The 124,585-nt window shown below is 39.5% G+C and overlaps 5 protein-coding genes, 4 long non-coding RNA genes and 1 pseudogene across 14 annotated transcripts; 7 read left to right on the top strand and 3 right to left on the bottom strand.

The window, feature by feature from the left end:
* The first annotated feature begins 6,030 nt into the window (after positions 1–6,030).
* Positions 6,031–8,832, top strand: LOC112196085. The gene is made up of 3 exons (XR_002934923.2): positions 6,031–6,158; positions 6,748–7,020; positions 7,263–8,832. It is a non-coding gene; the product is annotated as an uncharacterized LOC112196085 (long non-coding RNA).
* A 2,350-nt stretch (positions 8,833–11,182) lies between these two features.
* On the bottom strand, positions 11,183–12,678 carry LOC112198833 (zinc finger CCCH domain-containing protein 48-like). Its single transcript, XM_024339937.2, has one exon. It carries the CDS (start codon positions 12,599–12,601, stop codon positions 11,345–11,347), a length of 1,257 nt encoding a protein of 418 aa, XP_024195705.1. The 5' UTR covers positions 12,602–12,678; the 3' UTR covers positions 11,183–11,344.
* Positions 12,679–15,169: 2,491 nt separating this feature from the next.
* Positions 15,170–16,267, top strand: LOC121052639. Its single transcript, XR_005809690.1, has 3 exons — positions 15,170–15,280; positions 16,067–16,132; positions 16,210–16,267. It is a non-coding gene; the product is annotated as an uncharacterized LOC121052639 (long non-coding RNA).
* An 8,527-nt stretch (positions 16,268–24,794) lies between these two features.
* On the top strand, positions 24,795–28,563 carry LOC112197573 (probable voltage-gated potassium channel subunit beta). Its single transcript, XM_024338307.2, has 4 exons — positions 24,795–25,460; positions 26,465–26,608; positions 27,308–27,472; positions 28,157–28,563. The coding sequence occupies exons 1-4, from the start codon at positions 24,882–24,884 to the stop codon at positions 28,268–28,270; spliced, it is 1,002 nt and encodes a 333-aa protein (XP_024194075.1). The 5' UTR covers positions 24,795–24,881; the 3' UTR covers positions 28,271–28,563.
* A 1,059-nt stretch (positions 28,564–29,622) lies between these two features.
* LOC112197572 lies at positions 29,623–35,630 on the top strand. 2 transcript variants are annotated; one of them, XM_040517862.1, is made up of 10 exons: positions 29,623–29,942; positions 30,246–32,697; positions 32,859–33,119; positions 33,204–33,290; positions 33,434–33,586; positions 33,848–34,011; positions 34,086–34,233; positions 34,413–34,535; positions 34,657–34,744; positions 35,308–35,630. In XM_040517862.1, exons 2-10 carry the CDS (start codon positions 30,556–30,558, stop codon positions 35,493–35,495), a joined length of 3,354 nt encoding a protein of 1,117 aa, XP_040373796.1. In that variant the 5' UTR covers positions 29,623–29,942; positions 30,246–30,555; the 3' UTR covers positions 35,496–35,630. The 2 variants fall into 2 exon arrangements, with proteins under 2 accessions (XP_040373796.1, XP_040373795.1); XM_040517861.1 differs by having other exon boundaries at positions 29,625–29,942; positions 32,784–33,119.
* A 4,369-nt stretch (positions 35,631–39,999) lies between these two features.
* On the bottom strand, positions 40,000–42,015 carry LOC112198544 (9-cis-epoxycarotenoid dioxygenase NCED6, chloroplastic). Its single transcript, XM_024339687.2, has one exon. The coding sequence runs from the start codon at positions 41,962–41,964 to the stop codon at positions 40,123–40,125; it is 1,842 nt and encodes a 613-aa protein (XP_024195455.1). The 5' UTR covers positions 41,965–42,015; the 3' UTR covers positions 40,000–40,122.
* Positions 42,016–56,112: 14,097 nt separating this feature from the next.
* LOC112200106 lies at positions 56,113–57,659 on the top strand (annotated as a pseudogene).
* Positions 57,660–59,401: 1,742 nt separating this feature from the next.
* On the top strand, positions 59,402–63,446 carry LOC112196130. 3 transcript variants are annotated; one of them, XR_002934998.2, is made up of 6 exons: positions 59,402–59,626; positions 59,732–59,859; positions 59,951–60,035; positions 60,232–60,300; positions 60,441–60,605; positions 63,198–63,446. It is a non-coding gene; the product is annotated as an uncharacterized LOC112196130 (long non-coding RNA). The 3 variants fall into 3 exon arrangements; XR_005810346.1 differs by having other exon boundaries at positions 59,951–60,010; XR_005810345.1 differs by lacking the exon at positions 59,951–60,035.
* On the bottom strand, positions 60,309–63,061 carry LOC121052948. 2 transcript variants are annotated; one of them, XR_005810344.1, is made up of 6 exons: positions 61,863–63,061; positions 61,659–61,739; positions 61,253–61,331; positions 61,062–61,145; positions 60,921–60,962; positions 60,309–60,795 (listed from the first exon to the last, which is right to left on the bottom strand). It is a non-coding gene; the product is annotated as an uncharacterized LOC121052948 (long non-coding RNA). The 2 variants fall into 2 exon arrangements; XR_005810343.1 differs by having other exon boundaries at positions 60,309–60,962.
* Positions 63,447–79,205: 15,759 nt separating the features above from the next.
* LOC112199875 (type I inositol polyphosphate 5-phosphatase 2-like) lies at positions 79,206–80,978 on the top strand. Of its 2 annotated transcripts, XR_002936083.2 has the most exons (4): positions 79,206–79,326; positions 80,388–80,475; positions 80,573–80,677; positions 80,844–80,978. XR_002936083.2 is itself a non-coding variant. In XM_024340848.2 (3 exons), the coding sequence occupies exons 1-3, from the start codon at positions 80,357–80,359 to the stop codon at positions 80,845–80,847; spliced, it is 228 nt and encodes a 75-aa protein (XP_024196616.1). In that variant the 5' UTR covers positions 80,152–80,356; the 3' UTR covers positions 80,848–80,978. The 2 variants fall into 2 exon arrangements, 1 of the variants encoding a protein (XP_024196616.1); XM_024340848.2 differs by lacking the exon at positions 79,206–79,326 and having other exon boundaries at positions 80,152–80,475.
* Positions 80,979–124,585: the final 43,607 nt, after the last annotated feature.

Below are 124,585 nucleotides of genomic sequence, written 5' to 3' on the forward strand. Positions count from 1 at the left end.
TTACATCATCAGTAGTACAATTGTGATTGTTGTCAAAATGATGAGAAGGAATTTATTGCTGCTGGGCACCACCACTACCTTGGTCCTCATCAACATTGTCACCATAGAACAAGTCATCAACATTGATCCATTCCTCATCAACTTGCTGTTGCTGCTCATGATGAGAATGAGAAGGTAGTTGCTGTTCTAGTTTGAAAGACTTTGTCCTTATAGCATTCTCCTCATCATCCTCAACAAACTTCCTCTTCCTTTTGTTGTTGTTTTCATTTCTTGTCATTCGGCAAAGCACCAAATCCGAGGACTTCACACAGTGATTATCGATGGAAAACTCTTCAATCATCCAAGCACTGTGGTGCTTGATGAGACAAATATTAATTTGCTATGTTTTTAATGCATTTGTCTCTACATTTTACATAGTTATTCTCTTAACATTATCAATTCTGACTTAGTTTTGTATTTTTAGGTACTTTTGAGTCAAAAATGAAGGCAAGGAGGAAATGAGGTGCAAAAATAATCAAAAGTGGAGAAATGAAGTTTTCCCAATCCTACTAGGAAAATGGAAAATGAATTCCAGTTGAAGTAGGAATCTTAGGTCAACTAGGAGTCAAGCTCGTGGAAATGATGAGAAATGGCGAAAATGCAAGAGTCCTAATTTGACTAGGATACCTGAGTGGACTAGGAGAGCCCAAGAACATTCATAAAGCTTCTAGATGATGTCATGGACGACATGTGAAAGGCATGTGGCGGCAAAGCTATCAAGATTAGATAAGGAATTCTAATTGGACACAAGATACAACGCATCAAAGTCAAATTCGTTTCAAATTAGGAATCTGTCTATGCAGATCAGTCAAATTCGACAGAGTCCTGGGAGCAGCTCAGAACGAAAAAAATTATGATCTTTATATGGTTGGAAAGCTTTTGATGTCTAGTTTTCTGAAATTTTATGGTTCGTCAATATCAATTTTCTAGAAGAAGTTATGGCCGATTTAGTATAAGAAGGTCAATCCACCCGAAAATCTGTTTTGAGCGAATAAGGAGAGTTTGGCCGTGAATATCTTTTGGGAAGGTTTCTACTCCATATTTGATTTAATTTGGAGGATATATTCCAGCCATGATGATGTGGACCAATGAGAAAATTCAAGAGGAAATCTACATCAACACAAAGAAGGAAATTGAATCAAACTTGAAGAAGGAAATCTAGGGTTGACGTCTAAAGCTTCCTATATATATATATATATATATATATATATATATATATATAGAGAGAGAGAGAGAGAGAGAGAGAGAGAGAGAGAGAGAGAGAGAGAGAGAGAGAGAGAGAGCATTGAGCAACGTTTTTATCATCATCAAACCCAGAATCAAAATGCAAATCGTCTCCCTTTACTCTCAAAATTTCGGTACCTCTCCAAGTGTTCAAGACTTGAAGCCGTGAAGCAAGTTCCATCCTCCATTCATCATCCTTGCTATGAGCCTCATCATCCTCTACCACCTTTGAAGACCTTCTTGTGTTCTTGAAGCTTCTTTAAAAGTGTAATCATGACCTCTATTCTTTTGTTTTTGATTTTATGTTCTTGTAACCTTGTAAACAATTTCATTTGCGTTCTAGGACTTTGTTTTAATTGAATGTTTCAACTTTTTGTTAGAATAAAGTTTATGTATTGATGTTTAGTTTCCAATAATCATGAAGAATGAAAACGTTTTAGGTTTTTAGAATTCATAAATTGCGATTTTAATATGTGATGATGTAAGTTCATTGGTTTTGTGCTTCAATCCCACCTTTTATGTGTTTTGTGTTCTTTGCTAAACTTAGAATATTGAGCATGTAATTGAATCCAAATTAAGATTACTAGCGTTCTAGGTCTTAATTGCTAAGTGGAAAACCTATAATTCCTTTGGTAAATCAATGAAGAGTCTTGCATACTTGTATGGCGTTCCAACTTGTGTTCTTGGCTTAAATCAATCAAACTTTCATTGATCTTTATGCATTAAATATGTTTTGTTAGTGAGTAGCATTCTATGATAGCATTGCATGTTTAATAAGGTTAACTATGGTGTGTTCATCTAGTTAATTTAATTAAGGAAAGTAATAAGAACTTTGTATGCATTCATTTCTATTCTTGATTGATTCTTCATTCACATATTTTGATCCATGGTTGATGATTAGATTGCCTTTTTTCATGTTAATGATTGTTAACTTCATCTCTACATCTTATCCGCTGATCTTTTCCTTGATTCATGGTTGATTGATGACTTGTATCATATTAAGGAGTTAAATTAGAATATAAACTCTTATAAATCCCCCTATCTTGTAATTTTGTATATATATATACTTTGTTTTATACTTTATGAATAATACTAATTTGTTTAACTTTTTTGACAGGAAGTATACCCCAATCCCCGGCTTAGAACGATATCCTACTTACTCTAACTACAATCTGATGTAGGGTTTAAATTGGCACTCACTTTGAGCGTATCAGTGCTCAAAGGATTTGTCTTTGTTTTCGCACCGGAGCTTCCTCATTTTCCCAAAAGGCTCTTGAAAACAATCAACATAAACAGGCTTGGCAGGTTCAGTTTCTCTCCATGTTCCCCCACACCCTACCGTGTGAGACAAGCGTTTTCCTTCACCCTTTTTACTCATCTTCTTGACCCTTGAAAAGAAATACAAATATTCTTGGTGGGAATTTTAATTTCTTCATAGGAATCCCAAATAACCCACAACACCATCCCAGTTTTTCCATACATATCCAACTCAAGAAAAGTTTGCTTCCCATTCCCACCATGAACCATCATGATCTGATTATACAGATAAAACCCCACTAATTGTGCATCCGTAGGCTTGAAGGTCTTTACAACACCCCACTCTAGCTCCTCCAGGCACATCAACCCAGTTGATCCAGAAGAGGAAGAAGAAGAAGCCATTTGTTGGAGAGACTTGGAACAAAAGCTCAACACTTGAGTTGGGATCGAGGAGAAGGAATAAAACCCAGAGAGCGATGAGGGAATGAAACCCAGAGCCAGAGAGCTATGAAAGAATGGAAGGCCTAAACGAACAGAGAAAGATGAAAGCAGAGAGAGGATTATGAGTCTCAGAGGCGCAGTGCTTCAACTATTTATGGGAATAGAGGGAAGAGCAAGCCGGTTTTCATTTAGTTTATTAATTTATTTTTGCAAATCCTAGACGCTCAGGGAAGTGGGATTAAAAAGTCAATAATGTTTATCTGTTTCATTTACTGACCAACGACTACTTTCTCAAAAAACATTACAGTCATCTTAAGCTGTAATAATTCGTGTTAAACATTTTAAAGCGCTTTAGTATTTATTCAATTTTTATTTTTATTTTTAGTAAAGAAAAAGTTATTCAATAAAAAGCCCAAGAAATAAAGAAAAAGAAATATCAAAAGGGTTATTGACCCAAAGCACCAAAATTGGCCTAAACTATCCCACTTACCCTAGTAACAGATTTTTATTCTCACTAACCTAATTTAAAGAGAAATAACAACTTTACTCATAACTTAATTAAGAAATTGCATCATCCCACTCTGTCATCTCTTTCCACCCTCCAATCGGTTCTCTCTCTCTCTCTCTCTCTCTCTCTCTCTCTCTCTCTCTCTCTCTCTCTCTCCTCGTCAGAGTCGAACAGATGATGTCGTTGATTCGGGTCCACGATGGGAATAGAACGCAGGGTCAGAAGGTTGGGATTGGACTTGATTATCTCTGGTGAAACATATCGGTTATCTCCGGCTTAAGCCTCGACTCCACTACTGCCCGCCGCTATTCAATCATCTCCGACAAGATTCGGCGCTCGAGCTTGACCTCCTGTGCTCGACCCAGGCTCTCCACTACTCATCACAGGCCGGTAGCAGAGGAGAAGGTTGATCTGGTGTACCGGTGGCGGAGGAGAACGACGATTATTGATTGATATACTAAAAGTGCCATATTATTAAAAGTTCCAAGGGATGGAGCACCAAAACAAAGCTTTTTGCCCGTTCTTGGAATTTATAGGTTTACTGTAGATTAGCCGGGTCAAGGAAACATGAAATCTCATCAGAAATGTGCTTCCATTAGTTGATTCAGTTCATCTAGTTTTTTCCCAAAAAAAAGAAGGAGATTTGGTGCCCCGAGCTTTTCTCTGGGTGTCCAAATCAATTTCTTTATGTTTTTATGGATAAAATGGGGGTAGAAGCCCAGAATGAAAGAAAAATGAAAAAAAAAAGAGGAAGGGTTCTATTGGGGCAATAGAGGCCTGTTAAAGGTCTATTAGGGGGCAATAGACATTTTGTATTGTTGTAATTTTTTTTTTCTTTAATCAAAGTTTTATTTGTCTGAATTTAGGGAGATTAATTCTCATTTCGGTGACTAAAAGTTCTATTGGAGGGCAATAGACGTCTATTGGGGGGCAATAGACGTTTTGAATTGATGTAATCTCCTCATTTTTTTTCTTTAATCAAAGTTTTTGTCTAAATTTAGGGAGATTAGTTCTCATTCCGGAGACCAAAAGTTCTATTGGGGGGCAATAAACGTCTATTAGAGGGCAATAGAGGGTATTGTCCCTCTATTGGAGCAATAAAGGCCTATTAGGAATAGACGTCTATTTGAGGGCAATAAACCTTTTCGGTGACTTATGAGATCTCCTATGACCTCTTTGGGAACCTCTAGCGAGGTTTTCAGAGAAGTCATGTGGGCGGCGGCTGGTGACAGGATTCTGGCGAAAGTTGGCTGACTGGAATCAGGCTGCTAGTGACGGGGCTACGTGAAGTCTCATATGGTTTCTCTCTCTTCCATTCTCTCTCTCTCTCTCTCTCTCTCTCTCTAAGTAACAAAAGGGTGAGGGTAAAAGAGTCTCATAAATAAACAAAAAAAAAAAAAAACTTAATGGGGTATTAGGGAAGACTTCCTTAGAGTGTTTTGGATAAGGGAGAATTAAAAAAATCTTAATGGGGTAAGTGGGAAAAAATCCTTAGAAATCTGGTAAATGGACAAAAACCCTTATAAAATGGTAGTCTCGGTGCCAAGAATAAAACTTGGAAGCCCAATAAATATTAAATTTTTTTTTTTTTTTTGTAATGCCAGGATTTGAACTTAAAATCTCAATAACCAAATATTTATATGAGCTACATTGGATTTAGTGACATGTTTAAATTTCGATGGTTTTGTTCTAAATGGGAAGGCTGTTGCTAGTTTCATAGTTGGAGACTGCAATGATTTTCCTATTCTGCCTAGCTCTAAGAACAATGGTTCAGCTACTATTCCAACTAACGAATGTGCTCTTAAGGATGGCCTTCAATCTGTGATTAGATTCAACTTCTCCAATATCCTTATTGAAGGTGACTCCGCCCTAGTGATCAACTACATTAAAGGTTAAAGTGCAGTCCCTCGGCGTCTTCAGTCTCTTGTTCGAGATGTCAAGCTGCTGATGTCCAATCTCTACCACAACTCTATCTCTCATATGTTCAGAGAAGCTAATTTCGTAGCTGATGCGTTATCGTCTTTGGGTCATAGTCTTGCTACTCCGACCAATTTGGTTCGACCGTATTCCTAGTAATGTCGTTGCTGCCAACAATTTAGATTTGCCTAGCTGTGGTTGCATTAGAGGTTTTTTCTTGTAATTTTATTTTCTTCTAAAAAAAATAATAACTTTTTTGGATGATTCAATTATAACTTATAAGCTTTTGTTTTTGGTTCTAATGATAATATAGGCAAACCCATATTTTGGTGAAACTATTGATACCAAAACTTTGGGTTTGGCTCCATAATATAGATAGATAGATAGACAGAGTAAGTAGATAAATAGATATGATAAGTCTTTTACTTGTCAGTTTCCCAATCTGTCCTTTATATACAAATTGGATTAGAGAGTAGCTAAAGTTACTTGGGCAATATCTCATATTATTGTCCCATAAAAAAATAGCGACATCATATGTAATTTCCGGTCTGAATATATTTTGATCTTCATTAAAAGCAAAAGAAAAATAAAGAAACTCCGAATCACTTTACCATATGTTTTTCATACAGTCCAAACCCGCGAAAATGGACCGAGAGCCCAACAGCCAAGGCGCCAAAGAAGAGGAAATAAAACGTCTCAGACGGTCAGACGCAGAGAAGCACACCTTCACCACTATTGAATCACGGCCAGTATTGAAGGGACGACCAGCGTGGTTAGCAATCTCTCTTCCTTACATTTTGTATTTGCTATTTTGCATTTAGTTTTTTCTCTTCGAATTACAGAGAATTGAAGCTTTTCAAGCTTGAAAATGAATGTCATTCTCATCATCAGATGAGACCATTGCTTAATTGTTCACCATTGTTTTAGGCAAATATGTTTCTGTTTGGTTAGCATTTGCATACTATATATAAAAAAGAGGCCCTTGATTAATTAAATCACTTACTGTTTCAATTCTGGGTTTATGTAAATCAGTTATAGCATAAGATTGTTTAAATCTGGGCTGGGTGAGGATTTCCTTTGTTGTTCTATGATGGGTATATCAGCTTGTTGGGATAGGGGCCAATGTGGAATCATGAACATCAAGCTTGCTAATATATCTTCTTGATTTTCTTGCTAAAGTAAGCATTTGTTAAATGCATTTTTTATGAGGATCGGAATTGTCATTAGATTTCTAGGAAAAATAGCTCGAATAGTCTAATCCAAATCCAATGGTTGCTAGGGAAACCAATTCAAACCAGTCAAAAACAAAATACGGGTATATCAGCTCTGCTGATAATGAAGTGTTCTCTTCCTTGTTGCAGGTCTTAAATGAGGAACAAAGAATATAACAAGTGGGGGTATAGTTCTATCCCCGCTATGTGTGAAGAGCAGGACTTTGAAACTTTACAAGCTCCTAGACTACATATCCTTGTCTTATAGCTGTCATGTGCCTTCCCGGCTGGTTGTTTCTTTTACAATGGAACCTCAGGCTCATGTAGCATCAAAACCTCAAGAGTTCCTATAGTGGTTATTGAAGGAAACCATGAAATTCAGCGCTAAGTTGCTGGAATCACTTTGAAATCCTATTTGACAAGGTCCGTAGTTCAATCAGAGTAATCTGTCTTTAGAAATTTTCTAGTACTCTTCTGATGCTGGATGACTGCATTTCTTCATGTTGGGAGCATATGTTGACTACAATGCTACTAGTAATTGAAAGTTGAAACCATACTTTATATTCACAAATCACCATAAACAACAGATATTTAGGTTTAAGTATTGTAATCAGGTGCTGAATGCTGAATGCTTAGATGTTCTTTGACTGGTGTTTGTATTGCAGGTTTTGAATGCTGAATGCCTCCATATCTGACCTATCCTGGTGCCCCAAAAATCAAGGTCTTACAATCCTGTAATGGGTTGCTTCTATGTTCTGAACCTCCTAATTCTAGATTTGTCCAATGTTTCTATGTCTGCAATCCCACCACTACAAAGTTCAAGATCATTCATTATCCTTATCCTTATCCGTTCAGGCACGCGCCATATGTTGTGTATCCAGCTTTTGATCCTTCCCATTCCACTCCACTTCAAACTGGTGTGCATTGTTGCAAGCATTAAACTTGACATCTATGATTCTCAGACCAACACTTGGAACACATCCCCGGTAAATTTGAAACCGCCTTAAACGACATTCTTCGATGCTGCTGTGTTTTCAGGCGAGCAATTCACTGGTATAGTTATGAACAGACCTCCATTTCCTTTGATGTGGACAAAGAGTGCTTCAACTCGATGCCTATGCCTCATTCATTGAACAATGGCATTATCCATTATTTGGAGAGTCTTGAGGCCATTTATGTTTGATATTGTCCAGCGCATTAACCTCTTTTGAAGAGTTTGATGTCTGGGAATTGGATGAAAAATACTCTCAGTGGTCTTTCACATACCATATGAATCTTGATTACTTGAGAGCTGCATTGTGCGGTAGGTATCAGATTCCCAGCCATAGGTTTGAGGCCTGGATTTTGAGTGTTGTTCCTGGTGCGAACAAAGAGGTGCCAGAAGTTGTGTTGCTGGTGTTTGGTATGGTTGTTTCCTACAATTTGAAAAATGGAACCCTTAAGAAACTTATGGGTTTGGTTCCTTGTCAAGAGGCTGCTGTTCATAATATAAAGTGTCATTGGTACAGTGTGTTTCCATTCATACAAACTCTCTCTCCCATATGAGAACCTAACTTCTCTGCAGTTCTCTTTTGGGTATGTATACGCTTTTTTTTACTTTTATTGCTTTCTCTTTTGTATGTAATTTAACTTGCTTTCTCTTGGGCTCTTGGCAATGGTTTCTCTCCTTTCCTCCTCCATGCACGATTGTACTCTATGTTTCTTTAAATATGTGCATTTGTGCTTTCTCCTTTACATTTAAATATTCAACACAGTTTTTTACAATATATAATTATGAATCCTTGAAGATGGTCTTTTTTTTTTTTTTTCCTCCCACCATCAAGCAGACATGACTTGAGAAGATAATATCACATATTGGTGTGTGACCTTGTTATTTTGATAGTTTCAAGTTTATTATTTTTCTAGATATACAACAGTGATGTATGTGATGTTGCAATGTGTATACAAAAAAGTGAGTTTGGCAAATGAAGATAATGACACTTTCTAAACAAAAAAGTGATGTGATTTTGGAAAGTATTCCTGAAGGTAGCTTATTCATTCTTTTCTTTCTTATAAATTGCTTATAGTGTGAATGTTGTTAGCACTTGCTAATGAAGCAATAAATATCATAAATAAGATTGAGTGAATTGCAGAGTTCAGATTTATGCACAAAACTCGAGTACATTTTCTGCTGAACAGTGAAAAGGTGTTGTTATCTATGGCAATTTTGTATATTGCAAGACAGTTGGAAGTTATTTATTGTTTCTTCACAGTTTATACTGCCATCCTCAGGAATTCTCCAGAGAGGCCCATATGTTGCGGAAGTAGATTCATCTGTATATGAGTTTGTATTTTTGAGGTGTTGACTTGGGATGAACTGGTGTGATTGGTGTCTGGTATGGCTGTGTCCTACAGTGTCATGAAGAAGCTTCTGCAGACTAGTATGATTTAGAATTCTCGAGTGGGAAATATGCCTTCCCAGCTGTCATGTGCCTTCCCAGCTGTCATGCGCCTTCCCACCTGCACTTTTCAGAGAAACATGCTTTCAATCTGGTTGTTTCTTTGAAAATGGAAGCTCAGGCTCATATAGCCTGAAACCTCAAGAGTTCATGTGGTGGTTATTGAAGGAAACCATAGAATTCAGCTCCAAGTTACTGGAATCACTTTTACATCCTATTTGACAAGGTTCATAGTTCCATCAGAGGATTCTACCTTTAAAAGTAACTTCTACTACTTTTTTGTTGCTGGACGACTGCATGTCTTCAAGTAGGGAGCATGTGTTGACTGCAATGCTACTGATAGTTGAAGCCCTACCTTATATTCACAAATCACTATAAACAACAGATATTTAGGTTTAAGTATTCTGATCAGGTGCTGAATGCTAAATACTTCGATGTTCTTTAACTGGTATATATATCTTGACAGGTTTTGGTTTTTTTCCCTTGTTGTAGTGTTTTCTCAATCTTCATTCATGGCCCCCACTCCCCAGTATGCTTGGCTTAAAAGGTGTTCTTTATCGAGTAGACCACACAGTGAGTTCAGGATGAATGCAGGAGACAGAAAATGTAAGCACTATTTTTATCAATATGGACGTGATATTGTTTTTCTTGGTCATGTAAGTTTTGTTGACTCATTCTGTAGTCATTTGTTATTGACATGGTACTTAGGTTAGGATTTTTGTTTTGATGTCAGGCTTTGATATATCCTGTCTTCTTCAAAATACTCTTTCAAACTTCAAATTGTATCTTCCATTTCCATGGTAAGGTTACTCTAGCTCTTCCCTAAAATTTGAAAAAAGAAAAAGAAAAAGAAAAAGAAAACACTGAAAAACTTGTGCATTGCAATGTCACAGACTCCTAATATGCTTTTCCTGTAGATAGACTAAACATTAATCGAGATGTGAGTTTCAGGAGAATGATAAAGAGAGAAAAGGTCATGTATTTTCAGTAATCTCAGTTCTGCTAATCTTCTTTGTCCTGAAATCATTGAACACACAAGTTATATGAAACTAACTCTTTGTGAAATGAAGTAACTTACATTGTGATGTATGAATGTATGATTTAATCCATTTTATCTGTTAAACATAAACTCTCTCACATTTAGAAATTCTTCCATGGCTTGAGTTTCAGGGCATTAAATCATGAAATACATTTGCATAAGAATATGTGGAAATAAGGCAGAAGTTCAAGTGTTTTTTTTTCACATATTTAAATTGAATTTAGAGTTCACATGGAGAATAAGATAAATGGAATGTCACTCTTTCTGAATTTGGAGAGCCAAGTCTTATTGAACTTTTCTTCATGGCCAGCCAAAGGCAACAGACAGTAAGTGTGGACCGGAGTTAGAGAAAGTGGCTTTGGGGGTGGAATACTTAAGGTACAGTTAATCTCAGTTTGAAATTTTGTTGACAAGCGTCTAACTTAATGATCAGTTTTGTCCTGACTTCTATACATATGTTTTGTATCTTTGAAACTTGATTCTTGATGACAGGTCAAAAAGCTTCACTAGTTTATTTCCGTCTATGCAGTTGCTTTTCCTTCAATTTTTAGTTTTTTACCCTTTGGAGACTGTAAAACACCAAGTAGTTAAAATAACTTGTGCATAGTTGAACACTCTATATTGGTTTCCAAAGTCAAAGCCCTTGTGCATAAGATTAATCAAATGTTTTAGTATGAAGATGTTCTTTGTTTTGCTGAAATGAATAGATTGCTTTAAATGTTCTTGGTGAAACTCTTCTCTTAAGCATTAAATTTGTTTAAAATTCTCACTGTACATTACACTGGAACCATAAACAACAGGACTAATTTTAAGAACTGAATGGCTGTCAATTCCAGACAAGAAATTCAAAAAACTTGCTATAATTATGCAACAAATGAACTGGGTAGGACAATCATTTGTGTTGGCTGATCCGTTGTTGTTATACTTGTTTATGTTGACAATCAAGTTATATGTTATGCAAGGTTTAATTACGTAAATTTGTGCATGTTGGTATCAAAATCTAGAAACAATATAGAACTTATTGGCCAGAAAAACAGGAACTTAGCATGTAGTAGGGATCTCAAAGTCTGAATTTGAATAAATGTGGGAACTAATTCATGTTGGATATATATTTAAACTTTAACTGTACAGCTAGAACAATGTTGAACAACTGAATGGTTGTCAAGATTTAGATACAAACAATTACAAACTTGCTACACTTTGTGCAGCGAAAGAATATCTATAAGAATATCTATACTAGTGTTAGCAGTACGTAGCTAATGAATACTAATCAAGACTCTTGTTTGACTGCAGGTTCCAACCACTTCCACACAGAAAGTCCACCAGTTTCATCTCCAGTGAAGAATAGTCCTCCAAGGCCAACTTGAATAGCCCGAACTTCCCGTTTTGCAAATAATCTTCCCCTCTCATCAAAGGATGGCAAATCATATATGCGGACAGAATTGTCTTTTGATGAGCAAAGTAGGACTGGTTTGTCTTCAGCATCATGCATTCCAGAGAGAGCAAGAAGACCGTCTTCTTCAGTGTGAGTGTAGATTTCTTCAATGTTGCCTCCTTTACACATAGTCCACACCTTTATCGTGTGGTCTAATGAGCATGAGATCAGAAATGTGGTCCAACATATAAGAGACGTCACAGCATCAGAATGTCCATTTAGAGTCATAGCACACTCCAAAGTGTCCAGATTCCACACCCTTATTGTATGGTCCATAGAACCTGAGTAGAGTCTGATATTTCCAACCCTTAAAGAAACCACAGCAGCAGTGTGTCCCCTGAGAGCCTGATGAGGGTGAAATGGATTCGCTTTAGCATCGGAACAGGCTTTGCCTTTCCACACATATATAACACCCTCCTCTGCCCCAGCAAATACCATATCATTCCCAATTTCCATGGCATGGATTTGACCAACAGGTCCAGCTAAGGTAAATTCAGCATTGGACTCAATATTCCACGCCTTGACGAGATTGGAAGCACCGCAGAAAATCCACACACCCTTACTAATCAAGCAGCCAGCTTCCGCACCAAGATTGATTACCCTGCTGCATTCACCAGTATTGCAGTCCCAAACCCTAACGGTTCCGTCTTTGGCAGCAGAATAGAGACTGCTACTTCCCTCGGGAAGCACAATTCCGGTTATCCCCTTCTTATGGCCTTGGAGCTTTGCCAAGGAAGAAAAGCCATCTCCACGGAACCAACTGTGCAGATAAGGGCACCTTCGTCTTACACACTTTCCATCTGCCCAGAACTTGCAGACTGCTTCGGCCTCTGCTTTCTCTTTATGGGTACCAATGCTTTTCTCAACATTAACATTAACAGTAGCAGAATCAGATGCTTTCCCAATAGATTTCGCCTTCTCCTCCATTAAAGCAAGAGTCTTTTGTTCCGGATCAGCGTGTAGGAACCGGCACTCTTTCTTGAGGCATCTACCCATCGCCCAAAACTTGCAGACGGTTTCGGAAGCAGGTCTTCTTGCATAAACCGATCGATCTGTCCTTGTGAGTCTGGAATTCGATACCCTGAGAGCCATGGTTGAGTTGTTGAGCGATCACAGAGAACAACAATCGATCAGTTGCAGCCCCAAAACCCAGATAGCAATGGAAGATGAAAGCAGAGAGGGGATTGTTACGAGTAGTCTCAGAGGCGGTAGTGTACGTTTCACCTATTTATGGTATCCGAGTTGCGTCGAGAGCAAGCAGGTTTTCATTTTGTTGATTATTTTAATCTTTCAAATCGATCCTAGAGGCTTAGGGAAAAGCTTCATTTAATGAGCAACGGCTAGTTTTCTTAGCTGTAATAATTCATGTTTGCGTGTGCGCGTGGGTATTTTTTTTTGGGACGTAACGTTTACTTTTTGGTAAGTATTAAATTCAAACTTTCTTTTCACTTATTTGCAAATTGATATATATATATATATATATATATATATATATATATTTTTTTTTTGTCAAATTCTATGTCTCCCCTTGAATGTTTGTTCAACTCTAGTTTTTCACCAACAATCATTTAGTTTAGTAGTATAAGTTTGGGTTTGGCTCCATAGTATAGATAAATAGATCGATAGAGTAAATAGATAGATAGATATGATAAGTTATTTAGTTGTCAGTTTCCAAGTCTGTCATTTATATACAAATTGGGTTAGAGATTAGCTAAAGTTACGTAGGCACAATATCTTATATTATTGTCCCATAAAAAAAATAGTGACATCATATATAATTTCCGGTCTGAATATATTTTGATCTTCTTTTTTTTGAAGGGAAAGATGACAAACTATATTAGGTGAAATTGAAAAGTACATGGAGCGATGCAAAAGCATCGAAATAAAAACAATAAAACATAACAAGATGCACAAACGCATCTATAATGTAGGAAAACAATAAAAGATAACAAGATGCACAGACACATCTAGAATGAAAGGTAACCATGTGACTTGATGCCAAACGACATCGCTGCACTGCATATGTCACGAAAGCAGTGTAAATAAAATAGTAACCGTAACCGTAACCGGTGATATGATCATCTAGGAGAGATGATTCACTTACCGAGAGTTCGAAAGTAACCGAGGGTGTCAGAAACTCGAAAATTAGCAAACGAACTCCCAAGAACCAGAACAAATACCAGATCAATATGAGCAACTGTCTCGGATCCAAGATCCAGATTTGAATACGACCCGGATCCTAAATGCGTATCCAAATTCGGCCCGAATCCAAAATCAAGTCTGATGGGTTAAACTTGACAAAGGCCCAAACCCAACTTAATCTGATTTGGGCACCCTGGCTTCATCCTGTCGACCAACCGCCCTTCCAGATCTGCCACGCCAGAACTCACAAACTCCTATTCCGTCCAGACAACTCCAAGCGCCACCACCCAGGCCACCAGTCGTATAGCCCCATCCGAGATCTTTCCACCCTTGGAGCCCCAAGCCGGCACCTGACTGCCTCACCGCTGTCCCACTCCTGAGCCGGAACATCACACCACCATCACCCAAGGACTGCTGCACAGCCGTCGGTCTCTGACGTGAAATCTCCTGCCACGAACTCCCTCTAATCCGATATGGAAGCCAAAAACCAGAAAAGAAATTCGACTCCCATCCACCTGAAGGCTGAGGTGAAAGCCTTCCCATCTCGATCCCCTCGCACAGCCCTACTACTAGAGATTCCAAGAAGTGATGGCCAAGATTCCAAGAAGTCGTCAAAGTCCCTAGATCCCAGATCCGGATCCGACCCAAAACCTCCGATTTCCCATTGGAAGGTTGCCGACCACCTACCCAGATCGAACGCAGCCTGGGATGCCAAGATGTAGAGATCTGAGAGAGAGGGAGCACATCGCAATCCGCCCCTCAGGAGTAGTCGAAGACCACGCCTTCGAAACGCAAACTGGAAGGAAAGAAGAGACGGTTTGCACCGCACTCGAGGTATACGACACCAAAGGAGGAGCCGACATTGATCTCCATCGGAGATAGAGAAAGTTGCAGAAACGTCCCCCCATCAGGGCGGCGTTCTCTCAAACCCTAGAGAGAGTTTTTTCTGTATAAGTTTATATTTTGATCTTCTTAAAAAGAAAAAGAAAAATGCTGATTGCAAAGGCTTTTGTAAGTGAGGCAGGAGAGAATTTTATTTACATCAAGGCCAGTCATATACTCTTTTTTTTGGGGGTAGGGTGGGGTGGGTGGTTTATGTGACTAATTTGGTCTCTGGACATTTAGTAGTGAGTCTATGTCTTTCAATGTTTAAGAAACTCCATTTGATATCAATAAGCCTTAACTGGTTAGGGTGCCGAACTTCTAAATAAATATGTTGGAGAAAGTGAACTGGCAGTTCGAACTCTGTTTAGTCGTGCAAGGATGTGTCCACCTTGCATTATTTTCTTTGACGAGGTTTGTGATGCTCGATCTCTATTCAACGCTTTTTATTACTGCTATCATTTGATTTGAATGGTTGCATAGGCCAAAGATGAGAATATTTAAACTTGCACGAAATTCTGTATTGTTAGGAATTATTATGATCACGTACACAGACTGAATTGTTTTTAGAGTAGACTTTAGAGTGGTCTTGTGCTCGCTCTCCTGAGAGAAACATGATTTTTCCAAATCTGAACAGGTTGTGCCACTGATCAATGCGATAAATCCAAAGTAATGTAAGGTCTCGTACTAAACCAGTCACAGAATAACTAAATTCTCCACAAAACCAGTGGTGCTTGACATTGCACTGTACGTATGTTATTAGTCCATCTTTTGTTTTCGAGGAAGAAAGAAATGTCGTAGAAATGGGTCTCTAAGAGCAAGTCCACCGGTTCTTCTTTGACTGGGCAAAGCATGGATTTGGTGAGGTGGTGACCGGGCAAGAAAAAAAACTCTCTTTCACCAACAGAAGCTTGACCGAGCAAAGGATGAACTTTCTTGACTTCGGTCAAGAAAAAGGGCAAGAGGATGACATTTTCCTTGCCCAGCCAAGGCCTGTGCCAGCTCGGCCCACACCCAAACGTGGTGACATCTGCGGAGAGAGAAGAGAAACAGACGCCACGGAGTTGCTTCGATCTCGGCCTGGGGGCAGCGTCTGGGCCTGCTGACACCACTGAGTGGCCGGACGAGGTGAGGCGACCTCGGGGTTGCTTCGATCTCCGCCTGGGGGCAGCGTCTGGGCTGGCTGACGCCACAGAGTGGCCGGACGAGGTGATGCGACCTCGGGGGAGCCGGGTCCGTGGACGGAGGACGCCGGAGGAAGGAGAAACAGGCGGGTCGGATCAGACGAGTAAAAATGAACAGTAAAGTAAGAACAGTAAAAATGAATAGTAGAAGTGTGAACAGTAAAGTCAAAACATTACAAATGAATAGTAGAAGTATGAACAGTAAAGTGTGAAAATTTTGACCGGTCATGAAAAAACGGGTGCTAACCCATGTCTAATGACAGTGAACAGTAACTTGACTTTTCGACCTTGACATTTATTGACTACGGGTGAACTTGCTCTAAGAAGTTTTACCCTCAATTATTAACAGGTGGATGCTTTGACAACAAAACAGGGCAGACAAGGGGGATGGGACGTTGTTCGGCTATTGAACCAGGTAGCTAGAAATGTCGTAGAAACAATAATGGTATATTTTTGTTCAATCGAGAGATGGCTGGCTGCCTACAATTGCAGTTACTTGCAGAATTAGATGGTGTAGATCCGCAACGGGGTATATTTGTTATTGGGGCCACAAATAGGTAACACTGATCGTTGTTTCTTCAGTTTTACGACAATTATTAATTACGCGCTCCAACAAGCTTGTTATATGCATGGCAGACCCGATGTGATGGACCCTGTTGTTTTACGGCCGGGAAGGTTTGGTAAACATATTTATGTTCCCCTGTCGGGTAGAGATGAGCGTTGTTTGATCCTGAAAGCTCTTGCAAGGAAGAAGCCTATAGATCCCAGTGTAGACCTCAATGAGATTGGTCGATGGAAGGCTCTTAACAATTTTAGTGGAGCTGATCTCTCTGACTGGTATGTTGATATTTTTTTTTTTTTTTGAAAGAGGGCTTGCACAGCCGCCCTTAGATTTTGATCATTAATGAAACTTTAGAATACATGGGAGGGACATGGTATGTTGATATTATTTATTTACAAATGTTTTTGTTTTTGTTTCCTTTTCGATTGTGCTATTGTAAAACCCTTTCTCTGTCTTATGTTGCCTGTTTCTAAGTGGAAGCCAAAAAAAGAAGAGGGAAGGTGTTGGAAAATACCCTCAGCTCATCCAAACTTGTTCTGTTGTTCATATATTTTTCATTACACGCATCGTATTTTTATAATCCGACCATTTATCTTTTAAATCACTCAATGATCATCACTACAAGAGATCAACGAGATTGGGATTATTTGTTCATCCAACTAAATCAAACAAATTGACGGTGACATGGAAATGTTAACTTTCATCAAAACCGTTTAATTTGATAATCAAATTATCTCAACTTGATTATTTTTTGTATAGGTGATCCTTAAAAGGTGATTTAAAAGATATATAGTCAGATTAAAAAATACAATGTGAAATATGTGCAAATAAAAGTAGTTTGGACAAGTGCATCCAAACTAGTTTGGATAACATTTAAAAAAAAAAAAAAAAAGAGTTTGGATGAGAGTATTTTTTAGATAGGGATACTCTGACATATAATAATCTATATATCTAATGCCAGATGAACGAAGATGCAATGGCTGCTCTTGAAGAAAAATCAACATCAACCGATGAGTGTGTGATTTCATATCCAGAGACTATCAAAAAGTGTCACCTAGAAACTTGCTAAAATCACACCATCTGTAACAGTTAATAAGGTTATTACCATTGTTTGATTTGCATATGCCTAATACCATTCAACGAACAATTATTCTTCTTTTTGCTTTTTGTTATCTGACGATAAGACTCCTCAACTTAATTGATCTTTTATTGTGTTTGGAGCAGCAAATTGAGCGATACCTGAAATTTGGAAAAGGACGTGTGAAAGGATTAAAAAGTACAAAGGTGACGAGGGGTTCATGGAACTATGGAAGAGTGTTGTTAATAACAGAAACGGTTTGTGATGGAGATTTTGTCTTTTTATTCAATTAAGGTCCAATTGCTGAGTTCTTTGGTGGATGCAGTCCATTCATTTTTTCTTGTTAATGAAGAATTATTGACTATTTTCTTTGGTGGATGCAGTCGATTCACTTTTCCCATTGACATGTAGAACTATTCTTATTTGATATTTTACGTAAAACCCAAGAACTAAAAATGATCGAAATAAAGGTGTGTACAAGAGTCAAACTTGGAATCTCCATAACCCAAGATTTGTATCAGCTACACCATATTGGTTGACATGTCTTGATATAGAACTATTCTTATTTGGTATTTTACAAAAAATTGAAGAACTAAAAAAGAAATTTCGGTGTCAAGAGTCGAACCTAGAATCTCAATAACTAAATATTTGTATGAGCTACATCAGATTGGTTGACATCACGAAATTCTGGTGCCATGAGTTGAAACTGGAATCTCAATAATCGAAGATTTGAATGAGATACACCAGATTGGTTGACATGTGTTCATATATAACTAATTTGGTATTTTATGAAAAATCCATAAACCTAAAAAGATATTATGGTCCCAAGGGTCAAACCTGGTCCAAAGATTTGTATGAGATACATCGAATTGTTAATATGTTTTAGATATGGCAATATTCTTATTGGGTATTTTATGAAAAGCCCAATAATTAAAATGAAATTTCAGTGTTCGAACCTGAATCTCAATTAATGATCAACTAAGATACTTACACTTTTCAATTACCAAGTTATGGAAGAACCACAAATTTTTGGTTAAAACAAATGTAAAAAGTAAATTGGGAGCTTGTTGACTTGTGAGTCTTGTAGAACAAGAATACTTAAATTGCTAACAACCCTGTCTTGCTGATCAATTACAACAGGACACGTACCATGAGCTGTTATGGATTAAGATGACTTTGCTTCTTCGTTGACTTGTGACTATGACTTTCTTCTTCATATCCATATAGTCTACATCCCCCCTCAACCTTATGCTGGGGACCTAGCATAAGGTTGCTACATAAGTACTTGAACTGAGGTGAGTCTAGGCCTTTGGTGAACTGAGGTGAGTCTAGACCTTTGGTCAATATGTCTGCTAGCTGTTGCAGAGAACGAACATATTGAAGGAGAACAAGATGACTTGTGTTGTACTACATGAAGCAAAGATCTGAAAAGACTTTGAATCTTTGTGTTTTCTCATTGTTCTTTCCTCTTATTCAAAGGTTAGATTCTTATTGCTTCCTCAAAATCAGAGGATTTGATTCTTTCTTATAAGGCATTCTTTGTTTTTAGCAGTCAACCTGTTTTTTTTCGAAAAACTCTAGTTTCGACTAGTCAATCATCTACTCTTGACCAGTAAAACAGCCTTTTGTCTCAAATCCACTGCATAATCAAGTGTTTTGTTTTTTCATCCTGAAATGACACTCCCTCAATTTATCTGCAACTATTGCAAGAGCTTTGGACACACCAAGGCAACATGTTACAAATTGGTTGGCTACCCACCTGGCTACTTTAACAAATTTTTGACTTTATTGGTGGAGATACGTCTTTGATAATTGATTCAGGTGCCTCAAATCATTATGATTTATGATAAATCTCGTTTTTCCCATTTGTCGCCCCCACCTGTATTTAGTGTTATAAATGCTAATAGTGAGTCTTTTCTTGCAATAGGATCAGGTACAATTCGAGTCACTCCTACTTTAGAACTCCATAATGTTTTATATGTTCCAGCTTTATCCTATCACTTAATATCTGTACCCCAATTTAGTGCTTAGTCTAAGTGCTCGGTAACATTCTTCCCTATGTATGTCATTTTTTTAGGACATTCTCACTAGGGAAATAATTGGTTTGATATTTGAGGGGGAGACTGTTCCATCTTGATTACATGTACGGTGGAGAGAAGCCAACAAAGACACTCCGAGCTGCTTTGGCAACAAGTTCTGATCAGCATAGTGAGGTATGGTTGTGCTATCGCCGTCTTGGGTATGCTTCTTTTAGAAATTTAAAAAAAAAAAAAAAAAACCATGTCTTCTTGGTTTATTATGATAAATGATTTTGCTTTACATTGTGAAACGTGTGTTCTTGCCAAGTGTCATCGTTTTAACTATCTTTCAAGTGTTTCTAATCAAAGTGCTATCCCATTTGAACTTATTCATTCTGATGTGTGGGGACCTTCCGAAGAGTTTACCCCTACTGGTATGTGTTACTTTTGTACTGTTCATAGATTGCATTAGACTTTCTTGGGGGGGGGGAGGTATATGAGTCATGAGTTTCAGGATTATCTCCAGACACATGGTATTATTCATCAAACTACTTGTACTCAAACCCCTGAGCAAAATGGAGTGTCAAGGCAAAAGAATTGTCACCTATTAGATGTCGCTCAAGCACCATTGTTTGGTGCTCATATGCTTAAGTATTTATGGGGTGAAGCAGTTTATACTGCCTCACATCTTATTAATCGTCTTTCTTCTAGTGTTCTTTAGGGGCGTGTTTCCTTAATTTGAAGTCCTGTAAACTCATGTCTCTATTCCTTCCCTCCATAATCTTCATGCCTGTGTCTTTGGGTTCGTTGCCTTTGCCCACATACCCAAGTGCTACAAGTGCTATCATCCACCTATTCAAAAGTTTTATGTAACATTCAATGGGGACATGTGTTATCTTACCCCTAATAACACTTCTCTTCAGGGGGAGAATGAGTATTTTTGTTGGTGGAGCATTGAAGAAGATCATGAGGATGAAGAAGAATGTACTGACGACCACGATTCGACTAGTCGAAGTATCTAAATCAACCAATCAACGACAGACCTGGAGGAACAAAGACACTTGAGTGGCCAGTCGAACTTACCCATCGTTTCTCATATACAAGCATCCAAAGACTAATCATTTCTTGTATACAAGCATACACCCGCCAAAATCCTAAGGTAAGAATACAGTGACCCAACCATCAGAGTCCATTTGGTTGATACCACACCCATGCCTTAACAATCTAATGGGTTTCCATCGTCTTTCTCATTTGCATGTGATTCTTCTGCAACTTAGAGAGAAATTCTACTATGGCAAGACCTCAAATCAGGTATGATTTGTTAAACAGCGACAAACGTGGCTCGTGACCTACCATTGTACCAATACTGTCTCAAACTACTCAAACTATGAGTCATGAGTTTCAGTATTATCTCCAGACACATGGTATTATTCATCAAACTACTTGTCCTCAAACCCCTGAGCAAAATGGAGTGTCAAGGCAAAAGAATTGTCACCTATTAGATGTCGCTCAAGCACCATTGTTTGGTGCTCATATGCTTAAGTATTTATGGGGTGAAGCAGTTTATACTGCCTCACATCTTATTAATCGTCTTTCTTCCAGTGTTCTTTAGGGGCGTGTTTCCTTAATTTGAAGTCCTGTAAACTCATGTCTCTATTCCTTCCCTCCATAATCTTCATGCCTGTGTCTTTGGGTTCGTTGCCTTTGCCCACATACCCAAAAATCAGAGGTCAAAGTTGGATGTCTGGGCTTCCATGTGTGTATTTGTGGGTTATGGTTCTCATCAGAAGGGTTACAAGTGCTATCATCCACCTATTCAAAAGTTTTATGTAACATTCAATGGGGACATGTGTTATCTTACCCCTAATAACACTTCTCTTCAGGGGGAGAATGAGTATTTTTGTTGGTGGAGCATTGAAGAAGATCATGAGGATGAAGAAGAATGTACTGACGACCACGATTCGACTAGTCGAAGTATCTAAATCAACCAATCAACGACAAACTTGGAGGAACAAAGACGCTTGAGTGGCCAGTCGAACTTACCCATCGTTTCTCATATACAAGCATCCAAAGACTAATCATTTCTTGTATACAAGCATACACCCGCCAAAATCCTAAGGTAAGAATACAGTGACCCAACCATCAGAGTCCATTTGGTTGATACCACACCCATGCCTTAACAATCTAATGGGTTTCCATCATCTTTCTCATTTGCATGTGATTCTTCTGCAACTTAGAGAGAAATTCTGCTACGGCAAGACCTCAAATCAGGTATGATTTGTTAAACAGCGACAAACGTAGCTCGTGACCTACCATTGTACCGATACTGTCCCAACTTAACCACTTGTTAGGTGCTGGGTTTTAATCACAAATGGCCTCGGTACAATTGGGTAAGAGCCACTCACTTATAAGTAATACTTATTTTATTTGTCACTTTTCTAATGTAGGATATTTCATCTCCAACACGCCCCCTCATGTGCAACATCGGACACTTGATAACAATCCAATCGGAATATTCCGATGGCAATATAAGGAATATAAGGAACCCAAATTCAGGCCCATGATAATTAGAGACGCAATTGGAGAGAGACCCACTCTGATAACATGTTAGACAGCGACAAGCTTGACCCACCATTAGGTGCTGATTTTTAATCACAACTTAACCACCTATTAGGTGCTGATTTTTAATCACAAAAAGCCTTGATATTATTGGGTAAGAGCCACTCACTTATAAGTAATATTTTATTTATCACTTTTCTAATGTATGATATTTCCTCTCCAACATGATTTTCTGTTTTGACACCGTCATGTTGTTGAAATAATCGCACAATTGAATTAAGCGTCAGAGAGACTCTTTGATCGATTCCCAACTGCCCTCTAACTGCACTTTTTTGTTTGGCAAGTTCATCATAATCATATTAATCTCCCTCTCCTCTGGCCTACCAACTCGAGAGGGCCGGTTCACGCGCAGTTACCTAATGGAGAGGGTCGATTTACCGCAGTTACTTACCAAACTTGATAAATAAATGCACACTAATAATACACTTTCGTAATAAATTCGAATAAAGAATGTAACGTTTTGTTTACAATTAAGATGTCATATATTTTCTATAAAAAAAAAAGATTGCATTTCTTTTTTTATGTGTAATTGTACCAGAAAGGACAAAAATAATGAAATTAAAATAAGAGTCTAATTGAGGGGACGAGACCAAATTGCTCTCATCTTAGAAACTCCACCGAGGTCATCAGGTATAGTAGAGACGGCTACAACAAGAAATTCCAAAAGTTTGGAAACCAAGCTTTTAGGAAAGGTTGTATCAAGCAAGACAATCAATTCACATATTTTCCTTTTTTTTAATTTAGAATAATTTTATCGATATCTCAAAATCTGATTCGACGATACTATTCCATTTTTATGCCCGCCTCTCTAGAAAATGCTATATTCTCATTGTTTCTGCCATTAAGAAATACTATTTAGGATGATAATAATAAAAATTAATAGTTTCCAGCCTTGAAATTGCCGGAGATTATTTTGAAAGTTCCAATAAACGGTTTTCTCACGAAAAATTGCCTGATACAATAGCGGTAGCTCGTACTTCACGTGGACCTCCTTCTTCACGTGGAAGGAAGCACCCACGGGGCGAGTGTCGTCCCCAACGGTTGTGATGCGTCTAGTTGAGTTTGAAAGTGACAACCGAAAGCCGCCTGGAAGAATCAATCTCAGTTTCTCTCCCACATGGTTCAAAACAAAATCAATTATAAAAAATTACAGGCGGTTCAAACAAAACAAAATAGAAATAAAACAAACCCAACAGGGTTGGTTTTTTAATTTTTTTTTTGAAAGAAGGCAAAAGCCAATATATTAATCAAAAGTCAGAATGACCCTTACATACCCTTCCGCAGCTATTTATAGACAGACAAGAAGATGTGTTAGTACCTACAGTGGTACATATATCTAAGTCATTCATTTGACATTAAATACATCAAGATAACGTGAATCCTCCATCGGTACTACTCCGAAGGATTCGCTAAAGGCACAAAAGTGCGTAGCTCCCTAAAAAAACTAGGGAATTATTGAAAGTAATAAAATTACTAACCTAGAGTTCCTTAAAAAAGGAAAGCTAACTAATGACCCAAAGGAAAAACAGAAACCCTAGGCCCAAATCGTTAACCCAACCTTGCCACGCCTCCACCTTCTTGTGTTGAGGACGATGCACGCCGCCGGCGAGGCGAGCCACTGCCACGACCGCTCCATACCGTTGCCGCCCACTTCAAGGACCACCGACCACACCACAACGCCACCACCTGGAGGCCAACACTAAACCCGATCAAAAAAGAATCACCTGCCCCTAGAGCGTCGGTTGCATCTCGACGATGAAGCTACCACCGTTGTCACGACCCAAACACCAGCCATCGCCGTCCCTTGAAACCAAACACCACGACTCCCCTCGCCACAGATAAGCTTCGAACCAAGTAAGATCATATCGAACAATCAGGCTTCGAGCCACTATAGATCTAAGAAGCCAAAGAATCCTAGACCATCATCACCCGTCCGACAGTCTCACAGCGCCGACGAGGCAAGCCCCACCGACGTGGAGTACTGCCGGACGAGAAGAGCTCGACTAAAACTCAACCAAAAGTTGGGCGCGTGAGGCGCGTTCCGTGAGAGAGAAAACCAACCCAACAGGGGTTAGTATAGTAGAAATTTGAACAATGTGAGCTGAGTACTCAAAATAGAACAAAATATATACTTATTCTTGTAGTGACATTTATCTAGGTTTTCGTAGTCTAGGCAATGATTTAATTTTGACGTAGCCGTACTGAGATGAGTCGTTGCTTACATATACATTTTAATGGATTAACGCACTCCATTCAAAATAAAATAAAATATAAAAAATAAATGTTAGTTCAAACAAAAGAAAATATAAAATAAAAGAAACATGTTAACCAACGGGTTAGTCTAGCGGAAATTTTGGCTAATGTGAGTTGAATATTTAAAGAGAGTTGAATATTCAAAGAGGTCCAACGATTGATCATCCGCCTGTGAAAAATACCTCCTGATGAGTGCGTTCTTTTAAGTATTCATCTTTTTTTGTTTGTTTTGTGCTTCATTTGATTATTAAAAAGTAGGTGTGCTAGAGAATTACTAGTTTTGTTTACTTTTTTTTATTTAAGACGACTTTGTAATAGTTTCTACCGGACGGTTATTATTGTCGACCTCTCAAAAATGGATCGTTTTTATATTGATTGCTGAATTGCGTAATAAACGATATTTTCAATAAAGAAAGTAATTAAGTCCTGACCTGAAACGATAGGACGTTTTTGCTACCATTTTTGTAAAAAAGAAAAAAGAATCAGTTTCGCACATGCGTAGATCTCACGCCTCTTCCTTAAAAATCATCATAAACCCCCCACCCCCCGAACCCAGTTCCAGACTTCCAGGTCAGTTCAGTCCCGTCTGTCTCTCTCGCGCTCTCGCTCTCTCTCTCTCACCCCCGGCGATACGATGACGTCATCAAACATGATTTACAACAACCTGGGGCGGTCGGGGCTGAAGGTGAGCCAGCTGTCGTACGGCGCGTGGGTGAGCTTCGGGAACCAGCTGGACGTGAAGGAGGCGAAGTCGCTGCTCCAGTGCTGCCGCGACCACGGCGTCAACTTCTTCGACAACGCCGAGGTCTACGCGAGCGGCCGCGCCGAGGAGATCATGGGCCAGGCCATACGCGAGCTGGGCTGGAAGCGCTCCGACATCGTCGTCTCCACCAAGATCTTCTGGGGCGGGCCCGGCCCAAACGACAAGGGCCTCTCCCGGAAGCACATCGTCGAGGGCACCAAGGCCTCCCTCAAGAGGCTCGATATGGAGTACGTGGACCTCATCTACTGTCACCGCCCGGACTCCACCACGCCGATCGAGGAGACCGTCAGGGCTATGAATTATGTCATTGATAAGGGCTGGGCTTTTTATTGGGGCACCAGTGAGTGGTCGGCCCAGCAGATCACCGAGGCTTGGGGAATTGCTGACAAGTTGGATTTGGTTGGTCCGATTGTGGAGCAGCCGGAGTATAACTTGTTGTCCAGGCACAAGGTTAGTCCAAATTTTGTGTTTCTTTGTTGTGGGTGGGGGGTTTTGGTCTGTGTGCATAATTGGAGTGTGTAATGTGTAATGTATGTGGATGGGATTTTTTTACTATGGTAGAAATGATGAAGTTTTGGATGTGATGCATGTGGTTGATGGATGATCATTTTTGTAGTGATTTTCGACGAGAAATGGATAAATCTATAGAGGATGAGTCAATATTTTATAACTTTGTGTGAGGTCGCTAATGATTCTGAGTAGACTACTATGTGCTTCTAAATTATTAGTTGACAAGGTACCAGTTAAGAATCAAGTACCCAATCTTAGTCATCAAAGATGAAAACTAACATGCCAAGATCCCTTGATAATGCAGTATTCAGTTACGTTTTAGCTCCATGTCTATGGATATGAAAGTTTTTTTGGTTGATTTGAAAAATGCGCAGAAGTTCCTGTTTTAGTACTTGGAGCCATACATTTCCTGGTTTCCATTGACTATTGTTCTTTCCTTCTCCTGACTATTGTTCTTTCCATTGACAATGCACTACACACGTAGGGCTTGTCTAACTAGAAAAGTCACTAGCGAGAAATGAGGCATCTTTGTAAATATTCATTTATGATTCTTTCTAGTAAGTCTGTCCTCTTTGTATTGGATGAATGTATAGGTCTTGTCAACTTAAAAAAAAATCTGTCACATCGAACTAACCAATGAAAAGTTACTATCGCTATCTCTACCTAAGTGCTTTACCTTTAATTGCTTGCGTTGATACTGATCCATGTATTTACTTGTAATCCTTTTACAGTACACACCCATGCTTGTTATGTGGGGTTATATTGCTCACATTTATTTTGTGGCATAACTATTTTTCCTTAGCTCAATTACTTTATTTTCTGATACCTCTCTTTAATGACCAAGGGAACATGGATGTTGTAGTTATAGCTGCAGAATGAGTGATTTTTGTTCTCATCCTTTCTCTCTTGACTGTTTCACTTACATCAATATTACTTGAGTGCAGGTTGAGTCTGAGTTCCTCCCATTATACAGCAACTATGGCCTGGGACTTACCACCTGGAGCCCACTTGCTTCTGGTGTGCTCACAGGAAAATATAACAAGGGAAATATACCACCTGATAGCCGATTTGCATTGGAGAACTACAAAGTAAGATATGGACTCATTGATTTTACAACTCGTTGTTCTTGTCTGCATGCATTGTCTAACTGCTCTTTTCTCTGTTATGCATCTCCTCAAATCAATGAACCCCATGTAGTAGTAGTGCTTGTCTTTATCTACATCCCAACATATGCTTCTTCTGTGATGTATCATTTATTGTATTTACGTATCAAAATCATTGGCCCTCCCATCTTCAAAGAAATTTCACCCTTACGTTATGTGCAAGCTTTACTGCATAAGGATTAAGTTGTATAGGATGCATGACCATCAAATGCCTAAGAGATTTATAAGATACAGGAACCTTGGTCAATAAAGGTCTGTTTACTAGGATATTGTTTTAAACTGCTCTTCCTCTGTAGCGCTTTTGTTGGTACTGTGATTGTTTGAATTGCATACCAATTTTCATTAGCAACCAAGTGTTTCCTGCATATTAATGGAGACATTTTCTGAAGCATTTGATATCTTTTCAAATCCCAAGCCACTTCTGTTCATTTAAAAGTCAGACACTACAATATATTCTTTGGGTTGGTTGAAGCTTTTGACACTGTCAGATCAGCTTCTTTAGAATCTTTTTCTGATGGTTTGCCAAATAACTTTGATCTAAAATTAGTTGTGATGTCAGAATAAATTGTTATGAAGTTTCTCCTCCTTTTGTGTGGACATTAACTTTATTTATCTGTGTTACAGAATCTAGCCAGTAGGTCACTGGTTGATGACGTGCTGAAGAAGGTTAATGGTCTGAAGCCAATTGCAGATGAGTTAGGCGTGCCACTATCTCAACTTGCAATTGCCTGGTGTGCTGCTAATCCTAATGTGTCATCAGTTATTACTGGTGCTACAAAGGAATCCCAGGTTAGTTTTCAAATTTGCACATCCTTGTGACATAATTGTGAGGCCCTCATTTATTCATTTGCTAGATGGGATAATCTTTTGCTTTATAAAAGAAGACATGATATGTCCCTGCCTCTGTCATCTCTCCAGTGGGTCTGATTATCTTCTTTCATCTTAATAATGGTGTTCAATGGATGTAGTTGTTCCTGTTGTTTCTGATGTATTGGGGCATCAGTATGGTTTTTCTAGGTTGTCTGTTTTCATCTTTCCTCGAGGGTAGAATTGATATTTTATTATTATTGTTATTTTCTTTCCAGTAAGCTTATGTGATTATTAGTAATTTTATGATTTGGATTGAAGAGTGATTAGAGCTGAATTTGAATTTTATTACTATTTAGGGAATCATTATTTGTAACATGTAGCGTCTATGGCTCCTATCATTTCAAGATTTCTTGCTAGACTCCATAGGAAATGGTTTTACATAGAAAAGAATACGGTCAGATTGAGTATCTTAGAAATTACATGGACCAAATTGTTGGGGAAGGAGAATGAAACCAGAGATTACTGAAACTTGACTATTCAGGGACATTTATTAATAAACAGAGAAGAGAGAACAGTTGTTTAGAATCTTTATAAGCACCTGTTTCTAGTCTGAGTTTTTATTAGCTTTTAAAAGTGACCAAAAAGCTCTAATCATCTATGCAGATCCAGGAGAACATGAAAGCAATTGATGTGATCCCTCTTTTAACTCCTACTGTGATGGAGAAGATTGAGAATGTTGTTCAAAGCAGGCCGAAGCGTCCAGAATCATATAGGTGAAGAACAGTATATTTATGTGGTCTCCATAGATTTATGCACATTACACACAAGATTTCGCTCTTCTAACAGACCGGAAATGAAGCCTGCCTTGTTGTGCTGTTGGTTAGTTTGTCTTTTCTTTATTCATGTGAATGCTTGGACAATTCACTTGATGTAATTTGGATGCTGTTTTCTAGCACCCCTCTGTGATATAAGATGGGGGAGTTGTGTATTTTATCAGAGCTATCATTATGTATTGTGGATCTTTACATTGTTATACGATTCTTATATTTAATTTTTTCGGCTTTTCAATCGGTTGGAAGGTTTTCACCCATTTTGACATGGATTTCTGCATGGTTCGGAGAAGTCCATATGGAGTATAAGGGTGCATATTACACAATATGTTTTAAATAAGAAGTTATGGTTTCTTAGTTGATAATCTATTGCATTTTAATGTGGGGCAGTTGATTCCTTGTGTTGAAGGGTTTTGCCTCATATGTAGACGTGTCCTTCTAGCATTTCAAGAACTTAGTTTGATGGTTGTGGGTAGTTCCATATTTGTTGTGAGATTGTGATGAAAAGATTGTTCTTTTCTGTGCCTATTGGTTGTGCGTGTGTTCCCACTTGAGCTAGTCTTGACATTTGCAGGCAGGAGGCAAGGCTTTCATTCTTTATTTATTCATGTAAATTATACCTAGAAGGAAAATTATTACAAACAGCACCTGGACTTTTCCCGCTGTTTTATAGCTATCAAAAACCAGATTGCGTATGATATGGTCGAGTGGGTTCTGGAGAGTGATGTTGCAATGGGGTTTTCATATAGATTGGGTCAGAACGGTTAGGAGTTGTGTTCGAACAGTTTCTTACTCTTGGTGAATGGCTCTCAATAAGGGAAAATTTGCCCCACTCGGGCTTTAAGGTAGGGTGATCCGCTCTCTTCTTATCTATTTCTTTATATTAATGTTTTTTTGTTCATATTAATATATTTTAAATTACTGTGTGGATTCTTCTCCAAAAAAAAACAAAAAAACTATGGGGACAATGTGTAGTATTGTAGTTTTTGGAGATTTGGTGTCGTTTTGCCGTGTTTATGTCCTCATCGGTGTAGGGGCTTTCTAGATCAGACCTTTAGCGGTAGATTGTGTATTCCAAAATAAAATCATGCCCATATTATGAAAGGTAAAATATAGTTCTATCAAGTTCTTTTCATTTTTTAGCAAAATACGTAATGACCGAAAATTTTATGATGCATGTTATTCCCATACTAGGAGTTGTTCTATGTTTGAGTCTTTATATCCAACTCAACAGATCCAACGGTTATCCTTTGTTGGTCGTTCAACCAAAAGATAAAATTTTCTTTTGTTATAACTGATGACCTGTGAGTATGGGGAGGGGGATATTGATTTAACAAAGATTCATAAATTAGTTTTAGCAGTTGGGCCTTTCCCTTTCCCTCCATTCCCTGTAGTGATGCCATGTAATCCTTTAGCATTCATGTCGTTTCAACTCCGACCCTCATTCAGCGCTCCTCCCTTTCTCTCTCAACCCACACCCCACAAACAAAACCAGAACTCAAAATCCATTTGCCTCTTTTTGTTTCCTCTGATTTGATCCCCAAATGTTGAAACCCCCACTGCAGCAACCCCTGAGCTTCAATCCCTATGTTGAGCAGAAAATTTCAACAATCACAAAGGTACCCATTTTACCATGTCTTTTCTTCAATTTGCATATTCATCATTTTCTGAATTCTGCATTTCTACACCTATCTCTTCATTATCATTTGTTTCATTCTTATCTTTCTTGTCCAATGCTTTGTGATCATGAAATTTTTGTCAAAATGCTCCAAAGAACAACCATGGAATATCGGGTTGGTGTTTTCGTACATTTCATTAGGTTGAATAATTCCTAGCGTTTTTGCTAGTGTCTTTTCTTATTATTATTGATTAATAGAGTCTGGCAAATATTGCACAGTTTGATTGGTTTAAGTTTGTGACAGATACATGATCTTGTTGGATTTGGAAGTTTGTGAATGGTAAATTGACAAGACAGATATAGTATATACATGATCCATCAAAGGCTTGGTTAGAGTCAAGTTTTCCTTTGGCATTTGTTACAAAGTAAGAACGTGAAGACATGTTATGGAGAAGTCCTGTTGGAAAGAATTTGGGGACGAGTTTGTACAAAGAATTTTCGTATTTGAATTTGGAGAAGCTGAAGTATGATTGTCTTCAAGGATGAGTTAGAGCTTGAAAGGCCAGAGAGTGTTCGTTGTTATGCCTTAATCAAGTAGAACTACTTGCGAGACCATGACTAGTGAGGTTCGTGGTACTTCTGGACAACAGTTCCGCAAAGATGCAACAAATCATGTGCCAAGTAACACAAGTGGTGCAGATAGAGATGTAGATAATATTTGTGTACAGACGGGCGAGGAATTCTCAACGGAGTTTCTGCAGGATCGTATAGCACAAAGAAGATTAGCCCCAGTAGTGACTGGTGTTGAACAGCACCAGTCGAAAAGAGTGGGATTTAATTTAAATCAAAACAATTTGCAGCTCGTTAATGAGGATCTAAATGGAATTCTTGGATTAAGGAGATTAGATTCTGATGGAAGTTCAGAATTTTCAGATTTTGTTACAGCTGGTACAGGTTATGTGCCTGATTTAGAGAAGAATGTTTTTCCTAGTAGTAATGTCAGCAGACAGTATGGTGGTCTTCGAAGACAACTATCAGGTAAGTTTGCGGATGAAGTTAATCGTGATTGGGTTATTCCTAGATCAAATACTCCACCTTTTTATGTTGGTGAATCCCCTCAGTCATATAGTCCATATGGTCAAGGATTTTTTGAAGGCTCTTTCTCTTTCAAAATGAAGTTTCTCTGCAGTTTTGGGGGGAGAATATTGCCTAGGCCAAATGATGGGAAGCTCAGATATGTTGGTGGAGATACACGGATTTTATCTATTCACAAAGGCACCAATTTCGAGGAACTAATGAAGAAGACATTGGCAATTTGTAACCACCCCCACACTATCAAGTACCAACTTCCTGGTGAGGAGCTTGATGCACTTGTATCTGTTTGTTCTGATGAGGACCTCCATCACATGATAGAGGAATATCATGAGCTGGAAAGAACTGAGGGTTCTCAAAGATTGCGGCTCTTTCTTGTACCTTTAAATGAACCAGAGAGCCCTAGTTCTATTGAAGGCAGGATCACACATCCAATGGGGCCTGACAGTCAATTCGTCTTTGCTGTCAATGGCATGCTAGACAGAAGTCCTCGGAAAAGCTCCAGCGGTCAGAGTTTGACAAGTCAGAATAGTCACTTTGGGAATGCCTCAGATTATAGTCCAACTTTTCATAGAGACACTTCCACATCTGCATTTACTTTAGAGAACAAGGATGTTAGTCTAAGTTCCTCAAATCTGTCTGGAACAAGTAGTAAACATGCTCGCCAGTTCTTAGGTACTCTTCAGATCCCACCGAAGTCTTTTATTCCATCCCCTCCACTGTCTCCTGTTCAACTTCAACATAGGGACCTCAAAAATTCTAATGTGCAGCTACATTTGGATCAACCATATTGTCATGGTAATGGAGGCATTGCTCTCTCTGATGTTGATGTTGTGGGCTATATCAATTATCTTGATCATGGTCCTCCATTGATGAATTACCATCAGCACAATAAAAATTTGGCTGAGACCTACCTGACTAAAAAATCCCACAACATGCCCTCCCTCAATCGCAGTGCAAGTGAAGATTTTGTGCCTTCTGCCCTGTATGGTCAAGGTGGCATGAACTTTGAGAGACACATGCCTCTTAGAAAGCCCTTGATCCATTCTGACAAGTCTGTCTCTCATCCTAACGATATACTGGAGTTATTGTTACCGACTGGTAATATAGATGCCTCTCATCAAAAAATAATGCATGTACTTTCTGACTCTCAGTTGCACGAGCATCTCGAAAGGTCCTTGGAAGGAGAAAATGTCTCAGTGCCATTGAATTTGATCAGAGAAGGATCACCTTCACTGGAGATGCCAAGTTCCTCACAAGAACGAGAGGCTCAGCTGGTTGACCAGAAAAACAAAATGGTTACACATAGTAATCAATTTAATATCAGCACACCTCACCATTGCAAGGAGGAAGAAGGTCTGGAGGTGTTCAACCATTACACGAATGACACTTCTGCTGATAAAAAATGGAAGCATCTCGAAGGAAATGTTGAAGTTACTTCAAATGATGCTGTCAGGGAATTTAAGAACTTACTAAATATGAACTACCTTAAAGATGCAGTGGACCCCCAAGAGTACAAATTAGACACAACTTCTCAGTATTCTCATAGGATTCAAAATGGTACAAATGATCAGCAGTGTACTACAACAATTAGTGGTCAATCAATTTCCCGGCCCCATGGATTACTAACTGTTGCATCTCAAGAATTCTTAACCTCAAGCCCTGTAAGTACTTCTGCCTTTGGGAATTTTTTTAATGTTTATCTAAATTTTTGTCATAATCTCTCTTCAACTATTGGAACCTATATCAGCAAATGCCTACAAGTTCTGCTTCAGATAGAGAATATTTTCTGCATGATAACTATCCCGAGTATGTGGTTGAAAAGGTGGGTTCTGGCAGACACTCTTTCGAGAATCTGAAATGTGAAGATGTTCGCCCTGTCCAGTCACAGCCCTTAGATAATCATAATGACAATAAGGTGACAAAATCAGTGGTTATTGTTGAAGACTTAACTAATAGCACACCACCTGGAATTCCCGATTCTAAAGCGGTCTATCGTGTCTCCCATATAGAAGATGAGACCAGTGATGAATGTTCATCACCTACAGAGACAGAGATAAGTGCAGCTCCAGAGTCTGAGAGAAAGGTGAATAAATATCCTATGAAATTTGAGCTTTTAGTTGTATAGTAATGTGATGGTGAATTTGAGCTCCTATTATTTATTTTATAGGGTGTGACTGCAGATGGCAAAGATAGGCATGAAACTATTAGTGATGCTGCAATAGCCGAAATGGAAGCAGGCATCTATGGTTTGCAGGTTGAGAACTGCTATCTTGATGGATTTTGCATGATCTAATATCAAGTGTCTCTGTTCAGCATAAGCTGGGTGCTTGATCTGCCTTTTATTTGTTTTTTAATGAAATGTTGTTAATGCTGGCCAGCCACTTTGCTTATGTGCAGATCATAAAAAATGCTGATCTTGAAGAACTGCAAGAGTTGGGATCTGGTACATTTGGAACTGTCTACCATGGGAAGTGGAGAGGAACAGATGTTGCTATTAAGAGAATAAAAAAGAGTTGTTTTTCTGACAGATCATCAGAGCAAGAGCGGCTGGTAGGTCCCTAATAAACTCATTAGTGTTGGAACTTCATATATATAATTCTGGTTGTCATGTTTATATAGGTACTGTAAATTTTCTCATTATGTCTGTCCACAACATGGAATTAAAAGTTTCGTCCTAGATTCTGCAACAGCTTTGCATGCAATGCTGACTGGAAAGAAAATTTGCTTGGTTTATAATGTATATCCAACAGTTGACAAGTTGGATTCAATATATTTGCGTAATGAAAATGCAAACTTCACTTGTTATCACAGACTAAGGACTTCTGGAGAGAGGCAAAGATTCTTTCCACCCTTCACCATCCAAATGTAGTAGCACTTTATGGAGTAGTACCTGATGGCCCTGGAGGAACATTGGCAACTGTAGCTGAATTTATGGTGAATGGATCATTGAGGCATGTCCTAGTTAGGAAGGACAGGTAACCGTCTTTTGTTTTTTTCAATATATACTTAAACTGAAATAGATTTATGTAGTGTTCAATTCTTCCTGCAGAGTACTTGACCGCCGAAAGAGGCTCATAATCTTGATGGACACAGCTTTTGGCATGGAATATTTGCATTTGAAAAATATTGTTCACTTTGATTTGAAGTGTGACAATTTGCTTGTCAATTTGAGGGATCCTGAAAGACCCATATGTAAGGTAATTGTTGCAAAACAAATGCTTTTGTCTTCCATTCTTTGTCTTACTGTAGATTATTAAGTACACGATTCAGTACTCCTTATATAATCTTTGAGGATCTCATACCAATAGTTGTTTAAAAAACAGCCCTCTTTTTCACTGGCCAAAATTCCTCAAGTATGATGCATTATTCTTTGCAGGTTGCTGATTTTGGGCTGTCAAGAATTAAACGCAACACACTAGTATCTGGTGGTGTGCGAGGAACCCTTCCATGGATGGCACCAGAATTATTAAATGGTAGCAGTAGCCGTGTCTCTGAGAAGGTTTGAACCTTCGAATATAAACAATTAATCATTTTCATCGCAAATGTCGAGTCAAGTTGAATTTGGAATAAACATGCCTGAATGATTTAACCTAATGAATTAGGTGTTCTTTCTTAAACAGGTTGATGTCTTCTCATTTGGTATTGTAATGTGGGAGATCTTGACTGGGGAGGAACCGTATGCCAACATGCATTGTGGTGCTATCATAGGTAAGATTTGCTAACCTATACCAAAAATGATTCTGTCTTTTTTTTTTTTTTGGCTAGTACCAACGAATTTATCGAACAAATGATAAATTTACAAAAATCACTCTCAAAGGAGAAAGCAAAAGGAGATTACAAAACTGACAAAAGATGAATCAAACAAACCGAATTCCTGGAGGCCAGACATATTTCTGTCATAGGCTTTGATGACAAGTATCCCATCAAGAAACATAAGTACTCGAGAGTCGAGACACCTTCATTCTCAAGCCTTCTCAAGAAGTCCAAACTTTTAATTCACCCTCATATCATTTCAATGTCGAAGTTGAAGTATTATGAAATGTTGTCATCTTGGCCCATGTCTAAGTTTAAATAGATCTGTAATAAGTTATAGAAGTATAGTTTTCTAAATGGAAACTTCACCCTTGTCCCGTTACAGAATACATGCCTTCCATTTTAAAATGCTTGATCTCTTACATACTGTATTTCCAGGATTAATTACTAGCTATTATGTTATGCTTTCTACTGTGGTAATTTTTGTGCAATCTTGATGAATTTTCTTTTTATTGAAGGGGGAATTGTAAATAATACACTAAGGCCTCCTATTCCAAAGCGCTGCGACTCGGAGTGGAAAACGTTAATGGAAGAGTGCTGGTCGCCGGATCCTGCTGATCGGCCATCATTCACAGATATAACACATAGGCTACGTGATATGTCAACGGCACTCCAGAAGAAGCGGTCTAATGCTGCAAGTAGATGAAACTTCAGATCCTCATGTATGTTACACTCACTAACATAGAAATAGCTTCAACACATAATATTCCTGTAAAATTTTGGCCTCTTGTAGACTGAATACATGCATGCATGAATGAAATTATACATCCTTTTATAAACGAACGGGTTTAGGACTTGAAAAAGGTTATCAAAATTTCTTTGAATTATACATATGGGCAATACTTACTTGCAGTCTTTGATCGATAAAGAATGCTGAGTCAATCAGCTTACTGCTAGTCTAACATGCTCGTGCATTATTGTCAACCATAACCAAGTTCATCTTCAAATTGAAGCTGACATGTAAACCCAGTTTTGCGTTGGTTTTTGTCCTACTATTATTAGAAATAATCCAACCACTTTCAGATTTTCCTTCCCTATATCCTCAATTTGTACGAGTCACACACCATTTTTTTTCTGAAGCCACCCTGTCAACTAACAAGCCCTGGGGCATATATCCTCCAAGAAGCAAAAATGAAGGCCCAACCTTCATTCCAATAGTCTTTATTACCACTGTTCCTCCAATATATGGCCAAACTGATAAGTTCGAAGAAGATTAATCAAAGCTAATTCTCGGTTTTAATGAAAGTAGAAATACTCATTATAATCGCGCTCAATTAGACAGAGGGCTCTATGTTTCATTGACATTTGGAACAATAATTTCGATTGAGCAAATGCATTATTCAGGCTCTTTTTAACGTCATCACCACCATTGCCTATCTATCCGTCCAGTTGGCTTCTCCACATGACTATATGATCTTCTTGTACAACTTGTACACAAATTAATAACAGAAATGATTGAAAAGAAAGATTAGTGGCTTCGCTAATCCTATCATTAACTTAATTTCTACGATTTAGAAAGGCAAATATAGCAGTACCTGCTCGACAGCCTCACGTTAATCATCATGTCTTGGTCCCCCCAATTAAGCATTAGGTCGACAATATGTATACTAGTGCTTCATGGTGAGTGGGCTTCTATATGATATTTCGCTCTTAGGGTTAGTAATTAATGGAAGCTAGATAATTCCCACAAAACCTCAAAGAAGATGATGGAACCTCTTCGACGAATTTGTCGTTTTTGATTGCGCAAGACACAAGTGTAAAACTACCCGTGTCAAATCATTTTGTATTTACGTTGGAGGCTGATCAATTATTGTCTATTTAACTTATCGTGTCAAATCATTCAACACTGACTCAACTCGTTTATAAATGGTTTTATGATTCAAGACGTGAACCTTACGACCGACCTTCCAAACATTATCGCTTTGGTCAAGAAATCACTCCTCCTCTATTTGAAAACAACTTCAACAATCAACGTCAAGTCAGCCCACACTACAAGTTAGGCTGAAGTCAACCCATTCTACTAGCTAGCTAGGCTTCTCAAGAAGATGATATACATAACGTATTTTGAGGATGATCGAAGTCAACCCATTCTACTTGGTTTCTGATTAATCAGCCCACTAAGTTTGTAACAAGAAAAGGCAGCCATAATAGTCACCACAATACACATTGTCTCCTCTTTCCATCTTAAGTGTGGCAATTAATCAGTCAATCCTTATCTTTCCTTTTTGCCGGATGTAAAACTGTTTCTCTCATTTCATTGACATCAACGTACCCTTTACATTGTATGGGTGTAATATATGGTGTATGATCTTCTCGTATCTAGGATTTATTTCCAGTGGTTTACTTAGAAATTATATGTTATTATTTGAGATTCTGTCTTTATCAAAAAATCCAATTACAGCTTAGATAACATTGGCTTAGATAGGTTTCTCCGTGTTTATTACAGGATTCTTATTGTTTAAGCATTTGTAGACTCTAGCCAATTATGGCTATTCATTCTAATGAAATCAATACTTTTTTTTTTTTTTTAAATCCAAAATAACAATAACAGGTCTGCTCACTATATTTTGTTATAGGGCTGCAAATACGTGAAATCTTTCATTTTATAAAAAATGTAAAATCAAAATTGGTAAATCTTTAGTTTCGAGGTATGTTTATAATCTTATTCCATTAGTATTTTTCTCTAGTTGCCTTTACTTTTTGCTCATTTTTGTAATAAAATTGCATGACTCAAGCACAAATCACACTTCAGAATCTCATATTAGGCAGAGTCTTAATTTTTTATGCACGGAAAGAATACTAACGTATGTAATGATCCATGATATAGAGTTGCATATATGCTGTTTGGGTATGGTATTTTCCTCACTAATCAACAGAAAGAGAATCTTATAATACGTAGTAAATGTAGCTAGAGATAATGGTGATGGCTATATATTTTTGCATGACTCGAGCACAAATCAAAATTCAGTCTTAATTTTTTATGCACGGAAAAAATGCTAATGTATGTAATGATCCATGAAAATACTGATACAGAGTTGCATATATACTGTTTGGGTATGGTATTTTCCTCGCTAATCAACAGAAAGAGAATCTTATAATACGTACTAAATAACTTCATTTTCCATATATGTTTGTTTGCTAGCAGTAGCTAGAGATAATGGTGATGGCTATATATATATATATATATATATAGATCCTATCTAGAGCGGAGCTCTGCTTTGAAAATTAACGTGTGAAGTTCGAGTTTTGGGTCACTTTTCTGTCGCATATCCACATCTCGACCGTTCAGTTTTTAGGTACTAGTGTATAGATCATCTCTGCAAATTTTCAGCCAAATTGATGATCGTTAAGGTATCTAACTCGCTTAAACCAATGGACGGACTGAATCTGTCAACCTGAACCGTACTAGCTTTAAGGAAGTTATCAATGCCTTAACGATCATGATTTTGGCTGAAGATGATCTATACACTAGTACCTAAAAACTGAACGGTCGAGATGTGGATATGCGACCGAAAAGTGACCCAAAACTCGAACTTCACACGTTAATTTCAAAACGGAGCTCCGCTCTGAATAGGATCTATATATATATATATATATATATATATATATTGAACACATTAAAAGATGGTGGATCAATAAGCTTCTCAACATCAACAGATGTCACTGGATCAATCCCTAGCTAAGTGGTCAAATGTGCTCCAAGTCAATAACATTTCGTCAGAAGGCATTAGCTAATTAGTTGTGATCTGCTTAGTTAAACTTGCCATTTGTTGTTTCTTTTAGGTCAAGTTTCGCCACGCATGTACCTTGTCATCGATCTCGGTCCATCAGTGTGATGCGTTGGAGTTGTTTCTTTCTTCTTGTCCACTGTTATCTGGAGGTGTTTACGAGTACAGGTTGTGTGCGTGTCTCAAATTTACATTAAGGAGGTAGAAATGGAAGTTTAGAAGATAAAAGACTCAAAACATGAGACATATAAGTGAATCAAGTGAGAATGATTTTGGTGGCGTGAGAATCCACTTGTAGTGGGCTTGCAAAGTTCGTTATGCATAAGAAATATAAATGAGTTAAGTAAGAATGATTCGCGCAATGAGAGTTTGCTTGTAGTGGACTCGTAGGATCCGTTATACATACATTTTTTATAAGTTTTTTTTAAGGGCATCTCCAACAGACTAGCTATTTCAATAAAAAGTTATAAATTTGGCTAATTTGAGATAGTTTAGCACTCCAGCAGAATAGCTATATGAAAGTCAAATTTGGCTTTTGCTAAAATTTCTAGCTAAATTTAGCTAGGGAGGAGAGAGAAAATAACAAAAAGCTAAACACTCCTTATTCAATTTTTTTAGTTTAGCTAACACTGCTGGAGGAAAAGTTAAAAATTTACTACCTAAATTTAACTTTTAGATGATTTAGCTAAAAAAATAGCTTTTACTGTTGGAGATACTCTAAGGAGGAGAAAAGAGTGTGTATTTCGATATTACCTCGCTACTTCTTACTTAACTATTCTCACTTTATAAATAAAATAAGAAAAGTAACGGACTAACGGTGTTATATAAGAAGCGGTCCTCTTTCCTTCCGAAAAGGGTATGAGTCTTACGGACACCACTGTTCAGTAGCTAATTAATATCTTCGAATTGTTTATGGCATAAAGAAAACAAAACAATAAATTGAAGAAAGATAAAATACATGAGATTTGTCGGTCTTTCTCATTGTTTTCTTGGTTGCTAGAGTACGTACATACATATAGAAAGAGGGAGAACTCGAGAAGATCAATGAGGAGCGAAAGGTGACTGTGAATTAAAGGGAACCACCTGCAACCGGACCACATGTACACAAAAGTAGCCGGCCAGGTGTCCCCAAGGAGAAGAGGTATGGTGGCAACGGCGGAACAAGAACAAATTGGAGACTATAATTCGGAAAACTAAAGGCACAAGCCTGAGATGATACGTTCACAGCAAACTAATTAAACAACCAAGGAGATGCTGTAGAACGTGTTTTTTCATTTTTTCTTAACAGTAACATAGGATATATAGTTTCCTTCGATCTCCTTCATTATTATTATTATTATTTTTGGTCTGTCTTCTCCTTCATTAAGATTGCTATAGCTTTCTATAAAAAATTAAAACATAGAAACAGAGACTAGCGAGCAATAGAAATTTGCTATATTATATCAACTGCTACGAATCGTTTAATTACACATTGATATTAGATTAATGTATATGAAAACTATACATAAAATTATCAAACCACATAATCACATATTCACTACTACTTTAACTCAAAGCCTGCTCCTTCAAATCTTGTTCACTAATAAATGTACCGTGGAATCCATAAGGAACTCTAGCAGGCAATCTCACTGAACCCACTTGCTTCATGCTTGAAGCATCCAAGATCACCATTTCTGATTTCTCCTCCCTCTCATCCCTCACAAAACCCATTAGATATCCCTCATCATCATCACCCCCTTGTACTACTCCATTGTTTCCCACGCTGCCACTTCTCAATTTGGGTACGTAAAACGGCTCACCTCCGAACCGGTCGGTCCCGTACATGTACTTGGTCACCGAACCGGTTTCCACATCCACCTTAGCGATGCCCGAACACTTGGGCCATGGCTCCGCTACAGCCATGTACAAATATGTAGTCTTTTGCCCTAGGAGCTGCTTGTTCACCACCCCCACTTCTAAATTTAAACCCGAGACAATGACCCGACGACTCGATTCTCCGGACCTCATGTTCATCCGGATTTCGGATAATTCAATCCGCAGTGGGTCAGTATTGTGCTCGTTAAAAACCGAGTCAGGCGGATTCATGCAGGAACCAATGACAACAATGATCGGGTCACCCGAGTCCGAAGTTTCCTCCCATGCATTGCACAAATGGAAACAAAAGCAATCGGGTACGTTGATCCATTGAATGCCCGACCCCTCTTCATCATTCTTAGGCAAAATTCCAAAGCGAGACATCTTTTCCGGGTCATAGATTACGGGCGAGCCGCCTTTCATCATTTCGGATAGCTTGAATACAACTTGCTGGTCCGGGATCACAGCATGGTTCTCCGTTATGGCAAAGTCATGCACCATAGCAGGCTGCTCTAGTGTGATTCCCACCTCACGTGACTTTCTCCCGCACGTGTCAAACTTGTAGTATTTAAGGTGAGGTTTGTTGACCACGTCGTAGCTCAGCGCGTGGAGCTCACCCGTCACCGGGTCCACCTTTGGATGAGCAATCATAGGCCGGTCGAGACCACCGTTGAAATTGAACCGTCCGATCGTTTCGAGATCACCGTTACCTTTGATCTTAACATTGTAAGGGAGGTCATCCTCGGACATGGCTAATAAGCGTCCGTTGAAGTAGACCAAGCCGGCATTAGCCACGCCGGTGCCTTGTGAGCAGTCAACCAAGCCGATTGCGGCTCGAGCCAAGAACAAACCGAGCCGAGCCAAACCCGAGTGCCCATGAAGCTCACCTATCGGCTTCGGAAACATCGGCCGCCCTAGCATGGCTTCTTGCTTGAGCCGGCTCGTGCGGGTGTACCTACAAGAGTAGCTAGCTTTGTTACCCACGCCCAAAGTGAGCGCGTGGATCATACCGTCCCCATCAAACAAGTGATGACCACCCGAGGGAGTAAACATAGGATTAGCGCCGTTACGGACATAAACGCCACGTAAACAATCCGGGATTTGACCTAGTACTTCAAGCCCGTGCTGAACCGGACACTCCCGAACCGGCGCGAAGTTGCCGGATATCTGAACCGCCGGGTCGATAGTCTTGGGCAATTTTTGCTTCTTTTCTAGAGGCTCTATAACCACAGCTTCTAGTTTGTCTAATACTGAGGCTGCTAGTTTTTGAAGTGGGTTTAAGTGAGAAGGGTAACAGGGTTTGGTTGGGTCGACTATTTCAGGCACGGGCTCGACCAAGGGTTTAGTTTTTGGTAGGGGCAAAGGTGGTTTCAATGGTTTCTGGGTTTCTCGAGGTAGCGTTTTTCTCATTGGGTTGATGAGGATTTTGCATACTGCTGCGTTTTGAGTTGTGGGTATGTGCGTTTTACTTGGAGTTTTAAGAGTGGAAGAGGACTGTGGAGGAGTAGTGATGAAATGCAAAGAGGCATGCATAACTACAAACCTAGCTTGAAAGAAAGAGGGAGGGAAGGGGCGAGAGAGAGAGAGAGATGGGATCGAGAGGTGTGAAGAGTGGTGGAGTGGAGTAGTGGTTATATAATGGAGGTGGAAAGTGTTGAGTGGGTACACAGAACAAGTCCAGCTGGCAAGAGGAGAAGTGGACGCGTAGGAGATGAGTTTGAGGATTACAAGGATTAGGTTGTAGTACCACTAGTACAAGTTGGATCTATTGTTGTATTTTTTTTTTGGTTACAAGATCTATTGTTGTATTTTGCCAAAAGAAGAACTATTTATGTATTTTACCCAAAAGTAGAAGTATTTTTATGTATAAACTTGTCTAGCCGCTTCTCATCGTTAACGGTGGCAAAGATTCACGAGTGTATGGTCTCCAGCTATTGGAACGAGTCCCACGGGGAACAAAGAAACACCAAACTGGGAAATTGCAGTTCTACAAAGGAAGGGACACGTTTGCATGTATATGGAAGGACGCGTAATCCATATATATACGTAGTACGTGTGGTAGCTATTAGCTAATGGTTTTAGTTGGTCATTTATCGAGTCATGAGTTTAAGTTTCATCTTCAGTAAAATTTGTAATCTTCCGTCTAGGGTCAAAAGAAACTATTGCAAATGAAACTCGCAGAGATTGTATTTGGTTTCCAACCCTTAAATTTGAGGTATCACATTTGACTTGGTATCTGATCCAAGATAGTCTGGCAACACTTACAGGATCGACGCTGAAATGAATAAGAGATTCATATTATTCTACACTCATATATACTATGCTTTATTATATAACAGCACTTTCCGTGGTTTAGACATAATATGACTGAGCTGACAGTTCTACATTTAACAACGTAACCTCAAGTCCAAATTCTCCTCGTTAAAGTTCACTCACACAATTTGGTTGGCTATATCTTCTTAATTTAGTCTTTCTAAGATGTAGAGGTGGCCGGGATATTTACAGAGTCAAATACTTGAATCAAATCAAAATAATTTGATTTGTTCATTCACCATCTTTCTTATATTTTTCTAATCGAACTACAATGTAGCATAAAACGATGATAAAATAGTTACTGATTGGATTGGAGACCGTTTGGTCATCTAACTGATGGAAATAAACTTATGAAAATTAGACCTATATACAACAGAACCAAAAATAAAAGAACAAGATAATTGAATTGCAAGCTGGATTTGGAGCTCCAAATATAATCGTCACTATGATTGTGAGGGTGATGCAAGAGTACTATGAAAAATATAAGATAGAGGCCGGGGCATTGGCATGTGGATGAGTGTCTCTTGACCACCTCCTACCTCGTCAGTTTGAATCCCATGCGATGAATTCAAAGCAGAGAAATTCTTACGTCGGGTTTCCCCACCGCATGGCTTCATGGCCAATCAATCAGAAGAAACAAAATTTTCTTTCTTTTTCAAAACTACCCCTTCTTTCTAAAGTGAAATACCTAAAACACCCCCTGTTGGATAGTGATTACTCATTCTCTCTTCAAAGCATCATCAGAAGCCTATGGCATCCCACGTGCATGGTTCCCCTATTCCCAAGCCCACAGTTTCTGTGTCTTTCTTTCGTCGTCGGTCTCTTTAATTCAGATGCATGCAGCAGCTGCAATATTTCTGGGTGAGATTGAAGCTTTGTAATTCTGCTATTTGAACGCGTGCCCTAAAAGACAGTCTCTGCAATACGTGTCTTTACGGGATACTTTAACCCACGTGGAGTCAACCCGCCTCAGAGAAACTACGTACCGTTGCTGTTGTTGGTTTTTTTTTTTTTTTTTTGACAAGACTGTTGTTGGTTTCTTAGCTTACGCCTAAGCCTGCCAATTTTGTTTTTTTTAATCTTATATTTTTTTGGTTGTTTGGGATAGTTTTGTTTTCCGATTACATCTTTTAGAATACACCTCTAGAAAAAATTCTCTAAATCGATCTCTGAGATCATGCTCGACATCAGCGTGAGGTCGCAAAGATCTTCTTATGGTCATGCCTTGACAACAACGTACGAACTCCGTATTACAAGTAATTGAGAAGACTTGCATCTCGATTAATTACAATAAGAAATTTCATAATATGATGGAAGTGACTCAAAAGAATTACCAATCTTGTAATGCTAAATCTCCTCTAGCACCATATACTGATGAACTTGATGTTATCCCTCTTGATAAACCAACGACTATTACTTTATTGTGATACGAATTTCGAACTAGCGATAGTGGTATGCTTAAAACTCGTAAAGAACTAAGGTCACAGCTAGGCTGGTCAGAAACTTCACGGCAAGGTCACTCTATCAATATCTACTCATCATTTTGTTGCAAGTCCAATTAGTTACATTTCATGTTAATAATAATTGTTAAATAATCTATAAATACCTAGTTCCTACCAAGGTGTGATAGTGTACCTCTTCCTTCCCTAGGGTTTTGCTAGACTTTTCCCTTCAAGAGTTTCACAGCAAACAGAACCCCTTATGACAATGTGTAACTAATTGGCGTAAAAATCACCATGAAATCTTTACCCGAATCGATGGGTACGTATTAGCCATACTCCCAAACACACACGACTGACGCGTGGAAATTAACCTTCAGTTTCACTGTTGGTTTGTTACCAAATTTTTGGGGATTTTTGACGGGGAGCGCAGCTATGTGTGTTGTCGTGGGATTCAAATTTTCTCACCACCAATATTTTGGTGGTGATACCACCACTCAATATAAAACTGCCATGTGTTATAAAACATAATTATAGTTAATCATGATATTAAACAAATAAATTTTAAGTATTAAATTAATTCTACATGACGTGACAAATTTTAATTGGATGGTGATATCACCACAAAATAAAAATGGTGAGCAAATTTGAATCCTTGTGTGTCTTGGACTCTGATGAAACAAAAAGAAGAGATAAGTAATGCACACAGATGAAGACTAGGGCACAAGGATGAGAACCTACATAATATTGAAAAATATTATCTTGTCAAATAATTTTTTTTGGGTCAAATGTTGTCAAATAATTTTCTATTTACTTTGAGTTTTATCTACTCTACATGAATATATAGAGGAAAATGATTTATGGCCTCAATTTTTTTAAGTACCCGGGTGTTTGCCATACACTCATTTTGTTAAATATTTTGGATCATTAGATTAATAATATATCTAGTGGTCCAAAATATTTAAAATTTGGTACCATGTTTAGCCCTTAGCCAATTGATTATCAATTGATAATTACGTTTTTCCTTTCTAAAAAAAAAAACCTTCTAACGTAGGCTCACCAAATTAGTTAAATAGTCTTTATTGCTAATTAATTTTATCATTAGCCAATTAATGTTTGATTAATACTTGATTATCAATTGACAATTACATTTTTTCCTTATTAAAAATAAAAACCTTCTAAACTAGGCTCACGAAATTAGTATTAGTTAAATAGTCTTTATTACTAATTAATTATATCATAAGTAGTTTCCTTAACCAAATATAATTCTTTTTACATGCATTTTACGACAACCACAACCATTAACGTAAAAATAGATAATCTTTGTTATAGATGTAGTAACTACTTCACGTACAACTTGTTATTACTGCTTTTTAAACTAAATTACAAATGTGACCACAATGTGTTCTCATATAGGTAAACCATTATATTTTAACTAAAACCATGTATATATGTCCTCATTGGTGTAATGAATTTCTCCCTTCGTAATTAAAGTAATATATTGTGTAATTTCCGTCGTTGAAGTTATAATTACTTTCAGACGACGTAATTTACCACAAACTACAACAATGATATAAAAACGAAAATTTTTGTTCTAATTGTAGTAATTACTCCACCTACAACCTATGTACTAGTTTATGGACAATTTAACAAGTGTGACAATAAATTTATTGTCAAAGTGGTAAATCTTCATGTTTTTATCATTAATGAAATTATTATTTCAATGACTATGTATTTTATCATAATCCATGTCAATTGATGTAAAAGCAGTAATTTTTTTCCATTTGTAGTAATTACTCCACCCTAAACTAATGTACTAGTTTATGGACAATTTAACAAGTGTGATAACAAATTTGTTGTCACAGTGGTAAATCTTTATGTTTTTATCATTAATGAAATGATTACTACAATGACTACACATTTTACCACTTGTTAAAATTAATATTAGACCAATTGTGTTGTGAACATGGTAAAATTAATATTAGACCAAAAAATATGTAAGTACTCTATATTGTAAAAAGGTTCTCCATTTGATAATTAATGTTCTGTTAAAGTAAAAATGGATTGGAATTGGTCTACTCATTTCATTCATAACCCTTTTATATAGGGATAGGATTACAACGGAAATATCAATTACATTGATGATACTGAATGCTGATTGAGCTGTGATTTGTAATTGCTTGATTCCCTCTTCGTCTGTTTCTTTGACGAAGGCACATAATGTGCTTTTCCTTTAACATGTTCTACATTTGATAAAAGTTGTTCAACTATGATATTTACATCTTTGACCACTCAATTACAATAACCACAATAAGTGTGGTCATAAGTCGCAATTTTAGTTATACTAGGTGTAATTTATTATTTTGACAATATATGTTACATGTTTCTAAACAGTATTACATATCAAGATAGAATGTATTGTTAATATAGTAAATCTTATTTTTTAAAATGACACATGTCAACATTTAAGTGGATAACCTGTTAACCAGTTCAGTAGGTTTCCACTACATTAATTTATTAAAAATAAAAAAAAATAAAAAAAATAAAGGTATGGCATACATCAAGGTACCCTAGACGACCCCTATATATATATATATATATATCCATCATCGTGAGACAAAATACCATTTCGACATTATCATGTCGAAAAATCCACAGTCAAATTATATCGTTTTAATCTGTTTAAACCTTTGATTAATATAAGGAAGAACTTTGAAACAATAAAGAATATCATGTCCAAAGAGACTTCAAACCTCGACTCACTGGGCACAAGGATGCGAACCTACATATATTTTCAATATTATCTTGTCAAATAATTTTCCATTAATTGTGAGTTTTACCAACTCTCTACATATGATATATAAATCCATCATCGTAAGACAAAATATCTTTTCGACATTGTCATGTAGATAGGTGAATGTCGACAAATCTACGATAGAATTATATCTTTTTTAACCTGTTTAAACCTTTGATTAATAGAAGGAAGAACTTCGAAACAATAAAGAATATCGTGTCCAAAAAGACCTTAAACCTCGACACATTGGGGCCAATTGGCCGATCGGAATCTCGTACTTAAGACATATGTTACTGTGATACCCCGGAAATTTGTATTTATTTTCCGAGGATTTTCTGGAATCTAATTTGTGGTTATTGGACAGTTTTGTGGCTCGTGGATGGAGCGGAAGTGTTTCGGACGAATTTTTATTCGGAAAATATGACTTTAAGGGGGGCGCAAAGGTTGAATTTTGATACGTTGAGATTATCTGAAAACTTACTTCATGAAAGTCGTAGAGCGCATCATTACGAGTTCGTGGACATGCGGAACACGAGAATCGGAGTTCATATGAAGAAGTTATGGGCGTCGGAAAAAATTTCTATTTTTGTATAAAAGGACGAATTTTGGGGAAAATTGCAAAAGAGCCCAGATTTCCCAAAATGGAAACCCGAGCTCAGTCTCTTCTCTCGCCAGCCCGCGCGCTACTCCTTATTTTGCCGGCGTCGTTCTTCCTCCTCCGGCCACCGTTGGAAGCAATACGAAGTGGGCTTTCTTCGCCTCAACCTCCTCTACACGTCTGCGGTAACCATCGAGCGTGGGACGAGCTGTGGTGGGCGCTGCAAGGCCGAGAAGAAGCCACATCGGGGACGATTTAGCCTTGATCGGAGTCGGAGATTCCGGCAACCTTTGCTGGTGATTCTTGAGGGCTTTTGGAGCTCGGAGGACGTAGATGCTTTCCACAAGGTGACTTGCATCGATTCAACTCGTGGAGGTCTAATTTTGGATTTGAAATTCTAGGGTTTCAATCGGGCTGTTTTGTTCTAAGGTAAAATTCTATCAATTGGTTTATATTTGGACTTTGATGTAGTTATGAAGTTGTAATTGGAGTTGAGATGATGATCTTTGATGTTAGGAGTTTTGTGAAATACTGAGTTTTGGCCGCCGGAGGTGCGCCACTGCCTGTGGCGGCGTTCCGGTGGCTTTCCGGCCATGTAGGGAACTTTTTTGGTATTATATATGTTCTACTCGTTGATATGAGCGTTTCGATATATAGTATGCAAATTTTGGAGTTCGTATGGATTTGTTATGATTTTTACCATTTCATACCGGTTGATTTATTCGATCCGTGAGGATCCGAGCGTCCGATCGACTTGTGGTTTGGATGTATCGATTGTGGAAGTATTCCGGAGATATTAGGTGGTCTCGGATGTGGTTTCGCCTTAATTGGCGTCACTTTGGGAATTTTGGTTTGATTTAGGGTTTCGAACATTATTCCTTGTGTTTCATTGACTGAATCAAGGCTGTACTTTCCTTAGGTACTTGACGAGGTATTCTTGGACGGTTAGTTGGTGGTTAGGCTGTTTTGTTCTGTATTGAAGACGCAACGAGAATTTTGAGGTGAGTAATCTCACAAGATTCATTTACGAACGGAATACCTTTATCGTTTTGAGAGTTATTTAGTAATTGTAAACTATAGTTGGTATTAGTAGGCTTTCCTGAGGGGATGACTACGTATATATATATATATATATATATATTTACGTGAAATATATATGTTTTGGTGGTTTGTGGATTTATGAAAACAATATGCATGAATGATGCTTTTTATTGTTTTGTGTTGTGGCTTTTTGGAAAACAAATGATTGTGGAATTGTTGATTCGATTTGTTTTGAAAAGTGTTGAGATTTGTGTATGAAAACAATATGCATGAATTGATGCTTTTTATTCTTTTGGGTTATGGCTTTCAGAAAACAATGATTATGGAAATGTTGATTTCGATTGTTTTTAAAAGCGTTGAGATTTGTGTAACATTTTGGGTCCTGTACGACTCCTTTAATGTTTTGCTCCAAGGGACTGTGCGGCCCGTGGAACGAAGGTCTATGACCTTGAGCAGAATATTAGGTAATCACGTCTTTGGCCGGACGAGTGGTTACGTTTTCAGTTAGAGCTCTAATCTGTCTGCCACAACTGTGATTCATGGGGTAACGGGAATTGGTTATATCTAACTCATGAGATTACGTGCTTTTAGGGAACCAGGTGTGAGTTGCTTCCTTATTAACAATTTTTAAGGGGACAAGGTGCAAGTTGTTTTCCTTATTAACGATTTGATAGAAATCAAGGTGTGAGTTGCTTTCTATGGTACAATTGATAGAATTTAAGGTGTGAGTTGTTTTCTATGTTATATTTGATAGAAATCAAGGTGTGAGTTTCTTTCTATGGTACGATTATAGTACAATTGATAGAATTAAAGATGTGAGTTGTTTTCTATGTTATATTTGATAGAAATCAATGTGTGAGTTGCTTTCTATGTTTCGTTTTAAAAGAAACCAAGGTGTAATTTGCTTTATTTTATTTCGTTTTGAAAGGAAATTAAGGGTGGATTATTCTCCTTTATTTCGTGTTTTAAGGGATCAAAGCGTGAGTTGTTTTCCTTATTTCTAGTGTGAGTTGTGTTGACTATTTTGAGTTACTCATACGGGCTTGCAAAATCTTACTGGGTTTGTTGTGTAACAACCCGGTACACTATTCATACGGTGTAGGGGTTAATTCTGCAGGTTAAGATAATCGGGGCTGGAGTGGAGGTAGTGCCTTTGCAGCTTTACGATAGGAAGCAATTTTTGTGACTTTACCGTTGATAAGGACTTCCGTTGTATAGTTAACTCTGAGCAGCATTTACGTTTTATTTTGTTGTTGACAATTTAATTCGTAAGCTTATGTAATATATGACTCTATGGAGCAGGTCAATATTGACACAGTGGGTTCAGGGCATCAATATGTAATTGGTTTAAAAGGAAAAAAGTTTCCAGGTATTTTGTATTGATGGCTGAACGATCACGCATATATAATTATGGGATTGTATATCAATTTTTATTTGTATTAAAAATCAGGGGCGTGATAGTTACTTTTATTACTTATCTTACGTACATATCTCATCCAAAGGGCTCAAGAGTTTAGGCTCATGATTGGTAATATAATGTACTTCAAGTGCTATTGTTATGGTTAGTTCAAGTTGTGAAACTAAACCGAATATCAGCACATCTCATCCAAAACAAACGATTCAGAAAACATATGCTAAAACAAACTATTAATGCGGCTCACACAGAATAAACTTCAAGACCCAGAAATGTATAAATTAGAAGGCCAAACCCATCTTTTGCTTGCCAATGGTCCTGACGAACTGAATTGGGTCCTGAAAAGGGTAAATCAACACAGTCAATGTGATAATTCAATCAAACACACACCCAATTATCTCATTCTGAAACACATATTTGCTTAAATCCCTAATACCAAAATTGAAAACCTTAGAGATCATAGAAGCAAAATTGGTGGGTTACAAACCTCATTAATGGAAGACAGAGACCTGAACGAGCCAGATTTCGCATAGAGGAGAAGGCCATATGCAAAAGCTGAAAAATAGGATTGAGTTCTTAAGGAAGGGAGGACAATCGCTGGTATTATGAAAGTATCATTAATCTACAGTGGAGCGCGCTATCGTGGGCGCTGCAGCTTCTGCTTCTAAAAAGAGGTCTCTTCTTACTTCTGCTTTTCCGTTGAAAAAGCCATGGCTTCTGTTAGAAGCGGGTTCGGGGCAGAGTCACCAAACACTTCCTCGCCTATTGCTTATAAGCGGTGGAGTCCAAATGCCCCCCAAACGGACCCTTAGTCATGGCGATGAACTAGCTTCTGAAATTAATGAAGATATATAGTCTAGCTTGGTGTCAGGATTGGTTCTTGTTTTAATAGTTTTGAACTTCTCATAAGGTGCTCAGAAGGTGGATCAACATGTTCGGTTAACGAAATTACTACTACATAGTGTCCGGTTTAGTAGCTGGAATTGTGGTAGGGGATATCGGGAACCTCGTCTTATCGATTTCATGCATTCAAAAAAGAATAAATGCATTTTCTTGATTGTTGATTGTTTGATTTTGGTGAGTATGGACTACTTTGTTAAAGTGACCGATATGTAGAAGAATACTTGATCTGTTTCCAGTTACTAGTATTACATCTTATTATGGTACATCATTAACTCAAATGGTTTGATGGGATATGTCTCCTCCTATTTTCTTGTATTATCTTTTGACTCTTCCTTAGTTTCATTTTTGTTAGTTTTTGTTGCATTAATTGTTCTCTATTTAGAGAGGTTTCGGTTCAGTCTTCTCTCATGTTATTCTCTTTTCTATGACTAATTTATTTGAGTGTTAGGAGGTTGCTCATCTCTTTCATGAAAAAATAAAAATAAAAATTCTTAGCATGATAAAAGCACTATTAGAAAATTATTCATGGTTCACTCACAAGTCTAGAAGCATGAGCAATGGTTCTTACTTGGGGAATTGAATTTTGGGACTCAAGTAGAACCACAATAAATAAGTCATCAAGAAGGGAAAACAATGGATGGAAATATAGAAAGAATATCTTTTGGGTGCGACTATTGCCACCCTATTATTTTCTTTGTTCACCCTACTTGTTCATCACACCATACATTTTAATTTCAATTATTAAATTTACTTATCTAACCCATTTCTCTTCCAAGAATATCCTTATATGACATATCCAATTTAAAAGTTAATGTTTTTAACAAAAATCTCTCATTTAATTTATACCCATAAAAAAAACTAAAATTTATTAAAGTTTCCTAATAAAATCATAATCTGATTTATTCCCATCTTTTAAATTTTTTCTTTCAATTTCAATGTTCTTTATTTTAATCCATGTAAAAAGATTAGTAAATTTATAACTATGAGTAATGAAGAAGAGATTGATTTTTTTTTCTTAATGTTTTAAATTTTTACTTTCGGTGTTCACAAATGATATATATTGCAAATATTTTGATGAAGTTAACGCTAATGGTTTTGTGAATTGTACAACAAATTAGCGATCAGGATGCAACAAAAAGACAAAAGAAATAGTAATAATCAAATTTGGGTGGAGAAGATAAATATTAGTGTTATCCAATGAGAAATTAAGTAGTCTTTGTATTTAATTAATTCTTATATATTTATTTTTTCTTGTATATTTGGATTTTTGAAAATCAACTTATTATTCATTTTGCACTTGGGTAATATAGTATTTTAATAATTTAAATATTTGTAGGATGAACTAAGAAAATGGTAGGGTGGCAATAGCCGCACCCATATCTTTTATATGGTCGAATCTAGCTAGCTATCTAGTTAGGCTTGTAAAATGGACAAAGATAGGCCATCCCGGCCCTAAGAAATGATAGCCCAAGTATTGCCCAACTCTGGGCTTTTGTAGTTGAAGTGTTAAACAGCAGGGCAAGGCTGGCCTTTTCACAAATATGTACGTGAAGCCCAGACCCTGCCGATGAGCTGTTAAAGTTCAGGCCAACAAAGTCCGCCCGCGACCCACCATGTATTTGTCCAATGATTTGGGAAATAATATTAACTTTTATTAAAAAAGGATTTGCTTCTTATTAAAAATAACTTGATTGAGTTGGAAATCCACTCATATCATTAAATAATAATAATAATAATATGTACCCACTGATAAGGAAATCTAAAGTTACTATTTCTGGTTCAAATGAAATTTTAATTAAAGTACATTTAACATGCTTTAAAAAAAATTTGTTTTTTTTTTTAAAAATATTTCTTTTGTATTTTTCTGGTTAGCGCAGGGCCGGCCATGTATTTTACCAAAATGGGTAGGTCTGGACCAGCTTCAAAAGTGTAGCACAGCTCTACCTTATGTAAAATGGTTTGAGCTAAGCCCACCCATTAGCAGGCCAACCCATTGCCCAAAAAATACGAATAGGCTTGATCATAGCCCATTGGTCATGGGTTGATTTTACAAGCCTAGTTGAGCATACTCTCAATAGGTATCAGGTCTCATTGTTGAGAATATATACATCCCACATAGGAAAAATGGGACATTGCCTATGAGTTTATAAGAGTTTGGGCTACTCCATCCATTGCCAATTGATTTTGGTTGCGAACCCCAAATTACTTTATCATGGTATCAGAGCGGGTTACCCAGGTGTGCATGCCTAATAGCCACACGGGCTCCACGTCACCCAAAAGTTGTCCACGTGTATGGCTTGAAAATTCGCCACACGTGCGGGGGCGTGTTGAGAATATATACATCCCACATGAGAAAAATGGGACATTGGCTATGAGTTTATAAGGGTTTGGGCTACTCCATCCATTGCCAATTAGTTTTGATTGCGAACCCCAGATTACTATCACTTGATTCTTGGCTCTCTTGGAGATACGAAGAGTCGTTTTTCCTCCTTGGAGTATGAGGCAACTACTCTTCTTTATTTTTGGGTGTCTTGATTCTTAAATATAATTTCCAATGTTACTGCTATAAATTTTCTAGGGCATGCTTCTTATAATTTGCCCGAGAAAATGCCTTATTACCTATCCAAAATTCCTAATTACTGCAGTCGGCTATTAACTAGGAAACTAGCATGGCCATCTCTCTGGAGAGCCGGCTGGATTAAAGTCTAGAATTCTTGACTTCAATGCTGGGCGATAGCAGAATACGGGCTTGGAATTTGTAACCAAAACCCTATGTAACTAAACTGGGACAAGTAAATATCAAATTATGAGTATCGATCAACTGCATAACCTTAGGTAATTAAGAAAATATTTTGAAGTTTTAGAAGCTATTATATGAGTCTTGTAAGAAAGGAAAGAAATTGAACGTAAAGAGGCACATGCGCGCATGCCAGAAGGGCCATACGTGCCCCTTCGGAACTGGATCAGCTGCCTTCGACAGCACCGAACGTAAACCTGAAAACTATGTATATGACAGCTGTATAGCAGAAGGATCAAAATGCATGCATATATAGTTCTTGGAAATCTAGTGACGCACACAGTTTTTAATTTCATTGATAAAGATCCAAATGAAATGATATATATGAACGAACCCTGGGAACCGGTACGTACTAGGGAATGGAGCTACATGCCGGGAGAGCAGAAGGTTATGTTGCAATACTGGTGAATGAGAAGTGTACCTTCAGGTGGTGTTTGTTTCGTAGGACTGTCATACTCCTCCTTATTTTCTATAATAGTCCTCGACTCCTACAAACTGGGCTATGCTATACTAAGCCATGATTCATGTTTATTGCTGCGTGGGACAAAGGCTGCTGTACTACCTTGTTTTATAAGAGAAACTCATCAAAGCTCCAACCTTCAATTCTAAGTGCAGAGAAAACGGCTCCATATTACCTACTAGACATGTGGAAATGTAACAATCAAACAATGCAATCACAAATCCATCTATAAACTATTCTTAAAATGAAAAATCCCAAGAACCAGACATTCATTCCACACTAGATTGCTAAAAGTTACAACACACAGAACATAGCTCGTAAAGTTCAAATTTTTGGCATTGTCAATTGAGATTCCAATGCTTAGTAATGCTATTATAACCAAATGTTTCAAATTGGGTCAAGTTCTATTTATTTAAGAACAACATCTTGAAACCGAAGAGGAAAATTTTTCTCTGTTTTCAAAGTTCACTCAGCAACCCCAAACACCTTACATGGCAATGCCCAGCTTATCATACTCATTTATCAGCACAGAAAATGCATGATACCCAATTTGAATCTCGCAATCTCTGTACTCCTCCAAAGTCCTTCAGAAAATTTCATCCCTCAAGAGCATATTTATAACTGTCGAATGACACATTGATGCAAAACTTCAATCTTTGGGTGGCCCAGAGAGCATTAATCACTGATTTTCGAATTTGATTATGTTTTGGAAGAATTGGTTTCTGGGTTTTCAGCCACCGTCGGGTACACCGTATGTGGTGGTGGTTACGGGTTGACGACAGCGGTACTTGAAGAAGTCAATCGGTGACACTCACTGCTAAGGGCTCAATTTCGGGATCCTTTTTTAGGTTCATGACACGTGACCCAATCAACCACAACAGTACTTCCTCTTCCATCTCACCTCATACGTACAGATAAAAAAGAATGATTATTCTTTTCCTTTTGCGGCTTCAGAATCAGAATGCCCTATGTAGTATTAAGAATTAAGGTCACTGCAATCATTCTCCAATTATATTAACTTATTCATGCTGATGCAGGCATGGACTGGACTGGACAGGACAAGTACTCAATTGGAATATGGCTCTTTCCGATCAGCTTTCCAGCACGTACATGTCGGGAGATGTATAGCTGAAGAATGAGGATCTGACCTGCTTAATTACTCGATCCCTGCCTCATACAACAAATAATAAAGAAGAGTAGTTGCCTCATACCCCAAGGAGAAAAAACGACTCTTCTTATCTCCAAGAGACGGCAAAGAATCTGGTGACACCCGGTTTTAAGCAGTACAATGTTTCAAGCTGCTAACATGATTCTTTTTTTTGGGGGTTTCAAGCTGGATATCAAGTTGCTAACATGATTCTTTTTATTGAGGATGAAAACTAAACTTTTATTTAATAAAAAAAAATTCAAAAAAATTAAGCAGATTTAATTATATAGTACTCAGATTTTCATACTGCGTCAGCCAAAAATGATTATCATCTGAGGAAGGTAGAAAATCAATAAAAAAATTGACTTTCTGATAAAGACCGAATGAAACTTTATTTTCTTGTCCAATCAACGCAAAACAAAAGAAACAAAGCAACACATTTTATTTGAATCCAGTTGAATTCTCATGCCAATTAAAATCAGCAACTTATTAATTAATTCGAGGTAGCTTGCAAGTCGTTGGCTTTACAATCATCACAAACCACAGTCGACTTTGTGTACATAAACTCACAAGTTGGACAAACTCACTTATGGAATTATTGTAAGGCGTTTAATTAGAAGGGTAGTAGGATTGAGAATTTAACAAAACAATAAAAAAAAAGAAGAAGGAGAGAACTGAGTTAATTAACCTATGAATTAGATATGTCAACGGACCATTCCCTTAATAGCACTGTTATAAATAAGACTTATACTTACGTTAAGTACTTGTACACTCGATCACTCACAATGGAGTCCCAAAATCAGCAACTCCCCCAAACCCAACTAACCCAAAACTTTTCTCCAGCCAAGTTTCCGGTCAAAGTTCTACACCAAGTGAAATCCAATCTAACCTTCCGATCGAAATGGGCCGAATTGAACGGCGCAATGGGCGACTTGGGCACCTACATCCCCATAGTGGTCGCTCTAACCCTAGCTAGGGACTTAAACCTCGGCACCACACTGATCTTCACTGGGATCTACAACATCATCACCGGTGCCATTTACGGTGTCCCCATGCCGGTCCAACCCATGAAGGCCATTGCCGCCACGGCTCTCTCCAACCCGGATTTTGGCGTTCCAGAGATCATGGCCGCCGGGCTCATTACCGGCGGGACCCTCATCTTTTTGGGGGCCACTGGTTTGATGAAATTGGCGTACAAACTAATCCCTATGTCTGTTGTTAGGGGTATTCAATTAGCACAAGGCCTATCATTTGCGTTGACCGCAGTGAAATACATTAAGAAGGTTCAGAACCTTCCTAAATCAAAGTCTCTGGGGCAGAGGCACTGGTTTGGCTTAGATGGGTTGGCGTTGGGCATTGTCTGTACTGGTTTCATTGTTCTTGTGAATGGTGCAGGCGACGAATATCTTCGTTGCCGTCAAGGGGATCAGGCTGTTAGTGCTGATGTGTGTGAGGAAAAAAGCCCAGCAGTAAAAGATGGAGGAAAGTTGTGGGCAAAATTCCTTCAGCTTTTCTGATATTTGTGCTGGGTGTGATTTTGGCTTTTATAAGAAAGCCAAAAGTTGTGAATGAAATTAGGTTCGGTCCATCTGCTATGGAGGTAGTGAAGATATCTAGACATGCATGGAAAGATGGGTTCATCAAAGGAGCTATTCCACAGCTGCCTTTGTCAATACTGAACTCGGTGATTGCTGTGTGCAAATTGTCCTCGGATCTTTTCCCTGAGAGGGACTTCTCTCCCTCTTCGATTTCAGTGACCGTCGGGTTGATGAATGTGGTAGGTTGCTGGTTTGGAGCCTTGCCCATGTGTCACGGGGCGGGGGGCCTGGCAGGGCAGTTCAAATTTGGGGGCAGGACTGGTGCGTGTGTGGCGCTGCTCGGGGCGGCCAAGTTTTTGTTGGGATTGGTTTTGGGGACCTCTTTGGTGAGAATTCTGAGCCAGTTTCCGGTTGGCGTTTTGGGGGTTCTGCTTTTGTTTGCTGGGATTGAACTGGCAATGTGTGCTAGAGACATGAACACCAAGGATGAAGCCTTTGTGATGCTTATTTGCACTGCTGTCTCACTAGTAGGCTCAAGTGCAGCACTAGGGTTTGTGGTTGCGATGATTGTGTATGGCCTTCTTTGGCTAAGAAAATTCGCCTGCAGGAACGAACCTTTGGATTCTCTGACATCTGCGGAGGGTCCGTAGTACATCCATGGTATCTGGGCTTGTATTTGATTGATTATACTTGATAGATGTAGGAGTCGGATTTGAATTGGTGCTCCGAGGAAGCAGTCGTTGAGGTTTACTCACTGGCGATGTGAGTTTCCTACTTCTAGCTTGCAGATTTTATTTTCCACTTACACTGTAGATCTGTTGATCTCTTTGTATGAATATAAGTATGTTATATCTATACTATTATTAAGAGAAGAGATTTTGTTAGCCAAAATCAAAAATTTTGACAGAAATGACCTTAAGAGATTAAAATACTTTGAGAATTAATTAAATCACAAGGGATATTACGACAATTACAAATTATATTTTTCTTAATAAAAATAAACAAAATAAATCCCACAACCCACTTTTCTCTCCCACTAACTTCTCTCTGTAATAACCGTTTTCTTCCATTATCTTTTCTTTTTTATTTTCTGAAAAAAAAAAAAAAATTTACTTGCATATGCAGAGCATGTATGGAGGAAGGCAGTCATTAACTACTACTTGCACTCTAGAATTATACATATTTTATGCTTTGCTATCCAACCAAATCCCGTGGTGAGTACTAAATGTATGTTTAGTGCGACTTCACCATAGTCTCAGCTTCACTCATGCATCCAATTACTTTATGCCTTGCACCGTCTTGCCAACATTCTCTTCTTTGCAATCAGGTTCTTAGGGCTAGTTTGGGATTGCTGTGACTTTTAAAAAAAAAATCCTGGTGCTGCTGTGTTGTGAGAATAATCAACTGTGAATTAAAACAGATTTGTGTTTGATAAATAATATTTTTAAAATGGTTGTCAATATATAAAACAACTCCAGAGCATGTTTTGATCCACAACAACTTCTAAAAGCAACCTCTGGGCTGCCTCTAAAATCTGCTGCTAGTGACCTATAACTTTAAATTAAAGCTACTTTTTATTTATTTACCAAACACAATACAATCTAAAATTTTAAACAAAAGATGATTTTTTTTTAAAAGCAAAGCAGTCGCAAACGGGGCTTTCCTATTGATGGATTACTTGCACGACAAGAAAAAACATGTTTAACAACATACAATTCATGTTGTCAATCACTTTCGACGACATTCAACGCATGTTGTAGATGTCAGAGTCATTAAAAGTCCAAGAGTCCTTAACATCACGTTTTGCATGTTGTCGAAAAGAAGCGTAGCAAGTTGTTCTAATTATTCAACAATGAGCTTTGCATGTAGTCATAAATTTTCGACAACGTTTCAAGCACATGTTTTCTTTAGTTTTCGACAATATACATAGTATGTTGCCATATACAGAATACATTGTTATAACGATTCAATATATATTGTTGCACCCAATTTGCTGGGTTTCTTTCTTGTACCTCTATAAACATTTACAATTACTTGAGTACCCTCTCATGCCAATATTAAACACTATAACCACGAAAAACAAAAATATACATTTCATTAAGAGTACCATATCGTCTGATACATATATTCTTTACAAAACATGCATGACAGACTTAGATCACTATGCCAATAACCTCATCAGACGACAGAGCTCAGACAGACTGGTTGTTTTCTGTCGTCTGATATATTTTAACGACAGATAGTGCAAAAACTGTTGTCTGAATATGCAACATACCATGGTAAGTTAGTTTTGAGAGTTAGGTTTATATTTATACAACAGTTATCTGTCGTCTAATCAAAGGAGATAAATTTGATTTCGGTTTGGGTCATAGCTGTTTTTTTTGTTAGTATTTAGACAACATTTATCTGTCGTCTCATCAAAGGAGATGAATTGACCTTTTAAGTGCCAAATTTTTTTGGCACAACGTGAAGAGATATAGTGCCAAATTTTAAAGATTTCTCTCTCCCCGATAAATCTATCAAAAACTCAAAAGAATGGTTTCGCTCCCCAATTTTCAGATTCCCTCCTCATCCAATTTTCTTATTCCCTCTTCAATTTTCAGATTCCCTTTTCACCCATATCGAACTCCCTCTTGGCTTGCTCATTACAACAGAACAAAAAAATAAATTGATTTCCTCTCCTTCATCTCTCCTTGACCTAATTTCGCTCAATCAACCTAGATTGAAGATTGAGGACCATTCTCGCCTCCGGTAACTTTCGATCTTAGTTTCTTCAATTTCATTCCAGATCTTTGCAACTAATTGTTCTTGCTTTGGCTAGGTCTAATAGTTCATTTCGTACTGTTTCTGATTCAGTTGATTTAGGAACTGAACGAAAAATTTGAACTGATTCAATTGGAGAGCTGATCTCTGGGCACCTCCTAGCCAGAAGCCAACATCAGTTTCTACCTCCGTATCATGCACCACCGGTTGATTTGCTTAAGGTTTGTAACTTGTTAGATCTCACCTCTGTTGATATACATGTCTAGTATTCGGATCTGGAAATCTTTTGAACTTCTGATTTGCCATGTTCAGTCATGAGCCCGAGCTTGTATTAAAAAGCTTTACAACATGCGTTGGTCATCATATTGGAAGGTTACAATCCTTATCTCGTTTGAAGGTTGCAGATCATATTTTGCTTTTAGCTGATTTCATGATTACTTTGGCTGTAACAATTGGAGTTATTATTGTTCATCTTGCTGAAGCTTCTGTTTACTGGATTTCCTCTGTTTCATTGGAGTAATTTTATTTTGTTAATGGACCTGATGGTATACTTGCTCATCATTCTAATAGTGCAACGAATCTTTTATGTGCAGGTTCTATGGCAACAAAAGAAGTTGTTCATTGAGGGTGACATTTATGCATATATGAAGATTCAAGTTTTGGTACTCGTCAACATAATTCAATTCAATGAGACTGATAATAAATCATCAACTCTTGTTACATATCTGTTGCATTTCAGTACTAAATTTTTTACATACATGGTGTCTTCTGAAGTTCTGATAATTTGTGATTATATATGTAGGGTTCAGATGTTGTATTCGATTAGCCATTCACCACTTATCTCTGTCACTATTCGGATCAAACTTCTGCTTGTCAAGACATACTTGTTGTAGATCAGAAACTCCAGTTTGTGATCCAGAGAATTTGAGGGATGCAAATGTACCACTTGTTTCTCTTTCCTTGTCAGGTACTGTCCTCAGTCATGTAGAGAATTCACTCATAATCTCCTCCACCTTGGTCAAGTTACCATCTTCATCAAGGGCTCCCAAAAAATACAAAACCTCTAGTGCATCCATCATTGTCTCAGGAGCAGGAGGATCCATGAAATCATAATGACTCAAATCCTCTTATACTAGGGCCCTGACTAAATTATGTTTCTTTTTGGTCCATCGATGTACAAAACCAACACACAGAAGTCAGATATAGCAATCTTGTATGGAAACATAGTACACAATTGCCAACTAATCACAGTGTGACCTAAAATAAACCAAAGTTAGTATACCATTTCTTCTGATCATCTCGGGTAATTAGCTCTGTTCGAGGGCTGCATAGAGTGAGGAATAATAGTAGAATGAGACCATGAAAAAAATCTTATAAACAATACAAATCAATAAAACCTGTCATCAACTCAACAAAACTATACCTATTTATGGTAATATTGACAGCCCTTCTGTCAGCCTCAAAAGCAAGTCAGACATAATCTATGCTGTGGCACCACCTAGTTAGTCTGTCCCAAAAATGAAAAGAAAACTAATAAGAAACACACCTTATAAAATTTTCAGACTTCACAAACTGAAAATAAATAAAAATCTTCTCTTTGCAATGAACAATTACCTGACAAAACCTGTAAGTCTTCAAGGTATGCCATATAAAGAGTATTCCTCATGATTTCAATATTCATGTCATCCAGATCCTGAAGAGAGAATGATGAATAAAACGAAATGAAAAGACAATTAAAATCAGAAACTTGAGTCCTGAGATCTTACAGAAATTTCAATTCTTTATGATTAAAGTTTTTGGAAAATAAAATGGTGTGAGTGGAAGGCTACTTATCACTATCATATTGCCTGACATCAATCCTTGATTTTTTTTCCCCTCTTACAAGGGGGTTTATTCAAACTGAGATCGACTGATGCGTAGTTCTACTAGGTAGCAATTTTAGGACCCAATAGAGAGGTGAAACTTTACAGAAAGGAAAAAGGTTGGCATATATAGGTAAAACAAGCATCTTAGTCTATACCTCTGATGTAATGCACTCAGAAAAATAAGGAGCAAGATGTAAAGCTCCTGCATATTCTGTGCAACTGCCAGGATAGCAATGCTGAGGTAAGAAATAATAAAACCAAGTCAATATTCGTAGTATTTATGGAAAAACATTAACTCGCAACGCACTTTAAATGGAAACAAGTATCCCAAAATGGAAAATATAATGCAATGATGATACCTGTTTTTTCTGTGAGAGAATACGGGGAACTAAGTATGGATCATGATGGAGAGAGAGATAGTGACACAAACATGTATAGTGGTTCACCTTGCCCTTGAGGCAAAGTTACGTCCACTTAGAGATTTCACTATGAGTGAGGCCAAGTAGCTTTTGTAATATACAAGTGTGGGGATCATGGATCCCATCCCTTTCCAAGAAGGGGAGGTTCCTTTAATAGTTAAAGGAAGTCTCATTCTATTCTATATTTCTGATGTGGGACAATATGTGTTTATTTGTTTCTCTTGAAGCCTTTTGGAGAGCATGGGAGGATGACCTCCCGTCTAGATACCGGCCGACCTCCACCATAGCTCGGTAGCTCGGGTATAGGTCTACCGGAGGCATGTTGTAGGCGGGACTAACCATGACGCGGGGGCCACCTACGAGGTTGTTGTTTATGCTTGCCGGTATGTGATATAGGCGGTGTGTACACCTGCCAAACATACCCAAAGGGTGACATTTTTCCGATAGTTCCTGAACATCTCTCTCATGCAAAGTTCCAATAACGATCAAGTAAATTGTCTATCATGTGACAAGATCTGGACGAAGTAAAACATTAAATCCACAATTATAACACAAACTTTAGATACAAATGATGATGATAAAGATCACAAAAGGTTGTCATTTCACAGTTCACAGTGCTACTCCAGCCTTGAAGGTGCTGGACTACAGCCTAATGTTATATAATAACTATATGTAGAATAATAGGGAAAACTATGCACAGAGATCCTACTAAATAGATACGGCCAGGCAGTTGTACAACAGATGAAATATACTCTGGTGAACTCGGGTCCTCATCTTCTTATTCTGAGATACCCTCAAAATCCTACTAGCTACCTTATTGCTTAATCAGATATTCAAATGATTTTCATCGAATGACAATTCATCTATTGTATTTTCATGTAAATTAGGGGCAGAAAAGTTCTATGGAAAAATGGTGGTTCGGTAGGATATGATCTACAAATTTTCACGACTAATTCAAATAGAAACCACTTCTGATCGACTTAAGACATCATACTAATTCTAAAATCAATAACACAGAGGCATAGATGACAGCAGTAGTGATACTATTAAGAAGGTGTTAAGAAAATCCTTATGAACATTCATTATATTGTCCACAGTTTTACACAGTAAGTCTACAATGTCTCATACTCACATCCTTCAATCGAATTTTATATCAATTTCACTAATGTAGCATGAATCATCTTTATTTTCAATGCATACTTAAGTGTTCGACAAAATGGCAAATCAAGAAGAACAAGCAAGATGAAGAAGCAAATGAATAACAATGTTTTGCAGCTACGAAGCTAAACAACATGATTATTAGAACGCAATCCGAACCAAGATGATGAAATTGAAGGTGCGAAACAGTGGATCGAACAGCTAATATGAAGAAAGAAAGAAAGAAAGAAGTACCTTCGTAGCCGTAAAGCCGGAAATCTGATCGTCGAAATGCGTTGGAGATTGACAGCCGAGGTCGGCAGAGAAAGTGGATTCGGTGGCGCGGTCGGAGGAGCCGAGGCAGATGATGAGCTGGTAAGGACGTAGTTTCTTACCAGGCAAGGGACTTAGTGTTATATATATATTTGTTTTGTTTTTTTTGTTTTTTGTTTTTTTTGAGAATAAGAAACCTTTATTGATAATAACCAAAATTACATCATACGGGAATGATCGGTGGTGGACATGAACTCCTCACTCTCCTCCCTAAAACCTAAACCAGTTACGGGTCCGTCATCAAGAATGACCTCCATGAGCCGAAAGGGCCCAACCCCTAACCACCTATAACGCCCAATCTCTCGGGATACAAGAAATCCCTAGAATCTTGATACCACCTCATTGACAATCACCATAAAAACCAACGCCCTCTTTCACACTGTGTCCGAAAGATAACAGACCACGTGCAAGGATCGCTCGTCAGCACATTGACCATAAGATAACACCAAACTTGATAAATCAACATCTTGCTCCATAGCCTGGACTAGCATCAAGCAGTCTGTTTCAAAGGTTACTTTATCATACCTCAAAGTCTCAACAAACTTTATGCCATCAGATAAGGCATTCAGTTCTGCATCAAATGGAGATCTCAATTGCACAAAGGTCTAGCGGCACTTGCACTAAACTGTCCATGTTCATCTCTAATAATAACCCCGCTACCTCCTCTCCGGGTGCTAGCCAAGAAAGCTCCACACACTTACACTTCCGCCATCTAGCCTTCAGACGTTCCCATTGCTGTTGCCTACGACCTGGAGCCCTGATGGGAGTTAACCATCCCAAACTAAGCATCGCAACCTCAGATGGACGTTGCTTTTTATCTTGCCATAGTTGATTATTTCTATTCTTCCAAATAGACCACACAACTATAAAAACCCGAGAAAATGCTGAAAAACCAGAAGTATGTGTGCACTCTTCACATATACATGCATGCAAGGCAATTCTATCTCTCAAGTCTCCTAACCTTAACTCACCTTCTTCTAGTGTTGATCAACAACATGGGAGCAATCTGTTATAACATTTATCTGATCATACTTATCAATTGTATATCTAAGTATGTAAATCTAATAGAGTTCTACTCTATCATTTGTAACTACTTCTAGTGATCACTACTGTTCAGTTGAATATAAATACTTGGTATTGGCCATTAATTAAGGTGTGCTCAATACTACATTTCTATCTCTTGCTTCTAAACCTTTTATGGTTTCCAGAGCTTGTAGTGTCTAACGACAAACTCCAATATTTTTTTTTCCAATGACCACCACCAGTTCAGCCTACTCCTCCACTATCTCCTCCATCACCTCATCCCAAACACTCACCCTCAATAATAATCATTATGTCAATGTCTCACAGTCCTCCCCTGCTGGAAATAATTTTTCTTTTGGCAATGTATCTCATTTTCTATCCATCAAGTTAGATAGAATCAATTATCCTCTGTGGTTGGCTCAGATCTCTCTTATTCTCATGGGTCACAAACTTATGGGCATTGTGGATGGCACTAATCCCTGCCCTCCATGTTTCCTTGCTGATAGTGAAGGCAATCTCTCTGATACTGTCAATCCCAACTATGAAAATTGGATTGCTCAAGAGCAGACTGTGCTAAGTTGGATCAATGAGTCTCTCACTCCCTCTGTACTTGCAACAGTTGCCCGTTCCACATCAACATTTTCCATATGGAGGTCCTTGGCTAAGAGATATGCATCTCAATCAAAGAATCGGGTTTTGCAGCTCCGCAGTGATCTCTTTCTTACTTTCCGTGGTAATCTCAGCATCTTTAACTATCTTGACATGATTAATTCTATTGCAGATAATCTTGCCCTTGCGGGACATCCTATGGGTGATGAAGATCTGGTTAATAGGTTCGAAAAATCGCTAGGCGCTAGTCTGGCGGTGGCTAGGGGACTAGCGTCCAAACGCCTAGGCGGTTTTTATTTTTTTAATTTATCATTCATTTTTATAGCATGTAAAAATATAAAAAAGAGTTTATAACTATATATAGACTTAAAGGATATATAAAGACTTACCATAATATAAGATAGGATTAATAATTAAGCGCATTTTATAAGAATATAGTTTGCTTCCGTTTCCAATGCTGGTCAAACACTTGACCTGGAATATGGGTTCCCTATTCAAGTTGAACGTAAACTCAAGTACTCCAACAGACTACTTGGACACCCAGAGTCCCAGAAAAAAAATAAAAAATTTGGAGAACCCAACATATAAGAGCGTCAAACTCGATAGATTAATCTGGTTCCCTATTCACTTCTCTGCTATTCTCTTGTCTTCTAGCGCGGATCGACCAAGGTGAGCTCCCATCCTCTCTTTCTTTTCCCCTTTCACAATTCTGGTCAAGCTTGAAAAGCCATAGCTGTCTCTACTGCGACTTCAGTTCCACGATCAGAATTGGTTTGATCGGTAAATTTGAATTTATGAGGTTTTGCGAAGAGGACTCTAGTTTACGGTAAGAATTTGGATAAGCGAGTGAGTGACAAGGATCTTGAAATGAGTTTCGGATGTTTGTCGTTCTCCGCAACCCGCCTAAACAACCCACCTAGCACCTAACTACTCGGCCGCCCAGGCGCCTAGTCGCCCGCCTAGGCCGCCAAGGAGGCCACCCAACTCCAGTCTGCCCAATCTTGCCAATTTGTCATTCCTCGAGTCGGAGAGCCGCCGCCTAGCACCTAGGCGCCGCCAAGGTGGCCTGGGTGGCCGAGTTTTAGAACACTGATCTATTATTATGAATAACGTTGGTCCTGTTTATGAGACCACAGTAAGTTTTGCTCAAGCACGTGATACCCCTATCACTTCCCTCGAAGCCTTACTCTTATCTGCAGAACGAAGGATGGCTTATTATTAACATCAAGGTGCTCTTGACCTCAGCTCTTAACTGACAGCTTTCCATGTTTTTAATTCTGGCCGTGGCAGAGGCCGAGGTCATCATCAGGCTCCATTTTTTGGACGACGTGTTTGGACCTGAATTTAGCAACTCCCATGTGTAGTTGACTTGGGAGTTGATCAAGGAGACATTGAGTCGTCCAACTGGAATAAAAGTATTGTTCAGCCACTCGGCCGAAGTCAGAAGTTTTTGAGATGTACGACTGAGATGAGGGTTTGAGAGTTTGGGTCACATGACCCAGAAAAAGAAGAAAAATGGATTGCATAGACACGAAGTTGGACGGCCCAAGTTCACATAAGCAAATGTACAATTGGGTTGCGAGGCAAAGTAGGACTAGGAATGTTCGGCCAAACACAAGTGATAAGTTCGGCTGAGAGGTCATTCAAGGAAGGAATCCTTACAAGGAAAGAGTTCGAATCAATTATGGATTTCGATTGCGAAGATTTCAGCTATCAGCCAGGTCAGGGTTTTATGAGATGAATCAATCTTAGAAGGAAGGATAATCCTACTCAGTTTCCACGTCTTGGAGGACAAGTTAGCTAGGGTTTCTGATTTGTATATATAGAACATTGTAACTCATTGTAAAAGGTCCTGCACCACACAAACAAATCAATATACAACTTTTTCTCAAACCTTTCTCTTAGTACTCTTTCATAGGTACTTTGCCTTCTATTCAACTTTCGTAACTTGTTTTCATTTTTAGTTTCTTACTTTTATTTCAATCGTTACATTCAATCACTTTACTTTCTTGTTCTTTATTTTATAAGTACTTTACTTTTCACACTTAGGAGTAGTTCGTAACATAGAATTATCATCCATTGATCTCTTTCGGCCAGTCCGGATTGGATTGATGTGATTCGCCGTTCACACACATATCATCTCACAACGCATTGATAACCGAGTCCACTTCACCTTCGTCTTCACCGTGATTTGCGAGTATCTTCACCTGATAGACCTCTCGCTTGTCACTCGAACCTTTGAGTTTATCCAAGAAGTGAACGTGATAGAAGATCTCGGTCAGGATTGACACCTAACCAAAGTCCTTGCAACAGAGGCTTTAGAACCTAACGGCCGAGAGGGTTCCTTCCTCGGCCTACAATCATTTGAAAGAAGTCAGATCACGCACCATTCAAATCATAAACCTCAGTCGGCCATTCGGCTGCGAGTTTGCACGCCCGCGCTATTTCAGAAGGACGATTCAACCGCAAGTCTCTCGGCCCTCATTTGGCCGAGACGATTTTGAGGCAAACAGGATGTAATCCTCATCCTCCTTCTGGCTTTAGCAGATCAGCCATACCAACTACATTTGGTACTCGAGAACGTGGTATCTTAACTGGTGGAAACTCTATTCTTGGTCCTCACCCTTCCACCACCAATTCATCATCTGGCAGAATTTCTTGCCAAATTTGTGGCCGCAACGGTCATACAGCTTTAGATTGCTACAACAGGCTGAATATTTCCTTTGAAGGTAGAGTTCCCACTAAGAAACTCAGTGCTTTGGTTGCCTCTGTATCTACACTGTCATCATCTACATGGTTGCTTGATAGTGGAGCCAACACCCATTTCACCTCTGATCTCAATAATCTACAGTTCCCAAAAGAATACAATGGCACTGACCAAATTGGTGGTATAGGTACAAACTTTGATTTACCTATTTCTCATATTGATTCCTCTCTCTTAACTACTAGTAACCAATCCTTTAAGCTAAACAATATTCTTCATTGTCCTACTGCTTCTACCAATCTTCTTTCTCTCTACCAATTTTCTTCTAATAATGTTTGTTATTTTCTAATCTCTTCTACCATTTTTCTTGTTAAGGACTTAAAAACAGAGAGGACGCTATTTCTGGGGAGGAGTAGAAATGGTCTCTATCCGTTGCGCCTTCAATCACAACATGATCTTGATCTTGGTTGTCATTTTGCTTTTGTTGGTGTATGGTCCCTGCTCATGTCTGGCATTCTAGGCTAGGACATTCTTCTTCAAAATTTTATCTAGAATTTTGTCAAATAAAAATGTGCCTGTCTCATGTCCTTCATCAATGTCATTTTGTTAGTCTTGTCCATTAGGAAAGAGTACTAGGCTTCCTTTTCAATTATCTGAGTCTATATCAAATTATCCTTTGGAATTAATTCATTCGGATGTTTGGTCTTATTCAACTATGTCAACTCAAAGCTTTAAATATTATGTTCTTTTTGTCGATGATTACTCTAGATACTCTAGGATCTTCCCAATGAAAAACAAAATTGAATTATACTCAATTTTTGTCCACTTTCACAAACAAGTTGAAAATCTCCTTTCCACTAAAATCAAAATGCTTCAAACTGATGAAGGAGGTGAATATACCTCCCTTGCTCTACGACACTACCTAGTTAATCATGGAATTTGTCAACGGTTTTCTTGTCCTAAACACCCTGAGCAGAATGGTCTTGCCGAGCGCAAGCATCGTCATATAGTTGATACAAGCCTTACTCTCTTGGCTCATGCTTATGTTCCTTCAACATATTGGGTGAAGGCTGCTTTCCTTTTCGTGAGACAAATTCTCCCTCCCCTGGTAACTCTTTAATTTTACCTCCTTTAGAAATCTTTCCTCTTACTTTTCCTCATGTTTCTTCTCATCCATATCCTTTAATTAATGATACCAATCCATCGTCTTCCTCCCAAGATAATTCTAGGCCTTCATCATTATCCATTCCACCACAATTTCAACCTAATCCAACTACTTCACTGCAACCTGGTTCAACTTTGACATCTACTACAATTAATTCTCCTACTTTGTCGTCACCTTCACAACCAACATCAACAACTCCAATTAATCCTACCTCTAGTCTCCCAAATCTTCCTTCCCGACCTCAACCCAACCCCATGCCTATACAACCAAGTGCAAGTGCCATACCTAATGCTCATTCCATGATCACCAGGGAAAGGATGGGATTCAGAAACCCAATCCTAAGTATGCGTTGCATGCTTCTCTTCTTAATGATGTCGTTGAGCCTACATGTTTTAAACAAGCTGTTAAACATGCACATTGGAGGCAAGCAATGTTTGAAGAATACAATGCGCTTCAAAATAATGGTACATGGAATTTGGTGTTATACAAACCCTCTATGAATGTCCTCCCCAATAAATGGATCTTCAAAATCAAAAAGCATATTAATGGCTCAATAGAACGGTACAAGGCAAGCGTTGTTGCCAATGGCTTTCATCAACAAGAGGGTATTGACTTCTCCGAAACTTTTAGTCCGGTCATCAAGCATTCCACAATTCATCTTGTCTTGGCTTTGGCAGTTAGTCACAGTTGGCATGTTCGGCAACTAGATGTTCATAATGCATTCTTGCATGGTTATATCATTGAGAACATCTACATGAGACAACCACCTGGCTTTGTTGATCCAACATATCCCAAACATGTTTGTAAATTGAATTTTTCATTATATGGCCTTAAGCAAGCTCCTAGGGCCTGGTTTCAATGCTTTGCTAACTACATCGAAGACTTGGGGTTCAAAGAATCAAGAGCAGATTACTCCATGTTCACTTATAGTCATGATGGTGTCTTTCTCATCTTCTCATCTATGTGGATAATATTCTTCTTACTGGTAACATCCATTCTTCAATTAATAAACTTATTCACTGGTTGAGCTCCTTGTTTTCTATGAAAGACCTTGGTCTTATACATTATTTTCTTTGCATTGAACCAACCAATCATGGCTCTCATCTTTCTCTCGCACAAACCAAGTACGTAGTTGATTTGCTTAAACGTACTAACATGCATGAAGTACAACCAATTTCTTCACTAACAACTAGTGGTCAAAAGTTGATTAAACATGCAGGCACTTGTCTTTCTGATCCCTCAGAGTACAGAAGTGTTGTTCGAGCACTCCAATACCTCAAGCTTACTAGACCTGATACTTCATACTCTCTCAATCAAGCGTGTATGTTTATGCAACCACCAACTACAACTCATTGGACGGTCGTGAAATGGATTCTTCACTATCTTAAAGCCACTTTCACTCATGGGTTACTTTACAAACCAGGTTCTCTTCAACTTCAAGCTTACTCAGATGCAGACTATGCTGGAGATCCTGATAATCGTCATTTATCTGGTAGGTATTGTGTATACTTGGGTCCTAATCTGAGCTCGTGGAGCTCTAAGACTCACAAAATAGTTTCCCATTCTAGTGCAGAAGCTGAGTGTCGGCAACTTGCTTATACTGCAGCAGAGAGCTCATGGCTCGGTTATATTTTTTGTGATCTCAGCTTATTCCTTCACTGTCCTCATATTTGGTGTGATAATATCTCTGCCATTGTAATTGCCTATAATCCAGTATTTCATGGATGCACTAAACATATTGAAGTCGAGTATCACTATGTGCGGGACAAAGTTGTCAACCGAGAGCTTCAAGTTTCCTTTGTTTCTATAACAGATCAGCTAGCTGATATATTCACCAAGGGATTACCTGCTCCAGGGTTTCATTTTCTCGTTTCGAAGCTGCCAGTGCTTCCTCCCCCTGCCAGCTTGCGAGGGCATGATAAAGCAGAAGTATGTTTGCACTCTTCACGTATGCATGCATGCAAGGAAACTCTATCTCTCAAGTCTCCTAACCTTATCTCACCTTCTTCTAGTGTCGATCAACAGCATGGGAGCAATCTGTTACAACATTTATCTGATCATCCTTATCAATTGTATATCTAAGTATGTAAATCTAATAGAGTTCTACTCTATCATTTGTAACGACTTGTAGTGATCACTGCTATTAAGTTAAGTATAAATACTTGGTATTGGTCATCAATTAAGGTGCGCTCAATACTACATTTCTATCTCTTGCTTCTAAACCTTTTAAATGCATCCCTACTCACCAAATGCAGTATACAATCTTGGGCATAAGGGCAATGAAAAAAATAAATGCATACTACCTTCAACATTATAATTGTACATCAAGCAACCCATCTCTCCTATGTACCCCTTTGGCTGTAAACCTTCTCTAGTAGGCAATATCCCTGTGCAACTCCTCCAAGCATGCACAACCACCTTACCTAGCACCTTTACTTCCAAATAGCTAGCTTTCCACAATTTACAGTAGGGATCTAAGGGTGGAGGAAGTACCAACACTATTCCCAAAGCAATATCCTTATTCCTTAGTTATAAAGTAAGCACTATTTGTAGCAAACATACATTTTTGTGAAAATGCCATACCAAAACGATTTGCAGTTACTCTCCTACTCATGGGAATGGACAGAATTAGATCAATGTCGGCCGCTGAGAATAATAATTCCAACTTTTGAACATCCCTGGCTCGTGTTACAGGATCAATCAATAATTGTGAAACAAATTTTGGAGCTCCATTATAAAGAGGAGAAGATGGGCATCTTGGAAAAGAATCTGATATCCATTTGTTCTTCCATATATCGACCTGTGCACCAAAACCAATTTTCCAACACAAACCATGACTCAATACCTCCCTAGCCGATAATATGCTACGCCAAGAAAAGGACGGGCTCCACCCCAGATCAGCAGAAAAAAAGTTTCCAGTTAGATAATACAATGCCTTGTATAACTTTGCAATTAATGAATCCAAATTCTGTAATAAGCGCTAACCCTTCTTGGCATGCATAGCTAATTGAACTATTGAAAAATTTGGTTGATGGATGCTATTTCTGTCACCGGATTTCATCTCCTACAAGATCTCAAAAATACAATATATTAATAACAAATAACAATTATCATTTCATTGTGATAATAGACTAAAATACCAAGAATCATAACACTTATCTATTGGATTTGTAGGCTTTAGGAGGACAGATCATTCAAAAAGAGTTTGTGGTTGAGGCATGTAAACACTGCCCTTAAGAGTAAATTTCGCCCCTCGGAGACGATGTCTCGGTGGAGCAGGTTTGTGGCACCCTACCCTCCAGGGTACAACAACCGTTAATCCTTGTAAGCGTACACTTGCAAACTTGGATCCTAGAAATGCTTGATTTTTTCCGTTGGCATTATGGAAGAGTAAGAACAAGGAACACTCTAGAATATGTATGAACTCACTAGAGAAATGGCTACGGAGAGGACTATAGAAGATAATGAATTTAATTTTTTTTTTTTTTTGTAAAAGCAAGAAGTGACAGGTATATATAGTAGATGAAAATACTTAGACATATGATGCAAATTTAATAAGATAATTATTGGAATATTGTAACTCCTGTAACCTTAATATGCCCTAATATTATGAATATAATGAATTAGTAACATTTTAGCATAAATGTATAGTAAATAGTTTTTCAAAGCATTGGGAGTTACACAAAGTATTTTGAAATACACAATCAAAATTTCCAACAATCCCCCACATATTTCAAAATACGGAAGCTGCTAACTGAACAAGGAAATTATAGAGTGCCAAAGGAAAATGAGAATCCAATGCTTCTGAACTGGTGTCTTTTGGACTATGAACCAGCCATAGGATAAATAATTGTGATCCATAGAAATTTGGTGAAAATTAAATTTTCTATGAACCAAAATTTCTTAATATGAATCAAAGAACTACCATCCACATTGAACTCTCGAAATCAAGCATTTTCTGCGGGTGGGTACGAATAGGCCATGCACCCCTACCTGGATATTCATGAGTGTTCTAGAAGACTTGCCCAAGTTTCATAGGAAGCGGCCCCACTTCCACACTCATATAGGTGAGTCCATCAAGCGTGTACTGGAATCGGACACACCACCCAAGTGTAAGGGCTATGGTACTCATTACGAACAAAAGTTCATCCTTTACGTTCCAGTTAAAGCACTATCTGTGCATCATAGGGATGGACTCAAAGTTTTAATTTGATAGTGCATCACTGATCAACAAGTGACTTGTTATTACCCATATGAACCTACTTCCTGGGATCACCAATCACATAGGTTAGGTTTCCATCACTCTTGACCTTTGTTATAGGCATACTCTCATCCCCCTCGATGTATTAACCACCAGCTTCGGCCTTTAGCCTAGTGGTTTTGTCAGAGTATTGGCCAAAATCAACTCTGACCTACACAGCTTATTCAATAATCTCAACAATAAGTAATCTCTATTGGATTTTTAGTTATCCAATATATCTCATTTAAATATAAGAACCTATTTTTTCTTGTTTTTCTTTGAACCCCATATTTTTGAGTTTTTCTGAATTAGCCTCAGGCTCATATATATAGGCAAGATAATATCAAGCCATATATATTTAGGCAACGAATCTTCGCATGTCAAGGACTTGGGAATTTAATAGGCAACATTATTTACCGATTTCGTGATCGACTTCATATCCTTTAGTCACCCCCACATTTGTAGCCATCAAATGTCTTTTAATTCTTGATCAAAATTAAATTTGATCATGGAGGTACATTGAATGTCCATTTTTTTAAAGTATAAACCGAAGGTAGCAATCAACAAGATAGTTTTTCAATGTATCAGCATAAGAGATAATATCGAGGCGCCAACTAATGAAGAGTGCATATACTTATTTATTTTGAGGCAACATTAACTGAAAGGCAACGAAAATTTGAAAGGTAACCCAAAACCTTAAAGGCAGCATATGGAGCTAATCGTTTGAGCAAATATGGCTAGGGAACCATGTTTAGAGACTTGTTGTCTCTGCATTATATCTGGAAGCACCGATAATATGAAATCAGTCAACTATTTTCTTGGTAACCAAATTCTCAAGGCAACCATGTTCATTACCATTTAAATATTGAGGCAACCGTTATATCTAATCCATAGGATATGGTCCAATTCATCATTCAAGATGTAAATGAGGCAACCCTTATTACTAGTAACCAAACTTTAAGGCAACATTATTATTTTTTTCTTTTCGAAGGCATCAACCGTAGGGACATTTATATTCCGAGGCATCAAATTACCATAGGCAACCGTCAATATAAAACTGACATATAATTTCTCAATGCGTTATTCACGATAACACATTTATTTTTCAGGCAATTGAGGCATCATCTTAATCAATAGGCAATGGAAATATTGAGAGGCAACAATTTTATTATTTCCGAAGAAACAATAATCCAAAGGCAACATTTCAAAAAAAAAAAAAAATTTCTCCCTTGAAGAAAAAATACTTTGAAGGGACGTATTCCGAAGGCAACAACAAAGGAACAACTTTTTGAGTTATAACGGTAAAAAATATTTTAATGCATAGAAAATAATTATAGTTCAAATCATATAACAGAGAATTAAAATCGCTTGCTAAACCATAAGATTAATAGCAATGATGCGCAATAAATGGTACGAAAATAGTAAAACAATATTATATAAAGCTATTAATATAGAAAAGTAAATGTGCAAAGCGGTTAGTTTTTAAGTTACAACATAATGCATTGAACAATGAAGTGAATGCAAATTAAACTAAAATTAATAGTAGGACACAACTTAAATCATCATTACACCATGCATTACTAACCGAAAAATGCACATTATAGGATCAAGAATCAAATGTAGAACTATTTAGTTTTTCAAGTTATAACCTAATGCCAATAATAACTCAAAATCTATAGGCAGAAACTTAAACGATCATAAGCCATAAGCAAATAAAATATAACCGAAACTTAATGCATGATTAAACTTTATACTTTTGCAATCAATAGAAAGCCAATTAATCACATATAATTCCAAATCAAACGGTTCCTATTGCAAAAAGGAACAACTAATTCATAAATATAATTCAAGATATAGTGATCCTCCATTCTCAAAGGAAAATTTCAGTAGTTCTCTTCAATTCTCGGAGTTGAAAGTAATATATTTAACGACAGAGAATTATGTTCACTCAATGAATAAAAGACTTATCTTTTTGTCCAAGCTTTCCACAAGGAAACATCCACCAACGAAATCTACTCTTAAGATTGTTGGAAAATTTGGTCAATGGATGCTATTTCCGTCACCGGATTTCATCTCCTATAAGATCTCAAAAATACAATATATTAATAACAAATAATAATTATCATTTCATTGTGATAATAGACTAAAATACCAAGAATCATAACACTTATCTATTGGATTTGTAGGCTTCAGGAGGACAGATTATTCAAAAAGAGTTTGTGGTTGAGGCATGTAAACACTGCCCTTAAGAGTAGATTTCGCCCCTCGGAGACAATGTCTTGGTGCAACAGGTTTGTGGCGCCCTACCGTCCAGGGTACAACAACTGTTAATCCTTGTAAGCATACACTCGCAAACTTGGATCCTAGAAATGCTTGATTTTTTCCGTTGGCATTATGGAAGAGTAAGAATAAGGAACACTCTAGAATATGTATGAACTCACTAGAGAAATGGCTACGGAGAGGACTATAGAAGATAACGAATTTCATTTTTTTTTTATAAGAGCAAGAAGTGACATGTATATATAGTAGATGAAAATACTTAGAGATATGATGCAAATTTAATAAGATAATTATTGAAATATTGTAACTCCTGTAACCTTAATATGCCCTAATATTATGAACATAATGAATTAGTAACATTTTAGCATAAATGTATAGTAAATAGTTTTTCAAAGCATTGGGAATTACACAAAGTATTTTGAAATACACAATCAAAATTTCCAACATGACCCAATGAAGATTCTTAAAACCCATTCCACCTTCATTTTTAGGAATACATAATCTCTCCCAAGAATGCCAATGAATCTTAATTCTTTTTATCAGTATCTCCCCACCAAAAACAGGCACACAACTAATGCAAATGATTGCATAATCAAGTAGACAACTGATAACAATTGATCACAAAGTTAGGAGCTATCTGAGCTACAGCTTTAATTATAATCTCCTTACCAGCACCACTAAAGAGCTTTGCACGCCAACTTACCAATTTCTTAGTGAGCTTTTCTTTGGAGTAGCTAAAAGCTTCGGCTTTTTTCCTGCCTACATGTGTAGGTAATCCCAAGTAGAGATCATGTTTATCCGCTCGTTGCAACCCCAAAATGTCTGCCAACTGTAATTGTCTAGCCATCTTCATATGTTTACTAAAAGAAACACCACTCTTGTGCTGATTTACCCGTTGTCTAGAAGCAATCTCATAAGTGTACATAATATTACAATATCGTTGACATTCCTCTTTAGTTGTTGTACCCAATAGAAAATTATAATATGTAAATAACAAGTGATCGTTGGATCTGGACCAACTAAATGCCAATACTTCTGAAAAAAGAAAGGTGATATCCCATCAAGGCCAGAAGCCTTCGATGGATGCATCTAAAAAAGAGTTGTTTTCACTCCAAAGTCCATATATGGAGCTAATAACTCCTGATTCATTGCAAGTATTACTTTGGCCTGTACTGTATTCAAGATAATGTGCAAAGCATTTTCATTCACACCATTCGTAGCAAACAGTAAGCTATAATATGAAGTAACAACTCCCTTAATCTCTTTGGAATCCGTAAACTAGACACCCTTTGAATTACGTAAACCATTGATAGTGTTTCTTTCCCTCTGATTAGATGCTCTGCGATGAAAATAGGTTATGTTTCTATATCCATCTTTCAACCACAAAGCCTTGAACCTCTGGATCGACATAGTTTCCTTTTCAGTAATCAATGCTTGAAACTTTGGATTCAGAGCTTGTTTTTTCTGCATTATGTGCCAGATCAAAGGAAGCTCCCAATAACTCATCTAGCCTGCTTTTGACTGCCTGAATTTCTACTTGTTTGAATATAAAGGTTTGTCTTTGCAATGCAATCAACGCTGCACTTGTGGTTTTGATCTTTCCTGTTGTTTGGCTAATGGGATCTAGGGGTGAGCAAAAAAGCTCGAAAAACTTTCACTACTAGAATTATGCTCATAGACATCACGACAATTACATCGGTGAGAAATACACGCGATGTAAAACAATGTCATTAACATCGATTCCTCAAAAACCGATTTCTATGCGTATAACTAACATCGCTTTTTACTGTTGACCGATGTCTGTATTTTGAATCAAAAATTTTCAAAAACGCGGAAAGACTAAGTTAAAAATTTTCAGGAACGGAGGAACAAAATTTTCATTCCCCACACTTATTATTTTTCCACTACTTCAACACAATTGAAAACACCGCTTCCCATTTTTTCTCTTGCTATTCCCCGAACCCTAGCCCTCTCCTCCTTCCTCTCCCACTCTCTTTCCACAGCCACCACCGCTTCCCTCTTCCACTCTCATTAACCGCCTCCGCCTCTTGCCGGCGCCATCACCTCCACGAGCAAGCTCTCTCTCACTCTAGGATCTCGGAAGACTGAAAGAAGGCAAAGAACCTTTTTCTCAATCTCACTCTCGAATGGGGGAAATCGATTGCTTCTGTGAACCAAGACAACATCCCAGGGGCGACTGGCTACCACTCCTTGTCCTAAGATGACTAGGGTTTGGGAAATCCTAATTAAACCCTAGGCGCCATAAAAGCCATAATCAAGCAAAACTTCTGAAACGTTTCTGGCAGGAAAGATTTTCCTAGAGAGATCAATCATCTTTGAAGCGGAATTTCGCTGCCGTTAATTTGTTTGGAAACGATGGACAGAGGAAAGTACTAGAACAAGCCCACTGGTTAGCGCCAGTTCTCCAGTCGCGAAGATCTTCGTAAGCCTCTGTTTCTCTCCTCCTTTGTTCATTCCAAAGAAAACAGCTTGATTCGTGATTATTTTGTTCTCATAACATGAATAATGATTTCAGTTCTCAGAACATGATAATGATTTCAGTTCTAGTAATGGTGTATTACTATTCGGATTTGGGTTGGAACTTGAGGAATGATTATTGATTATGAAAGACCAGAATTTAACAAGTCATTGCAAGGTCACCCTTTTCTTGTCTTAAGATTTTAGCAATGTTTGATGTCAATTGCAAGTTCAAGTAGCTGCCAACTCATATTTATTTTTAAGTATTGGCTGAATAATCCAGGAAAGAATTATAGTTTTATTTTTACTTTCTCAATATGATCCCATGTAATGGAAACTGAAACACTAATCGACATTCCGGAATTTCATTGTTGGTTTTCATTGTTTTGGGGATATTTACTCGGCTCTAGATGAGATTTCAATAGATTGTACCAATGAGTGTTGCTTCTTAATATGAACTCCCTGTAAGTTTTGATTGATTTGGGGATGTTCTATTGTTCTTGAGATGGATAGGAGTGAAGGTTAGGCATGACACTGCCTTTGTGTCTTACTAAATGGTCTAATTCTGTTTCTTTGCCAAAACAAATTAATGACTTCCTTTTCATATGTGTAAAAGAGAGAGGGAAGGGAAATAAATATGAAACTAGATGCCCTTATATTTATATTACAATTTCCAGTTTATTTTCGAAAATCATGATATATCTTACTTCCAGAGTAAGATGATTCCCGCTGCTCTGGTCAAATTAAGCATTCTGACTCTTTTTTGTGTTGCATTTGTTGTTTATATATATTTGCAGTTGCCGGTACCTCCACCCGTCCCCATTCTTTTTCAAAGTTAACTCTCTGTCACACTGTTTTTGTGGTCACCGTGATGCAAATATCAATTTTTAGGTTTAAGTAACCTTTTACTTAATGTTCTATTAGCGAGAAACTGAACCTTAAGTGTTGTCATTTGAAAGATGAAACGTCAAGAATCTTTGGTTAATCATTATGATTGGAAAACATATTTTCTTACACTTTATCTTTTGGAAATTTGGAAACAATACCTATTCGTCTTCAATTTATTTTAACAGTTATACTTAATCACCTTGCCTAATGCTAGTTTATCCCAAGCATTTGATACCCTGCTCCGGAAGCTACAAAGGTATGTCCCTCTTGGAGCATCTGTTGCTGATTTGTATGCAGGGGCAGGTGTTATCAGATTATCATTGGCTGCTACAAGAAAATGCAGGCAAGAATTTAAGATTTCTGTAAATGCACAATATTAAAACTCATAAGTCTCGAACTTTATAAAGTGAAATTCTAATTGTTTTCTAGGTCTGTGAGATGCATTGAGATTAACAAAGAATCAAAGCTATCCTTTGAGAAGACGGTTGCTCGCCTGCCAAACATAGTAGATAGCAGCATCAGCTGGCATCATGCAGACACTTCTAAGGTTAATAACCCCTCAGAAAGTTTATGATCATATATTTTATGAGCTAACAGTTAGAATTATGATCATAGATAATCTCAATCTCAATTTTTTGATTACTTTCTATTGATTTGCAGCTCTTCATATTCAAATACACGTCTGGATATCTTTTAGCCTCTCTTTGATTAAGCTTTGTTCTTATAGAAACCGATTGGAATAAGCTTTTATTTCTGTGATGTTGTTAACTCATACTCTGTTTCAATTTTAAATTTCCAAATAGCTTGAGTTTTGCCAAACTGAACTGATGCATGATCTTTGATAGTTTGTCTTTCGGTTCTCACTTTTCTTCAAAACTATATATGAGTTTGGATGTACTTATCAAATTGGACTATCACTTGTATAAGTTATTTCAGAAACTATAGTTTCCAGACCCAGCGACCTGTTCTGTAAAACTGTAATTTTCTGTTAATAATTTGAAGTTATTTTCTTTTGAGAATTTGTAGTGGACTTGTTAAAGAGTATTTAAGACTTGGAATCTGATAAAAAAGATTTTTCTATAATTAGTTATGATTTTTCAAAGTTACAGGTCTGTTGCAGGAATTTCTGAAAACAGTATCACTGTCATGTTCTTTCTGTTTCTTTTAGTATCTTTTTATGTACAATCTTACTTCAAGAATCCAGTACTTTAAAAGTAGGCATTCCCACCTTTCATATGAAACCCACCTGCCTCCATTTGGAGTTCGTATGAAAGATTTATATCACGACAAATTTGGCTTTGTGCATGAGCATTTCTGCTGCACAGTTTTACTTTACAGATCAGATCTCAAATAACCATTTCTACACGTTCAATGTATGCTATAATCCAGTATTTCTATTGTATGATAAAGCAATTAGTTTGTTTTTATTTGGGGGGCTACAAGGTGATATCATTGTTGCAACCTTGGACCTTAAAAATGATGAGGTTCCTTGAAAAGGAAACCACTTGGGAATTTTAAAAATGTAGCTGCTTGTTCTATCATATTTTGGAGTGCTTTTACATTCTTCTTGTCTAATAATGTACATAAATATGATATTTGTTGGTTCAGATCCGCCTTCTTTTGGCTATCAGTTAAGACATAGGAGAGGAAAATTAGAAACTACTCGTGCTCAGTACATAAACACAAAGGATTTGAGGTTTGTCTATGTTTTTCTACCTCTTGCAATGCTAGGCCAAGAAGTAGCACTAGTTTGGTTCTTAATGGAATTTCCTGGGGCACATTATTTCATGTAGGCTGACAATAAGCACTTGGAATGTTGCTGGAAGAGTTCCGGATGAAAACCTTGATATTGATGATTGTATTTCTTCAAAAGAGCCATCGGATATCTACATTTTCGGGTCAGTACTTTCTATCCCAGATTGTGTTAACCAACAGATTGTGTTATGGATGCTAGGATAGGAATGTCTTGTAAGGTCAATGTCTTTTTGTCTTTCCCTTTTCCTTTCCTTTCTTTCCTTCTGTTTTTCTTGTTATAGCTAACTGTTCATTTCATTTTATTTGCAGGTGAAAACAGAAGAACAAATGGGATATAAGTATGGCGAGGCTTGCTTTCATTTATGTTTCTAGTATTATGTACCATTTAGACTTAAATTTTTGTTTTATTTCGACATGTTATGCATAGAAATACTTGGGATGTTGTTATGTACTTTGAGCATCAATATTAATCAAAATTTATTTACTTACGATATTTATTCTCATTAGATTTCCTAGCAATAGTTACAAGTCAGTTTATAACTATAATGATGAAGTCATATAAGAACTAATACATCAGTTCTAAAATAAAAAATTGATGTCCCATTAGCAGTAGATAACAAAATATTAAGTAAGAAACGATGTAACACAACCCAATGAACATCGACTTGTTAAGTAAGAAACGATGTAAAACAACGCAATGGACATCAACTTATTAAGTAAGAAACGATGTAAAACAATGCAATGGACATCGATTTATTAAATGAAAAACGATGTCTAGCATAAGTATAAACATCAGTGTCAACCTCAAAAACTGATGTTTAATATAAGCTTGGACATCACTTCGTAAAAGGAAACGATATTTAACATAATAATGAACATCGGTCGAGTAATACAAAAGAATGTAGATTCAATCTTAAATAGTGTGATTCATGGCAAGTACCAGTAAAGCTTATAAACAGCAGGCAAATTTCAAAAATACCGATGTGTAAGAATATATTACACATCGTTTCTAGAATGAGTAACGATGTTAAAATGAATACTAGTGCTATTGGACTTATATTTAATTAAGTATTAAATGTATAAATATGAAGGTTTAACAATATCTAAAAACACTAATTTGTGATCATAATAACAGTTTAACATCGATTATAGAATCTAATCCGATGTTTATTGTAGTATGGGATATCGGTTTTTAACCGATGTCTATTTTTTGACGATCTTTTACATCACCCACTAACACATGTGTACAAATTTTTTTTTACATCAGTTTTTGGCCGATGTATATGAGAAAAATTCTAGTAGTGTTTAAAATGGCCGGACTGAATTGTTCGGTCTGGGTTCAATAAAAAAATTTGTACAATCGGACCGATCAGGTTCAAGCTTCGTTAATTCCAGTTTGGGCCCGGTCTTGGAGTTTATAAAATATACATATTATACAAACCTGTTAGGCCCGGTTTTTCTTTATTAGTCATATAAAATTTTCCTCTCCTCTCCTCTCCTCTTCTCTTTTCTTTTTCTTTTTCTTTTCCTTTTCTTCTTCTTCTTCATTTCTGCTCGAGCTCGCAGACGATGCACCCACTCCATTGAGGACCCTACCTCCACCACTCCCTACCCACATCCCGTGGCGCGACCTCATCTGCAAAGCCATCTAGATCATCCTTCACCATCCCGCTCTGCCGCCGAGATCCTCAAATCTAGGGCTGGGCATTTAAGCCCGAAAACCCGTAAACTCAGACCGAACCGTTAAAGCCTGACCCGAACGGGCCGGGCCCAATTTTTTTTTTAACCAAAAGGTTCGGGCCCGGGCCTTGATCTTCAAACAAACGGTTCGGGCCGGGCCTTGTATTTCAAAGCTGTCAAAGCCCGTCAGGCCCGTCATATATTAAAGAGGACAGATGTTCACGTAGTATTGGTCCTCATATAAGCCTCAAAATTTTTATAATAGGATCATACACACAGGATTGCATTCTCACTTAAATACCTAATAACCTAAACCTAATCCTCATTCCTCACTCCTCAGCCTTCATTTCCTTCGTGTAGCCCGATCTGAACCAAATAGCAATGAGAGGCAGCCGCCTCCTTCTCCTCCGCTGAGACGCTCAGACCCCCGCCGCTGAGACACCCAGACCCCCGCCGCTGAGACGCCCGCCGCTACTCTCTCTCTCTCTCTCCCTACTTCACCTGCGGAGCTGTAGGCCCGAGAGCCGGCTGCCTCCTTCACTGGAGAGTTCACATCGCACCAGAGGCCGCCTCAGTCTCTCAGTTTCTCCCTCTCCTCCGCCATAGCTGTGAGGCCGAGACACCAAAATAGGAGCTCGTTGTTCTTCAGGTCTGCCATCTCATTTTAGCTTCATGGGTTCCTCAGTTTATTGATAAATTTGATCTCTTTATGTGCTTATATGCTTGTGAGTTGTGGTTCCTGAAAATGGGTTTTAATGTAGCTTGTACTATGTGATTGCAGGCTTGTACCACTGCTGAACACAACGATCTGTGAGTTTCTTTTTCTGGGTTTTTGCAACTATTTGTTCAGTTGTTGTGATATTCTGATACAGTGATTGTTTTTGCGTCTGATTGAGTTATTGTGTTTGTGTTTGTCAGTTTATGTTTGCTGATAAAATGAGGCTAAAATGTGATGGAATTGTTGCATCCTAAATTTAAATTTTTGATTTTTAGTGACTGCAAATATGCTTGTGATAGTGCTGCATATTGCTATTTTATTTGCTACCTGCAGTTTCTGAAATGAATGAGTAAAGTTGATTATGTTGAGTTGCAGTTTTTGGTATTTGTTTATATATTAAGAGATTTGCAGTTTCTGGTATTTTTGTATATTGACTTGTTGATAATCTTGAATATTGGTATTGAAGTAGCTTCTGTGTGTACTCCTAGTTGAGTAAAGTTTTGGCTCTTGAATGGTTCTTTGTTATTGAAGTAGGTTCTCTGTGTAGTGCTATTAATGGTAAAGTTGCAGCTTGAATGGTTCTTTGTTATCTAAATCTATTTATGATGGCTATTGTAGGGAAAACTATGGAAGCCAATTGATGGATGGCCGCATTGCTGCTGGATAGGAGACTGGAAAAATGGCTTGCTAAATTGCTGCATCTGAATTAGGACTTTATATTTCATTGGATATTTGTATTTGAATCTAGACACTTTGAATTTGAATTGTACCTTCAATTGTTCTTGATGAGTAATTGAATTTGGACACTTTGAATTCGAATTTGCAGCTTGAACTTTGTATCTTGATATTGTGTTTTGATTCAAATCTTCAACAGCTTGAAATTTGCAGCTATATATGAATGAAATCTGGATATATATATATATATATATATATATATATAGGCATAAGCAAATGGTTAAATATAGGTTTTTGGGCCCGAAAGCCCGCAAGCCCGGCCCGAAATGAAACGGGCCAGTTCCGGGCCGGTCCCTGTTTTTGTCAACACGGACCGGATCCGGGCCCAGTGAAATTATAGTTGGGCCCGGCCCGTGCCCAGCCCTACTCAAATCCGAAAACACGCCAACCTGGCCCTCAAATTCTGCAATAGCGAAATTTACATCAACATGCCACAATACAGACCAAGAACAAGTTCCCATGGCCTTCAAATCAATCCAAAGCTTCAATCTTTATTGGTTCCAAAATCAAATTCCCAACTGCTCAAGCCCATTCATCACAAAAATTGAGCTCTAGTCTTATCCAACCTCAGTTGAAGTCAATCTCTCCAAGAACAAGTTCGACGACAGCTTCGTGTTTGAAAAAGGTTTTGTTTCATCTATCTAGAAGCTCAATCTCTGCAGCTAGTGCTCTCTTTGCTCTTCCATGTAAAACCATAATTACATGCTCACAACATATGCACATAAATCATAAAAGGGATCAAGGCTTACCTTCAGCAATCACTGGCATAGATTCCATCTTATGCTAAAAACACGAACACTGAATATAGTCTTCTGTTACTTACCAACTTGCTTCTCAATGGACAGAACAATATGCAAAACGTCGGTAGTAATCAGGGACCAATTCATCTGTATATATAGATGACTTAAACCTCAAGAAGCTTCCCATTAAAGCTATCCATATCGGTTTAGGTTTCCTAGTTAGATTCTTAATGTAACACTTCATTGTAATCTTTCTTGCAGACTAAGAATAGGATTACTTACCTTAATGAATAGATACACTGCTTCATTAAGTTACAAGTATTGATTTACTGTTTGTATCCATGTTAAACTAGGATTGATATTAAGCTAATCATCAATTACTTTATGATGATATGTGTTATGTCCATATTTGATCTTACATTCCAGCCTTGTCATCGTCTGCCTGTAATGAAACCTAATTTAGAAATTGGGAAACTAATTCATACCAATTTAATTTTGATAAACTGATTCGGATGGAAATTCATTAGCTTTTTACTATATGATATATGAGAATTTTTTATATTTGGAGAAGCAGGTTGTTGTTGTCAAATTGATTTGATTCACTTTTCATCATTGTTAGTAAAACATACTGTGGTTATTGTAAGAAGTGGTGGTTAGATAGGTTTAGAGGGCGGAGCACGGCGTTGATATCTGGGCACGGTTATTATTATTTTTTATTTTTATTTTCTGGTCTATTTGGGCCTAATTTGGTCCCAACCTATGAATAACATGTTTTGGGCCTGGACCGAAAATTTCGGTCTCGGTTATAGGCTCAGCATTTTGACATAAGGACTCGGCCCATGCCCAACCCTGATGGGATCACCCGAAACCCTAGCCTCCCAACTAGTCTGCACCAGTTTCACATTCCGGATGTGCTGCCCAAAATGGTTCAAATAGAAACATTCTTCTTCTCCTCCAATGTGCGGTTGGTGTCATATAAACCTCAATCAGAAGGAAGCTGTGGTTAGATGTACTTAGGTGTAGATGCGTCGTTGACGACCTGGGAAACAGGTTCCGTAATCCAACTTTCCAGAGACTCCTATCTAGTCTTTCTTTGGTTTGATAGTCAGCACAAGTAAAAGGACTCTCTGAAGATCCTATGTCCAGTAGGGCACAATCAACCATGGCTTCCCTAAAAGCCTGCATTGATGCAAGTCGATGAACAACACTACCACTCACCAGGATTTCATTAAAATCCCCAACGAGCAGCCATGGTAGCATAGACTCTCTTGCCTGCCGTCGCTTCAACGCCCACGTGCCACTGCGATCTGCCATTCTAGCATAGCCATAAACCCCAGTCAATCTCCACTCATCCAAGGAACCTCGCCCACTAATTATAACGTTGACATGTCGAGCCAAATAATGCCTTATAATCACCGGTACATAATTCATCCAAGGGAAGGCAATACTTGATGACTCATTACTCTGTGCCTTTCCCAGGAAGTTATCGAAACCAACCTTAACCCTATGGGTTTCAAGCTGCTACTCAATGCATAAGGTTTTTTTTTATAAAAATAAAACTATGAGATTTTCCTGTCTGATAACATCTACCAAAGCCCTTCGTTAAGTACCGCCGATAATACCTCGGCAATTCCACGCTAAAACTCGAAGGCTCATCATAACTTCAGCAGTGCTAGGAAGGGCGTTGTCATGCACAGTGATGGAGGCACCGTGTTTTAGTCTCAGAGCGGGTTAGACTCTGCTAGGTATTTTAATAAAAAAGGTCAGTTGGTTCCATATACTGATCATCTTGTTGTTGGATGTTTGTTTTCCTTGTATATTCTTCTCCTTTTTCTTTTTTACTTTGATTTTTTGAAAATTGAGTAAAACAAAACAACTTCCATCTCCCATAAGATTTTCACCTCAATGATCAAAGTGTCTTCAATGAATTTTGGGGTGTATTTCAAACGCATGTTTATTTGACAACTTAATTCCTTATATTAACGTCACAAATTTTAAGTGAATTTGTCATCGTTGGAATTATCAAATAGCCCTTAAACTCTTTTAAGAGTGATACTACAAAAATACACGACAAGGATTTTTTTTTTTTTTTTTTTAGGGAAATGAGGTCAGAATCATATTAAGGTTTCAGCAAACAGTACAAAAATGAACCACCCCTAAGGGATCGTCTGAGTCATTTCTTAGAGTACAAAAACTTATTCTAATCGAACAAGTTTCCCGCACCCCCAGTACACCCACATTTTTGAGAGATAAGCATTTTTATTAAAACAAGAAAACTCAGTGCTCCAAAGTGGAATAAATTTGTTCAACAGAACAACTAGTCTTTTTGTGGCCTGAAAGATTCAAGAAATAATGGGAGCAGAAAGAGATAATTCACCCTCAACTCCCTTATCTAAGGTAGTCTAGCCCTAACAGTCCTTAGGACCCAACCCACCAACCCACAGCCTTGCTTAAGGCCCATAATCAAGAAAAAGGACCAAATGGCCCAACTTGTGATAATTGCTAAGGACACCCTATGGTCTCCACCACAACATATCTGGCCATCGCTGCCACTGATCCGTGTCGTCACCGAAGTGTATCGGCATCTCATCACGTTAGGCACCACTAACTCCACTGCCTTGTAAAGGGCTGCATAATCACTAGGACCAAACCGCTCCCAGAACAACTCCAATTTGAAGCCACCACGACCAACTCCCAACTTGGACAGGAGGAAGCAAAGGTTTTCTCTACCACCATTGTCCAAATAAAATTCCATTCCAACTTCAATAACTGCCACCACTGAAGATCGAACCATCCAAGAACCCGCACACAAGAACGATGAGATATCTTTGGTTAGAAACACTGATGCACCTCTTGGTTTCATCATGTTAATGTCTAAAAGTTCAACGGTAGCTGAACCTCGGTTAACGCTGATCCGATGGGTAGACCGCTACTTATGATATTCAGAGCTTCGGTTTACCTGTCAAGTAAAATACAGAGGGCGTCAGAGGGAGACCGCGCTGGGCGGTCTTCTCTTCTCTGATGCCTAAGTTAGTCAATGTATTTGTGTTGACAAAGTAACAGTGGGTAAGTAGTAAAAATGAGTAATTAATGAGGAGAGAGGAGAGAACCTTTTATAGGTGAGGAGGAAACTGATCTTCTCCATGTTTTCGATGTGGGACTGATGTGCTTCAGTCCCCAGCTTCTGGAGCTTCTGATGCTAACTTGGCGCTGCGCGTCAGCGGTGATCTGAGGGTGAGCCGGGGCTCAGGCGGTAGCCTGTTTGGCCGTGTTTCCGTTGGTCACACAGCTGGCGGTAGTTGGTACCGTTGGCAGTATCATGAGTGTGGCTCATTATAGCTAATTATGCTAACAAATGCTCATGTAAGTACACATCATCTTGCCCACAACCTGAGCCTTCCATGAGTGAGATACTAGCGCATTCAACCATGCCGCCATCATATCTTTGACCCACACAGCTTGGGAACCATTAAGCACCATGCAATCCAAACTTGACTAGGCCACTTGAGATCGATCCGATTGACAACCATCAGGCTCCAGAAAACCAAAGTCATCAATCTCCCTACCCCAGGTGAAACCCGAGACTATGATCACACCTTCAAATCAAACAAACTCCACCACAAGAGTTTTTCTAAACACAGAGAACACACTTACTACCAAGAAGGAGAAACCAAGAAGCAAAGTTAGAGAACAAACTTCAAAGTAGTCATCAAATGACGGCTAGGTATAGTAGAAAGACGCGTTGTCTACCAAACCCTTGCAGAGGTCACTAGGTCAAAAAATGCTCAAAGTAACTTATAACCCGTAAAACTATTGTTAACTTGTCGCCAGGTCTAACTATAGCTAACGGCCAAGATTTTGATTAATTACTATAGATAAAATGATAAAAAGGTAGGAGCAACCTTTTGTTGACGAGGCCAACCTTATGCCTTGCATATTTTATTTTTAATTATTTTAATTTTGAAAATTGAGTAAAAAAATGAAAACTTTTGTCTTCTTTAGGCTCTTTGTCTCGGTGATCTAAATGACGATAATAAATTATGAGGTTCTTCGGTTGTCCATTTTTAACGCATGTCAAATTGATGAAAAATCTCCCATTACACCAAAACGATTTTGACGGATTCTTCTTGTTGGAAGTTTCAAATAAATCCTTAAGAAAACAAGAGTATATGAGAAAACACCAAAGGAGCCCACAATTGTCCGGATATTATGTAGTTTTTGTAGATGAATTAAAAAATAAAGGGGAAATGCTCAATTACACTAATTTTAGGGAAATTTTTTCCCCTCAACCACCAATCTTCTAAATTTCTCTATAACACGAATTGTGAGAGATTTTGGTCCCCATAACCCCAACTAAGCTATTTTTTTGTTGTTTGTTTATTTTTTTTTGACTATTTTACCCTCTCCAGTTGTTAATGTTTAAGATTTGAGCGGTAGCCCAAGTCTTTGTTAACGCGGGTTCGATGGGCGGACCGATACTTGCAATGTTCTCAGAGCTTCCGTTATGTGTCAAATGAAATACAAAGAGGCGTCAGAGGGAGACCGCGTTGGGCGGTATTCTCTTCTCCGATGCCTAAGTTAGTCAATGTATTTATGTTGACAGAATAACAGTAGGTAAGTAGTAAATACGTAATTAATGAGGAGAGAGGAGAGAACCTTTTATAGGTGGGGAAAAGGCTGAGCTCTTCCATGTTTTTAATGTGGGATTGATGTGCTTCAGTTCCCAGCTTCTGGAGCTTCTGATGCTAACTTGGTGCGGCGTGCGGCGGCGCGTCAGCGGTGATCTGGGGGTGAGCCAGGGCTCAGGCAGTAGCTTGTTTGGTTATGTTTCCGTAGGTCATATAGTTGGCAGTAGTTGGTACCGCTGGCTGTATCATGAGCGTGGCTCATTATAGCTAATTATGCTTGCAAATGCTTATATAAGTACAAGTCCCCCAAGTCCCTAGTCAAGGAGGGCAATCTTGGTTGGGGAGCTGCCTGGCGGTTCGAAGCGTTACTTCCGCTAGACTTGCAAAAGCATAATTATTGTCAATGCTTTGTCAACCATGGACTTACTGAGGAAAAGCTTTGTACCCTTTCGGGTGGGCCCCAGCTAGGCCCCCCAGGGAGTCCTCCACTCCCCGGCTAAGATAGACCTCTGTTTGGTCGGTATATTGTTTATTGAGGGGAGCTGCATTGAGCAGAGAGTGTTGGGTAGCGATCCCAAACTTTGGTACCCGAATGGCGGGGGTCAACGTGACTGATCAGGGCTGTCGTAGACTATTGATGTGTCCCCGTGTCCCGGAGGGACGTAGCCTGACTGTAGCGTCGCGTAGATGTCGTCTTTAAGACGAGGCATTGCCTTGGGAATCGCCGTTAGTGGAAATCCCTCCGCTGATAGTAAGCGGCAAGCGGTGTCGCGGGGACATGCTTAGTGGTAGACCAGTGAGCGGTTTTGCGCTCAGCGGAAGTAACTGCAAGATGAAGGGAGAGGTTCCGCTAGTGGTTTGGCACTTAGCGGAGACTTCCGCTTGCAAGATGAGGGGAGAAGTTCCGCTAGCGGTGTGGCGCTTAGTGGAGACTTCGGCTTGCAAGATGTTAAGGGAGCAGTTCCTCTAGCGGAGTTGCGCTTAGCGGAGACTACCTCGGTTGCAAGATGAAAAGGGAGAAGTTTCGCTAGTGGAGTTGCACATAGCGGAGACTACCTCGCTTGCAAGATGAAAAGGGAGAAGTTCCGCTAGCGGAGACTATCTCACTTGCAAGATGAAAAGGGAGAAGTTCCGCTAGCGGAGTTGCGCTTAGCGGAGACTGCGTCACTTGCAAGATGAAAAGGGAGAAGTTCAGCTAGCGGAGTTGCACTTAGCAGAGACTACCCGATGATTTGTGACCTACCTCTTCGATGGTTGCTTCGGCTGGACGCTTTGTCTAACGGCGTTTGACACGTGGCCGACATGTATTGGGTTAGCATGTGAAATAACGTCTCTACAGCACACCCGTCTCCTCGCCATTGATGCGAGTAATCATGGATTTTGTAACCGAGGTGACACCTCGGTTAATCCGGAGAGTAAGTGAGATTGTGGGGCACGTGTATGGTGGTCATGCGATGTCGTTTATAAGCGAACGACTTAGATTTTTTTGACATTGACATAAAAGAGAGGGAAACATAGTGTTTTAACACTTTGCACTTCGAACTGAAACCATCATCTTCAATCTTCGGTCTGATATCCGTGAAGAAAATTCTTCAATTTTGAAACCATCATCTTCAAGCACATCAGAGTTTTCGTCTTTGAGGTTGGTAATCTGAATCTCGTTCCTGTTTTATTGGGCTTTTTGTTTGCTTCTGCCAGTTTCGCGTTTTGGTATTTGGAGTGATTTCTGCCATTCCCCTGGGTATGTAAAGGTCTAAAATTGTGTTTGGGGTGGGTTTTAGGTGTTTGACAGAAGGTTGAGGTTTCTTGCCCTCCTAGGTGGTCGAATCTGGGTTTGAGTGTGGATGTGTTTTGTTATTGTTTTGGCATTTTATAGGTTTTCTGGGAATGGGTGTTCTTGACGTTGTTGGCTATAATCTGACATAGGGATAGCTTAGATCTTGTGTGAACTGACTGGTTTTGGGTTTGTGATGGCTAGCATCGTAGAGATCTCGAGCAGTGAGGATTTTGGGTCTGACTTGTCGCTCAGCGTGGCGGATAGGATATTTTTTGACACGTTGAGTCCGTCTGCCCATGCAGGAACCTCACTGTTGGAACCGCTAGAGATCGAGCCGCTACAGGCCATACCTTGGGAAGTAGCAATGGGTCGTGCCGGATGTCCGGAGAGTTCTAAGGTAGGGGAGGATGTCGCCGTCCGGAATAGGTGTGAGGAGAGGTTAGGGAGTAACAGCGCCGCTAGCGGCTCCGCTGATAGGGGAGAGACCTGGGAGGAGATTGAGTCGGCATGGGTTCTCCGCGATGGTACTCCTGTTGACGAGGCGGGAGGACCGATGACTGTTGCCGCCGTGAACAGTTTGAAGCAGGTGTTCCGGCTGCCAGGCGTAGTGAAGCTGCGTCCGCCGCTGAAGGATGAGAGAGTGTCGATGCTGCCAGCAGGGCATGCCGCCGTGCAAGAGGTGATCTTCTCCAGGGAGTGACATTCCCGCTACCACCAAATCTCCAAATTTTGGTTTGCAAGTTTGGCCTCTCCTTTGGGCAGATTTGCCCTAATATGTGGCAGTTGCTTATGGCGCTTGACTCCCTATGGCACCTTTCCGGTTGCGAGGGTCCAACCGTGGTGAAGGTGCTGCACTTCTTCGAATTAGTATATATGAAGCGCCAAGGTTGTAGTGGGCAGGTGAACTTGAGCCACCGCCAGGGGGCGCCTAAGTTAATCGAGAATTTGAAGGATTCCATGTCTCCTTAGCTGGGGACCTTCTGTGTTGCCACTGCGGGATGGGAATATCAAGCTGGGTCGAACGAAGGGGAGTTGATCTTCAGGATTAAGTCGAAGTTCCATCCTATCCAAGGTTGTCGCTAGCGTCTGTCGCTAATCCGAGTTGCTAGCTTTGCTTGTGACAACTCCTATTTTGTTCTAACCATTTCTTCATTTTTTTTTTGTAGCGGACTTGCGTTATAACCTGAGGTGCGAGGAAGAGTGCCGCATGGCAAGGATTAGAGGCTGTTGGCGGAATCGCAACCTGCTTGACCTTCGTCTTCTCATTGGTTGGGAGTTGTTCGTCGATCAACAATTGATGCGCGCTTTAGGTAAATAACTTCTGTTGATTTGTGCCTTAGCCTAGTTTGCATCAAGCTGACCTGTTGTTCTTGTGCAGATTCTCCGCCGGGTAACAAAGCGAGTCGTGATGCTTTTGCCAAATCCATGGACTGTGTAGAGATCAACAACTTTTTGGAGAGTATGTACGCCGCTGGGCTGGTGGCTCAGTAGACGACGGTCGATCAGCAAACATTGGCGGTAAGCCAGTCCGAAGCCCCAGTGGTTCTGCCGATGCCACACCACTCATATCTCGGTGCCGACGGTTCACCCGTTGTTCTGGCAGGAGCTGGTACCGCACAAGGGGCAGTCGGTGGGAGCAAGGCCCCTGCTGCCCCTGTGTAGCAGAGGGAGAGAGCGCCCGCCACCCTGCGTGGGCCCCAAAAGGAGAGGGCGGTGCCCTTCAAGGAACCAGTGACTATTGCGGGGCTGGAGCCACATATGCAATTAAGGCTTGTCGCCGCTAGTACCACTCGGGCAGTTCTTTAGAAGAAGCGGCGACAAAACGATGATGATGAAGAAGAGGAGGAAGACGAGGCAGAGACCATGGGGCCTGCCAGTAGAGGGGGCAAAGCAGGCCCGCTGACGGTGACTGTGGCTGCTGTAGGGGAAGAACATGCGAGCGGTCTGGACTCCTTTGGAGCGTATGCAGAATTCCTGACTGACCGTGAGCGGGAGTTTCTCTTCCATCTCTGTGAGCGGCTAGGATTTGGCTGGTTGGATGGGACAGTCTGCCCGACCATCGTGCAACAGTCGTCGTTCAGCTCAGCGTTTGGACACCTGTCTGCACGAGCTGTTCCCTGCAGCGTCAAACTAACCTCGGGTTAAGTGGTAACTGAGGGTGGAGATCCAAGGTCTCCAGAGGGAGCTGGGGGAGGCTAAAGATAAGGTGGCGGATGTCGAGCAGCGCCTAACCAAGGCGGAATGCGATGCAATGGATGCCCGCGGCAAGCTTGCTGTCGCTGTTGAGCGGGACCTCGAGCGGAACTACCATGTCTCTAAGCTGGAGCAAGACATATCCCTGTTGAAGGATCAAGTGGCAGCTAAGGCTAAGAAAGTTGAGATCCTTCAGCGGGATGTTGCCGCCAAAGCTGCGGATGTGAAGAAGCTAGAGGACAAGGTTGCCCGGCTGGAAGCTGAGAGGAGTCGTGCGGAGGTCGCCGCCATGGAGGCATTTAAACAATCTGTGGAGTACAAGCGAGCCATGATGGAGGCGGCGAAGGCTAGTGCCGCTGCCAACTTGGATCTGCTGAAGTAGAAGGGCGCCATCGACTGGGTGAAAGGGTCTAGGTCTGGAAATACCTCGAGCTAGCCCCTGTGCCGGCAGGTGGTGCTGCCATTGGTCAGCCTGAGGGTGTGCGTTCTGGTAGTGGTGAGAGTGACCATGGGTCGGCGGATGACTCTCAGCGGACTCCACTTCCTACATAGTCCGAGGTGTCGCGTGCTGATTTTATGGCTGCGCACACCCGAGTGGATGGGACCCTTGTCACGCCGATCTCCACCGCTCCTGGATCCGACCAGACGAGCCGCCTGGCTAGGCAGCCACTACCGCTGGGGGGTGAAGATGTCGCCGCTGCTCTTGAGAATCAGTGAAGGCTGCCTCATAATTTTTTTGTAATGTCACTGAGGCATGCGCTCTTTATATATATATATATATATATATATATATATATATATATATATTTATGCCTTTGAGGCTTCTTTTGTATTTGACAATATTTTTGGGTGGGGAGTTCCAACCTTGAATATATTAGTTGCCCTTGAAATTTTCCAAGTGTGGGATTCCCTTTTTGATGAGTGCTCTTTGAATGTTATTTTACCGCCAGAGTTTGGACATGCTTTTTGTTAATCAATGAAACATTAAAGGAATTAAAATTGTTCCAAGTGCACAATGTAGCGGACGTGGTCCGCCAAATATTGTTGGCGTTGCCAGTTAATGCTTGTGCTTGGACTTGGTGACAATGGTTTGAACAATTCCTCATTTCATTGATAGCTGATAGATCAGCGTTTACAAAAGTGGGGTTGTACCCATTGGGTAGCTTCCCTTAGCTAAATATTGAACAAAAATTTAGCTATGTCAAGATGCTCTTGGGTAGCGGCATGACTATTTGTAGTAATACCGAAGGTGCTCGATATTCCAAGGGTGGGTCGTTGTGACGCCATCCTTGTCCATTAAGTAGAAGGTGCTGGGTCTAACGACTTCTACTATTTTGTACGGTCCTTCCAAGTTGGGCAGAGTGCCGTTGGCGGTGGAATGACTTCCTTCATTACCCAGTCCCCCAATTGGAGGTTGCGGGCTTTGACTCTAGCGTTGTAGAAACGTGATACCCGCTGCTTGTTTTGCAAGTTGTGCAAATGGGCCTTGTGGTGTTCAAGGAGGTCCTTGTCGAGGCTGACGCCTTCGCTGTTGGTCTCGGAGCAGTAGCCCTCGACCCTAGCGGTAGGTTGGGTGACCTCAACTGGTAGGACGGCCTCAGTGCCGAACATCATGCAGAATGGTGTTTCAACGGTGGCGGAAGTGGGGGTAGTCCTGATGGCCCAAAGTACTTCCGGGAGTTTCTCCGCCCATAATCCCTTGGCGTCATCGAGCTTCTTTTTTAGCAGCTTCTTGATCATCTTGTTTGCTGCTTCAACTTGGCAGTTGGTTTGGGGGTGAGCGACAGATGCAAAACTCAACTTGGTGCCCAGGTTGGTGGTGAAAGATATAAGTTCCTTGTTGTTGAACTGTGTGCCATTGTTTGTGATGATTGTGTAGGGGATGCCGTAGCGGCAGTAGATGTTCTTCCAGAGGAAGTGAGTTACCTTGGCGGTGGTTATTGTCGTTAGTTATTCTGCCTCAATCCACTTGCTATTGTAGTCAATGGAAACAATGATATATTTGAACTGGCCTTTGGCGGTTTGAAATTTGCCCATCAAGTCAAGGCCCCAGGTCGAGTGGATCCATGGGCCAATGATGATCGACAGCGGCTCCGCTGGGGCGTGTGGGAGATCAGCATATTGTTGACATTTGTGGCAAAATTTTGATATCCTCCTGGCGTCATCGCCGAGTGTTGGCCAAAAGTAGCCTTGTTGCATTGTGCGGTTGGCCAAGGACTTGGCGCCCGAGTGGTTGCCTCATTCTCCGCCGTGTATCCTAGTCAGCACGACCTTTCCCTCCTCTGGGGTTAGACACCGGAGGTTAGGGTGGGTGAACCCCTGGCGGTAAAGCTTACCATTTTGGATGTTGTAGCGGGTTGCTCTCCGCTTGAGCTGTCGGGCTTCGACCTTGTCTTCTGACAATGTTCCATTGCGCTTGTATTCGATGATCTCTTTCATCCAACCGGGATTGACCTCAATGTTGAAGATTTTCGCTAGGGTTATTGTGATGCTAGGCCTGGCAAGATACTCCACCCTTGTGTCCGCTGGACTCTGGTGTGGCTGAGCGGTTGCTAGTCTTGCCAGTGAATCAGCCCTGGCATTCTTTTCCCTGGGGATCAGTGTGATGGTGTGAAATTTGAATTTTTTGAGGAGCGTCTTGACGTATCCCAAATATGCAGCCAACTGTTGGTCCTTGGCCTGAAAACTGTCGTTGACCTGGTTAACGACAAGCTGCGAGTCGCTGAATATATTGACGCTGTCAGCTCCTGAGTCTATGGCGAGGAGTAAGCCGGCAATGAGGGCTTCATACTCCGCCATGTTGTTTGAGGCTTTGAAATTGAACTTCAACGCGTACTCCACGTCTAGTCCCCCTGGTCCTGTTAGGATAACTCTGGCGCCGCTGGCCATGGCGCATGCGGAGCCATCCATGTGTAGGTTCCAGTCTGATTGCTGGGGGCTTGCTCCTCGGTGGTTATTATTGCTGTGCTGGGCTGTACCTCTATGTTGGGATCATCCTGCTGCTTAGTGAGCTCGGCAATGAAGTCCGCCACCGCTTGGCCCTTCATTGCGGATCTTGGTTTGTAGTCAATGTCGAACTCGCTGAGCTCGATGGCCCACTTGCTGAGGCGCCCCGAGTGCTCAGGGTTCTGCATTAGTTGCCTCAGCGGCTGGTTCATTAAGACATAAATTGTGTGAGCCTGAAAATACTAGCGGAGGCGCCTAAGGGCGGTGATGAGTGCAAGAGCGAGTTGTTCCAAGGGTGGATATCTTGTTTCGGCCCCGTTTATGCCTCTGCTGGTGTAGAATACGGGGAACTCATCCTGGCCTTCCCGCCTGACAATGGCGCAGCTTACCGCTGTCTGTGATACTGCTAGGTATATGTATAGTGTCTCCCCCTGTACTGGAATGGAGAGGAGTGGTACTGCCGCCAAGTACTCTTTCAAGCTCTGGAACGCCGCCGCACAGTTTGGGTTCCACTCGATGACTTTCTTGTGGGTTGTTTTTAGGACTTTGAAAAATGGGACATCTATTAGTGAGTCTGGAGATAAACCGAGAGAGAGCGGTTAGCTTGCCCTGGAGACTCTGAACGTGCTTCTTCCATTCTGGAGCCTTCATGTTGAGGATGGCTTGTATCTTGTCAGGGTTGGCCTCTATGCCCCGCTCACTGACTATGTCACCTAGAAATTTGCTGGCGGTGACGCCGAAGAAGCCTTTTTCTGGGTTGAGGCATATACCGTAGGCCAAGAGAATGGCGAATATAATTATGAGGTTTGCTACGTGTCTGCTGGCCTTTATGCTTTTTACCAACATATCGTCCACGTAGACCTCGATGATTTTGCCCAGATGCTCCGCAAACATAGCATTCATCAACCGCTGGTAAGTTGCCCCGGCGTTCTTCAAACCAAATGGCATGACATTGTAGTAGTATAGGCCTTTATCGGTGGTGAAGGAGGTGTGTTCTTGGTCACTAGGGTGCATCTTGATTTGATTGTAGCTGAAGAAGGCGTCCATCATGCTGAGTAGCTCATGGCCAGCCAGTTGGTCTATGCGGGGTAGTGGGAAACTATCCTTGGGGCATGCCTTGTTGAGGCCCTTGAAGTCGACATACATTCGCCACTTTCCGCTGGGTTTTTTGACCATGACCAAGTTGGAAATCCACTACGGGTAATTTACTTGGCGGATGAATCCAATGTTCTGGAGCTTGGCAACCTCCTTTCCTATAGCATGGTATCTCTCTTCATCAAAGGCCCTCCGCCGCTGCTTGGTAGGGTAGGCGGATGGTTTGATACTTAATTTGTGAGTGATGATTTGGGGGAGATGCCTGGCATGGAAGCGTAGGACCATGAAAAGACGGCGGCGTTGTCACGTAGAAACTGGGTGAGTTCAGCCGCTACCTCTGGGTCTAGCTGAGCGCCGATGAGGACTGTTCGCTCAGGGTGTTCGTCAGAGATACTGGTAGCCCTCAAGGATGTCTCCGGGTTGACAAGATCCTTTTTGACATACTTTTTCTCTTCGTCTCTGGGGTCCTCGAAGATGTCTGGCGCCACTGCATGATTTCCCAATGTTAAGATTTCATGGCGGCGTGCTGATTGTGTCACGGTTGTGGAATAGAACTGTCGTTCCAGCTGTTGGCTTCCCCTTACACAGCCTGTTCCATTGGGAGTGGGGAACTTCATGAGGAGCATGTACCCGGCGATGATACACTTGAGCTTGTTAAGTGTCGGTCGACCAATGATGGCATTGTATGAGCTGAAACAGTTCACAATGATGAATTTCGTGTGGATCTCTGCTGTTCGTGGACTGGCTCCGATAATCAGTCGCATATAGTCAGAGCCCAATGGCTGTGTGACGTCATCGGAGAAGCTAAGCAATGGCTCATGATCCTGCAGTAATTTTCTGTTCCGCCGGAGTTTATCGTAGCACCTGTTGAAGATGACATTTACAGCAGACCCGCTGTCGACAAGGATCCTCCCTACCCACCATCTATCGAGTATGGCGTCGATCAAGAATGGATCTTCGTGGGGCAGATGTACTCCGCGCTCCTCCTCCTCTGAGAAGGTAATGGGCTCCCAACCAGATTTGGGGAGCTTAGCGGATCTCTCATAGCGGATATTGCACACCTCCTTGGGGTGGTTGGCATGTGCGTAACTCTTCTTTGCCCTGTGAGACATATTGGTGATTGGAGCACCACAGTCGATGGTGTTGATGAGGCCCAAGGCCGGGCTCAATGTTAGCAATCACAGGTGGTGGCTGGTGTACCTTGAATTGTTCCATTTTACTGTCTCGGTATAAGGTTTCAATGGTTGTTTTGAGGGCGTTACAATTGTTGGTGTTATGGCCGCTGTCCTTGAGATATTTGCACCACTTGCCGGTATTTCTGGGCTTTCCTACCCGTGGGTATTTTCTTGGGGGTGGGGCGGAATCTGATCTTTGCACTGATCGTATATTTCCTCGTATGAGACCTTAAGTACATTGAACACTGCGTACCGTTGCGATGACTATGTTGGTTTATTACGGTTGTCTCCCTGGAATGAGCGGTTACCCCTGGTGTAATGTTGATCCTTCTGCCGCTTGCTATGGTGGCTGCTCTGTTGCCACTCCCTCTTCTTATCAGTTGGCGGAGCAGCGGAGGTTTTGTTAGTGGTTTCCTGATGGCTGGAGGAGGGTTGGGTGGATTTTACCGGTGTTGGTGGTGATGGGGGGGGGTTTCTCCATATGTGATGAATTTTGCCTGTGCATGGATGACAGCCTCGCTCATGACATGGTTGTAAGCAGCGTTGGGATGATTGTAGTTGAGGTAATAGAGAAATGGCCCCTTGAGGAGTCCCTGCTTGAAAGCTGCCAGTGCCATTGTCTTCTCGAGATCGCGACACTGGGATGTTGCTGCTTGCCATCTGGTGACAAACGCCTTCAATTTTTCCTCCGCCTCCAGCTTGAGGCTGAAAAGCTAAGTTGTATTGTGGTGGTCGGCAGCCAATAAGATGAACCGCGAAAGGAAAGCATTTGATAGGGCATGAAATAAGTCAATGGATCCCGGCGGGCACTCAAAAAACTAACTCATCACCTCACTATCAAGCGTTTCGCTGAACAAGTGGCAAAGGGTAGCGTCATCAAACCCCTTGTTATTGGTGACTTTTTTGAAGGTGTCCATATGGATATAGGGGTCAGTCATGCAGCTGTAATGGGACATCTTTGGTGTTTTTGCGTGTGCCGGGCGGATGGCATGCAGGATCCTGGCGGTGAGTGGTCCTGGTCTGGATGCAAAGAGTGGATTTGGTATTGGCGCTGGGGCGCCTGCCTCGGCCTGGATTAGCCTTTGTTCTAATTGTTGCATACGCTCTAGTATTAGGACGGTTGTGTCTCCATCGGGTCTCTTCTGGATGCTCCGCTCAACCTGCTCTCGCCTAGGGACAGGCATATTACCCTCGGTTCTGGTCCTGATTGTTGAGCGGTTGGTATGTGGCTGTGACCCGCCTCCTGCTCCAACATTATTCGGGGTTCAGGAGGTGGTCCCATTCCCTGTAGCTCTGGTGGGTTCAACGGTACTTGCATTTGCATGATTGGTCCGTGTACCAATTCGCTGGTGGTGGGCTGACTGCGCCTAGTGCTCCGCAATTACTTGCTTTGCGCTGGGTTAGCGTTCTCTTCCAGAGCCTTCTTTAGTTCATCAAATTTTGACATCAGCGTGGCTACCTGCTTTTGGGCCTCGACCTTTTCTCTGCGTTCATGCTCGCATTCTCTATTTGCCTTGTGAAGGTCCGCTAGTGCCAGCTCATACATAGCGGCGAAGTCCTATACCGGGGGGCAGCTGCCACTCAGCTGAGCCTCCGCTGTAGTTTGAGTCAGCGGGGTCAGGTAACTGGCCTGGGGTTCCCCTCTAGGGTTGACTGGTGTGCTGAATAGTGCACGGTTAACGTTAACCGCTGGATTAACGCTGATCGTGGGGTTGGTGGGGTGGGGATTGGCGGGCTGGTCCGCTTGCTCCTCAACGTTTCCCCCGCTACCGTTAGTCATGGTGGATGTGGTGGGATGGCCTTTTGTTCAAGGATTCCCACAGACGGCGCCAATGTTGATGTTTAAAGTTCAGCGGTAACTAAACCTTTACTAATGCTGGTCCGATGGGTAGACCGCTATCAATGATACTCAAAGTTCCCACTACCTGTCAAGTAAAATACAGAGGGCGTCAGAGGGGAGACCGAGCTGGGTGGTCTTCTCTTCTCCGATGCCTAAGTTAGTCAATGTATTTATGTTGACAAAGTAACAGTAGGTGAGTATTAATTGCGTAATCAATAAGGAGAGAGGAGAGAGCCTTTTATAGGTGAAGAAGGAGCTGATCTTCTTCATGTTTTTGATGTGGGACTGACATGCTTCAGTCCCCAGCTTCTGGAGCTTCTGATGCTGTCTTGGCGCGGCGTGTGGCTGCGCGTCAGCGGTGATCTGGGGGCAAGCCGGGGCTCAGGCGGTAGCCTGCTTGGCTGTGTTCCCATAGGTCACTCCTTTGGCGGGAGTTGGTACCACTAGTGGTAGCATGAGCGTGGCTCATTATAGCTAATTATGCTTGCAAATGCCTGTGTAAGTACATTTAACATTGAAATCACCGCATTACTGACCTCCTGCCCAACTAAGTCCCAGTATTTCTGAAAGAAGAAAGGTGAAAGACCATCCAGTCTCGGTGCTTTCGAAGGGTGTATCTAAAATAACGCTATACGAACTTCTTCCAAACTGTAGGGAGCCAATAATAAGATGGCATTCATGTCTGCTAAGACACGAGGTTCAATAGTCTGAAGAACCAAGTTCTGAACCTCCAAATCCGGTGGTTGGGAACTAAAAATATGCTGAAAGTAGTCCAACACAACCCCATCTATACCAGCCTTAGACTCTTGCCATACCCCATTGATATCGAAAAGGCCTTTAATTTTGTTTTTTTGCCGTCTGTATGATGCTTTCTTGTGAAATAAATGGGAATTCCGATCACCATCCTTAAGCCAAATCGCTCTAGACTGTTGCCTCCAATATGTCTCATCAATGGACATTAGCTCATTCAATCTTTGCGAAAGTTGCAGCTTGAGGGCATGATCATTTTGATCAAAAGATTTCTGGAGAAGAGCATCCAGTTGTGCCCTTACCCCGTCCACCTCCTCTCTTCTACTAGGAAAAACAGTTCTATCCCATTCCAAAAGATGAGTCCCCAATTCTTTAACCTTACAGCACAGCTGAAGCATAGGCTCCCCACTATATGGGATTCCCCAAGCCTCCTCCACTTTGGTCGAAAAACCTTCATGGGCATACCACATCTCTTCAAAACGAAATTGACGCCGGACCTTCTCAAATCTCAACTGCTCCTTTCAAACCTCCAACAGGAGAGGAGTGTGGTCCGACCTACTAGGATGAAGATTGATCACACGAGAAAAACTAAATTCCGATATCCAAGCCGGTGAACAAGTGCCTCTATCTAATCTCTCTTTCGTATTCGAATCGCACCACTTATACAGACCTCCAGCAGCCCCCAAATCCTTGAGATTACAATCTGAAAGAGCTTGTCAGAAAGCCTGCATCTGACCCTGACTACGTAGTCTACCACCAGACTTCTCACCCAACTCCATAATCTCATTGAAATCCCCGGCGACTACCCATCGCTCCCTAGGATTCCAGACTAATGATCGTAAAAAATCCCAAGACAGATGATGCTGGCCGATTTCGGGATGGCCATAAAATCCAGTAAACCTCCATTCCACCTCGTGAGGAGCATTAATGAAAGCATCAATGTAATACCTTTCTACATCTTGAACCCTAACTGAAATAGAATCATCCCAGAGCAAGGCAAGGCCCCCCGATCGCTCCACACGATCGAAGTGAGCAATATGAGGCAGACCAACAAAAAGGCGAAGGGACTGATGCTGGTCCTTTGTACAGTGAGTCTCACTGAGGAAGACAAGATTTATTCGATGTTTTTGTATGAGCAACTTGAGAGCATGCCTGGTTCTTCTGTTCACAATACCCTGGCAATTCCAAATCAAAATATTCATGTTGAAACACATATAAGGTGGACGAGACACCTACTGAAGTTGGCCGGCGGCACTACAAAAAACCGGAAAACCCTAAGTCGAAGAAACCCAGGCTCCGCAGTTTTCGCTTTGTTATGCTAGGTTGGGACAATTGGAAAGGGGAGAACAGTGTTAAAGAATGGTTGCTTGTCCAATTAGGATTCAATTTTATAAGAACAGAAAAATATTTGCTTAACGATTTTTTATTTATTTATTAAAGGATGGTTCTAATTAAACCTCCTGATTTGCTCTTTAGACATCCCATCTTATTTTTTTTTCAACAAACTTTCCATTTTGCCCTTATTTGTATTTTACTTTTTATACCTCCTATGATTTGCCTAGTTTCTTTGAACATCTATTCTTTAACCTTTCTTTGATCTTTGTAAAGAACTAAACCAGCACAGTTGTGATTGAAGAAGACAATATTCTCAACTTCTCTTATGTTCATAAGACTATAATATATATGTTGCTATCTATAGGCCGCTCTTTTGAAACCACCCATTCTTAAACAAAAGCTTTCTTCTTCATCTTATGCTCTCAAAAATACGAATTCAAAAGAAAATGAAAAAAAAAATGCCAATGTTAAAAGAGATCTATTCCAATGGATGCAGTAATAGCCTCTGATATTCTCAAAGATGCCACCTAAGTCGTTGCCAAAATTATCGGCAAACCCGAGTCCTATGTGATGATTTTGCTAAATGGGATTGTGCTTATTTCATTTGCAGGCACCAAAGAGCCGGTTGCGTATGGGGAATTGATCTCCATTTGGGGCATTGGACTGAGTGTTAATGGGAAGTTGATTCTGGAGACCATGCCAAGGTCTATCACCTACTTCTATCTCTAGTATAGTTCACACATTGCCATGTTACATTGTGTAGTACCATGCTAAGGTTTATCATCAAACCATGATGGATTGGGCAGTGCATTCACAACATTTATATTTGTCAATGGGTTCAGAACAATTGCAAAGGGATGAAGTGTTTTTAGGAGGCAACTCTTGCTTTTCAACTATATTCATTCTATTCATTTTGTTTTTCCAAATTATAAAAGAGGGGTAAAATAGAGATTAAATTTTGACAAAAATTTAGGTAGGTCCAAAGAGCAAATTTGGAGGTCTGAAGAAAACCACCCTTTATTAAACTAGACCTCATATCATATTGCTGATTAGTCTGAGCTACATTATTACTTACACCACTGCTAACCTTAAGTTGGAGATTTAGAGATGGTAATGGGATGGATTGAATGGAGTCAAAATATCATCTCGGCTCCTAAAGTTTTGTCACCTTCATCCCCTTCCTTGCTGGGGATTAAGTCCCCAAAATTGCTCGGGTTCTCCTTAACATATATTGCTACTTAATTTTTGAATAGTAATACTTCAGGTTTAGAAAGATCATAAGATATCATTTGCTTTAATAAAGTAGTGACATAGCGAAAAGATTATTCTATCACAAAGAAACATCATTACAACTAGCACAGCTTTCCTACTATGTTGCCACACAAATACAAATAGGCAACACTCCACTTCATCCTACGACTAGGTAGTAGAATGTGAAATATCACAAAAATAAGAAGAAAGGACAAAAAACATAGAAGAAAAACTGTGTAAATAATGAATGTGGAAACGATTTCTATTGCTTATTCTTTTTGTTTATGGGTTGGCTTAATTGCTTCACTTAATGGAGATGACATCAATTATTATATAGGTTTCTTTTCATACTGATCTTTCTTTTTGTGGCTAGTGTAAGTGATGAGAAAAGATAAATAACTAGTAGATGTGTATTGGGGAAAAATTGTGTGGAGATAAAAAAGGGCAAGATTGGAAGTTTTGTGCAAATTTTAGAAGGGCAGGTTGTGATGACCTGGTTTTTTGTTATTTAATTTTAGTAATTAATAATAGACCAGTTGTACGAATAATTGTTATTGTGCTTTATTCGTAGGTTGTATGTGAAGTGGAATAGTTTTTGTACGTATAATTATTCGAATTTCACAGTTTAGGGGGTCGTGTGAAGTTTTACTTTTTATATGTTGAGATTCTCGGAAAACTTCCTTCACGAAAATTGTAGAGCGCGTCGATACGAGTTCGTGGACATGCGGAATGCGTAAATCGGAGTTCGTATGAGGAAGTTATGGCTATCGGAAGAAGTTTCTATTTTAGTATAAATATGGGAAATCAGAAATTATTTTCATTTTCCTCATTTCCTTTTCTGGAAACCTTTCTCTCTCTCTCTCTTCTCTCTTGGTCGATACCTTCGGTATCAAAGATTTTCGACTGACCCGACCCGAACCCGGTGACCCGACCCGGCTTTTCCGGCGAACTGCGGCGGTCTCCGGCCGTGAAACTTGGTCAGCTGGTTCGCCTCCTCCGTCCGGTCATCCCTGTGGTGTTCTCTAGCGACGAGATCCATCATATGCGGCGCTGCAAGGCTGTACAGTTAGAGTTTTCGGACCCGGCCAGAAAACACAACTCCCGCGACTTCACGGCTTCATGCTTCCTTGGTTGAGTTCAGAATGGGCTTCCTGATCGATCTATGGTGTTTGTTTTGATCGATTTACGTGGAAATCAGTTCAACTCAGTTTGAGCAATAATCTAAAGCTTGTGAGGTAGTTTTCGATCCCTTAAGCTTGTTTTCTGACTTCGATCCAGTTATGAAAATTCACAAGCATGCTTAGATGAAGCTTTTTGATGTTAGGAGTTTTGTGAGATATTGAGTTTTGGCCGGCGGCGGTGTGCCACCGCCTGTGGCGGCGTTCCGGCAGTGTTCCGGCCATGTAAGGGACTGTTTGTGGTAGTATATATGTTCTAGTTGTTGATACGAGCATTTTGATATATATTATGCAAATTTTGGAGTTCGATTGGATTTGTTATGATTTTTACAGTTTCATACCGATCGATTTATTCGATCCGTGAGGATTCGAGCGTCCGATCGACTTGTGGTTTGGTCACATCGATCGTGGACATATTTCGGAGACTTTGGGAGGTCTTGGATGTGGTTTTGCTCGATTGGCGCCACTTTGGGGGTTTTAGTTCAAAACAGAGGTTTCGAACTTAAATCAGATGTGAATTGTCACTAAGTTGGAAACGTATGTGATTAGGTACTTGACGAAGTATAGTGGAGGATTATTTGCGAAGTGGCGGCTTTGTGCTTTATTGAAGACGCAGCAGGAGTTCGAGGTGAGTAATCTCACAAGGTTCTTTATGAACAGAATTACCATTATCGTTTTTGCATTAATTATTTAACTGCAAACTATAGTTGGTATTAGTAGGCATTCCTGAGCGAATGTCTACATATATATATATTTACGTGAAGTATATATATATCCTTGTGGATGATTGTGATGAATAATAATATGCATGATGGTGTTCATATTATTGTCAAATGTGACTTTTCATGAAGCAATATTGTGGAAAAAGATGTTTTCTACTGATTGAAAAGTATTGTGTTTGATGCTACATTTCTGAGTCAAGCGCGACTCATTTTAGATGTATTGGTCTTTGTACCAAGGGTCACGGATGGTGAGCAGGGATTAGGAAAGCCGAAACTAGATGTTTGTAACGTTTTTATGTCGGATGTGACTTACTTAACGTTTGACTTTTAAGACCAGATAGGGTCTAAGAAGATTACATATCACAGATGGTGATAGGTTGCAGACGGTGACCTTGACGTTTGATTTCATGACCTGACGGGGTCTGAAGATCATGTGTCACAGATGGTGACAGAGCACAGATGGTGACAGAGCACAAATGGTGACCTTAATGTTGATTTTGAGACCAGACGGGGTCTGAAACCACATGTCACAGATGGTGACAGGTCGCAGATGGTGACCAAGGCAGGAAATAGGTAATCACGTCCGTAGTCGAACGAGTGGTTACAATTTCAATAGGGCGATGATCTGTCTGCCATTATAGATTATGGGAGTGACGGTCGAGGTTGCTGGAGACTCATAACTATGTAGTTAAAGGAGAATTCCTTGAGCATTCTTCTTTTATTGTCTAGATGAGACTTGAATTGCTACTTGATGGTTAAGTTAGCAAATAGAGCATGGTCATAGCGGTGACTCATGTTGTCCTTTCTTTGGAAAGGATATGGAATGTTAGAAGGAATCATGGCTGCATGTTTCCTTAAGTAGATTGATGTGAGTTGTTGATTGATGTTCATGAGTTACTCATACGAGCTTTCATAAGCTTACCAGGTTTTGTTGTGTGGAAACCCGGTGCATCATTCTTTTGGTGTAGGGGTTAATCCTGCAGGTCAGGAAAATCGTGGCTGAAGCTGAGGTAGCTACAGGCAGCTGAACGGGTAGGAAGCAAATTTTTTTGGCTTTGCCATTGTTATGACTTCCGCTATGTAGTAAGCTCTGAGGAGCATTTACGCTTTATTTTGTGATGGCAACTTAATTCGTAAATTTGTGTAATATATGACTCTATGGAGCGAGTGCATATTAACTCGGATAGTTTCAGGGCATCATTATGTACTTGTTATAAAGGAAAGATGTTCCAGGTATTTGTATTGATGACTGAACATTCACGCATGTATAATTATGGGATTATATATATCGATTTTCATGTGTGTAAAAATCAGGGGCGTGACACAGGTCCAAATACCAGTTTAGAAGATATGAATAGAAGTCCCCTTAACAAAAAAAATTTAAAAAGGGGTAATTGAAATTTGTTGTTCTCAACTTATCTTACTTGCAAGTCTCTAATTCTAGATTCTTGCAAATTTGAAGATGAACAACAACAACTCTAATTAAATTTTTTTTTTTTTTTGATAAAAAAGGTCATCCTCATATTGTATTTCAATAGGCAGTACCAACAGGACACATCCCTAGGGGCCGTCAGAAAGAGCCATATTACAGATTACCCTAAAAACCTATTCTAGAAATAGAATAAGAAACCAGCATACCCCCAGTACACGCACCTTTTAAAATTACGTACTTTTATTCTAACAAAAACCTAGAGCTCTGAAGTAGATTAAAAAAGTCAACAGAACAAACTAGATTTTTGCAACATTACAAAATTTAAACAATACTAAGGTTTTGTAAGACCTAATCTATCCAACCCGACAACAAAGGGGTAGTCCAAAACATATGAAAACCTATCCCAAAGAGCCATGAAGATGTGGCCAAAAGGCCCACGAATGAGTTCAAGGCCCAAAAGGCCCAATTAGTCCAAACTTTGAGTGAAGCAGGAAGAGGTGTATTCCTGCCGCACCAACCATCGCCACAGTCAACACCAATGTCATTGTTCCCACCGCTAAGAGTCACGTCTTCGCCGTCAACATCCAAGCTGTCGTCAAGCTCGACCACAACAACCGTACCAAAGCCTAGAACCATTGCACACCATCGCGCCACTAATGAATCAAGATCCTCCCCAAAGTCGCCATCACCCATCACACTAGGATGAAGAACTAGACTGAGCTCCACAAATCTCTAACAAGCACCACCCCCACTATCCAGCAAAGCATCCAGAAATCTCAACCCCATATGCTTTTTTGCAGCGAAGCCAGCTAGACCGCCTCGCTCACCTGTAAGTACCACCCCCTGAGGGAGTGTACTCCTACAAACCCGATCCAGATCCAAACCCGGAACGGTCTTGCCTCCGCTGCGACTAGGTACGTACGACAACCACCCAAAAGAAGAAGAACAGAAGACGACGGCCCACCAAAGATCGATGGCCATCCTGCAATGCATCGGAGAAAGTGATGAAGAAATCTATGGCGTCAGCCATAATGTTTGGGAGTTTTGTCCAAGGGCGTAGTTAGACTAGGAAGAATTGACCCTTCTCAATTTATGGAAAATCATTAATTAGTCTTAATTATCTATGAACATTAATGGAATGAAATAAAATTGACCCTTCTCACTTTATGAAAAATCTTTAATTAGTCTTAGTATTTAAAATTTAATACAAATTTACCTTAATTAGTCTTAATTATCCTTGAATTTTAATGGAATGAAATAAAAGTTTACACTATTAATACACTACAATATCCAATTAATATAAATCTTTTTAAAGTTTTCTTACCTTATTGAACGATATATGCCCGTATAGGCATTATGCCCATATGCATATATTTACGATTCTTTGTTAATATGCTAAATCGAAGTAACACATTTTTTTTTTCTATACTTATTGTTCATCTCAAATCCTAAAATTTATTCGACATGATTTAAAGGTCTTTCAATTTTTCCATTAATTAGTACAATTAACATTACACTTAAAATTTTCTTAGTGTTATTTTTATTTTTACTTTTTCTTTTGTAAAGATTGTGTTATTCCTAAGGGATGACTGAAAATAAGATTAATTTGTTAGTTAATAAAATTTGACCCTCCAAGTGTGATTTTTGGCTACGCCACTGGTTTTGTCAAAGAAAAATTCCTCAAGAAACCCTAACAGAGAGCAGCTAGGTCGGATTCAAACTCTAATTAAACATAAAATGGTAACAAAAAATTAATTCAAACAAAATAATTCTACAAATAAAAAGAGAGTATAAAAAAAAAAAAAACAGATAAGAGTTAACTAGTGGGTTAAGAGTGGGAAAGGATGGGGTTAAAAAAAGGGTTTGGCAATCGATGAAACACCTCAGATGGGGCAAATCCATAAGTGTAATAGAGTATACTTTTGAGAACACAAACTCATGTGTTGTTCGTAGTCCCTATTCATTAGCAACGATTTCCTCCACTCCGCAATTGACCACTTCCAGATACACTAACTGCTGTAGACGTCTGACCATTGAGGATGGAAAAATATTTTTCAAACTCTGACACGAATTAATAACTACAGACCCTAGATTTTTGAAACTCTCTGGAGAAAGCTGGCTGTGCCATAATGTCATTAACTTGGTCAAGCCATCAAAGAACAATCTCTTCAAGCTTGGAATACCTGTATACACAACCATTCATCTTATGTAAAATGCATTTTCACTTAAGTGAATAGATTAGAAATAAATGATGAAAGAAACATAAACAAGACAAACAATTTGATCTCCTTTTTGTCAAAGAAAGCGTTCCCAAGCTTTTCTCTTAAGTCCCTTTCTTCAATTTCATTGTAGTTCTTTAGTTGCGAAATCTCCAAAGATGGAAATCCAGTATAACTTCTTGAGCAGAATCTTGTGAGGATTGGAAGATCTTTTAGCTCCAGATTTTGTAGCTTAGAGAACATGTCATTCATATGCTTTTCATCAGATTCCTCTGTTGATACTATTTCTTCCATGGTTTGACATTCAGATACCTCAAGATGTGTGAGTTGTGCAAGACTTCTAGCCATGGAAGATGATAATACGAATCTCAAACCATGAAGGTTACTCACCACTAGCCTTTTTAAGTTGGGAAAAACGCCCTATAACACAAATCAAGTCTGATTATGATACTCAATTAGTATTATAATTCAAAATGTAGATTGATAACTAATTAATTGCTTGTAATTATGATTGATATTATATAAATTCTATTTAGCCAAAGAAATACAGCAACACATTATAGGCCGGCTATAAAAAATGTTGAGATAGGAGAGAGTATGTATTATACCATCTTAAGTTACACAAATTTGCATTTGTGAAAATTTCTCAACATGTGTGTGTTTTTTGATTAACTAAATAGAAACTTTTCAAACTCAAAAGAATACATATTAAGTTAAAAAAATTTGCATTTATGAAAATTTCTCAATGTATGTATTTTTTTTATTATAAATAGAAAGTTTCGAAACTCAAAGAACAAAAATGAAGTGAGGAAAACCAAAAAATGTGCCTTTCTCCAGGACTGAATATCCGTAGTGTAATAATAATGTTTTTGCAAAAAGAAAGAAATTGATAAATATTTTCATAAGAAGGTGTCTATACTACTAAAGGATAAATTCGATTGGACCAAAAAAAAAAAAAAAGACAGAAAAGCGCGTCAAGCTGAAACTAATAAAAAGCGTACCTCCCCTTTAATGATATGTATAAATTCAGCATTGTGGACACGTAGATGTTTCAGTTGCTCAAATCCGTCAAAATATAATTGAAAGGCAGTATTATTACCAGCCTCCATCCCATTTAAGTGTAATTCGTCAGTTGTTTTCAGCAACATATTTACACCAGATTGGTACAATTCATTGCTGGTAGTGATCAACTTGATCTTTAGTGTGTTGAGGTTTGCATCCTCATTATCCCAGTTCCACACAACATCGATATATATATTCGGTACATTTTCAATACTTTGGAGAACAAAACTGTTGGAAGAGTGTTAGCATCCAAGATATGTATTTCCAAGGCGCTTAGCTTGGACAAGTTCTTGAGCTCTGTTTCTGGTGGCTTTCTCCGGGTACCTCACACAGAATGCTATACCGTCCGGGATACCGATCCAACTCCTAGATCCTGAATTAAGAATACAGCGTTAGAGGGGTAAACCATACAGGACAGTTTACACCTCTCTGATGCCTGAGTGAGAAACTAATATATAAGAGTATCAAGTAAATAGTGGATAAAGGAGTTGTTACCCGTCAAAGGTAGTTGTGCTAATGCCCTTATACTCGAGCATGGGGAAGGAGTCTCCCCTATCTTCGATGTGGGACATAGGTTGTTCTTCTGATGCCATATCAGCACTCTTGTTTATGTAATTAGATGGGCTGTGCCAGCCTTGCCCCGGGCCCTGGGTGGCCGGGGTGACATCCCATACGAGTCATGCCATGGTGGGTCGTGAACCCAGCCCATGGTATAGTACTGGGGAGTACCGAAGGATCTTAATTATAGTGCCAAACCTAGTGGAGACTTCCCTAGCATGTACAAGCTCTAAAAGGCTTGCATTGTTTTTTGCAGTACTGATGACTCCTTTAGCCTCCCATCGGTTAAAGCTATTTCCCATTTTCAATTCTTCTAGTCTTTTCAAACTTGATATAACGTTAGGTGAAATTAGTTCCAATTGAGAGTAACCAGTTAAATCCAACAATCATAGATGAGTCAATTGCCTATTTCTTTAGGCAACTTTTTAAACTTGGATCCTTGAAAGCTAAGCATTTCTAAGTTCTGTAGTTGGCCAGTTAGAACTAAATCTCCCAAGATGCACCAATCTAGACACAATGTCTTTAGACCTTTTAGGAACGGAAGAGTTGGAGGTAGTGACAGGATACTCAGACTAGTTAAATCCAACACTCCCAGCTCTGTCGTTTCTTTAAAAAAGTTGCACGGGATTTCCAGGGAGTGATGATCCTCAATAGTAAAGGAAAGATGAAACAACTTTAATTCTTTACATTGCAAAACTTCAGGAAGGTTGGGGATATTAGACATTTGGAGCGAGATCATAGTGCAGTTTTCACAGTCTGGCCATTCTTTCAACTCATCTCCTCCACTAAATTTCAACACATGTTGATCCCTTGATGAAATACGTTTAGTAACATCATGCACAAAATCATGCAATTTGACACACCCACTAATTTCATGGTCAAGCAGTAGACAAGGATCCTTCAGTTTCTCAAGCTGTGAATTTAATGCATCCCATTCTTCTCTCAGTGTATTGAGATTTTTAAACAAACCGAAACCTATGCCATATTTGAACAGGTACTCGATATGGATAGGTTTTGGAGAAAGAGTATAAAATCCACAAAGCAAGAACAATGGCTTTTGCTCCTCATCATCTAATTGATTGTAACCCCACTCTAAAGCCAAGTATGTCTCTTTGGTGAATTCTTCTTTGTCAAGCTTTTCTAAACGTCTCAATGCATCTTTCCATGCATGTACTGTTCTTCTATTTTTCAGGGCACTTGCAACAGTGACAACTAAAAACGGCAAACCTCTGCATCTTTTGGCTACTTTGGATGCTACTCTTTTTATAGCAGGATTTTTAATAACATCACTGCCATCTTCTTGAACAAATTTCAAGATTCTTTTCCCTTTAAACGGTCAAGCACAAACTCTTTTTGTGTATGCATCTTACCAGATAATACTTCTCATGTTCTGGATGTCAACAGCACTTTACAAGTCTCCACGCCAGAAAGTCCCACAGCCTCCAAATCAATTCTTCCCCACACATCATCTAAAATTATGAGAGTTTTCTGGTCTTTTATCCTTGTATATAAACGATCTGCTCGTCCTGCAATAGTCTCATTAGGAAGCTCAAGTTACAACTTCTCAGTAAATTATTTTTGAATTCTTTCGATGCTTGGATTTTGTTTTTTTATCCAGTATCATAACCACATCGTCAAATAATGCTTTGTCTTTTGTAGCTAGCTTGCCAAGAAACTTCTTTGACAAGTGTGGTATTTCCCACGCCACCAAGCCCGTACACTCCTATCATGTAACATTAAGACAATTTCTCAATAGATTCTTTTTTTGTTCACCACCGAAGTTCTTGAACCAAAGGCATCGTAATCTTCAGTACATACATCTTGTGGGGTGGTAGCATGTGCAAAAGTGTCGAAGTCTTTTTTTTTGTTGATTTTCGACTTAGCTGATGACGAAGCACTAAATTAGGACATAATCCATAAATTTTTTTTTTTTTTTATGTTCATTATTCAAATCTCGTTTGCCTCTCCTGTGATCTTTTGAACATCAGTCAGCCATTTGTTGACATGGGCTTCAACTTCTCTAATGTTTTTCTGTTCTTCACCAACCCTGTGCTCCACACCCTGGCTCGCAACAACCAAGTCATTCAGTTGATCCTCTAGGCTTTTGACGTTCCGATTGTAGTAGATTACATAACCCACTTGGCGTCCAACTGGTGCAATTGCTAAGTCCACAAGTTTTCCAATAAGTCCGGTACCAATATCAATAAGAAACGCCATGATTGTTACTGTATAGAAAAGAAAAGAAAAAATTAATAGGAAACGTAAAAGGCCTTCGACCACACTTAAAAAAAAAAAACAAAAAAATTGAAATACCCACAACTTTTCTATGTATGAAAATAACTGACTTTTTTATTGATTGATGGCTACTTTAAATCCCCATTTACACAACACACATACCTAAACCGTTCTTCCTTTGAATGTCACCTTCTTCCTCTCTTACTTCTAGTTACTTTCTAAGGGGGTCTAGTACGTTCACTTCGTAAATAAATCTCAGATATGAGATTGACTTCACAAAGGTTTAAAATGATTTGAGATCTTTTATGATGATAAGTCTCTTGCTTATATATTCTATCTTGTAAAGAATCCTATGGTGAGATTGGTATGCCCAAACTTTTATAACACATTTAAAAGTAAATTGATTTGTACAGCCAAATATATTCTTTAATTCAATGACATTCAATTTAAAAGAACCTAGATATGACTCAAATTTCTATTAGAGATAATGTCTATTTATCCAAATTTCAATTACTTTAACTCCGTTCACTCCAACATCTCATAACATAGCCCTTATCCAACTAAGTTTTTTATTATTATTGGTTTTTTTTTTTAGAACAGTTTTGCTCTCTCTCCCATTGTCACATAGAGAGATTGGAAGAGAGAAAAGTCATCGGAGACTTCGCCAGTCCCGGCATCCGATCACTGGTTGCTGGAGTCTCGTCACCGGTTGCCAGAATCCTGTACCAGTCGCTCGACTTTGTCGGAACCTCACTGGAGGTTTTATTGGGGGCGATAAGAGTTGAGAAATGTTTTATTGGGGAAATAAAAGTTTACTGGGGGAATAAACTTATTATCACCCACGAATAAATGTTTTATTGCCGAAGATCTCGTCGGATGTCCGGTCCACGTGAAGATCTTCGGAGATCTCATAAAAGTTTTAGGAGATTTACTGACCCCAATAAAATAAAATATGTTGTTGCCGTCCAATAAAGTTTTATTATTTTGAAAGTATTAAGAAGTTTATTGACCCCCACCCCCAAAAAAAGTTTATTGACCCCAATAAAAGTTGTTATCGTCTAGCAATAAAAGTTTTATTGCCTCCACAATAAAAGTCTTATTGCATCCCAATAAAAGTTTTGAAGTCAGGAAACCAGTGACAAGAATCTGGAGTCAGCTAAACTTCTAAACCAATAAATATTTATTGGAGAGAGTGGCATGCTTGCAATTTTATAATTGATCTTTGTCCAAAATAGTCTTTTTACTTTTAAATGGGATAAATGGACCTACTAATCTCTTATTGGAGTAAGTGAGTTCATGTTTGCTCAAATTTTAGCATTTGGTCAAGACACCTATTTATTATTTATTTTCTATGTTTGGTAAACACAAAATTTCCTATATTTTTATCTACTTATTGAGCAAACTATAGACCTACTTTCTAACCTAGCTCTAGTAGGGTTTACTCGACGGTGACAGCCTTTGACAAAATTTCCAATCTGAATGGTAGCGGTGATCTTCGACTACGATGGCGGGCATATCCTCCCTTTTTTTGTCCAACTGGTTTGTGGGCGGTGGTGGTGGAGGCGCCCTCCAGAGTGCCCATCTGACTACTTTTTGCAGTTTTCCTCGAGGTTGTGATGGAGGCTGGATGTTGGCTGACTCTAGCGTTGTTTCGTTTGGGAGATAGTCTGGTAGTGGATAGATTTGATTATGAAACTGAGAGAGGTTGTCGGGGTTGGTCTGTTGGCAAGACTCGAGTTCGGGAGTTTGAGGTAACTCCAGCGCGAAGATCGATGGTGGATCCTGTTGAGACTTTGTCGACTGTGCTTGCAATTTTCGGCGATAGGCATGGGTCATACTTGAAAAGGATGCCGGTAGAGGTTTTGAGGTGGATGACTAGAGATCTACGGTGACGGAGGTCGACGACAGCGTCCGACCAGAGTGGGTTGCTTTGTCTCCTTGTTGGGCAAACTGCTTCTGGGATCCTTGCTTTGGGCTTTCTGGGCTAGGGTTGACAGGATGGCTTTATCCAACTTGGCTATGGGCTGCTTGACTTGGTCTACATCTTTGGTGCGGGTTTGTCTCGATTGGGCCTCCAGGGCCTATATATAGTACTATTTAATCTTTGTTTAGGTCGCAAAGATCAGATGCTTGGTTGGTAACTTTATTAAACTTCTTCTACATATTTTGGTTTTTGTTAGAATAATGGTGAGTGGACTTTCTAAAAGGTGAGTGTACTCTTGGTATGCTGGGTTCTATTTGTTTTAGAATAGGATTTTGTATGTCCTAAATGATAGCTTTTTACTATCGACCCCATAGGGGTGTGTCGTTTGGTACTGCTTGCTGAATTATAAAACCGGGTTGACCTCCTTCCATTAAAAAAATCGATGAAATATGTCTATCTTTCGATTAATGACGCACATTACTGACCAAATCTATTCAACAAGCCTAGATATTATATATATTAACTTGGAATCAGCAGCACGTACTGACTTTGTGTACATGCGGGAAAATGAAACAGTTTGCATATTAATAAATTGGTCCATCAGTAGAAACCCTACGACTGACTTCATTGCATTATTAATCCATTACGGGGATTCTCGGAACAAATTGACCTGGATTTTTGCAAATATCATATTCATTGCATGAGTATATGCTCTGGGATAATCCCCATAATATGTCTCTATTGACTTATTTCTTTCCTGAATTGGATATCAATGAATAGTGGGCGCTTATTAAGTTACAGTAAACAATCATGTCTAAATGTGGTAACATACCCTATTCGAATGTTTATATTATATCTAAAAGAACACATTCTGTCAACGAAAATAGAAAAATAGTACCAAAGGTGTGTTTAAATATTTCAAAATTATAAAACAATTAGCGCGCATAATGGTTTAGAGAAGTTTTGAATTAATCAGCCTAAGTTTAGAAATTTGAGGTGGGCTAATTTTTAATATTTAATATTTTAAACCATAATTAAGCTATAAATTTATGTTTTTTTTTTCAAAATTTGGGGTGGGCTGTAGCCCAACGGAGCCCGTATGTAGGCGTGTAGCTACGCCTTTGGTTGGGTAGCAGATTTTTGAAAAGGAAGTTCTAATGGAGGATACGTCATAGTTGATGGGAGGGGTGTGCTACTCTACTATACTTATTTTGTTAAGCAAAGTTTTTAATGAGGCAATTATTCAAAAAAAAAAAAAAAGTTTTTACTGAGGCCACATAGCGCCCCTATATTTGATTATTTTTTTTTTAGGGAAATGACAATTCTATTAATAATAAGAAATATTACAATTAGCAGATGTAGAAACTATATCACAATGAAAGATACAAAATTAAAACAAGATATCAAAAGGCATCAAAAATAAAACCTAGTAAAGATACGACTGGATGTAATAATGCATCTAATAATGCACTGAATACAAACCGAGCTATATAAAAAGTTATCAGTGGTATGACCAACCATAATAGGGCAATTTTTCATTAATGTAATCGGTGATATGACCGACCAAGCATATACATCATACGTCAAAAAGAGGATAATCTTCCACCTATGTTATCGATAGTTTGACCGACCATGAAAGGGCAATCTTCTAACAATGTAACTGGTGATGTGACCGTCCCAACATCTTCCACCAAAGTAGCCATTTAATCCAAAAAGCAAAAGCCAAATAAAAATAACCACCCAAGCTTAGGCTAGATCCATTGACCTAGCCCAACCTAAATCCGACCCGGCGCCTAGATCCAAAACCGCTTCCAGGTCCACATCTAGAAACCACCTAGATCCCAAATCCAGATCCTAGCCCTAGGACCTTGGCTCGCCACGCCGCTGTATAGGGTCTTCAACCCAGAAATGGTTCGGACCCTCTGCTCCTCGATCAACGGTCCAACTCCAACATCTCACCACCAAACACCACCACCCATGTAGCCATCGACCCAGTTTGCCTTTCCAAACCCGAAATCACATCTGGATCCACCTAGGCCTCTGAGCTCTAACCTCCACTATTGGCTAACGCTCGCTCGACTTGCTCACTGCCGTATTCACCATTCCACACCTTTCCACTACTAGATTCGAATGACTATTTCACTACACGAACCTCTAATGGTGCCGAACTTCACAGTGGTGACCCCGCCACAAGGAAGACTACCTGATCCGCCACAAAGCTTGATCTCTTCCTCACCACACGAGCCTTCCAGATCCTCCATGTTAATGAAGAAAAGATTCAGAAACAGACCGCAAAAGTGGCCGCTTTCTACCCTAGTAGAACGCTACGCTTTTTTTAGAGAAAAAATGATCCAACCTTTCATGCATTAACTTATCTCATCCAATAGAATATCCTTATATTTGATTTTAATAGTTCCTTATTATGAATTTCTTCATTTGCATAAAAAAAAAGCGAGTCAATAAAAATAAAATTTATAAAAGAAAGAGGAGCGCTCGAGAGCTAATTGGTTAACTTCGTATTAAGAAGCTAGTCATCTTTTAAACTAACTTTCAGTCACATATTGGCATCTCATCTTCAGTTTTTAGATCCCTATAAGTAGATGATCACTACTGCAAATTTTCAGACAAGTTGATAATCGTTTGGGCACGGAACTAGATCAAATCAATGGATGAACCGAATCTGTCCAACCTAAACCGTTTTTGTTTATAATTAATAAATCATGATTATGAATACCCAAATTGTAGAAATTGGTCTACTTATATGGACCTAATACGAAGCTAATTAGATTCTTTTTACGAAACTAACTGATGAGCTCTAGAGCAACTAGAAATAGGCACTTGGTTGTTTCTATTCGAACCTCCCTAGTCATGATCTCATCTCCCTGTCTAATTCTCTCTCCATCGCTTTGTTTTTCTCTCTTCTGTATAATTTACTGTAAAGCAATCTCAATTCAAACATTAATGTTTATAAGAGGGAAGAGAGTGGAAATTATGGTTTTGGGATAAAGGAGGAAGTAGATGGTGGGATAATTGGAACTATGAGATAATGAAGATGAAGGTGACAGAAAAAGAGAGTACGATGAAGGTTAGAAGAAAGCGTAGAACCACAAGGTGGCGCTTGGGCTCTACTTAATTTTTCTTACTATCTTTTTATTTTTTAGAGAGTATTACGGGAATAAAATTAAAAAAAAATTGATGCAGGTCTCGATGCCAGTTTAGAAGTTATGAATAGAACTCTATAAAAATAGTAAACCATTTACAGGATCTCAGCCTATTTGTTGATGTTGATGTCATTATCAATCTATTCGAGTGTACATTGTTATATATACCTAGTAGTTTCCTGTAACACCCCCCCCGGGTTGGGCATCTATAATTTTCTCAGCCCAACCTCACTAAATCTCAATCTAATGCATATTATTATTAGCAATATAGTATTCCAATCTCAATCTCCTGATCGATCTGGATCTTTCTCTGATCTTTTTCTGATTGGTACTAGCTAATTGTACTGGAATCCCATTATATTCCGTATTAGTCCTTTGTTTACTTTTGAATCCATCTTTCTGTGGGTGGTTAATTTTACTGAAGAATATGTTGACGGAAAATTCTAGTGTACCGTAGCTTGTCTCTATGTTGACATAGTCAAATAAGACAGTATTGAGAGAATGAATTTCCTGATGATCATTACACCCATTCTGTGGTGTATATAAACAGGTTACAATCGTACTACAACATACTACAACTATTGTGTACTATTGTACTACACAACATATACAAGGTAAGTAGTTACAACAATATATTCTCTTGTAATCTATTCCTAATAGGAAACAAAGACTCACACTAACACTCCCCCTCAAGTTGGCGCATATACATCAACCATGCCCAACTTGCTTAGTGAGTCATAAAACGCCTTCCTGGAAACTCCTTTGGTAAGTACATCAGCAAGTTGCTCTTTAGTTGGAACAAAAGGAAAGCTAATAATTTTGGCATCTAGCTTCTCTTTTATAAAGTGACGATCAACCTCCACATGCTTAGTACGATCATGCTGTACTGGATTCTGTGATATGTCAATAGCTGCCTTGTTGTCACAATACAACTGCATGGAATTTTTGAGTTTGAAACCCAGATCACGTAACAGATTTCTTAGCCACAACAATTCACACACTCCGTGAGCCATACCTCTATACTCAGCCTCAGCACTAGAACGTGCCACAACTTTCTGTTTCTTACTCTTCCATGTAACCAAATTACCTCCCACAAAGGTGAAGTAACCTGATGTCGACCTCCTGTCTGTGATATTTCCAGCCCAATCTGCATCTGTGAAGCCACAAACCTCAAGAATGTTGCTGTGTTTAGAAAACAGTACTCCCCTTCCTAGAGCTGACTTCAAGTACTTCAGAATTCGCATAATAGCATCCATGTGACTCTCACTCGGATTATGCATGAACTGACTCACCACACTCACTGCATATGCTACGTCTGGTCTAGTATGAGCCAAATAAATCAAGCGCCCAACTAACCTCTGATAGTAAGCTCGATCAGTAGGTACCTGATCTGGATATAAAGCTAAACAATGGTTCTGCTCAATAGGAGTGTCACTAGGTCTGCAATCCAACAAACCTGTCTCTGTCCGTAAATCGAGAACATACTACCTCTGGCACAGATAGATTCCTTCTCTCCCCCTGGCTACCTCAATTCCTAAGAAGTACAAAAGCTCACCCAAATCCTTCATCTCAAACTCAGATGCTAGTTGTCTCTACAGCCTATCTATCTCAAAAGTATCATTACCAGTGATTACCATATCATCCACATAAATAATTAGAGCTGTTACCTTCCCTTGTTGATGCTTGAGAAACAAGGTGTGGTCTGAGTTGCTCTGCCTGTAACCAACCTTCCGCATGAATTGTGAAAATCTTCCAAACCAAGCGCGAGGTGACTGTTTAAGACCATACAGAGATTTTCTCAACTTGCATACAAACTCACCAGGGGAAGCAACTACATACCCTGGTGGAAGGCTCATGTACCCTTCCTCAGCTAACTCTCCATGAAGAAATGCATTCTTGACATCAAACTGTCGGAGTGGCCAGTTTAAACTAGCAGCGAACGAGAGCAGAACCTGAATAGTATTCATCTTGGCAACAAGAGCAAAAGTTTCATTATAGTCTATACCATACGTCTGAGTAAATCCCTTTACTACAAGCCGTGCTTTATATCGATTCATTGATCCATCTGCATTATGCTTCACTGTAAACACCCAACGACAGCCTACAGCCTTCTTGCCTTGTGGTGGAGGCACAAGTTGCCAAGTATTGTTCTTCTGCAACCCCTCCATCTCTTCATCCATAGCCTTCCTCCACTTTGAATCCCCCAACGCATCCTGCACTTTGTTAGGTACTGATACAGCAGATATTTGATTCACAAATGATTCATATGACTTAGATAACCTCCTAGTGGACATATAGTTGGCTACTGGGTATTTTGATTTGGCAGTAAGAGAAGGTTCATATCTTTTGGTTGATTGACCTCGAGTAGTCCTATGTGGTAACACATATTGTTCAACATTAGACTCACTACTACCAGTATCAGTGGATGGACATACCTCAATTGGATGATCTTCAGTACCAAGAAGCTGTAGGTCAGGGGTAGAAGCGATGGCAGGAGGGGCAGTTGTGTCTTCAACCTCATTTGGAGGAGTGGAAATTGGTGCTTCTGCTACTGGAGGTAGCGAGCTAAGAATCTCAACCGGATCACTCAAAATACCTCCTGGCGGTGTTCCTTCTGATTCCTCCCCCTCTCTATGATATAGCTCTTCAAAATATGAATTCTCCCCAGGAAGAGCTGTATCGGAAGAGGAGAAATAACTCATGTCTTCAAAGAAAGTAACATCCAGAGTGACATAATACCTTCTGGTTGGTGGATGATAGCACTTGTACCCCTTCTGATACCCTCCGTAGCCAACAAACACACACTTAAGGGCCTGGGCATCTAACTTAGACCGCTGATTCTTGGGGCAATGGACAAAAGCAACACAACCAAATACACGAGCGGGAAGATTATGAAATGATGGTAAGGAGACATGAGAGGCGAGAACCTCAAATGGAATTTTTCCCTGAAGGACACTGGATGGAAGACGATTGATAAGATGAGAGGAAGCATGTATAGCATCGCCCCAAAGATACTTAGGCATATGAGCACTAAAAAGAAGGGCACGAGCCATATCAAGTAAATGTCGGTTTTTCCGTTCGGACACTTTTGTGGACACGTGGTTTGGTGAACAATCCCATGGTTTTGAAAAAATTCTTGGAACACATGGTTTACATACTCCCTCCCATTGTCAGAACGAAGGACTTTAATGGTGCTATGATATTGTGTTTGAACAAGATTACGAAATGTTTGAAAGGCAGGAAAGACTTCATCTTTGGTTTTAAGAAGAGCAACCCATGACAATCTCATACAATCATCAATAAACAACACAAAGTATCGCATACCCGACACAGTAGGCTCTCTAGAAGGTCCCCAAACATCAGAATGAATTAACTCAAAAGGAATAACACTTTTATTAGAAATACTAGGAGAATAAGTAGCACGATTACTCTTGGCCAAAACACATTTTTCACAATGTAAAACTGATTCATCCAAAGCAATAAACAGAGTAGGCATGGTTTTTTTCATAAGACTAAAAGATGGATGCCCTAAACGGCGATGCCATAACCAAATTTCACTTAGCTTATCAGAATTCGAAGTCAAAGCGGCTCGGGACTGTACCCCTGGTTTCTCTCCTGCGTATGTCTGATCCAGATGGAACAACCTGCCCCTCAGATACCTCCGACCGACTATCTCCCTGGTGAGAAGATCCTGAAAAATCACATACATAGGATAAAAGGTTACAGAGCATTTAGACTCAGTGTTCAATTGTGGGACAGATATCAAGTGATGAGATAAGTCAGGCACATATAACATATTATGAAGTTCTAAAGTGGGGGTAATACGCACTGACCCTGACCCTAACACAGGAAAAGCCTCGCCATTGGAATTGGTTACATAGGATACTGGTGGGGAAGACAATCTAGTAAAATATGATTTGTCATAAGTCATATGATCGGAGGCACCAGAATCAATAATCCATGTATCAGAACCAACAAAGTTAGAAACCTTTAAAGCCATACCAATTTTACCTCGACCAGCTATAGAGGCTGTAGAAGTAGTTCCACTGGCTGTATGATGATCTTGGCCAGCCACTCCATAGAAATCTGGTTCTTGAACCAATTGAACAGCAGTTGCTTTTGCCTTAGGACGATAACCTTACCTTTTAGGTTTGAGGTGCGGATTCAGTTTCCAGCAAGTCTCTCGAATATGCCCAACATCGGTGCAATAAGAGCACTGAGGACGAGGACGATTAGCATAGCCGGGCGGAGGTCCTTGCTGATGAACTGGGACTGATCTCTGCTGCTGAAGAAAAGGTACTGGTGCCTGAATAGCGAGGCTAGATACTTCAACTTGTGCCTGTTTGAGACTTTCTTGCTGAGACTCATCCTTATGAATGTATGTAAAAGCTGTGGTCAAGCTAGGAGGATCTGGCATTCTAAGCAATTCTCCTTTGGCACTGTTATGTTTGGTATCAAGTCCTCGCAAGAATGCATGAACCCGCTCAAGTTCCTTTTCTTTTTGGTACCATGCAATATCCTCCTGGTTCTTGATCTTGCAAGGACGCTTCTGATCAATTTCAGCCCATACATTCTTCAGCTTGGTAAAAAACACTGACATTGGTTGCTCGTTCTGTTGCATTCCTGCAACTTTGCACATCAATTCATGAACCTGTATAAAATCAGACTCATTTGTATAGAGATCTCCCAATGTCTTCCATATCGCCTCAGCAGTTTCACATTCCTCTACCATCTGTAGCACATCATCAGTCATGGCTCGAAATAGAACCGACATTACAAACCCATCATCATCTTCCCACTTAGCATAGGCCCCTTATCATCTTCACCAGGAGCCTTGATTGTTCCAGTCACATGCTCCATTTTGTGTATCCCACGGAGATAAACAGACATAATCTTCTTCCATGTTCGGAAATTGGTACCAGTGAGTTTGGTACCCCTAAAAGAACCACCTTCTGAGCTCTTGACAGAGACTTCAACCCTCTGGACCTCATTGGTCTTAGAACATTGACTTTCACTGTCAGCACCACCCATTGCAATAATACAATAGAAAAATATACGAATCTCAAGTACGCAGCGGAAATAAACAAATAGTAACAGTTGATTTTTTTTTTTGGAACCTGACTGAGTTTGACCGAGTGAAAGGGTTGACTGAGTTGGACCGAGTGAGAGAGTTGGAAAGGACGCCGACTGAAGCAGGTGACTGGAGAAGAGGGGACACCGATTGGCGACGCTAATCAAAATGGAGGGCTCCGGCAGTCTGGACCGCAACTGGACTGGGCTGCTACTGGAGTGCAACGCTGCTACTGGGCTGCGACAATTTAAATTGATAAGCCGATCGAAGGTTAGCGCCAGCGAAGACCAAGCCGATCTGGTATGAGGCCAACCGGACTGACTGAAGATGAGACACGACCGGTCTGAAGAAGCACCGGATTTGACCCGGCTCGATGGACGCACAGACTGGTGCTAGTATGGAAGCACGGACTGGTGCTGGTATGGAAGCCTGGAACAGAGGACGAGTCCGATCTTGGGACAGATGAAGGACGACGTCGTTTGGAGTGAAACAGACAGACAAGAAGCCGATCTGGAAAGATGAAGGCTGCCATCAGTTGGAGAAGAAACCTTAACAACCGGGGTTCTAAAAAGGATTTTCCTCTAATTAAGAGAAAAAAAAGGAAAAACAAAGAGACAAAGTCCTTTTTCGGATCTTTTCTCTGATACCAAGTCAAATAAGACAGTATTGAGAGAATGAATTTCCTAATGATCATTACACCCATTTTGTGGTGTATATAAACAGGTTACAATCGTACTTCAATGTACTACAACTATTGTGTACTATTATACTACACAACATATACAAGGTAAGTAGTTACAACAATATATTCCCTTGTAATCTATTCCTAATAGGGAACAAAGACTCACACTAACAGACATTATGTTGTTGATCAAATCCATCATTGCCTGAACTCGGTCCCTTCTGTGTTGTCAATGACGTACTGGCGTAATGCAGCAGCTAGCTAGGGGTGTTCCTGTAAACAGGTTACAGAAAGAATCGAGTTTGTTGGGAATATATATATATTACTAGGAGCGCCGTGGGCAGCACCTTATCCTCCGGGATGAAGGTGGTCATCATGAGGAGAGCGCAGCCCAGTTGCCTCAACTCCCTCAGGGGAAAAACAGAAGCCTGTTCGTTAAACCCCTGAGGTAGGGCACCAAAGAAGAGCGTTTGACCTTGTGTGGCTTCACACCCTTCTTCGGTTTGCTCCACGCGAGGGCTCCAAAACCAGTCTGGTTGCAAACAGTCTCTTTTGAGCGTGTGCGCAGGCGTGCCAGCACAGTGGGGTGCAGTCGTCGGAGAATCCCTTGATCTGACTTCTTCTCAAGCGTTGTGGACGAGGAGAGCACCAACCTTGTCACAAGGTTCTTTTCTATGCCTTTCGGAAAAGGACTTCTTGCCTTACGGATAAGGGCTTTGGTTGTGGTCTCTTGCGTTCACTGAATCGATACTTAGTGTTGTAGACTAAGCAGAGCAATCACTAGGAAGTTGGGAGAAAGCACAGGGTTTGCTAAAACGTGACTTTAGCTTCGCTAGGTTGCGAGGGCGTTACCCTTGCTTCGCTGGGTTGCAACTAGGTTGCAGGTAGGTTTACTCCGGAGAGGCTTTGATAGTCGCTGAGATTGATCAAAGAGTTATGTTTTT

Source organism: Rosa chinensis, chromosome 4 (genome assembly GCF_002994745.2).
Source record: "Rosa chinensis cultivar Old Blush chromosome 4, RchiOBHm-V2, whole genome shotgun sequence".
Classification (NCBI taxonomy): domain Eukaryota; kingdom Viridiplantae; phylum Streptophyta; class Magnoliopsida; order Rosales; family Rosaceae; genus Rosa; species Rosa chinensis.

What these genes read in the sequence shown, in the direction of transcription:
- LOC112199875 (XM_024340848.2), top strand. Translation starts at nt 80,357, where the DNA reads ATGTACATAAATATGATATTTGTTGGTTCAGATCCGCCTTCTTTTGGC. An exon ending in ATAAACACAAAGGATTTGAG is followed by an intron (nt 80,476 to 80,572) that starts GTTTGTCTATGT and finishes TATTTCATGTAG; the next exon opens with GCTGACAATAAGCACTTGGA.
- LOC112198544 (XM_024339687.2), bottom strand. Translation starts at nt 41,964, where the DNA reads ATGCATGCCTCTTTGCATTTCATCACTACTCCTCCACAGTCCTCTTCC.
- LOC112198833 (XM_024339937.2), bottom strand. Translation starts at nt 12,601, where the DNA reads ATGGCTCTCAGGGTATCGAATTCCAGACTCACAAGGACAGATCGATCG.
- LOC112197573 (XM_024338307.2), top strand. Translation starts at nt 24,882, where the DNA reads ATGACGTCATCAAACATGATTTACAACAACCTGGGGCGGTCGGGGCTG. An exon ending in TTGCATTGGAGAACTACAAA is followed by an intron (nt 26,609 to 27,307) that starts GTAAGATATGGA and finishes TCTGTGTTACAG; the next exon opens with AATCTAGCCAGTAGGTCACT. An exon ending in GTGCTACAAAGGAATCCCAG is followed by an intron (nt 27,473 to 28,156) that starts GTTAGTTTTCAA and finishes TCATCTATGCAG; the next exon opens with ATCCAGGAGAACATGAAAGC.
- LOC112197572 (XM_040517861.1), top strand. Translation starts at nt 30,556, where the DNA reads ATGACTAGTGAGGTTCGTGGTACTTCTGGACAACAGTTCCGCAAAGAT. An exon ending in CTCCAGAGTCTGAGAGAAAG is followed by an intron (nt 33,120 to 33,203) that starts GTGAATAAATAT and finishes TTTATTTTATAG; the next exon opens with GGTGTGACTGCAGATGGCAA. An exon ending in CTGAAAGACCCATATGTAAG is followed by an intron (nt 34,234 to 34,412) that starts GTAATTGTTGCA and finishes TATTCTTTGCAG; the next exon opens with GTTGCTGATTTTGGGCTGTC.